This window comes from Mercurialis annua, linkage group LG4, assembly GCF_937616625.2.
Source record: "Mercurialis annua linkage group LG4, ddMerAnnu1.2, whole genome shotgun sequence".
NCBI lineage: Eukaryota > Viridiplantae > Streptophyta > Magnoliopsida > Malpighiales > Euphorbiaceae > Mercurialis > Mercurialis annua.
In genome coordinates this window covers 21,303,635-21,412,714 of record NC_065573.1, presented here as the reverse complement: position 1 = coordinate 21,412,714, position 109,080 = coordinate 21,303,635, and the positions used below count along the sequence as shown (strand labels likewise).

The 109,080-nt window shown below is 30.4% G+C and overlaps 7 protein-coding genes and 3 long non-coding RNA genes across 13 annotated transcripts; 5 read left to right on the top strand and 5 right to left on the bottom strand.

Moving 5' to 3' along the window:
• The first annotated feature begins 20,923 nt into the window (after positions 1–20,923).
• Positions 20,924–24,360, top strand: LOC126676244 (B3 domain-containing protein At2g36080-like). Its single transcript, XM_050370405.2, has 3 exons — positions 20,924–21,852; positions 22,280–22,488; positions 23,649–24,360. The coding sequence occupies exons 1-3, from the start codon at positions 21,093–21,095 to the stop codon at positions 23,697–23,699; spliced, it is 1,020 nt and encodes a 339-aa protein (XP_050226362.1). The 5' UTR covers positions 20,924–21,092; the 3' UTR covers positions 23,700–24,360.
• A 1,075-nt stretch (positions 24,361–25,435) lies between these two features.
• On the bottom strand, positions 25,436–30,993 carry LOC126678139 (uncharacterized). 3 transcript variants are annotated; one of them, XR_007640680.2, is made up of 6 exons: positions 30,757–30,993; positions 28,636–30,172; positions 28,477–28,555; positions 27,776–27,906; positions 26,020–26,363; positions 25,436–25,801 (listed from the first exon to the last, which is right to left on the bottom strand). XR_007640680.2 is itself a non-coding variant. In XM_050373026.2 (6 exons), the coding sequence occupies exons 3-6, from the start codon at positions 28,791–28,793 to the stop codon at positions 26,231–26,233; spliced, it is 501 nt and encodes a 166-aa protein (XP_050228983.1). In that variant the 5' UTR covers positions 28,794–29,347; positions 29,897–30,172; positions 30,757–30,993; the 3' UTR covers positions 25,436–26,230. The 3 variants fall into 3 exon arrangements, 2 of the variants coding, with proteins under 2 accessions (XP_050228983.1, XP_050228984.1); XM_050373026.2 differs by having other exon boundaries at positions 25,436–26,363; positions 28,636–29,347; positions 29,897–30,172; XM_050373027.2 differs by having other exon boundaries at positions 25,436–26,363; positions 28,636–30,022.
• A 100-nt stretch (positions 30,994–31,093) lies between these two features.
• On the bottom strand, positions 31,094–33,895 carry LOC126678141 (uncharacterized). Its single transcript, XM_050373029.2, has 3 exons — positions 33,618–33,895; positions 32,763–32,931; positions 31,094–31,543 (listed from the first exon to the last, which is right to left on the bottom strand). The coding sequence occupies exons 1-3, from the start codon at positions 33,750–33,752 to the stop codon at positions 31,350–31,352; spliced, it is 498 nt and encodes a 165-aa protein (XP_050228986.1). The 5' UTR covers positions 33,753–33,895; the 3' UTR covers positions 31,094–31,349.
• Positions 33,896–40,200: 6,305 nt separating this feature from the next.
• On the top strand, positions 40,201–43,102 carry LOC126677079 (protein trichome birefringence-like 8). The gene is made up of 4 exons (XM_050371528.2): positions 40,201–40,654; positions 41,773–42,162; positions 42,362–42,520; positions 42,644–43,102. The coding sequence occupies exons 1-4, from the start codon at positions 40,266–40,268 to the stop codon at positions 42,975–42,977; spliced, it is 1,272 nt and encodes a 423-aa protein (XP_050227485.1). The 5' UTR covers positions 40,201–40,265; the 3' UTR covers positions 42,978–43,102.
• On the bottom strand, positions 42,719–54,162 carry LOC126677078 (uncharacterized). Of its 2 annotated transcripts, none has more exons than XM_050371526.2 (19): positions 53,918–54,162; positions 52,953–53,448; positions 52,216–52,307; positions 51,507–51,671; positions 50,985–51,378; positions 50,429–50,547; positions 50,277–50,349; positions 49,971–50,191; positions 49,842–49,886; positions 49,248–49,317; positions 48,462–48,653; positions 48,029–48,198; positions 47,860–47,941; positions 45,775–45,924; positions 44,610–44,738; positions 44,346–44,516; positions 43,296–43,355; positions 42,984–43,181; positions 42,719–42,902 (listed from the first exon to the last, which is right to left on the bottom strand). In XM_050371526.2, exons 1-18 carry the CDS (start codon positions 53,956–53,958, stop codon positions 43,074–43,076), a joined length of 2,778 nt encoding a protein of 925 aa, XP_050227483.1. In that variant the 5' UTR covers positions 53,959–54,162; the 3' UTR covers positions 42,719–42,902; positions 42,984–43,073. The 2 variants fall into 2 exon arrangements, with proteins under 2 accessions (XP_050227483.1, XP_050227484.1); XM_050371527.2 differs by having other exon boundaries at positions 48,029–48,132; positions 53,918–54,160.
• Positions 54,163–69,092: 14,930 nt separating this feature from the next.
• On the bottom strand, positions 69,093–69,917 carry LOC126678909 (uncharacterized). The gene is made up of 2 exons (XR_007640768.2): positions 69,800–69,917; positions 69,093–69,718 (listed from the first exon to the last, which is right to left on the bottom strand). It is a non-coding gene; the product is annotated as an uncharacterized LOC126678909 (long non-coding RNA).
• A 2,258-nt stretch (positions 69,918–72,175) lies between these two features.
• LOC126676353 (probable terpene synthase 6) lies at positions 72,176–84,017 on the top strand. The gene is made up of 7 exons (XM_050370538.2): positions 72,176–72,457; positions 80,389–80,668; positions 81,736–82,111; positions 82,194–82,415; positions 82,891–83,032; positions 83,127–83,375; positions 83,463–84,017. The coding sequence occupies exons 1-7, from the start codon at positions 72,368–72,370 to the stop codon at positions 83,751–83,753; spliced, it is 1,650 nt and encodes a 549-aa protein (XP_050226495.1). The 5' UTR covers positions 72,176–72,367; the 3' UTR covers positions 83,754–84,017.
• Positions 84,018–89,805: 5,788 nt separating this feature from the next.
• LOC126676880 (uncharacterized) lies at positions 89,806–92,655 on the bottom strand. Its single transcript, XR_007640435.2, has 3 exons — positions 92,095–92,655; positions 90,478–90,553; positions 89,806–90,031 (listed from the first exon to the last, which is right to left on the bottom strand). It is a non-coding gene; the product is annotated as an uncharacterized LOC126676880 (long non-coding RNA).
• Positions 92,656–99,003: 6,348 nt separating this feature from the next.
• LOC126678915 (uncharacterized) lies at positions 99,004–101,242 on the top strand. Its single transcript, XR_007640769.1, has 3 exons — positions 99,004–99,590; positions 99,782–100,185; positions 100,662–101,242. It is a non-coding gene; the product is annotated as an uncharacterized LOC126678915 (long non-coding RNA).
• Positions 101,243–107,665: 6,423 nt separating this feature from the next.
• Positions 107,666–108,890, top strand: LOC126676563 (probable F-box protein At2g36090). Its single transcript, XM_050370792.2, has one exon. It carries the CDS (start codon positions 107,738–107,740, stop codon positions 108,770–108,772), a length of 1,035 nt encoding a protein of 344 aa, XP_050226749.1. The 5' UTR covers positions 107,666–107,737; the 3' UTR covers positions 108,773–108,890.
• Positions 108,891–109,080: the final 190 nt, after the last annotated feature.

The following is a 109,080-nucleotide window of genomic DNA, read 5'->3' as shown; positions in this document are numbered from 1 at the left end:
GTAATATGTAGTTATGTGTCTATATCAGTATAATTATTAAAAAATTATTTGGTACTCTGAATTATAAATAAAATGACAATTCTTATTTTAAATTATCAAAGTTTAAAGTTTATATTAAAATAGCAAAGCACGTTAAGATTAATGGTTTATGAGCAATTAAGCCTGTATATATTAAAAGCAAGAATAAGCGAATTTGTCAAACAAATATGGAACAAGATTTATGAAACATACCATAAACTATACATGGTAATTGACCTTAGTAGATACAATTATTTTCCTCTTATTTCTTAGCCTTCTTCAATTAATGTCCTATCTAGTTAATGTATGTTCAATTATTGGGTAGCAAGACTATATATTTTAGGTATTTGATGAATGTAAATTAATTATTGGGTAGCAAGACTATTATTTTATGTATTTGATGAATTTGAAGGATAGATTCTATAAGAGAGGAAACACATGAAAAATGTAGATAATTTTCAATTGAATGAAAAAAAATATAAATATAAATGATAAACGCCCTACTCTGGCCTTACTTTGAAGATATGGATAGTTTCCAAAATGGCATACTTGAAATGGACTAGTCTTATAATGTAGTACCCCAACTTTGAATATATGATTTAGCTTCTTGCCTAACAAAGCAACCAAAAAAAAAAACAATAACAGATTACATTATACAAATTATAGGTAGCTATTAGGTATATTTTTCTTGTTCTCATTAAAAAAATCGTTTGGTATTACCCCCAACGTTTTTAAGAAGTTCAAATATAAATTAAAAAATAAAAAATGAGTTTCTTTAGATTTGGCGATAATTAGAAAATGACTTAAGTGGTAATTTTACAGCTCAATTTGTAAGTAATGGCAGTTAACACATCAATTAATTTTGTGGGCAAATCAGTAACAAATTTATTATTTATGGGCAATTAATTCCATTTGAGCAAATTAGTTTACAAGTTGAGGGGGCAAATTGTCAAATTAGGAAACAGTTAGCTTACAAGTTGAGGGGACAAATTGTCAAAATGGGGTTAATTGTCCATAATCAACAAATTTATGACTAATGTGTTCATAAAATTAATTTATATGTTAATTGTTTATTATTTACAAATTGAAAGGGCCAATTGTCACTTAAGTTATTAGGAAATTATAAGGCCATCGAAAAGGCATGAAAATGTCATTTTCAGATTGCAATGGATTTTCAAAGTTTGGCCAGGAATTAGACAGGTCTAAGAAATAACGAAACAGAAAGAAGTGATGAAAACGGCTAGAAAGTAGAACCCGAGAAAAGGAGATGACATGAGAGGATCAAAATTATAGATATCGCTATTGTTGTTTGAAGTTTTAAAATAAATTTGTAATATATTTTAATTATTAACTTAAATATTTAATTATTTTTTTCAAATACATTATTTGTTTTTTATATAGAAAAAAGGGTCGTTTATACCCTTGAAATTTAAATACAGGATCAAATAAGCTCTCAACGTCCGAAACAATTTCAAATATGTCCCAACGTTTTAAAGAGTGAATAACCAGGTATCCCGATTTTCTCAACCAGATCACCGATGATTCATTTATGCTTTTAAATTGGGGTCTAGTTGTTCACTTTTTAAAACGTTAAGCGCAATATTTGAATTTTTTCAGATGTTAAGGGCTTACTTGATTTTAAAGTCAAATTTTAAAGGCATGAATGATCCTTTTTTCTTTTATATAAATTTACTACATACCTTGTTAATACAGGGTAGGGTTTGTGAGTTTAAAGAGTGTACATATAGGAAACGATGGAGGTTGTGTAAATGAAAGAGTTTTAGGGTTTGTGAGTTTAGAGAGTGTATATATAGGGGTGAAAAACGACATCAGTTTGGTCAAAATAATAGGTGTATTAACCCTAGTTAAAACAACATAGTTTAGATATTCGGTTGGTTTTGTTTTTCAGTTTTTTCGTAAATCAAATTGTTCACCAAATTCCAAATTTTTCTACATTTGACACTGAACCGCGCCGATTTGACCGAATAACCGACCCAAACTAAGAACTTCAATTTAGTTTGGTTTAACTTTTCGGTCTAGTTCGGTTTATGCTCACCCTTAAGATATATATATATATATATATATATATATATATATATATATATAAATTTTATAATAATATAATTAATTAATTTGATTAAAAAATTGTGTTTGCTTTTTTGGTTAGATTATTATGTATTTTGATTGAATTAGGAGTTTTTTCCACGTCAGCAGTTTGGTGGATTGGCATTGACGTGACAGATATATTGGCAAAAAATCAATTCTATTCTAAAAAGTGATATAAAAACTCTTGAATATGTTAAAATGGCTAATTCTATCGATTTTTACAACTGTAATTATAACTAGTTTACGCGGCAAACATATAGTGAATATGGAAAATTGTCTAATCGCTCTAAGCCAGTTGTTGAAGTGGTTAATGTATTTCCGAGTTTGGGTCTTCTTAATTTCGAATTTAGGATAGTATTTTATTGAAATTAATTCTTTAATAAATTAGGCTGGTCAATGGGCAATACCTCACAATGTTCTTGGAAGGAATGTTGATTGTTTGTTTAGAAGTTGAGGAGAAATAGCTTTGGCATTTGGAGACATGGCCTCTAGGTTCTAAAGACCATGCTATGTGACCTCTTTTTTACCCTTACTTTTCATGGTTTTTTCTAACTCTTAACCACTACCCTACATGTGTAGCCCAACATCAAGTTTTGCCACGTGTCAAATACCCAATTCATTTATCATTACCTGCTATTTATTTATTTCGAATTAATTCCCTTCTCATATCCAAGTCGATAGATCGATATCAGATCAAATGTTTATTACTACTATTTGATTTGTTTTTTTGAACTAAAATGGAAAAAGGTACAACAAAATAAGTAGCAATTGCTAGAGAGTATTATCATAGGGATTCTCAAAACCATCTTTTGCCCATATCAAAACTATTAAAAATTACCGAAAAAGATAATACATTTTCTTATCAAAATGCAGATGGATTGATAATAAAATAAAACAGAAGCGCTTTTTTAAAATTTAATGTATATAAAATCTTAACTAATAAATATATTTGAAATTCACTAAATAGATTACACGATAACCAATAAACAAAAAATTAGGTTACTTCCAAAAGAAAATAGTTGGTATTGGAACGAGTAGAAAATGCGTCTTGTGCTACTTGGGACCCAGTCAAGGGATGGTAACTGATTTCCAGTTGACGAACAGAGCTGTGTTCCGGAAAAAGTGGTCTACTTGAAAGGGCGGGCACTCTCATTAATATAATAATTTTAATTTATATATTTTTCGGTTTAAAAAGGTAGAATTATACTTTTAGTTATTAAGAAAGAACTCGACTATTTTTTTGGTCAAACCATCCGGTCGGGTTTGATTGTTAAAGAGTGATCTTGAGTGGTTATTAATGGATTTGTGGTAAAGTGAGATGACATTTTGTGTAAAATTGATGATAACAATGATCTGAAATGTGATTGAAGTGATGAATTAACCTCTGAATTTGCCTTGGCAGCAACAGGAAATGGGGAAGCATGCTATCACCAGGAGTAACAACTGTAGCCTACGAAAACAGAAAAATATGGATGATATTTGCTGAGTTGAAAACATATTTACAGATAAAACCTTAATCTTTACTTTACATTACAATTTTATCACCATAATTATTTTCTCTTTTGTATTTCAATATCATATTAAATTGATTTTTTAAACAAACATAGAAATTTAAAAAGAATCTTAAGGTTCAACTTTTTTAGATAATTTAAAATTTACAAATGGTGTAGCTAGACGCGAGACTCATGCAGTCGAAATTTATTCAATGAAGATTTCTTACTTAAAAAAAAACATGAAATTTGAATGATATGTAACTAATTTATTAAGTATATTCTTACACTAATTTAGAAATTTATAAACTACTCATGCTTAATTTTATAGCTATATTTTTAAGGATTTTTAAGTTGATAGACTATATGATTTTTTATTTTTTTTTATGTTGGGAGTAGTAATAATGTAGGATAAAAATAAAATTTGCAGGCAGGAAAAAAGGGAGACGTGGGATGTTATTTATGGTATTTTAGCGGATGACTTGTGGCTGAGAATTAGATGTTGATTCTGATAGATAGACATGCCCTGGGAAATTGTTTTTTTTTATTTAATTTGTTGTACTGTGCAATTTGGCAGTTAGCTATAGTCAGTCCATTTTTGCATTTAGATTTTAGAGTGACAATTAAAGTGACAATTAAGTGCCAGATATGTGCTTCTTCACTTTACACTGGCAATTCTCAAATCTTCTTCTTTAATATAATATTGAAAAAAATCACATACTGCCATATACTAAAGTTTATTTGGACTAGCTAATTTTACAGTTCATGAATGAAAAAAAATCTGAAATTAATTTAAAACAGATTAAATATAATTTATTTAAATAGAAGTTTATGTTCTACATACGCTCAATATTTTTTTTTAAATTTTTTTACTTTTTATGCGTCGTATATGTCAAGCTCACTAATTAAAATAAATATATATTATCAATCCAACTAAAATATAAATTACAAATTTAAAATTATATTATATTATGCATTTTCCTTTTATTCCTATTTTCATCTTTTTGCCGATTGTTTAGATTTTTTTGGATGAAAAGATCTCATTTTAGGTCTTATGCCGGAAGATATATACCCTTGTTGTCCATTTGTTTATTTTGTAAAATGTTTTATTTTTACTATTTTGTAAAATTTTATATTGTGAAATTTCATTTATTATTTTGATGTGTTTGATGAAGTTCCGATGTTGTTACAATAATAATTTATTTCTATGTGTGCTTTCTAGTTTGATAAAAAAAATTATTGTTTGAACTTTAACAGCGCGGATTTTTGAAGAAATCAATTTTGTTCTTTGATATATTATTTGATTCAAGACTAATACGACAAATCAACACATTCAAATCAGACTTGACAGATTCTTGGCTGATTTAAGGTGGCAAGACATGTATTCTAATTAGAAAGTTTCTCATCTTGCTAGAGTCCAGTCATATCATTGTCCAATTCTGCCGCGTACTAAGGTAGAGACGCCCCAATTCTGCTGCGTACTAAGGTAGATACAATTTTGATTTAAGCAGATTTGGAAAAAATCATAAAGGATTCGATTCTGATGTGTTTTCGGCATGGGAAAGGGGAGGAGTTACAACCAATTTTATGGTAAGCTGGAGTCGTGTGGTTTAATGTTAAAAGATTAGACGCATCACAATTTCAGAATTATAAGGCACAAGCTAAAAAAGAACATGGTTGCTCTCAAAATATTTTAGAATAGTAGTGGGCTGGTTGATTATGGTGGAGATATGAGTTTTATTCAAACTGAGATAGATGATCTTCTTATCCGGTAGAAAATTATATGGAAGCAACACTCTCGGGAAGATTAGAATAGTAGTGGGCTGCGAATTATATGGATTTTATTCTGTATTTTTTTTAGTAAAATTTTAAATGTTCGTTGTATTATCTATATCTATCTATACTATCTATCTATATCTATATCTATACTATATATAAAAGCACGGATGGGAGGGAGGGACATGCAAATTTACTGAATAATCCTTTTCAATTCACTATTAAATAAAGGTTTTATAGTCATTAACTAATTAGTTATTTAATTAATCACTATTGTAATTAAAGTCCTAATTAGAATAGGTAGCTAAATTATCTCTAATTTAATTTTTAGTATGTAAAATATAACTAAATTATCTCCAAATTAGTAGGAATGCCTATTTTTTTAGTTTGATTGAACTACTAAATTTAAATACTGTATTTGGTTAATATATTATTATTTAAAATTCTATCTTATAATTTTTAAAGATAATATTAATAAAATTAAGGTAATTATTTAATTATGGTTATTATAAAACAAAAATAAGAATAAATTTAGTATGGAAAAAAAATTAATAATCGAATATTATATTTATTTTTACAAATTTTTTTAACTAATTTAATATTAATTATAAATAAAAAGAATTAATATAATTATAATAAATTTATTAATATATTCATTGAGGAGTTACGTTACGAGCCACGTGCATAGCACGTTATGCGAAACTAGTAAATTTAAAAAACCGAATAAAATCATCCCAAAATGATGACATAATCATTAAAACAAACCGATGCATTATCTGAAAAACAAAAAAAAAAATCTTATGCATTTTTTCATCTCGAATGCTCTTCTTCTTTTTCTTGAAAACCCAATGTTTCAGTTGTTATCTAAAAACGTGCACTTCTTTTTCACTCACATCACAATCTAGAAAATTCAATCAAATATTCAAATTAATTTCATGGAACTAATTTAAGTAGCTGACGACTTTAGGCTTACGAAAGTTTAGTCTAAGATAACGGCTCCACAATATTTATTTTTTATTTGCTAACTAAAAAGTCTTACTGCATGGACCATTTCCAGACTTGCAATTCTCATCTTATTATATCTACGAGATTCCCCACTTTAAATCCTTTAAGTCTTCATCTCTTTTTATTTATTTGTTTGAAATCAAATCTTCATCTCTTTGTAAAGGAAAAATTGATTACCTTTTGCCAATTTCTAGTGAAGAAAATATGTTTAAACTAAATATATTTATATAATTGAAAAGATCGGAAGTTTTTTTATGAATTTTTAAATTAAAAAATATTTTTTTATTTTTTTATAATAGATATAACTAGTAGGTAATTCTCGTACTCATAAATTCTAAATTTTTATGAATTTTTAATTTATAAATATATATTTTTATTATAGAATTTTATTTTTAAAATTAAATTAATTTATAACTATTAATAACTATCTAATTAATTAATGTTATTTTTAAATTTGATTAAATTGAAATTAAATTATGTAAAAAAGAATAAAGTAAAAAATATTTTCAAGACGTCGCGCTACTACAAAAGTATTAGACTAATACTCAATAATTGATGATAGTAGAAGACGTGCTTAAAACTCTTCTTACACCCAAACTATAGCAAACTAGATTATTCTAGATAAAATTACAAAAATTCCAACATTTAGGGAGTATAACAAATCGAATTCTATTAAATTTTTCATAATAAATCAACTCTAATATTTGAAAATGTTTCGAAAATGACAATCAATAAACCCTTATATGAAATAAAGTCAAGAAAAGTAATATTTGCTCCCCAAAGTTATAATAAAGGGTCAAATAGATTAAACTAAATTATTTAAACAATTTTATCCATAATTTTAATAAAAATAAAAAAATCAAAACTAAAATTTTATATTCTTGAAAAAAGATAGTTTACTAAAATAAAAAAATTTAAATAGTAATATTTTGAAATATTTACACTCTATAACATAATAAGGTAAAATATTTACAAGAGTGTTTTTCATAAGAGTGTTTTTCATATTTTCAAATATACCATCTTATTTTTTTTTTATTAACAAAAATATTATTTCTCCCTTTTTCTTCATCTTCTCCACTCAAACCCTAATTTTATTCTCTCTTCTTCCATTAACATCCACCACCACTAACATCAATCTTCATCTTATTTACCACCACAATCTACTTTCTTTCTCCTCCACTCGCCGCCGCACTCTTATACTTTTTCTTTATAAGAGTGTTTTTCATATTTACACTTATACTTTCTTTTTATAAGAGTGTTTTTCATATTTTCAAATATACCACCTTATTTTTTTTTATTAACAAAAATATCATTTCTCCTTTTTTCTTCATCTTCTCCACTCAAACCCTAATTTTATTCTCTCTTCTTCCATTAACATCCACCACCACTAACATCAATCTTAATCTTATTTACCACCACAATCTACTTTCCTTCTCCTCCACTCGCCGCCGCACTCTCTTTACGCCGCCCCCGCTTCTCCGCTCACGCCGCCGCCGCCGCCGCCGTGCCCTCCCTCACGATCTCGTCGTAGTTCCTCTACACTCCTCACGCCGCCGCTCGTATTTATTTTATAAAATCAGATTTCAAACAATATGAAATCATACTTGTATGATTAGATTTAGGATTTGTATATGTAGATCTAGGATTTTTTTTTGTTGTATGGATAGATTTAGGATTTGTATATGTAGATCTAGGATTTTGTTTTTGTTGTATGTATAGATTTAGAATTTATTGTATATGATTCGTGATTTGAATTTTCAGTTCGTCTTCATCCTCGTCTCCTTCGTTTTTCAGATCTGGAATTTTTATTTTTAGATCTGATTTTGAAAAAAATTATGTATATTTCGTATTACATATGGATTATATACAGATTATATACAGATAATATACTAATAATATACAGATTGAATTTTCAGACCTGATAGATATGAATTTTCTTTTAAATAAGTATATAATTTGTATATAATTCGTATTATATACGGATTATATAGATGATATACAGATTATATGTGTATAAAAAAAGTTGTATTCTTGTAAATATTTTTTGAAAATTTGTACTTTTATAATTATTTTTTATATTTCTGTTAAAAAAATGCAAGTAGTATTTTTGTAAATATTTTTATTTTTTCCGGTATTTGTAAAATAATCTCTAATATTTTCACTATTATGCTTGGTAAAATAAAATATAATTTTTTAAAAAAATTAAAATTTTAAGTATATTCTAGACTGTTGTTATCTTTATTATATAATTTAATTATTATAGTATCATAAAAAAAATTATTTTGTTAAAAGATAGTTTTTTTTATCAGAGATACGCCTATTTTAAGATTAGTTGTTAGCGGGGATTAGCGTGAGTTAGTATGCATTTTTTAAAGTTAAAACAGACAACCACGGCCTGAGCGAAAGTCGGAGTTCTAACCCCCTACCTCGCAGTGCACTTATAAGGATCTGGCCATTGGGCCAAGTCCTTATGTGAAAAAATTAAAATTTTAAATAAAATCGTAATATTTCATACGAAAAATTTTCAGAGATATCACTGACAATGTCAAGCTCTAGACATGTTAATAACATTAATGAGATATATTAATTTATAGTTATAATTATTAATTTCACAAAGCAATAAAATATGCAAATGTATTAAAGGCATTCAAATACGATAAAAAGACATTTGATAAAAGATATAAATTTAAGTATTAGTCCAATAAAAAATTAAATGAAATAACTAAAATTTGTCCATAATTTTAATCCTAAGTTATACTCACATTATCAAACCAAATAGAATCAAAATTATCAATTTTGGATTGATTTTTGCACGTCCCTCTGCCTACAACTTTCTAAATCTTCATACTATACCTTACTAGCTCTTCAAATCTCAGTCCAACTTTTGAAATTGGAACCGGATCCTCTGACCAGAAACACTATATTTTTAAAAAATTGGAAGTAAATGTTTTTATATTTAATTAATTAGATAGTGGAGAGTCTTTTATCGGTTGTATATGATAGGCAAAAGAAGAGGTAAGCTGAAATTTTATGAACAAAAGTAAATATTAATTTGAGAATTTACTAGATGAGAGGCAAACCTTCCCAGTTCCAAGAAGAAAAGCAGCACAAAACATAAAATTCACAAACAAAAACCGTACTTACTTGCTATATATATTCATACAAAAATCCATTCAAATCCCAAAGTTGTCTACCCTTTTATTTTTGATCATTTAAGAGTTTATTTTTCTGTCGTTTGTATTTTTATACAATTCCCATCACCTTTTGTTCCCTCTCACAAATTTAGTAATGCCCAATTACATCCCTAAATAAACTAAGTGGTCTAAATGTGCCTAATTTTTCAATATGGTCCTTTATGATATTCTTTTTGGTATTTATGCAACTTGACCATTAAACTTCTATGATATGAAGAATACTTTGATTTTCCGGACTTTAATCCGTGAAATTTTTAGATTTTTTATGGATTATTTGCAATAATTACAGCTACATCCACAAATTATGCTGCAAAACTATCAATTTAGCCCATAGGTTTTCAAACAAACTAATCAATTCATTGCTCGTTTAATGCTTCAAGTCCTAATCACATATGCATGTACTTGTACAATAGGTGTCTATAGTTTTACTTTTTCCTATGATAAAAAAAAATGACAATTAAACCAATAAAAGTATCATATAATAATTAAAAATCAAGAAAAATATTTGGTTTAATTCCATTAATTGACTTTTTAAAATTCTTGACTGTAATCGGATTGAAGTTTTTTTTATTAATTGGACCAATTGAATTAACACAAAAATTAATTGAATTTAACTAAAATGCATAAATTAGATGAGTAACCAAATACCTATATAAAAACATAAAAATGTAAAATATTTAATAATGAATGCATAGATGCCGAAAATCATCATAACCTTAAACTATTATAATTGGTTTTGTAGTTTATGTAGATAAGATAGTGATGCAATCACTTAAAATAAGATGCCTATCTATTTAAAGAATAAGGTGCACTGTTCCTGGCCTTTTGGCAAATTTCTTATGTTTCTTTCATTGAACTCAAATCAACAATCTCAAATCTACATTTATATACATGTAGTCACCAGCCTGTTTAAAAGTTATTGCTCAATTTTATTTCAAAAATAATTGAGTCATTAAATCTTTTTTGTCTCAATATAACCAAACAAACATCAAGTTGATACATTCATATAAGTATAAAAGAAAACATGTAGAAATATCTGGGTTTTTTTGTACATTTTAACTTCTTTTTAACTTTATAATATAAAAATAATAGAAATATCAAGATGCAAGTATATAACACCATAATAAAATAATCGATGACTGGCGGTTAGAGAACGATCACCCAATTTACCCGTAAGTTTGTTGCGCTTGCATATGTAGTCATACTAATTCCTTAATTTGAAATAAGAATAACTCAATCAAATGTATGAGCGTCATTTTTTGTTGTGTTAAATATTTATACGGTTATTAAGATTATAATATTTTTACAACAGTCCTAAACATACTTCTAATCATTTTTTTCATGGAAAACATGGCAAATGTGATTAGCAAGAGCAGTTATGGCAGTTTATGAGAAAAATAGCTAACAACACCTAAATATGCATACTAAACACAATTTTTTTAGATAAATATACTAAACACAATTATTCAGCAACTATAATCAATATGACATGAAAAGTGGTAAAGACATGATTGGTTCCTCAGAAGTACCGTCCTGAGTCCTTGGCTTGTTTCATGGTGATTCGGATGTGGAATCCAGCTTTGCATCGATGTGCAGCACTGTGATCTTGAGTGATTGATGTGTATTTAGCTTGTTTGATTGACTGGTGTGATGTGTGTATGGTTCGGCCAGGGTTGTATATTTTCTAGGGTTTTTGCTTTTTGATGTGTGCTAAAATTATTTACCGGTCCGACCTCTAGTTAGGCTGTGTTAATGGTCTATTTATAGTGATCGCGAGTGATCTTGGGTTTCTAAGTGTTAGAGTTGTATCAGGTCTGTGCAAATGAGTGAGGTGGTGAGATTAGAAGTGTGAAGTGATAAGATGGGTGAGGTTAAAACTCTTAAGTTGATAATTATAACATTGAATTCGTATTAAATATTAATTAGGGGATAAATATGTCTAAAAGTGCTTTAAATTTTGGTGTCTGAAAGTGTTAAAAAGGCTTCTGAGACCTTATGGGTTTGGGTATGATTAATTTAGTCCGTAAAACTTTTAAATTGGCCCATAAACTTTTAAAATATTACAATTAGTCCAACTTTTTAAACTTGGACTACAATTTATTTGGATTTTTATAGGCTATTTACGACTAATTACGTATTAATGTTTCAAGTTTGCAACTGTATACGGATCTGACCAGTTTGAATCCAAATTACCAGACCACAAGCTCGTCACCCGGACCAATTTTTTTAAAAATCATCATTGGACGCTTTAATCCCTTATCACTTTTATCTGTTTGGAAAATAGGTGTCTACAACTACATATAGAATATTTTGAGAGTGTTTAAAAGCGAATCAAATACCTAAAATATCAATTTAATGGAGGATGTATTTATGGAAAACAAGCTTAAAAATACCCTAGCATGCTTCCTAAACGTTTTAACCAATTGAACCCTAGAGTATAGCATACAAAATATTAATTTAACTATTTCATGCTTCGTATCAATTTTATGGCAATTGTATAACATACAAATCAGGTTTCAACTACTGTGCAGTCTGTGTTCTTGAAAGATTAAAGTGTTTTAACTTGTTTTCTAAGCTAGAATTGAAGTGCATTTGTGTCCGTGTGCGTGGTGTAGGGGGTTCGGCCTAGGCTAGGAAATTTTAGGGTTTCTGGCGTTTCATATGAGATGAATTTTTCGACCTCTGGCTAGGCTGGCCGGTAGGGGTATTTATAGAGGGAAATGATGACCTAGAGTTTTCTCGAGATTAAATTAATTTTAAATTACTATTTATCTAAACAGAGTTTGATTCAAGGTTGAATAAGTGTTAAATGATAGACTTTTAAAATTGGGATTATCTTTGAATTATTTACATTAGAATTTTACATTTAAAATTCGAATTTAGATTTGCTAGCTAAGTAAAAAGGTGTTAAAAGTTAGTTTTGGAGTCTAGAAGTGTTTAAAAAAAAGCATATGGGTCCTATAGATTTAGGTATGGTCAATTTCAGCCTGTCAAAATTGCATTGGTCTATTAATTTTTTAGACATTGTAGTTAGTCCAATTTCTGAACTTAAACTACAATTTCTTTGGACTTTTATAAGCTACTAGTTTCGCATTACGTGCTATGCACGTGGCTCGTAACATAACTCCTTAATGAACATATTAATAAATTTATTATAATTATATCAATTTTTAATTTATAATTAATATTAAATTAGTTAAGAATTTTTATAAAAGTAAATATAATATATTCGGTTATTAAATTTTTTTCCATACTGAATGTATTCTTCTTTTGGTTTTATAATAACCATAATTAAATAATTAACTTAATTTTATTAATAATATCTTTAAAAATAATAAGATAGAAATTTAAATAATAATATATTGACCAAATACAGTATTTTAATTTAGTAGTTCAATCAAACTAAAAAATAGGTATTCCTACTAATTTGGAGACAATTTAGTTATTTTTTATATACTAAAAATTAAATTGGAGATAATTTAGCTACCTATTCTAATTAGAACTTTAATTACAATAGTGATTAATTAAATAACTAATTAGTTAATGACTATAAAACCTTTATTTAGTAGTAAACTAAAAAGGATTATTCAGTAAATTTGCATGTCCCCCCCCATCCGTGCTTTTATATATAGTATAGATTTACGGCTAATTACGTTTTAATTCTGAAGGATCGTAGCTACGCACTGATTACGCTTACTTAGATTCCAGCAAACAAATCGATATCTCGTCACCCAGACGATTTTTTCTGAAAATCATCATTTAACGCTTCAGTCCCTTATCACTTTTTACCTATCCGGAAAATAGATGTCTACACTAACATTCAGACTAGTTTGAGTGATATATTATGGAGTTAGTTATATCTAATTAAATTTAGTATTTAAGTGGTCCGCTTGTGACTCTATAATGTTTCTTAGAAAATTCTAGTATATTTCTTTTTGGCATAATATATAACTCGTTAATATAATTGTTTGAATCCCGCAACATAATTAATATATAATAATAGTAACAATGTCTTTTTATTTATATGTAAAATGACTATAGTCTTTTTTTAATGAGACGGGGGAAGTAGTTTTGAATAAAAAATTTAAAAAATACGTTAATAATAAGATAAATTGCGCAGAAGAAATGATTGAATTTAGTTTATAATTAAATACTAAAAAGAGAATAGTGGATTGTAGTGCAGAAATGATAGCGATGCACCAGGTGAGTTTTGCTTGGGAATTGAGGATTGAAGTCTCCAGATATAGCAATTTTTAATTTATAAAAGCACCGCTATGATCATAAATAACTCACCACTTTCCTTAAATATATACTATTCACGTATGTATCTTTCTATTATTATATCGAGAAATTAAGATAATTATATACGAGTGTTTATCCCACACAACGAATGTGTCACGTCATTTTTACAACAAACAAATAAACATTTGCGATATAAAATCTTTATTTATTTGTTATTTTTTTATCATTAAATATTTACACATGGCTAACACTTCATTAGTTTATTGCACGAATGACGTGACACAACCGCTGCGTTGTATAATTATTCATTACATCATGCAGAAAACCCTCCACAGATTACATAGCACATTTTCCCTAGCTAGTACCTACAATATTTTTATCTTCCTCTTTTGAAAGATAAATTACTTAATTCTGTTTGTATGCAGGGATCTTGTAGAAACAAAATCTATAGATTTTCTACAAATCATGAATTTCACCTAAATTTATTGTTTCGTTTTGAAAAAAATAACATGATAATCCGTAAATTTTTAAATTCCCTCATGCTACAAAATCTCTCATTGAAATTCCCATTTAAGAGTCGAAAAGTTGAAATTCATCATTTTTTGTGAATGATGAATTGTGCTAACATTCAATTATTTTAAATATATCTCTATAAATCTATAGATTTTGTATACATTTCAAGAGAAATTTTTACATAGACTCAGTCTACCACATCACCCATAACCAACCATATTATAACCAGAGACGAAGCCAAGATTTTTCCTTGGAGGGGCAAAAAAATTATAATTTTCATCTAAAAACTATCATAAAAAATAAAAACAAATTAAATTTAACTTTATTAAATTAATAAAAATAATTAAGTCTAGTTCAACATAACATTAAATATCAGTCGTGAATTTTTTTTTCATATGATAATAATAGTTAAATCTAATTAGATATGGAAATATATTAATGATATAATTGATCTTTTTACTAAATAAATGACCAATTAATTTAAAACAATTATATTAACTAATTTAGTATGTGTATATGAGTTATAGTATTAAAATTTGTACAAATGAGTATTATTCTTAATATCAATTTGGATCTTTTGGAGGGTATCTCCGTCCATGATTATAACACGTCATTAGAATAGTGGCATTATTGTGATTTTGGCTGTTACCTTTTTACACCTTTTAATGGCGATATTACGATAATGTCACTATTTCAAACAGTGAAATTTATAAATCCATGAATTTTATATTCCAAAGATTTAAAAATCCATGAATTTAATAAAATCCATTGATTTTTAAAAAAATCATCCAAACGGTACCAATTTTTTTGACTTTGGCAATTTAATTAGAAATATGTGAATGGTTCTGTAATTAAAAACTAAAGTCGAAAAATCAGTTGCGTCGTGATCAAATGAAGAGTTAAAGTAATCAAATTTTGTCAAACTTTAGGTTTATTTGTTCAAAACTATCAACTCAAACATATTTTGAGGGAAAACATTTGAATTTTTTTTTTACTTTTTGTATCAAGGAGGAGTGAAATTGACCTTTATTGCTATTTTAATATTATATTACACTAGAAGTAGGACATATAAATTGAATGTAATATTGTAGAGGAGGTGAGACACAAATTTTATAAGAAAGATACTCTTCAAATTTTAATTTCAAATTAATTAATATGTTAAAAAAAATTTCGAGACTTGGATAGTTGATTGAAGACCATGATTTGACGAATCACCCCATGATTTCAGATGAAATAGATGGTGCAAATAAACAATTAAATTACAAAAAAAAGAGGAAACTATATGATATATACATATAATATTATAATTGATGAAATAATGAAATGAATAAGGTGAGAGGCATAAATTGTCTGTATATAAAACAGAAGCCAACAATAAGAACCTCCAAAATATAAATGTGTCCCTCACAAACATCAACATGTACTTAATTTAACATTATACCCTTTTTGCAACCAAGAAAAAGGATGTCTGAATCTACCTGGAAATTGAGGTGCCTTTTGTCTCTAACTATATGCAAATCACTTCTCTTTATAACTAAATGCCAAAGTCATAGAATAAATTAAGTTTTAAGTAGACAACCCAACTCATTATTTTTGTTTTCTTTGCAACTCTTCTTCACCGCTTTAATTTAAAGAGTGAGGGAATTATGATCTCCGGTTTTTAATCGGGAATGTGATATAAAAATGATTTTAATATTTATTTAAAGTTTCACTTGATATTTGTTGTGTTGAAGTGGAATCACACATTAGTTGTATGTGTGAATGAACATGTGTTTAAATATTAGACTTATTTGGTGTTTACTTAAAATAAAAAAATAATAAGAAATACTAACTCAGTGTGGAAAATATATTAAAAATATCTCAGAATTTTTGTCTAATTATTTTTGTACTCTCCCTGTCAAAATATTCAGAATTTTATTCTTACATAACTGACAGCCTCTCTCTGTCTCTGGTTCTTTTTTTCTCCATTTTTTGTTCTCTCCTTCTTCATTATTTCTCCGCCGTCACCTCTGCCATCGCCTCCGCCGTCTTTCCACTATTATTTGAGATTTAAATTATCGATTCTGTAATTTTTATGGTTTATTTTAACTTACAGACTTAAAAAATATCAATCTTACAATTTTTCAGTTTTCAGATCTAAAAATCTGTAGAAAAAAACGATTTTCATCTGAAAAAAAATAATTTTCTAAAAAATGATTTTCTGCGGAAGGACAGTGTCTGATTATCATATCAGTATCACTACGTTATCATGTCATTATCATAACACTGCAGAAAATAAAAAAAATTCTATGAAAAATAATGTTTGATTATCATACTGTTATCATAACCTTATCATGACATATTTTATCATAGCAGTATATTATCATAACATTATCATGACGTACTTTATGATAACAGTATATTATCATAACATTATCATGACTTACTTTATCATAATAGTATATTATCATAACATTATCATAACGTACTTTATCATAACTATATCATAACATTTTATTATACCTTATCATATTATTATCAAACAGTATCATATTATTATCATCAAATTTATCATGCTGTTATCATAACGTTATTTATCTTTCATCATAACTATATCATACTATTATTATAACTATATCATAATATTATCATATAACTATATCGTAATTTTTTATCATAAACTTATCATAAACTTATCAGAACATTATCACAATATACTTTATCATAACAGTATCAAAAAATATTATCATAACATTATCATGACGTACTTTATCATAACTATATCATAACTTTATCATACTATTATCATAACCTTATCATATTATTATCATAACCGTATAATATTATGATATTGATATGATAACGTTAATGATACAGAAATGCTAACGTTAATGATACCGAAATGATAATCAAGCACTTTTCTTGATAAAAAATTGTTTTTCGCTGCAGTGTTATGATAATGATATGATAACGTCATAGTGATAACGATATGATAACCAGACGCTATTTTCTGCAAAAAATCGTTTTTCTGCAAAGAATTATTTTTTTTTTATCATAAAATCATTTTTAATGCAGATTTTCAAGAATAACTTTTTTAGATTTAAAAGTTAAAATAAATCGTAATAATCACAACGAATTAAGAAAAAAATCGCTAAAATATGGAAGAACGACGAATCGACGGCGGAGTGAAGACAAAGAGAAGGCGGGGCAACGGCGGAGTAGTAACGGATCATTGAAGGAGCAACGCCGGCGTAATAAAGAAGAAAAAAAATAAATGAAGAAGAAGAAAAAAATGGAGAAGAAGAGAGAGAGAGAGAGAGAAAAAAGAAAATCTGAGAAAAAAAAAAGAGACACAAGTGTTAGAGTAAAATTAAAATACTTAGAGTAAAAAATAATCAGAAATAAGTATTCTTATAATAAAAAGGAATTTAGAGTAAAAAAATAAAAGTACTAAAAAATTGAGGTATTTCTCTATTTTTTTCTTATTGAGGTATAACTTACTATTATTTTAAAAGAATGGAGTGTTTTTCCTAATTTTCTCATAAATATTGGTTGGACACCTCCATTTGATACCAATTGGTTTTAAGATGGAATCTAACATGGTATCAGAGTCTTGTCCATTCACACAATTTGAATTTGGCCCGCCCCACCTAAGATGCGTAAGGAGGGATTGGTTGCTCGGCTCGGACACGCTACGCGTGAGGGAGTGTTGAAGTAGAAATCCCACATTGGTTGTGTGTGAATGGACATGTGTTTAAATATTGGTTGGGCACCTCCACTTGACAGAAATTGGTTTTAAGATGGAATCTAACATGGTATCAGAGTCTTATCCATTCACACAATTTGAATTTGGCCCTTCTGCCCAAGTCTGGCTGAGGAAGAGTTAGAAAGATTCGGTCCGGGCATACTATATTGAATTTTTTTAACATTAACGATAAAAAAAATAGCACATGTAATATGTGTGAGGGGGGATTGGTTGCTCGGCCCGGACACGCTACGCGTGAGGGAGAGTGTTGAAGTGGGAATCGTACATTGGTTGTGTGTGTGAATGGACATGTGTTTAAATATTGGTTGGGCACCTCCACTTGATACCAATTGGTTTTAAGATGGAATCTAACATGTTGTATAATATTTTTGCTTCATTTTGTATCATCCTTAAGATCATAATGTTTGTTGTGCGTAAATTTTTGCATTATAGAGTTTTTTAATCATTTCTCATGGTTCTTTAATATAAATTTCATTCATAAAAAATACATAACTAAACTTTTAATGCAACTTTTATAGTTAAGAATAAATAAAATACAATCAAATTTGTGAAAAATGATTATTTTTTATGCTTCAATTGATTCAATAGTTCATTGGTTCTTGAGTTATATTTCGATTCAAGGTTATATTTTCGATCGATAGATATGGAACTGGTCTACTCTTAAGTATACGATCATAGGTTTTGATTTGTTATCAAATCTATATTTTTGGATTGTAATAACTAAACTTACCTTCGAGTCGCGATCAAATCAGTCAAACCAATTGGTTCGATCCGGTCATTAAAATAGTGGGTTATATAATTATTTAATTATATAAATAAATGATTATATGATTAATGAAAAGAGAAACATAAGATAATATGAGGAGAGGAAATAAACACGAAGCATGAGCAATAAAGAAAAGAAAAGTGGGATCTCTTGTCCAATTGGACAAATCTTATCACATCATCATAATCATAATCATGCTCATTGGAAAATGAAGGCATCTATGCATTTTTATTTTCCCACCTCTTCTTCTTCTTCTTCATCTATTTTATCTTTTAATTCTAGGAATGGCCACACATGCTTTCTTGCACGTGACTTTATTACCATTCTATTTCCTTTACTTTTTTTAACCTTACCTTTCATTCACTCCTCCTTAAGGACCACATTCCCCTTTCTACTTTTACCAAAATCTATTTTTGTTTCTTAACAATTTCTTGCCAACAAAAGGAAATTTTATTAGTTGTTTTTGAACTTTCCTTATGTATAATTTCATAATAATAATAATAAAAATCATTAAAATAGTGATGTGAAAGTGATATAAACATATGTAGAATAAATCCAATCTATTTTAAATATAGTAAACACACGTCATGTGATAATTTCATATATCGGCACGCCAGATATAAGGGCTTTATAGTATGACTAAAAGAATTTATCTCTCGAGTATATGTTTATGTATGCCCATTTCGATGAAAATATAATTTATGAGCGGAAAATATTGTATTGTTCGAAAATTAGAGTTTAGATATATTATAGATATGAAATAAAGTTTAAGGTTTATGTTAGGAGGAGAAAGAAAAAAAAATTCAGTTATTACAACCAACAATTTCATTTAGTATTTGTAGACATTTGTTGATACACGTAGGGTGCATTCATGTGAATGTGATTCTTCACTATAATTTAAGGGTAGGCAACAATTGTTTTTTTGTTATGTAACTCAACTCTTAACCTATATGACAATTTCTTGTTTGTTTTTGCCTCTTGTTTATCATTTCCGATTAGTATAGAAATGGGTATATTAGTAGTATATAATATACTTGAGGTAGAAGTTACCGGAAGGGATGAATCCCATGTGCCCTAATCAATGGAAAGATTTGGAAAAACAAAGTGCTAGACAGACCGTTGGATGGGAACACCTCATTTTATTTGTTTGGCAATGAGAAACATAATATACCACATGTACAACAACAAAAATACGTAGTAGTTCCTTTCTTTCTTTCTTGCTCAAGATTCAGCATATTAATGTTCACTTACTTACAAATTGCACACCCACAGAAAAATATATAAATATAAAATATTAGAATTTTACAATTTCAAAAATAGCAAGTAAGAAAATTACTAACAAGCTACTCATATAAAATCCAACAAAGAAATTAAAACTACCAAATAATAAGAAAACAACAAAAAATTATTTTAGCCCTCAGAGTTTGACACAAAAGGCTGAACAATATTAAACTCGTAATTTTAAAACAAAACACTCTCAAAATAATTATTTAATTTTTTTTACGGTTTAAACTCTTAATTGTCTAATAATTTTATAACATTTCAGCTGTAATGTTCAAATTATTTGCTGACACTTCATTTAAGGAGGTAAAATAAATTGAAAAAATTTATTCTAAAATTATTTTTAGACTTAAATGGAAATTTGCTCCCGCAACTTAAGCAATGAGGAATGAACACATAAATTAACTGTGGGGACAAATCAGTCTTAATATATGTGGTTGTGGTTATTAATCGTATTTTTGCAATTTATCCCCTCAACTTGTAAGCTAACTGCCCCCTTCATTAGCAATTTGTCCTTTTAATTTGTAAAAATAAAATTAATTGACCAAAAATATCAACTTTAAAACTGATTTTCCTACAAAGTCAATTTATATACTAATTATTCATTTTTTATAAATTAAAAAGACAGATTACTATTTAAATCATTATATTTGGCTAATCTAATTAATTGAGGGGGTAAATAAACATTTGTTGTAAAGGAAAGGTGATAAAAAAAGGGAAAATTACACTGAAAAAAATGATTGAAAACATTTTTCATCACGCAAAACCTTAAAAGTACTTTTGTACTTACCCCCTCCCTTACCCTGCTGATTTTCTCTATCTAGATCTCTTTTTCTCAATACCTTGTCATTATACTGCTTCCTCCATCAAATACTTCCCACATCAAACCCACTTCTCTCTCTACACTTTCTCTCTCTAACCCCCACCCCTCTCCAAAAAGCCCCCAGCTTTCCATAATGTCCATCAACCACTTCACCACAGAGCTTCCAGAGCCACTCTGGTGGGCTCAACACCACCACCCCCAGCTCAACCCGACTCACCCACGCTCTTCTTGGTTTGATTCTTATCACAAACCCTACCAGATGTTCTCTCCGAACAACCCGTCTCTTGCTCTCAATCTTAACCGCGAAGAAACCGCCGTCAACGATGAGCATTTACTCGACCGAGATGACTCGGAAAAACATCAAGAACCGGACGAGATAATTGAGAAAGAAGCGATGTTTGAGAAGCCGTTGACGCCGAGTGATGTGGGTAAGCTGAACCGTCTGGTGATACCTAAACAGCATGCTGAGAAGTACTTCCCACTCGGCGGTGACTCGGTGGATAAGGGGCTGTTACTGAGCTTTGAAGACGAGTTGGGTAAGTGTTGGAGGTTTCGGTATTCGTATTGGAATAGCAGCCAAAGCTATGTGCTGACGAAGGGGTGGAGTCGGTATGTTAAGGAGAAACAGCTGGATGCTGGTGATGTCGTTTTGTTTGAACGACATCGTTTGGATGGTGAGAGATTGTTCATAGGGTGGAGAAGAAGAGGAGAGAATAACAGTCTTAGTATCAGTAGTAGTGGAGGGATGGTGCATGGTAGTAGTGGTGGAGTGTGGAGTAGAGGATTATATGGTCAGCAACAGCTGAACCAGAACCAGAACCAGGCTTATCAACATGGCCATGGTTCTAGTACTTCTCATCATGTCCCATATCAACCTGACTGTGTTCATGCAGGTATAATAATGTTTTTTTTTTTTTTACTTTTTTTGAATTTTTTAAAAATAAAATTTGGGTTTTTTAATTTATGTTTCCTCTGCAAATGGGTTTTGTTCAATTTTTAATTTTTTTTTTAATTTTTGAGATTGGGAAAATGGACATTAAAGTGCGTGAGTGCCACTTTCCAATTAGTTTGGAAGAATGTGGTTTGGTTCTGATTATTTCTCAAGTTTTTCAGAGCTTGTCTTAAGTTCCAGAAATCTCTTCTGTATGTTTAGCGCGTGTCTTCAAATTATTTTTCACTACATTACTATAAAATAATTAAATCATATGATATTTTGGTCCTTGTGATCATATGTTTGATTAAAATTTAGTGCAAAACAAAACTGTGGTAATTTAAAAAACTACATGAAATTATAATTTTTCCAATTTGGTTGATTTTCAGAATCAATTGGGCAGAACCAAACTATACCACTAGGGAATTCAAAGCGGTTAAGACTATTTGGGGTGAACTTGGAGTGCCAGCTAGACGAGTCCGAGCCATCGACACCGGACGGTTCATCGATGTCGAGCCAGGGTCCGAACCAGCAGCATCAATTTTACACTTCACAGTACTCTCCTTATTCATCTTCAAATAGCAGTCAAACTCACATGGTAAGCTATACATAAGTATATGGTTTTTATATTAATGTATAGTGTATAGTTTGATTTTGCTGTTGCTTGTTATGAGACAGATTAATTATATTTTTATATAGTAATAAAGTTGAAATTGATTAGACCAACTTGTGCACATGTCCAAATTTTTCCTTAACTAAGCCTATTCTTTAATCAGCAACTAACCTAGTCTCCTTTTTAGGTCATAACTTTTGTAATTATATTTTTCTTGACCATAAATTAAAAACTTAAAAAGTATTTTTTCAGCTAAATATTTTTGGTGGACCTATAGTATTTATTTAATATATTTATAAAAGAGATAATGATTAATAGTTGATATGAATTTATTTTATTTATTTGGACTGTGTTGTTTTATTAGGCATTTGTAAAGTTAGAGTTGAATAAAGGCACGTAAAGTAAACCGACCAGCCAAACTATTTAATTATTAGCATTGAGTTGAATTGGTCTTTGTTTCTAAAGTTGAAAACATTATCTTAGTTCTTCCATTTAGCCCTACACCATGAAAAGAAAATTAATCATCTCATGCAATCACCAATTTTTTTTTTTATATAATTATAAAATATCACGACACATCGGTTGCATAAGATAATTTTTAAAAATATCCTCTTTTCCTTTCTTATTTCACTCGAACCATTTTTAACTAAATATATTTTTAAAAGTCTTTTTAGTATCATATCCCATCCCAACCTATAAAATATGTATATTAGTTTTATTCTTTACGGATTGGTAAAGTAAAAAAGAAAATTATCGAACTGGCCGATATATCTATAGATTTCATATTTTAGTTTCAGTCCAAACTAATTTATGAATTAAAAAAAATACTTAATTCAAAATTTTAGATTCAATTTTCACCAGAACATCATATTAAAAAAATCAAGTGGAATATAGATATGATCTACACATGTTTTAGATGTGTAAATTATTGCTGATTTTAGATGAAAGAAAGTAATGTGAACTGTGATATGTCAATTATTAAGCAAACCAACAAAAAAGAAAATTGATAGTCAACAAAAATTATTGTCACATAATAGTTAGGCACATGTGTTTATAATAATTATTTTGCATTATTATGGTTGGAAAAAAGTATTATTTGAATTGATTAAATTTGATGAGAAATGGAATTTGTGTGAATGTAACAGGATATCACTTTCTCACGAGATGTCAACCAAATGAGAAATCGTAGAGGATAAGATCTGTGGATGTGACATCTTTGGATTTGACTTAATTCAACACCCCTCCTCCACTTGGAAAGGTCTAAAAGATTTTATCAAAAAATATTATTCTCCAAAAAAAATATCAAAAATATATTTATATTATATATAGATACAACCTGAATATCAGGTGCATATTTGAAGCATGAAGTGGAAATATGGGAGGTAGGTCCCTGAAAAAGGATAGACAAAAGGGCAAAATAGTGACAAAAGGTTAATTTTCCAAATGGGATTTTTTTAGTTTTCAATTCCCACGAGGAAAGAGATCGATTTTGAAGACATATTCGAACCGATTTTTTTAGATAATTTTTTTAACTATTTGAATCGAGTTCGTTTTGGTAGGAAGACGTCGCTCAGTTAACCGTTTCGTGGTTTAAAAAATATATATTATGAGGGTTGGGGATTGAAATAAATAATGGGGGAGGAATCTATTTGAGCAAGTGTGGAGATTCTAGCAGAAGATTTTGATGATGATGAGAGTAATGGTGGGAAGGGTATGGTGGTAGAGTTATGGGTTTGAATAGATTGATGTAGTAATTACCACCCACTCCTCTTTTTATTGTTTCTTCAACATCATTCTATACCAACTTGTATTTTGATGCTTTTTGCACAGTTTAATACCATGTTTCTCTTCTTTGTATTTTTCTGTCTTTGACTTTTTATTTTACTTCCATGTAATTCTAATCAAATCTGAGTAAAAAAATTTAAAAAATACATTGAAAATGGAAGAATTGGTAAAATTTGTCTCCAATTGGGCCTACATTTGAACAGAAATGTACTATTTGTTCCTAAAGATGCATGTATGTGTATCATAGTACAAAGACAAAGAAATCCAGTAAAATATCATGATCAAGGGTGAAAAGAAAAAGGAATAGTGAGAATATAAGGCTAAAATTCATGCAAAGTAGAATTTCAGAACCAAATTGTGACCAAGTGTAAAGTTCGATGACCTCCCAGTCCAGGTAATTCCCTTATAAAAGCATGTAGCTATATTGAGAGGCAGCTTGTATTCTAGAGTTATTATTCATTTTCAGTCATCTTTCTGTCGAGAACTCGAAAAGAAGATTGCAACCCGAACAAAACATTACAAAAATCTTCACCAGTTATTCTAATCTAATGGAAGCAATCAAACTGTATTAGATAATCACAAACAAAAGGAACATGATGGTCAACAACTTAACATGCTTAGAAAAGAACTTGGAGCACAAAAGGTCGGAAAATTTCACCGACTGATACATTTCATCTTGGAACACTTAAAAATAACACAAAGCCTCAATTTCATTTATCTCTAATAAATTCGCCTTGCAATGCTGTTAATCTACAAGTTCCTATATATTGAAGCTTGACATCTAGCCGCAATAAGGTTAGACAAGATGAGTTAGCTCAAGTGGTAAAAGCGCCCCACGCATCACCATGGAATTATGATTGAAATCTTTTTATCTCTTTTTTTTTTAATATCACAGTAAGATTATTTCTTGAAAAGTAGTAATGTGAAGTCAAACTAAGAGTAGGATTTCATCATGGGATACCTCATTTTCATGTTGAGGAGGACTTGCAAGTTAGAATTATCAGGTCCAACTCCACACTCCAATAGGATTCACCTATCAATCTGATGCGCTACATAATAAGTAAATATGTAGCATCTAATTACATGCTACGTTGCATGAAAATAAAAATAAAGAAACAAGAAACAAGAAACACTGAAATGTGAAGGGTTAAACAATGAAACGGCGTTTATATATGAGTTTTATAATTTCAAAAGTGTTTTCCAAAATGAAAAAAAAAACGTTAAAACGTAGATTACATGCGTGAATCCACTATGAAAGAAAATTTGAAGCTTCTTTCTCATAATAGCCACCTTATACCAAGACAAACTGAAAAATATGTCAAGTAAATGATTAAGGAATACAATCCCTTTGTTTCTTTAGACACCCCAATCAGCAACAAATCCATTTCTGTGCAACAAAACTGAGTACCTGCTACCGCTACCAGCGCCAAAAATGTTATCCTAGAACTAGACAGCAATTACAAATTGTAAAGTCACCCTATGGAAAAATATGGAATCTGTGGCTAATAAAAGCCTGAGGAAAAGTAGAGTCAAAAATTACAATCCACCAATTAGAAACCACCTTTTACAAAATAAACTAATGCTTAGCCAGCATATCACTCAATACAGTACTACAGATCACAGCCTTCTAGCTTATCACCACATGTTCATCACAACTTGTAAAGAAACTGAAAAGATTGATATAATTGAGTAATTGATTAACAAAAAGACTAGCAAAGATATGTGCATTACCTGAGTACAGTGTCAACCGATTGTAAGGGCCCAAAAGAGATTCAGACACAAGAGACACCATTGACCTTGCTAGCAGAGTGTCCAATGTTCAGTGCTTTACAAGTGGGAGGGTCCCAATTTGTCGTTATCATTAGCCGAAAGGCGGTGGCCAATCAAAGAAATGAAGGGACCTGTTCTGTATACTTCCTCTGTCCTGTAAGAATAATTTCAATCATGCAAGACTTAGTACAGTAAAGGTGTAGAAAAACCATGTGATTAGTTCTTCATCCACTTCGCTTTTCCTCTTATCAAGCTTTTTGCTTTTCGTGCGTTGGGTCAATCCTATATTCACCTTCTTCCGGTACCTACCAAAGAAAAAAAGAAACCTAGTGAATGCAACCCCCTGACCCTGAAGGAAATAAAACAAGAATAGAAGAAGATATATTGCTGACAATCTCTAAGACATTGTCAAAAGGGATAAAACTTGGATAGATAAGACTTATTAACATAAACTCTAATCAACTTGAAAAGATAGCAAAAGCTGAACATGTCTTTATCAACTGACCGCCAAATAAATTAAACGACTCAATTTCGGACAAAAAATCTCATCTCATGATAGGAAAAGATGTGTATTCTGAAGTCAAGAAACACGTCAATTTCTTGTTCCCAAGTCTCTATCTCTAATAGGTGCAGATATATTAGTTATTGGTCATGTGGTTTGAATCACTATCATATCCCTGAGAAGACTAGAAGCAACGGCCATGTGTTTGAAAAGACTCGAGCAGAACCATTATAGCCTCAGGTGGGAATGTGAAATCCCACTATCATTATCACTTAAAAAAAAAGTCCCAACTCAGATTCTCAGTGACATTAAACTCTGTTCTAGAAAAGTGAGAGGGAATCATAACTCAAATAATTTCTCTTATGATTGTCAAATCAACCTTCATTAGCACTTTATTACTAAGAAGTGCAGTAAGAGCTAGATGGTATTCCAGAAGCTGCCAGGTGCATTCAGTTTTTCAGATCATGCATGTCATATTCATATCTCTCTCATACAAATGTTGCAGAGAACCTATAAATCCTAGCGTGATGTGAACCAATTCTGCCACAAATTTCTTCTCCACAAATGGCACCTGCCTTATCTAGTTGCATTTTTGATAGATGTATTTCATTTTGAAAATCAGGTAAAAGCAACAACATCAATAACTGTTTGGGTATCACATCGACTGAAGATCACCATAAATTAACTTTGTGAGCAAATCAGTCACGAACTTGTTGATTATGGGCAATTAACCCCATTTTGACAATTTGCCCCCCTCAACTTGTAAGCTAATTGTCCTCTAAATTGGCAATTTGCCCCCTCAACTTGTAAGCTAATTTGCCAAAATGGGGTTAATTATCCATAATCACCAAGTTCGTGACTGATTTGCCCACAAAGTTAATTTATGTGTTAATTGCCCATTGCTTACAAGTTGAGGGGTCAAATTGCTATTAAACTCTAAAAATAAATGAAGCACCTAACAATTTTTTTAATTAGTCCAGAATGTCACATACTGATTCAGCATAATTTTCAAATTAAATGCCAAACCAACATTAAGTATATTTGTTTATAAATTTAGATTGAGAAAAAATGATTCCTGAAAGCTTCTACTCATTAGATTTAGACAGTTCAACAGAGAAAGCAGCGAAAGGAGGCGGGAAAAAAAGAATCAAACAAATTCAGAACAAAAAGGAGAATCAAAAGGTGGTAATAAAAGAAAGACCTACAAATATTTACCTTTCAATTATGCAGGAAGGCTTAAGTTTCTTAGTTAGTCCAAATGGTGTGTACTGCAAACAGCCTGCCTGTTGTTTTCTCTTAACATGTATGTAAGCCGAGCAACTTTGTATTCTACCAGCTCCGTGGAACTACAGCCAGAAATTGAAAGGCAGAACTAAGATCACAATGCATATAGTACAGAAATTTAAAGGCAGCACTAAGATCACAATTCATATAGTACAGATACTCAATTTAAGAGCTCATATAGGATGCCCCAGCCACATAAATGAATTTACTTCTTCATAGAAGAATGCAGTAACTGAGCATTCACTGTATATCTACATGTGAAAGAATAATAACATTCACAAAACATAATACATACACAGAAAATAAAAAAAAGAACAAGAAACACTAAATGATTTCATAAGATAAGCCCAAATCAACATAATAAAAAAATGCAGTGGTTTCTGTGTATTCTAGTTCAATTCATAATATACAAAAGGCTTTCAAGTGTTTCCACATTAGCCAACTTCGGTTAACGTAGAATAGAACCCATTTAAGAGGATGAACAACCTAAAGCATCTTACATATTTCTTCACTAGCACATTAATTTCCCACAATTTAAGAGGGCTATTACTTGCATGAGTAGTGCGTTGAAGGACAAAAACTTGGTTAGCCTCATCATAGTAATGGTTAGTCAAATCGAAGGTGATGCATACAGATCCATCTATGACTGCTGAGTCAAAATCAGGCTTCTCGGCTGGGAAGCGAACAAAGTTCCAAAGCCATAAGGATTTACTGACAAAAAGTGCAATTCAGCATGAGATGAATAGAACTAGTAGCATGCACGACGGGAACCTGCAGAGAATGTTTCGTACCTGTTGCTCATGTCTAGTCTTTCATTGGCACTTTCTCTTTTCCCTTTTAAGTACACTTGCTGCTCGCTAACAAAAGTTTGTGAACTACTCTCATCATCACCCTTACGATCAGTATTACAAGGATTAATACTTGAACGTGAAGGAAAATAAACAGGCATGCACTATTTTATTTGCATATTTGATTTTCTGTAAGTGATGATGAGACTATTAAGCATGTAGAGGGAAAGCTTGATGACTCTGCATCACTAACATATGCAGCAGTCTGTTCTCTGTTGTTAGAACCAAACACAACTTGAGAACTCTCACAAGACAGCTTGATTACCAAATAATAAACATATAAAGCCAATTCAGAAAACATAAATTTGTTACTTCACAAAATACAGAAATATCGCACGGAAAAGTACATGCACACACCCTTATGAGTACGTGTCAGTTGTAATTTGAATGCCATCACCTCTTATCATTAGTCAATATGCCGAAGATAGCTACTGCAGCCTGGAAAAGAAATAGCTAAAAAATGCCTGTTGAAGGGACGCTGCTTTTCTCTGAAAGATGCCTCCAGAAATTTCGACCAACTTTTTAAGCTTTCTTATTCTTCAAGATCAGAACAAGCAGCTTTTAGTTTCTCTTTTCCAGAATCAGTGCTTGATACATGCAACTCCTAAAGCAATTTCTCTAGTCTAAGTAGAGCTTCTTCAACACTACCGAATGCCTGGGCAAACACAGGGCACAGTGAGCAGCATTAAACACATTCCATTAATTACATCATGTTTTGTGGTTAATAATCAAGAATATAAGATACCACAAGCATCATGCAGCTATGAGTTCAAATATTATTCAGCGATCTTCAAATTTTTTAAGTTCAAGAATATAATTAGATAAAACAAAAATAAGCGGAAAGCATTCAACCGAAATAAAAATATATGGAGAACAAGATGCTCGAGTAACATGAATATTGACTAAAATGAAATTTTGGCAAATCTGATTGTAGATTAGTTCAAGCACTCCTGAAATCAATAGGATTTTAAGCTTCTCATGACATATTTATGTGCATTTAAAAAACATTCCACCAAAAAGACTAATTAACTCATACCTTTAACTCTGAGTTACGTCTCATGAAACATGTAAAATGTAGTTATGTGAGTTTGGATGATAAGCAGTTTAGATATTCACATTATAAGCTTACCATGACATCCGCATTTCTTCCATGCATTCCATCAATTTGTTGTGCCAAAACAGTTACGTTGGAAATGTTACTTACAGTTATAAAATGACCATTTATCTGCAATGAAGCGAGCAATGTGCATTCAAATTACCCCTTTGACAGGAACTTCGCGGCCTTAACATTAGAAGGATTCTCCAGCCATTTACTATATTTGATAAAGCTCTGCATCCAAAAAGAGCAGACATTTAATACACTAGAGATAGCTTCAGGATTTGCAGGACCGTCCCATGTAATTCCATGGCCATGAGACTGTTTCCAAGTGCTAACATTGCCTGGATAGAAAGGAAGCCGTTCCAGCTATTCACAGATAACCTATAGAATTAGAAACCATTTCATCTTTATTTCAAATCAACCACAAGACGAATTTACATAATGGAGATGACTCATGATTGTACATGCTAACCTCAACATACACTTATAGAATAAGTCCACAAGCAGTTTCTCAGTGACATTAAACTCTATTCTAGAGCAATAAGAAGGAATGATAACTCAATTACTTTCTCTTATGATTTTCAAAGCAAACTTTTTAGCACCTATTACTATGAAGTTCATTAGAAATACGGTAAGGGCCAATTTGTAATCCAGAAGCTACAAGGTGCATTCAGTTTTTCACCTTTTTAGCACCTAACAACAATTTGTTTTCCAGAATGTCACATATATACTGAGTCTGCATAACTCTCAAACTTATTGCCAAACCAACAGCAATAACATTTCTTTATAAATTTAGATCGAGAAAAACAATAATTTCCTGAAAGCTCGTACTCATACTAGACATTTAGATGTTCAGTAGAGAAAGCAGCAGCAAAAGAAGGCAGAAAAAAAAGAATTAAAAAAACAAGAACAAAAAGGAGAATCAAAATGTAATTCTAATAAAAGCAAGACCTACAAGTCTTTACCTTTCAATAACGTTTGGGAGGCTTAAGCTTCATAGTTAGTTCGAATGGTGCGTACATCAAACAGCCGATCGTTTGTGTTCTCTTAACATGAATGCAAGCCAATAAACTTTGCATTAGCCCTGCTGCCAGCCAGAAGTTGAAAGGCAGCACTAAGATCTCAATTTACATAGTACGGATACTCAATTTAAGAGCTCGTATAAGATGCCGCAGCCACATAAATGGATACACTTCTTCATAGGAGTATACAATACTTGAGCATTCATTATATATCTACAAATGAAAGAACAATAACATTGACAGAACAAAATATATAACAGAAATTAAAAAGAAATCAAGACGCACTAAATGATTTGATAAGACAAGACCAAATCAATAGAATAAAAAATGCTACAGCTTCGGTGGATTCTTAGTTAATTCTTAATATACAATAGGCTAACGTACAATATAACTCGTTTACGAGGATGGAACAGCCTAAAACATCTTACATCCTCTTTGCTGGCGCATCAATTTCCAACAACTTAACAGGGCCATTACTTGCATGAGCAGTGCATTGAAGAACAAAAACTTGGACAGCCACATCATATATTAATTAGTCAAGTAGAATTCTTTGGAAAATCACCCTCTTGTTGAGTTTTAGATTCTTCCTTCTTCTCCATGACCTGTTGGACACCTTCTTTGTATCCTTCGATAAAACTTCTTAGAGCATCCCTATATGCTGAAGCTCTTGTCATGTACAGGCGCTGCAAAGCAGGCCTTAATGTCTCCATTCCTCCTTTTGCAGCCACGGCTAGAGATTTAAATTGCAGTACAAACAAGATGTCAGATTAGATGGAAGAAACCACGAATTCACAGAAAAAAAGAATATAGAAATTAAAGAGACTAAACCTCTTATAATGCTTGAAATAGAGTGATGAACAATAAAAAAATTTAGCAGTAAAATAAATGGTTACTATATCTTAAACATTTTATGTCGTTTTTGGTCAGTTCGCATATGATAGACCCTGTCTTCGGTACCCTTGAACATCAAACAATTTTGGTGCAGCAGCAGGAAATATCAAAGCATGTTTATATCCTAGTAAGATTATGATCACAATGCTCAGTCCATAAACAAAGTCACTTACTCAACTCGACTATTTGCTCAATTTTTTTTACAGATTATGACTTGCCAGCTAAAGATATCACCAAAAAATGGCCCCAATAGGCAGCAGATACGTTTAATTATCAAACTCGAGAACCAAGAGAAAAGAATAGAATGCACATAGTAACCTATCACCATAGATAACGTACAAGTCTAATTGGCTATATAGATATTAAATAAAGGATAGCGAAGAGTTTGTTTTTACAAATGATATCAGAATCTAGTCCTGCTGCTGTCCTCGGATCTCGTTATGCTTCCACAATATTAAAACCTAATAAAAAATAATGAAACTTTTCTCACCTCTATAATCACTAAACAGCACCACAATGCAAATACAATTAAATGCTCGAGAGAATTAGAGAGGGCATCAATTTTGCTATTAACAAAGTTTCTCTATGTCACTTCTATTTTTTTAATTGAACAGATTCCATTTCCACCTAAACCGATTATCTCATTCCTTATCATTAACCAAACAAGGCAATTACACCAATTAGCCCAATTAGCAATCATTTTAAAAGCTCCAAACAAAACAAAAAACCGCTGCAAGTTGAACAATTACTCCAAAGAACATAAATAAACTGATGGTATCAAAAGAGAAACTCTTATCTGGACAAAGTACAGCCACGCCAATACTTTTGTATACTCCTAAAATCATGCTAACTTCTTGTTCTTTTTCTCACACCAAAGCATATTCTTAACAAAAGTTAAGTCCCTAATACTACAAATATACACTCATAGGAGCTCTCAAAGCCAAACTGATTCTAAGTAAGCAAAAAATATTTGAAGGTTCTATAATATCAACAAAGATTTGTAATAGAAACCTAACTGATAACAGTTAATAACTACCAATCACATCAGTAAAACTTACCGAGATCTTCAATCACTGAAGGCTCTTTCTCTTGAGTCGATGTACCCTTTGTTCCATTGGCTTTATCTTCACTGTCCTCATCCTTCTTTTTATACTCATGAGGCCTAAGTTCAGGACCAATATCCCTTACCCAACTAGCAGCATAAAGCCTTGATGCCTCTTTCAGAATCTGAAGCACAAGTGAAGCCACTTACTTACCAAATAAAATATAATATTAAGAGTACAAAATTTGAAAGACAACGATTATAAACTCGAATTTTCTCATGTAAAGGCAAAAAATTTGTAATAGCTAGAAGAAACTAAACAAGAAACTGAAAACAAAAACGATACAAGTCTATTGCTGACCGTATTCATAGTATACTATGATAAGAGAACTCAATTTGAAAGTTGGCATAGGCTAGAAATTCATGAAGTGAAGGCAGTAATTATTGTCATGATGCCTACTTAAAAAAACACAAAAATTGATAAAATGTACAGCTTTAAGGTAGCACAGACACTTCATTCAACCAACGTGCCCCATTTTGGACACGAAACTTCATTTTTTTCATAGAAAACCTTAAAATAACACTATTTCGCCGAGTCTCTTCCAAGTGTCCTATTTTCCCGTATCCTATTTTCCTGTGTTCGTGTCCGTGCCACCTACGAGTCTATTGTCCTCAATTCTAAAGGTTCTACAGAGTGAACATTAATGAGGGTAGTAAAAAACTAAGTAGCCAAATCATCATAAAAAGACAAACAATCAAATACCCAATAAAAAGCAACAATCAGAATAATGAAAAGAAGACTAAACATCCAAAATTGATACAATAAATTTGGAAAAAATTAAGATAAGATAAAAGAAGGGGATGAACATACCAGATACCGGTCGGTCCAAGTTAATTTGGGTCGTTTGAGATGGGGCGGGTCTGGAAGTGAAGAAGGAAACGCTATTTCTTTCAGATCATAGCGAATGTAATCGAATACTTTTCTGGATACAACTTTCAATTTCATTTCCTCTTTCAGATTAATCTGTGCTGTTTCAATTGAGGGGTTTGAGGGGTCGATTAAGTTGGCGATTTTTTTGATGAAGCTACTGATTTGCAGCCAGCCATGGAAGCAAAAATTAATATCAGTGAGTATGGAGTAGGGGTGTCCTGGATATCTTTAAATTCGAACCGAAAACCGGACTGAAAATATTCAAAACCAAAAAATATCCGTGACCATTAACTTTTCCTGAATTGAAGCGTACCGAAAATTTTATTGGTATGGTTCTGAATCTTTTATAAATAACAACCGAGTATCGAATCGAACTGTACCAAAGCGAAGTACCGAATTTATATCCGAAGAACCAAAATTATACTATAATTGTATTTTATATATACTAGTTTCGCATTACGTGCTATGCACGTGGCTCGTAACGTAACTCGTCAATGAACATATTAGTAAATTTATTATAATTATATCAATTTTTTACTTATAATTAATATTAAATTAGTTAAGAATTTTTATAAAAATAAATATAATATATTCGGTTATTAAATTTGTTTCCATATTAAATTTATTTTTGTTTTGGTTTTATAATAACCATAATTAGATAATTAACTTAATTTTATTAATAATATCTTTAAAAATAAGAAGATAGAAATTTAAATAATGTTATATTGACCAAATACAGTATTTTAATTTTATAGTTCAATTAAATTAAAAGATAGGTATTCCTACTAATTTGGAGATAATTTAGTTATTTTTTACATACTAAAAACTAAATTGGAGATAATTTAGCTACCTATTCTAATTAGGATTTTAATTACAATAGTGATTTATTAAATAACTAATTAGTTAATGACTATAAAACCTTTATTTATTAGTAAACTGAAAAGGATTATTCCGTAAATTTGCCTGTCCCCCCCCATCCGTACTTTTATATATAGTACTAGTTTTTCGCCACGTGCTACGCACGTGAGCGACATTTACATGACCTGTTATATATGAAAATTATTATTAAATATAATATATATTTGTAATTTTTTAAATCATATTTGAATTTAATTTTTGTTGTGTTATTTTAACTTAAATATGAATTAAATTATAAAATGTAATACTTTAGTATTCAATTAACTATTTTTTAGTTAAATTAAAATTGTAACATGTAAATAATTATTATATGACCCGTTATATATAATAAATATTAATTAAATTTAATATTATTGAAATTTATTGCTGTTGTAATAGCATAACGACAATTAAAAATATATTTTAATAATTAAACACTTGATATAGTAAAAAAGGCTAAATTTATATGAAAGCCAAAGAAAATGAGGAAAAATAAAATATAAAATTAAAGAATCAGTTATTTATCAGTAGGTTGAAAGCCAAAGAAAATGAGGGAAAATAAAATATAAAATTAAAGAATCAGTTATTTATCAGTAGGTTATAAAAAATATATATTTAGTATTAAAAAAGACTTTAAAAATTAGTGATAATAATTTTATCATAAATTTAAGATGAAATTTTTTCAGGAATTATAAGAGATTGAAATTAAATATACCTCTTTAGCAGGGAAACAACTTCTTCAGCTGGAGCAACATGATCCACTTTTGCCATCAACTCGTACATCCTTAGTTTTCCTGGAAAATTATACATTAAAAAATATTTAGTTCATGTGGTTTTATCATGGATCTTCGTGAACAAACTGAATTTAGGAATTGTTGGTGCAATGTGGGCGATGATTGTGTCGACTTGGGTGACTTTGTTGGGCGAGATTGTTTATATTTTAGGAGGTTGGTGTCACAATGGCTTCTTATGCCATGTAAAATATCTAATTTTTAGATATTAACTTTTTATATAATTCAGATTCATATGAACAACTAAAACCTATTATTACTGACGCGAAAAAAAAAACCTATTATTACAGTTGTTTATTTTACCGAATCTTTAATTATAGTAGCTTATTGAAATTAAACTTACTTATTTTAATACTTTTTAATATGAGTTGAGTTGAACTCTTCACTGTTTTATTATTTTTTTATTTAAATTAAATTTTATTAATTTTACTTTTTAATATCAACAATACCCTTAATGAAACCTATTAGCGTAATTTTGCCTGCCCCCCCCTTCCCACATATAAGATAGTTATAGATAGATATAGATATAGATATATATATATATATATATATATATAATTTTTTTTATTTGTTATAATTAATTTCCTTACAAAAGTATTTTATCAAAAAGTGTATCCATGCAACCGTTATGCAACGTTATTTTCACTATAAGTCAATGAGCATTTGTGCTTGAAAATCTTTGAATTATTATTATTAGTTAGTTTAAAACAAGAAAATAAAATAAAACTAGTTAAATAGCATTAGTTTTTCCTTTTTTTCTCAAACAAGTAATCTATACGAGTATACTACTTGAACATAACTAATTTAATTCACAGACATGCTAATATGCTATCCGAAAAATAAACTTAAATTCCATAAAATGTATCAAAGCTTAATTTTGGTAATAAAATCTCAACCAATCATTTCAAATTAAATCACTAAAAAACATTTTAAATGAAAACATTATATAGTATTACAAATCAAATGCAAGATTGTTTCCAAGAAATGGCAAAAGAATAATCAATTGACCACGAGAGAATTCTATTCCAATCTCATATTTGTACATATGTAATTTTTTTTATTATCAATCTATCTACTATATATATATATATATAAAGCAGGACATTTTTTCTAAATGATTGACATTTGTCATCTTATAATTGGTTTTCACTTTTTTTCTTTAATTTTTTCATTTGTGGTATATAAATGACAATCAATCACATTAAATGCCAATGATTACTTAGTATTGTTTCAAACATTTTCAAAGAACCTTTCTATGAAATTAATCCTTATATGTATAATTAAGTGTGAATTGCTTATACCTTTGTATCACTGTATAATTATTCTTTTGTCATAAATACATGACTAATTATAATAAAATAGTATTCTTTTTATGTTACGTATGATGATGTAATTTTTTAAATTTGAGATAAATTATATACAGTTTCTTAATAACCATGTAAATTGTCCTTAAATGATAATTTGTATCAAAGCAAGGAGGAAAATGAAATTTTATTGGAAAATTTTAATAAATTTACTACACCATTCATCCAATTTCAATTTAAAAAAAAAATTATTAATTTATACACAATTTTAAATTTCTAATTTAAATTTTTATTTTTGTTTCATCTTAATTAATTATAAATTTTAAACAATTAACAATAATTTTCATTTTCATAATATGGAGTATAATTTTAGTAGAGATTCTCAGAATTGTTTCCCAATGTATTTTTTTTATCTAATTACCATATATGTAGGTATAAAAGTTAACATTGCCTTTATTTGTAATAAGTTAACAATATTGACTTAAATTTCACATTTTACACCTACTAAAAGGGGAAAATTAGTATCGAATAAGGTAACAACAACAAAAAGATTTTATTGCAAGTTAATATATATAACAGCCAAAAAATAATTAGTATTGAATATTAAATATATATTGAAAAAGGTAACAACAAAAAATATGTCATTATAAAAAACGTTAGCTAATAAAAAGAATAGATTTGAAAAGATGTGTTTGCAGTAACGTAATGCTAATGAATAGCTAGAAAAAAGGTGAGAAATTAATGTAATGGCATGGCAAATTTCTATTTAAACTCATGTTATAGTTTGTTCATGCCATGATAATTTTTTCTTGTGTTAGGATTATAATTTTGTTGATAACACGGCAGATAGACCATTTCAGCGTTAGTGGATAGTGATGCACATTTATCTTCAAACATTCAGATGGACGTCCACCTTCTTTAGACACATTTTGTAATTCAGTTGCTATTTAACGGATAATATTTGTTCGTATATATTCTTTATTTCTTGCTCTAGTTTTTTTTTTTTTGTAAACAACTTTAAAATGATGGATATGATTGTTTTAAATTTCTTCTTTCTTATTAATTTAAAAGCTATTTGCAGGAGAATCCCGACAACAGTTAGTAAAATCTTCGTTTCTTTTCAATTTAACCATAATTGAGGTTTTTATTTGATCAGTTTTAAAAATATAATCTCATGTATATATTATGTTCTTAATTAAATTTGACAATCTAGGTTACATTACGAACTTTATCAAAGTGGTGCTCCTCATATATAAGTGCATATAAATACGATGTTGTTATCTTATTGCAAATTTGCAATGAGGCTTTTTCTTGCCAAGATTGTAAGAAGAGTTTTTTTTTTATATAATTAGATGCTCAACACTTATATTATTTGAACTATAATTTATTGGTAGATTGAAAGAAGAGTTGATAATGATATTCCGGTGATTCAAGAAGATTTATAAAGTTTTAAGAAAAATGAATGTTGTGAAAGAAGAATTAGCATTTTTAATAGTAAATGTATAATGGTCGACTATTAATTAATGTGTTTTGAATGATATAGGTACTAGAAAATGAATTGGCAGAGCTATATATCCATGGAAATTAATATATAGTTGAATCACATCATATGAGTACAAGTTGAACACAGACAAAAAGTTGAAAGAATTGATTATATTACAAAAGTTTCATACTTTATACTATGAATGAGAGTGTTTTTGATAGGAGACGGTGAGTGATCCAACATAATGGTAAGATTATTTGTTTGGTAAAACAATTTTAATGTTTTAAAATATATTTAATTTTTATTAAGAACAATTAAGGTGAACAATTATGAAGGAGAGTTAATTATTATGAATTATTTTAGAAGTGCTTAACTCTTTTTCTAAATAGTTTTTATTTGGAGATTATTGATTAATATTTTTTTTTGAATCGTCACAAATTTTATATAAGGATTAAAAAAGTAAGACAAGCTGCAAATGACATAGTTAAAATTGTACCAGAAGCAGCGTCAGAACCCTTTAATGATTTAGAGTTATGCAAATGAATTTCACTTAGTATCATTCTTCTTGCCATCATGAAGGAATCATATGCATTAAATTTATGAAAATTAAATGAAAAAAAGTAAGAGGTTTTTAATTATTTTTAAATATATGTATTTCAAATTTATAATTATATAATAAAAAATTATATATTTATTTATTTATTTGAAATCATATGTTAATTTATAATCTTCAATCACATCATGTAACATTTATTATTCTTATTACTATTAAAGGATGACAAGTTTAGTATGCAACATAAAACAAATAGAAAAGAATAAATAAAAAATTACAGAATATCGAAATAAATATTTGATATGATTATATAATGCTTTAAAGAATTAACATATTAGAGATAACAATTAATAAAAAAATATACATAATTATTTATTAAATATATTATACTATTTTTATCCATAAATAAATATATGACATATTATAGTATTCATTTTGGAATTACATATTTATAATTTAATTTATTTTGAATTAATAATGAAATTATTAACTTAAAATTATAAACAGTTAAATAAAGAAATTATTATAAGGTATAGAACATAATGATTGATAATCACTCATATAATTTATGCTTTTCTTATTTGACACATTCCAATCCTACAATATTTTCATAATGTTTATAATTTGCATTACATCAAATTATTTATTTTGATGACCTTATTAACAAAAGGAAAAAAGGTATGGTAAATTTTAATTGCAATTTAGAATTTAAAATAATAACTGGAAGTATTTGTTTTAGTTTATTATGAAACTAATTTGGTATGATAGATGCAAATGAAGTTGTGTAAATAAAAAAAATTAAAAATCTAGCGTAGAAAAGATAAACCGTATAAATTTGAGATGAGTTGTTATTTGTTTTGAACGAACAAAAACAAATGTAACCTCTAAAAGCAGTAGTATAAAATATTAAATTTAAAAAATAGTTAAAAGAGGTGATCTATTTTTTAATTTGATTAATCAAAAAATAGAAATAAAATTTGGTATGAACATGAGTTGTGTATTATAAAACTTAATCTTAATAAGCCATGCCTTGGAAATTATAAACATATAGAATTAATACTTATAATGAAAACAAATTTATTTATTTATCTTTTGAAAACAATTTAATAACTGCGAATATTTAATTAAAAATTTATCAGAATACCTAAATATTTAATGTGACTAAAAATAAAATAAATTATCAATTAATTTATAAATATAATTTTATAAATAAAAAATATAATCAAAATCTTACTAATTAAAATTTATAAAAAGCATTAATAAAAAATAAAATAAACAAAAAATGTGCAACGCACAGGTCTAAAGCTAGTGTTCATTATGTAGTTGAAATTGGCTGCAAACAAATACAAAAAATAAACATAAAGCATCAGATCAAAATGAATACACTACCAACCAAAATACTAAAAAAGAAAAAATTCCCTCAAAAAAAAAACTAAAAAAAATGTTTACCATTTTTAGCAAATACATTGAGTGGATTATATATCAATATCAACAACTATAACAACCTAATCAAAGGCAAATAACAGTAAAAAAAACTCTCTCCCCCCAATTCCTTTTCTCATGGAACATCATCAACCCACAACCCAAAATTTAAAATTTGCTTATTTCCCAATTATAATCAAGAGAGAACTTGTTTATGTAACTATTTTTCTTGTCATCTTAGTCTCTTCCTTCTTGTTTGTCTTTGATTATATAGCTCCTTTTGATCCCCAACAACTTTTCCGATTCGGGTTCCTCTCGGATTATGGAAATAGTAAAAGATCACCAATATCAAACGAAATTTGTGACTACTCTAATGGAAGATGGGTTCGAGATGAGAATTACAAGCTTCAATCATATGATGAAACATGTCCATTTCTTGATCCCGGGTTCCGGTGTCGGCAATGCGGAAGGAAAGATGTTGAGTATCGGAACTGGCGATGGCAGCCTGAAGGCTGTGATATACCGAGGTAAAAAGAAAAGTTTCGGGTTTGATTTCTGCATGGTTTTGCATGGTTGTGTTATTGTGTTAAATACAAGTAAAATCAGTTGCTAAAACTACTTGAATTCCTAGAGCTTAAAGTTTACGTTCTTGGTGTTTTTTGTTTTATGATTAACGGTAAGTTCTATGATAAAAAGATAAATTATGCACCTTGACAATTACATATATAACTAGGTAGCCCTTGTCTCGATGTCTAATGGAAAATCCTAAATCTCTTCAACCTGTTTAGTTATCACCGGCTGCTATGAAAGGGACTGACTATTTTTGAAAAATATGGTACACACAGGAGTGAAGTCAGGAACAGATTTTAGGGGGACCAAATTACAGAAAAAATTAAAGTTATTATATTTTAAAATAATTTTTTTTTTGAAGGGGTTTTGAAGAAAAAATTGAGGAGGCAACCGTGCAAAAATCTAAGATCAGTAATTATATCTTTTTGTAAAAATTCAAAGTTGAAGTACTATTTTGCAAAAAAAAAAATGGGAGAGGGGGCAGCCCCCCCCCCTAAGGCAAGCACCGGTGGATACACACAGACACTTGATGCACTATAATAACATTCAATTTTGTTTTAAATTATACCAAAGGTTAAGAATCAATTTCATAATATAATCTAATCGGTTTATGTAGAGTGTTGAATGTTGATCATGGCGGATCGCAATTTACTATCAATGAGTTTTATATACATTATAATTTTTTCATCAAAATAGATTCTTGACGACATCCCGCTACTGTATGGTTTACTATTAACTGGATATGACGTGGCTTGTTTTTTTAGTACAAGTGTATATGAGGGAATGCCAACACAGCAGAAAGACTTGTGTTGGAGTCCACATCACCCCCTCATAGACACTTATATAGTAGTCATATTATGCAACGGTATAAATAATTTGAACCTTTATTTGATAATTGAAAAACCATAGGGTAGCATAATATCATCAAAATTTCATAGAATCTGCGTTGTGTCAAGCTCAAACCACAGAGTAAGAAAATGAACTTTCTCCAAAATTAAATAAGCAATAAGCAGTTTCCCATACAAATGAGAAAAATTAAATTTTTACTTAACCTTAATTCCATGTGCATACTCAGATTTGATGCAACAGACCTTCTTGAAAGGAGCAGGAACGGAAGAATAGTGTTTGCTGGAGATTCTATTGAGAGAAATCAGTGGGAGTCATTTCTATGCTTGCTAAGCCAAGGGATTTCCGACAAGTCAACAATTTTCGAAGAGCGCGGAATCCCCATTACTAAGCACAAAGGGTTCCTTTCTATGCGTTTCAGCGACTATAACCTCACCGTCGAATACTATAGGGTACCTTTTCTAGTACGCGTTGGCGGGCCACCACTTAATTCATCGCCTAACGTGAAAATGACCGTCAAGGTCGACCAGTTACACTGGTTTTCTAAAAAATGGGTTGGGGCAGATATTTTGGTTTTCAGCGGAGGTCATTGGTGGAATGAAGATAAAACAGTTAAGATGTATGTCCTTTTTCCCCATTTCTAATGTGCCTGTTTGGTTTAGAGGTCGGTGAAGGTTAAGAACTGATCGAACGACTGATATAAATAAGAATTTAAACTGGTGCTGATGAAAGAAATATTGTTAGCTCCAACATCGACAACTGAACCGATAGAAGTTTGTCACTTGCATGTTTCTGCTAACTGTACTTTGTGCATTTAGGGGCTGCTTCTTTGAGGACCGAGGAAAAGTAAACATGTCGATGAATGTGATGGAGGCATTTCAAAGATCTTTACAAACATGGAAGTCATGGGCACTAGAGAGTTTGGATCCTGAAAGAAGTCATGTTTTCTATCGCAGCTTCTCGCCCGTGCATTACAGGCAAGTATCTTTTTTACAGTGGAATTTATGTGTGGGTGGAATCGGTGAATTTATATTCATTCATGGTGATTAAATTATACATTAGGGTAAATGGCTCAACTTCTTAACCAAATGAAATCGCAGGAATGGGACTTGGAATACTGGGGGTCGATGTGATATCGACGTACAGCCAGAGATAAACTACACGGGTCTGCGAGCTGAGCCATTGAACAACCAATTGATTTCTACTATAATCAAACAGATGGAATTAGACCCCAAAATTAAAAATGTCAAGTACTTAAACATCACATATTTGACACAGTTCAGGTTTGATGGTCACCCTTCCTTCCATCGGGAGTCGGGAACTCCAGTTCATGCTCCACAAGATTGCAGCCACTGGTGCCTGCCCGGAATACCAGACATATGGAATGAGATTCTCTATGCTCATTTACTGTCGATGCGATTCAGAAAGAGGTGATCTTACCTGGCCAAAAGAAGAGCGGACAATTTCCTGCTTGTTGATTTGAAAGACGTCATATTTTCGGGGTTGTATATAATTTTGATTCCTCCTAAGCTAATCCTTTTGATTTTCATCTGCATCAACTTCACTGGCTTCCAATTCCTTCACTTTTTCAAGTTGCCTCAGAAGCTCCAACCTTTCCGGTCCATAAGTGGAAGGAATCTGGCAAATAGCAAAAAAAAGTACCCCGATATAATGATATAGCAACGTTTGAACATGTATTCTCAAAGTAGAAAGGAATCAGAAAGGAAACTATTAAGGTTAGAAACCACCAACCAAAGCGGGCACGTAACGCTGAATAGCAGCCAACATGGCAGCATGTCCAACTGCAGTAACCTGTTGGACATAAATTATCATGTTACACAACTTTCAACACATAGATTAGAGCTATTAATTATAAACTTGGTAATTGTTTAGATGATGTGTATCTGATCCATTTATGTTTTTTTTTTTTTCCAAAATGAAATGATAAAACTTACTAGAATCTCAATTCTAATGACTTGTCTCATGACAACAATGAATAGACATAATTTCCATCTTAAAATATCATTGCGTAAGATATTTGTTATGAAGCAGAGTGTCGTACCAGTTAAAATAATGATAAGGGTAAACTCAAAATCATATCTAGAATCAGAAAACTAGCCGAAGTATAAGACAATTAGAAATCTGACCACTAATTAGATATTGTACTGTGAGAACCATATTTTCTTTTTTGTTTTATGTTAGCCATGTCATGGTCCCTAAAATGTCAAGCATGTGTACACGACTGGCAAACAAGCCCATTTTTGCCACTATATATATACCTCAGGTATATCGGCAAATTATAGTGAACACTGAGAAGTCGGTAGAGCATAGATAAGAAAGGGAAATATGAGATGAATAAGCGCTAGTTCCAACATTGTTGAAGTGGGAAATCCCACATTGTCTGTGTGTGAATGGACTTGTGTTTATATATTAGTTGGGCACCTACACTTAATACCAATTGGTTTTAAGATGGAATGTAACAAACATCTCCGACTTTTATTTTTCAGATAAACGAATAATGACGTGATCAATTTAAATGGGTAGAACAGTATAGAGAAGGACCAGGTGAGTTTTCTGATTTTATTATACCCACTTGATGCAGCAGCCAATTGATTTACCAATAATACTTCATAAACTAGATGGAAGAGAAAAACTATATGAAATGGAACAAGATGTGAGTCATAAATCACAATGACCACATGCATTTAACATAATGACGAATATGAAGACTAGAGTCAAGACAACTGCAGTGACCGGAGTCAAGACAACTGCAGTGACTAGAGTCAAGACAACTGCACTTACAGGAAGAAGCATTAGAACACCAATTGGAACAACCGATGCCAAATCAGTCAGTGTTCTCCGAAGAGCCATTTTCTCTTTCTCTGTTAACTCATCTCCAATTAAGGCTCTCTGAAGCAACCCAAGTGCAGCACCAACATCAATAGCTAGAAGCTGCGTTCCTTGCAAAACATCCTGCACTCAGTCAATCACATAGAAATCAACATTTATTAAAAACCTAAATAACATATGCTTTATAGTAGTCAAGTGGTAACTGAAGCACTTTACCGTGCTAGTTTCTTTTAACTTGTCTAAGGATTTCTCAATAATATTTTCTTTCTTTTGAACATGCACCAATTGAGAACCTTTAGCGTCATCATCATGGTAATTAAAAGTGTCACCACCTTCCCTTGAAACCTGAAAAGGCAGAATATAATCAGAAATGTTTCATGGTGACAGCCTCTAAAAAATAGACCTGACAATGTAAGCTTGTGTAAACATTATTTCATCTTTTGAAGAAGTCCATCTGAATCAAGACTAATTCTCCTAAAAACTAAAGCCAAAGGCAAAGAGGATGATCATGTTCCATGATAAATAAATAATAATCGATATGAAATACTGGTTTAGATAGACCTGATCATGTGGTTTGAGTTGAAGTTTTGTTAATATCTGAATCCATCAGAGTCTGACTAGAATTATTAAGAAACTAATCTCAAGGTTTAGTATTAACCGTTACAAAGTACTGGTCGGAAATCATCCTGATATGGTTTGTAAGAAAATTGAAAATGCAACAGTTCAAACATAAATATTTATTCACTTCTGGTGAGATAGAGTGGATTTGTTCATAGACCTTGAGACCTAAAATGAGACAAAGGAGATGGTTTGATGACCTTTATGCAGGAATTGTTAGGGCCCACCCAACCCAACCTAACCTAGCTGAATATGTAATTTTTTTTAATATATATCACATTTTGAACAGATATTGATATTTATTATAGGCAAAAATAGATTTAAAAAAAAGGTTTTCTTTTAATAAAATGGTTGGGGGTCGGCAAGCTTGGATACAGAATTTGTTAAGGTCAGCCGATTGACCCGGACCAGAACCACCCGGTGAACAGGTCTATGGTTAAGCAAAGTTTTTAGTGACAACAGGTCTATGGTTAAGCAAAAATTTTAGTGACTGAAAAAAATGAACCACCAAAACGCATAAGAGAATAATATATATAAAGAGAAATAAAAAATAAAAAATAAAAAAAAGACAGCCGTTTCAAGAAGCCTAACTAGAAGATCAAGAGCGCGGCTAGTCGAGGTTGTTTCGGAAATTGTTACAGATATCATGCTTCAGCAACATCACAATGGTTCTCACTAATTGATCATGTGTAGTCAAATTTCTTATATGCAAGAGAAAATGGCTATAACATGTCAATAAAGTGGAAAAATGCATGCTATGTACCTCTTCATTATCAGACTGATCAGTAGTTCTCTGGACCCGTTTTTCTAGTTCCATTAGCTCATTTCTTAGAAGTTCAAAACGTAGAATCTCATTTGATTCTGACTCTGCAACGCCTGCAGTCATGGTTTGACCACCACTATATTCATCTCCCTGCATTAAACAAATTAATAACACATAAACGTTCATAACAATGAAACACAAACCAACTTCCAAAACCAAAAATATCCTTCACCTCCTGATACTCTCTCAATGAGAATGAAGTCAGGTGAAGAATTAGTGCAATCATTACTTGTCTAAGTAGTACATTTTAGCTGAGCAACAACTGATATCACTACATTGTAAAAAAAAGCCAAGACTATAACAATTTACCCAAAAAGAGAATCATTTTTGGTATTTAATTTTTTTATATTCCAGAACTCCAATATTATATCTCTCCCTTCAAATCTATCCATTATATTATATTTATGGATAATGACCAGTAAGATTAAAGCCAGATGCTTTTTTTTCAATCATTCTCGTAATCAATTTTCTTAAAATTGATCAACAGCAATCACAAACTTCAATTGTTCTTCAATCATAGAAAATGAGTCGGTGTCTCTTTTCAGACAATTAAAATGTCTCTTATAATTCATCCAATGAACTATAGGTATGTGCGACCAACGACAGACCTAGGAATTTTTTATAAGGAGGCAACTAGAAGTTATGACAAAAGATTCATTATAATATGCAGAAAATTATATTAATTTATATAGAAATGGAAAAACTAACAATTTTAGAATAGACAATGTAGTAAGTCATGAATTAACAGTATTATAAAATTTCAGTTCATAGGGTAGACAATAGGCCACTATATATCATATGCAGGTCCGCCATTGGATATGACCCGCAAAATCCAAAAGTAGACTTCTACCACATGTAATCACGCAGAAGTTATCCATTATTATATGTAACGATTGTAAACTTCAATACTGAACTAACTGTAGCAAATGGTCAATTTCTCCCCTAACCAACCAAGATTTACCATAAGATTCTCTCTCTGAACCATATCACCTCTTTGCTTATGATATAAGGATAGAAAAAGCTTGAAGGCCTAGTTTCTTTAAGCGAGAAACTAAAAGACAAGACTAAATCTCATGACAACTATCAAGAAAACCACTGCAATTGGAAATGAACAAAATAGTTTTGGATGTTAACGTTAACTAGGCCAATGAATTGTTAATATCTGAACTTTCCTTAATATCAATAAACCAGATAAGCTGCACCAGTTGGTATGAGTACAAACGGAGACAACTTTTAAAGATAACAAAAGAAAAATTCTAACTTTGATCCAAGTCCAAAAATGCAACAAGCCCAACAATTTGTCTTTCAAAGTCACACTTCAACTTCAAATAAAATGCATCAAGTATCATAAAGACAATTAAGGGGATGTGGTATACTATTGACATGGATAGACACTTAAGTGATAGAAGGGACAGGGATCCCTGCCCAGAGGTATTTATTCCTTTTATTAGACTACTTTATTTCACTATATCGCATTATGTGGCATTTAATAACTCTATAAAAATTCTCTACACTATTGTCAATAGTTGTCCATCTTCATAGGATTACACCCAGTAATCATAAACCTTTTAGATGTAGCATTTTATCAAACAAACAATAGTAAAGATCTACCATTTTAAACTCATACATACTTTAACATATATGAAAAAATATTAGTATAGTAAGGAGCACATTCTTAATAAGTATCTGCAACATTTAAGAAATCAACTAGCCTACCCTAATAAAACTTTACTTTAGTTTTCCTCATTATGAGATTTTGGAGAGTACAAGATAACGGATGAAAGATGCATCAGTAAGGATAATGTTGAAATGCACTCATGCACGCATGTGCAACAATATCTATCATCATGGTTAGTTTTTTATTTTTAAATGTATGATTATGCTAATGTTAATCACACGCCCTTTGATGTACAAATTTCCACCAAAGTCAGCTAATGCATTTGATGGTGAAATTCTCAATGTACATCAATAAACTAGATGCAAAAATAACTTAAACTATAAGCATATTACGAAGGTAGTGCATACAGATCCGTCTGTGACTGCTGGGTCAGAATTAGGCTTCTTGGCTGGGAAGCGAACAAAGAAGTTCCAAAGCCCTCGAGATTTACTGGAAAAAATGCAATTCAGCATGAGATGAATAGCACTAGACAACTAGTTGCATGCTCGACAGAAACCTACAGAGAAAGTTTCATACCTGTTGCTGCTGTCTAGTCTTTCATTGGCACTCTTTATCCTTTCCCCTTTTAAGTACAGTTGCTGCTTGCTGACAGAAGTTTCTGAATTACTTTCATCATCACCCTTAAGATCAGTATTCCAAGTATTAGACTGCTGAATGAAAAGGACCCGAGTAACGGGTGCAACAGTCTGTTCTCAGTTGTTAGAACCCAACATAAAACATGAGAACTCTCACATGACAGCTTGTTTACCAAATAATCAACATATAAAGCCAATTAAAAAAACACATAAAATTTTACTTTAAAAAATACAGATATACCACATGTGAATGTACATGGACACACCGCTATGATTACATGCCAGTTGTAACTTTGAATGCAATCACCTCTCATCAGTAGTCAATATGCCGAAAATAGCTACCGCAGCCTGGGAAATAAATAGCTAAAAAATACCTGCTGTAGTGAGGCTGCTTTTGCTCTGAAAGATGCCTCCAAAAACTCGGCCTCTTTTTTAAGCTTTCTTATTCTTTCAAGATCAGAACAAGCAGCTTTTAGTTGCTCTTTTCCAGAATTAGTGCTTGATACATGCAACTCTTGAAGCAATTTCTCTAGTTTAAGTAGAGCTTCTTCAACACTCCCTAATGCCTGGCCAAACGCAAGGCACGATGAGCAGCATTAAACATATTCCATTAATTACATCATGTTTTGTGGTTAATTATCAAGAATAAAAGATACTACGAGACAGTAATCAATGCAACCAAGTGTCTTCCTTAAAAAATGGCAAAACTCATACGGAAGCCCCTCTACTTTATTAGTTTTGTTCCAGAGTCCCCTATCCTAAAGTTGTTTATGTTAGGGGCCTAAAGTTGTTTATGTTTGGGTCCCTGTACTCGGCAAAATTCCGATTTTCAGGTCCTCTTATGGGACTGGAGGAACAAAAAAATTGTAAGTAGAGGGACTGGAGAAAACTAAAAAAGGACCTGAAAATCAAAAATTATGCAAGTAGAGGGACCAGAAGAACAAAAAAATAGTACAAGGGCTTTTTGAACAAAAATGATATAGTACAAGGGCCTCTAGATGGGTTTAGCCTTAAAAAAATTCCAGAAATGTTTCCAAAGACACATACGTGTTGTTTACCACATACATCATAAGATGATGCCAAATCTTTGAATTCCAACATGAAGTGTGAAGATGTGTACAATCTGGATAAGGTATCAACTTAAAAGGAAAAGGAAAAACCTTATCAAAAGAATCCATTTCTTTGTCTATACGTGAAATTCCATATCCAGATGTCTGAGCTGTCATTTTCCTGCAACATAATTTCATCATCTGTAATCAGCTAAAGCTAACACTTACAAACTAAATTTTACAGACAATAAAGACACCACCATGATATCCTCATCTGTAATCAGCTACAAGCTAATACTTTTCAACAATGTGTCATAGACAATGAATAGACACCACCAAGTGGACAGCATCATGCAATTATGAGTTCAAATATTATATAGAAATCTTCAAATTTTTTAATGTTCAAGAATAAAATTAACTAAACAAAAATATGAGGAACTGAAATAAGAATATATGGAAAGAAAGATGCTAGAGTAACATGAATGTTGCCTAAAATAAAATTTTGACAAATCTGATTGTGGGTAGTTTAAGCATCCATGAAAGCAGTAGGATTTTAAGCTTCTCATGTCATATTGACGTGCATTTACAAAAAAATCCACCAAAAAATTAAATAACTCATACCTTTAACTCTGAGTTTCATCTTATGAAACATGTAATTATGTGAGTGAATGAGAAGCAGTTTAGATAATCACATTATTAGATTACCTTGACATCCCCATTTCTTCCATGCAATCCATCAATTTGTTGTGCCTAAACAGTTAGGATGGAAATGTTAGTAAAGTAATTAAATGACCATTTATCTTCAATGAAGCAAGCAATGTACATTCAAATTACCCTCTTGACAGGAACCTTGCTGCCTTAACATTAGAAGGATTCTCCAGCCATTTACTGTATTTGATAAAGCTCTGCATCCAAAACGAGCAGACATCTAATACATTAGGGATAGCTTCAGGATTTGCAGGACCTTCCCATGTAATTCCATGGCCATGAGACTGTTTCCGAGTGCTAACATTTCCTGGATAGAAAGGAAGCCATTCCAGCTCTTCACAAACTACCTATAGAAACCATTTTGTCGTTATCTCAAATCAAGCACAAGACATATTTGTGTAATGGAGATGTCTCATGATTGTACATGCTAACCTCGACATACAATTGATAAGAACTTATTGATGAAAGTTGAGGATAGTACAGAACACTGCCCCCAATTAAATACCTGCCAATACAGAAGTCCATTCAGTTGTGTAGATAATAGGTAATAAATATCGTAATAAAATTAAAAACAGAAAAGGTACCTAATGAAGCCTTCAATAGGACCGTCGACAACATCAAAGCCATTTGCAGACAAATAGGATTTTGTACTTCTTCCTAATGCAATAAAGAATCCAAATATAGCCAAATCCCTCTCTAGAACCTGCAATCAATGGGCCTTGACTTTTAATACCAACATCTGAATAACTATTCATCAAATTAGTTTTCAATAATTTTAATAAATAGCTTTAGTGCAATCTTTATATGTTTTTTCTTCTTTTTTTGTTGATGCGAAAGATTATTCGACTAATCAAGACCATTCTCTCCAATAACACCTACCCTTCTAAATTATACATTCTAAAGCATACACAGTTCAATGTTCAGGCAGCAACATTATATGAGAATTGCATTTGGATGGACGACGGTCACCTATTAACAAATGAATAGTATATTTAATATTATAAGTTGAAAAATCCACTAACGGGAGTACTATGGCTTTCCATACATTTTAACAAGAGGCTCAAACTTAAATTGTCTCCTTTCCAGTGACTCTCTTTTGTGAGGCTATATGAAAGTATTATTTTAGCCTTTAGCACTAACCTCAATGCTTTCAGATGTTGTTAGCCTCGACCATATTCTCTCTCTGTCTATAGCTCGCAGCAATTGCTTCTGTATAAGATTAACCCAGAAAACAACTTCTTCAGAACTACAATCATCTTTCACTCTGCATGCAGCAGAACGGGCACCAAAATGGGCAAGAAATTCTCTACGTAGACCAATATCCTTTATATAATGATACGTTTGGCGTATTGGAACAAAATCAACCAGCATCTCCATCAACCTGCCGGTTATATCTGAGATCATGGAAGAGAATTGTGGACAACAAATCTTTGCAGGGCCAAGTTTTGTGACTGCAGCAATGCAACTCAGTGCAAGCAACAGTAGTGCAATATCACTTCCTTTTCCTGAATTCAAGGATATGCCTTTACCCGACCTGGTAGAAATTAGAGTAACTTTATTTCCACATGGTTATCAATTTCTTTTTTGAACCAACATGGTTATCAATTTTATTATGAACTTTATAAGGAAAACCTCTATTAAACAACATGAGCAATAACATACTCAGAAGTAGCAGCAATAAAGCGTAGATCCCCCTCAAAATAATTAACAAATGACGTTACCACCACTGGAAGTTGCTCGGACCAAAACCATTCATAAGCCTCAGGATGCTTGGCAGATAGTTTCTCCCTGATTGAACTCTCCAAAGGACTAGATTGTCGTAATAAACTACACAGAATAACTTGTCAAAACAGGTAGAAAAGCCAAGATGTAGTTTAAAGTAAAACAGAGATGCCGGTGCAGGGATTAAATCAAGACATATATGGGAAAGGACAAAGATTGTGATCATATACAAAAGGCACTAGAACTTAAATTCAATAGCACAAATTCCAATCAAATTGTCGACATGTGCTTTAAAATTAAGGCAAAATTTCCACTAATCAATCTAAAAGAGAACCTTAGTTAAGATTTCCGGCTAGAAATTAAAATGGTTTTGATGAAAGAAAGGAATGACCTTCGAAATTCTACTAGTAAAATCTAAACTAACAAAAGAAAATCAAGATGTGTGCCAGATAAGCCACAACATAAGAACAGTAGCAATTGAAATAAAGTAAACATTTTCAAATGCTTGTTTCATTCGAGAAAGCTTGTGAATATTTAGTTGTTCTGGCATTCCCTCATTTATGTTAATGTTGAACAAAGAGAAAATTCTGGGAGCTTGAAAATAAGGCTCTACAGAAACACATGAAGTAATATATGTGATATTCAATACCTATTTTGGACAAAAATATATGCATCTCTATCTCTTCCTTCACCTCGAGATGATATCTCGCATGCTGCTTGCAATAGTGAATAGACAGACGCCTGAGAAATTCATGAAACAGAAGATAGCCTAAACAACACTTCTACCACAACAATTACACTCAATAGTGAAAAGAATTAACTCTTTATGGATATCTAAATTTCAAAAGCAATCTTCGAGAAACAGAACTATAAGAAATGATATGCAAACGTAATAATATCATGGTAAAAGTTATATATATAAAAAAGGTTTATGAGAAGCTAAGTCCAGATAAATTTAGTTATTATGATTGACAGCACTTCTACTGAATGCAAAGGTTTCATTGACAACAGTGGTTACAGTCTCGCGCATGGTTAGAAAAAAAAAACTGCAGCCAAAGATCTGTGACATAAACAGCAACTTTGGCTATAAAGTACACCCACTGTTATTAAAATAATGAATAAAGCCAAAAAAAAAGTGGCCAGCATGCTTTGACAGGAAAATCTCTAAGATGGAGTCCAAGAGCAACACAAGATTAGCATGGGGTAACAAAGATAGGTTTGTAATTGAGTTACATGTTTACATATGAAAACCAATGCCACGCAGTATGAATACTTATAAACATGCATATAGTCTATGAAGATTGAGGAAAGTAAACTAACATATGCATGAGGCAAAATATCTATTGTCTAACTTTTTTCTTATAAATCTCAAGAATGAGAATAGACCTGATAAGACAATGTTTTCACCCATGCATTCCTGTCTATACCAAGCCAGGCAGTTGAAAACCAGGAGAACTTCGACAAAGAACCCTGTTCTTTAATCGCCAACTCAAAAACTCTGGCTGCATCATGTAAAGCTTGAACAAGTCTATCGCCATTATTCTCATCTCGCAATGATTGATTCAGTTTAAGTCTCACTTCATCTACATTGGAAGAAGTACTAGCTGGGGGACTTCCATTAACAGTTACACCATCATCTCCAGTTGCAAAGGGAACGATACGCCCCACCCTTCTTGACTTACGATAGGTTGATCGCAATATCCTATATGTTGCCAATCGATTACTATGAATATGGTTGTCATTCCCTAATAAAGCGCGCTTCATAAGACATCTTTTCCTTGAATTACCCCAATTACTCAATACATAGTCCAAATGAGCAACTCTTCTGCAGGAATCATAGTGTCCAGTTGAACAATTTCTCGAAAGGCGTGGATTCAAAGAACTGCAAATTCCAAATGCAAGGCTAATCTTTAAGAAAACAGGAAAAAACACTGAAAATCTAAAGCTAGGAGAACAAATAGTCATGAAACGATCCTTGCAATAACCTCTAAAATGCTCAAAATTATCACATAATCTCATCACATATTATAAAACTACCGTCCAACACTATGTAAATAGATGAAATCATTCATTAACTGAGCCAATTCAGCACCTAATTTTAATCAAATTATTACAGCAAACATATTCATGCAATTCAATTAGAAAAGGAAATGCAATTCTAGTTTCTAAAACATATATTCCTTTCAATTCCTTCTTCTTAAGCATACAAACAACAAATTAAAGAGAAAAACAGCCAATAATTAAATTTCAGAACCACAAACTTTGCCTCATAACAAACTAAAATACAGTCAAAAATGATGGCTAAAGATTAAAAAAAGACAAACATTATGGATAGAGAAGGAATAGATGACCTTGAAGTTATGAAGGTATGATTCTGCAACTTAACTGCCATAAACAACAATGACAAAGAAATTCAAAGAACTAATAAAAAGCGAAACAAAAGGAAATTGAGGAAGAAAATGTATAGTGTTTGGCTCGCGGGAAAATGAAGCAAAACAGTGGTAAAAGGAGGAAGAAAAAGCTGAGTGAGTTGGATGACGTGGCAAAGGGGGTTTATCTTGTATACGTGGAGACGCGAGTTATCACATCTATTTTTGTGGCGTTTGGCTGCGTACAAATTGCAACTAGAACTTTGATTTTGTTCGCCTTTTGTATTTTGCCTTTGCCAAACAATGTCTAGTGACCGGTACGGTACCCGACTCCGTTTTTTTTTCTTGTTATTTTGGTAAATTGATGACTTAAGTCCCTGTATTTGTACTATTTTAATATTAAATCCCTTTATTTTATTTGTTGATATTAAGTTCTTACACTTCTAATTATATAGATATAAGGTCCCTCCTTCGAATCAGCAAAATATCTACTATAATCTCTATTTTTTTTATTTTAAATATTTATGTGAGCGGAGCCGGATTTGGGGGCCGCTCGCCTAAGCTTATGGTTGATTTCTAATCTAGAAAGGTTTGAAAATTGGAGAAGTCATCTAGTTCAACTAGGAAAATGCCTTTTATACTGATTAGATAACTTTACTCGCTTATGGTTAAGATTATCGTGAATCAGACCAAAAGACTGAGTTCGTGGACCTCCCCGAGACTCGTTTGCTTGACTTATCGATTACTGGTTTTATTTACTAGACATCTTCAATTATCTCATCTCAACATGCAGTGCCAGGCCACAAGATATATTGTTGGAAATGTAAACAAGTCTGAAAGCGGTAAACACGTAGACTCGCATATGACTTAATCTGAACTGGCATGTGAGGCAAATAGCACTTACCTCTAAACTTATATCTAAACCTGGCGGTTTCTATCAAATAATGGCTGGTCTGTATCATTTTACATGCATAGCCTAAAAACGGATTTCTAGGTGTGATTGATTTTATTAAGTTGTCTTTAATGACCTATACAACCTCTATTTTATATTTTTATGGCAATCCTAAGATGTCTAAGTGATTTGCTGGATTTGATTTGATTTACTAAGTTAACATGGTTAGTCTTTTAACTTGTTAATATTTGGATTTGGCATGCTTTTGGAAAGCATTTAAACAGTTTCAACATACACACTACTGTCACTACCCATTTTCATGAATCGTGACCAGCGCTAGGGTATGGGTATAGTTGTACCAAAACCCGTAGCTAACCTTGCGGATATAACCAATCATAACATATATAAAACAATGTACCTGCAGAAAACCACATGCTCGGGGGCAACCGAGACTTCAGCCTTATCTAGTAGTACAATATACAATATATATTTAGAGTATGCTCATCTCAAATATAATCCCCAACAGTATGGCAATATATAAAATACCATAAACACTGTAATCATGCCAAAGCAAATAAAGTAGCAGTTGGACCATTCCAACAATCAATAGTCTAAAACAATAAATATAAGATTAAGCCATAATAAGCTAATACTTCTACTGCGGTTTAAGAGTTTAAAATAGTTCGCTCTTTTATTCTAAAAATAAATGAACCTCCGGAGAAATGAAGAAACGGAGATCGACCAATGCTCAAATCATAAACCTGGAAAATTTGGAAAAACAACAGGGTAAGATTTACTGAATAGAGTTTATATAACCATTTAAATTTATTAAGTTGAAAACCTTTAAAACTTTTAATAAAACATTTGTTCTTTATGGATTATCAAAATCCTAAACCACAATTCTAAATCCATTATCGTGTCGGTGAGACGTATCTCAATAACTGATCTCTGACTACAACTTAATAAAATAGTGAGCCCATGAGACGTATCTTCCACCGGTGCCCTCATGTCACGACCCAAATTATTGAGCCGCAACCGACGCTAGGGAATGGGAGTGGTAGCTCCAAAACCCGTAGCAAGCCTAAATTTACTAAAAACTTTTGCGCAAATAAAATAACATATATACAAACGGAAGCAAACATATATACAAGTATTTACACTAAACTTTTTGATATCCACTTGGGCTCTAGTTACTGTACCACGTACAAACGGGCCTCACGTGACTATATACATATTATTATATTATAAACCTATCACCGGCATCTGGTGCCGTGAACAAAACGCAACATACGTAGCCTACAAAAAGATATAGACAAAGACAGCAAGTAAAACGTAAAACCAAAATATACTGCTGTCAAGGCTACGACTCTGTCGACATAGGACCACTACTGCAGCTCTACGGAAGTCAAGGACTATACATGTACTGCTGACTTCCGGATCCCAAAAACGACCTCTAGCTAGGTCCAAATACTAAACACCTGAAAAGTTTAACAACAATACGGGTCAGACTATGCTGAGTGAGTTTGCAATTTATTAAAGGTATTACAAAATAACATAGCACTTCAAATAAAGCAATAATATAAAAATACATATAAGCAAGTATTTGATCCGTTCGAAACTAAAAACCTGAAACTTGACACGACTTACGAATATTCAAATCAAACTGATCCAAATGGTCCGGCCCCGGGATAACTCAACCGCGTCAGCCGCGACCAACCTCTTAATCCCAAATTGTGGGTCCCGGGATAACTCAACCGAGTTCAACCCACTAGATACGGGGCTCAGGTTACTTTAACCGAGTTCACTCTCGTATCCATATTCATATTCCAACTTTCATAATCATGCATATATATATGAAATCATTTCACATAGCCAAAACACACTAGACTGACTCAATACTGGTAATCACACAGCCTATTGACACCCAATGTAATATCCTGTATTTTTTAGTTATTTTTATATATATATTTTAATTATAATCTTTACATTCCGTAAAGTTTTAGTGGTAATACCCCGTATTTATTTTTACGTTCCGATGTATTTGTTGTGTAGTAATAATAATAATAATAATAATAATAATAATAATAATAATAATAACAATAATAAACCTAAAGCCCATGCACTTAATTTGGTAGCCCATACACTTAACTTTGGTAGCCCATGCACGTTTAACCCAAAACAATATGATAACCTATTCTTGTTCTAAATTGCAGCTCTGCTGCACATTCTTCATCTCCATAAATAAAACGTTTTTAGCCCTAATCTTTTTCAATCTATAAACAAAACCTTAGCCGACCCATTCACATAAAAACACTCTAATATCTTACGTCCTTTCTCGTTCTCAAATCACATTTTCTTGGTAAGAAATTAACGTTGTTGTCTACATATTTAAATTCGATATCGTCAATATCGTTCATGATACGTATCTCGTTTGTTTTAGTATCGTTCTGAGATTCGTTTCGTCACCACATCAGTTTTCATTGTCCTCGACAATCCTAATGCGTTGGAATGGTTTAACGGTACGTTCAATCTCTCCGTTTAACTGCCGTTACGGTTCACCGTTTGATGTTCTTGGCTGCTATTTTGTTCTTGAGTTGTTGTCGATATGGTTTCTTAGTCTCTGATGCTATTCTTTATGTGATTTCTAAGACTATTTTTATGATGTGTGTTCTTATTGCTCGCTTTTTGAGTATTCATTCTTGTTTTGGTTCGTTAATTCACTATTGAATCGAGATGAGCATGGATGCCCCTATACCTGTTGATTTCTTGCCATTGTTTCATGATGTTATTGTTGATAAGTGTTTGATCTCATCATTCTTGGTTGTTGTTAACTGAGACCATCATGGCTGCTACTGTTCATGTTGTTGTCAATAAATTTGGATAATTTCACATTATGTTTTGATATTCTTTCTGGATGGTTCTTGTTTGGTGTAAAGTTTAATTCCTAATCTTGTTTATTAAGGTTTGGTTATTAACAGTAGAAATTTATTGTTTCAAAGTTGGTTATGGCTTTGTGTTTTGTTATTATTCATGTTATTTGGCTGTGAAGCAATTGAAAATGGCGGCAATGTTTTCAAATAAGGTTTTAGTTGTTTATTTTCTCTATTTAATATTGATTATTAAAAGTAATTCAATTCTGTTAAACCTGAGATTGTAATTTGGTTAACACCGATTTTAAAACCTGACTTTCGAATATCATTTTGATTTTAATCAATTTGTTTTGTTATTTTAATCGGAAAACGATATTTGTTTTATAATATTTTAATCGGATAATTACTTGGGTAATTATCATTTTGAGAACTTTGACTTGATGTGTCAAATTTGACTAAAGTACAATTTAGCTTTTAAAATTATTTTCTTAACTTATTTAATTAAGTAATTGAATTGTGACTTTGGTCAATTATATCTTAAGCTATTGAGTTCTATTTTTAATTAATGATTATTATTTTATCAAATTTTTTTTTTTTTTTTGGAATTATAAACTATGGTTTATAATTTTGATAAAATATTTGGATCGGGTTAGACTTGGGTCGCCCGACATGTGAGGTTAGCTTGATAGTTATCGGTAACTCGGCTAACCCACTATTTGGAAATTGATTTAATTTATTATTTAAATAATATTTTCTGGATCAGATTTTAAAGCAGGAACTCAATAGACTCGAATTGTTTATGGCATTATAATTTATTTGAGTATTATGTTACTCCGTGCGGCTTTATCTTGATTTATAAATTGTGCTGGTCCTACGTGGTGTCTAGTAATCTCTAGAGTTAGGATCCATTTTAATAATTATTTATATTATTTAGACTCGTTCGTGCTTCAGAGACGAAACAAGATTAGTTGCTTGTCAGGTTATCACGTGGATTAGCAAGCAGTGAGTTTGTACTTACTATTTACCGCTTTATTAAGTAAATTGTTATTTTCATATTAAATATATATACTGTACGTATATTTCGAACTGTTTTTATATTATGGCTTCTAGTTGGAACATGCTACCTAATGGGCATCATTAGGACTGCGTGCGCACCGGTAATGATCTGGGAAAGGTAATTATAGTAATATGGTAACTCGGTGTGAGCATAGCTCTCGGGACCAAGTAGAGTAACTCGGTGTAGCTCAGCTCTCGGGACTCTGGTACAACTGTGGTCAGTGGTAACTCGGTGTAGCTCAGCTCTCGGGACCAGACCTATTGGATTATGTTTATTATGTAAAATTGCGGATTAGGGTTCCAACTATTATTCGTAATATCGTTATTAAATATTTTAAACGGTTTTAAAGGTTTTCCACTTAATAAATGTAGATAGTGGCATAAACTCATCTCAGTATATCTGACCCCGTTGTTTTCCCAATTTTCCCCAGGGTTATGATCTGAGAGAGTCTGGTGATCTCCGCATTTACTTTTCCTCGGAGGTTCCATTTATTTTAGTAAAACTGTAAAACTGTTTTATTCTTAGACCGTAGTAGTAACTAGACGTCTTTATTATTATTATTATTATTATATATTTCGTCGGATTGGTTCGACTGGTTATATTGCTTTGGCATGTTATATTATTTACATTGGTTTATGATAAATCTATTTTAGACTCGGAATTGGATAAGCATGTTATATTAACTGTTGAATATTATAACTGCTAGATTTAGGCCGAAGTCTCGGTTGCCCCCGAGCATTGGTTTTCTGCAGGTTTATGTTTTTATATTGTTAATTGAAAGGCTAGCTACGGGTTTTGGTATTACATTACCCATACCCTAGCGCCGGTCACGATTCATGAAAATGGGTCGTGACAAACTTGGTATCAGAGCTTTGGTTTCAAAACAAGGCCTTATGCATGTTATTTTTATGTGTTTTGGCATGATAAGTGGTGTCGTGTCTTAGGAACTACTGCGGAATTAGGGTTCGTGTCTTGTCTTTTAAAACGTCATCTTTTGTTTTCAAACTTTCAGCCTACATCCTATAGGTGATGTCTATCATGTCTTTATTTGATGTTGATGTTATTATTGACAATTAATTTCACCTGGATGCTACTTGCTGTGTTTTATCTTGTTGAGGTTATTTCACTTGGGTGATTATGATTATTTTTGATTTCTCGGGAAATCTTAGGTTGGTAAATTTTTCTAAAACTCATACTTGGGTATGATGTTGTCTGATAAACCTTGGCGTTTATGCCTGAAATGATTTGGAATATACGATTATAGTTATTTTACATGATGCATTGAATTGTTGTTGCCTTATTAATAAAGTACATTTTGACTTTGGCCGCGATTGTTGATTTTAAATGTGATCGTATGCTGAGCGTATGCCTTGTTTTCTATTAAAGAAATTTGGGATTAAATTTTAAAACGTGTTTTGGTGATCATACATTACTTTGACCAAATGTCGTTTTAAAAATTTTCATCGAGAATAATTGTTTTATTTGATTTGTGCGTAGAGACAGAATCATAAGAGAAGTTTGGTTTTAAATTCTTAAAAAGTTTGATTTTTGGTTAAGTTACCAGTAAAAAGAAATTCTGGTATTTTGAAATATTATGTTAGGCTTGGTGTTAACAAGCGATGATTTCAAAATGATATTCTTATGTGATAATTCATTGTTTTGAGAATTTTAACGTTGAATTTATTTTACCATGTTGAGGTATATCAACATTTTAATTTTTGGAATTTACGGAATATATGTTTGAGATTAAAGATTTCTCACTTGAGATTTTAGATTGCCGTTTAGCAGTTGGGTTAAGTTGAGCTCTCAACTTCGAAAGGATGGAAATTTTATTAAAAATATTTTTCCAGTTTTACAAATATTTTGAATACGTTTTATAAACGATTGTTTTGGGTTCGACTTGGGTCATCCAAATTTAGAAGTTGAGCTTGGTAGTTGTAATAACTCGGCTAGCTCGATGATTTTATGATTTGAGATACTTGGGTATCCGTTTTAAAAGCAACTGATTCATAAGAGGAGATTTTTATAAATCGTGATTTTGTTTTAACTTTGGAGCTCAACAAAACTTGAAAGTTTTTGTTTTCAACTTTAAATTTCAAAGCAAATTTTGAAGCGTACTACTAAAGGGTGATATAATTACATGTTGATTTTGTAATGAGATTTTAAAAATATTGTGGCATCTTCTGATTTTGTAGTATGCTTGGGAAACTTTTTGCTTAATGTCAACACTTATGAGGTTTATGATTTGTAGCAATCATAATATTTTGGTTTTGATTTGCGTGGTATAATTCGCTTACATATTGGATTAAGTAAATTGTTTTGTTTCATCGATTCGTGGGAAGTAGCATGTGGGATGATTTATTTCATGCGGTTATAGTAAATACCTGATTTTAGTTTGATTGTGAGTCTAACTTTGTTCAGACCCCGTTTTGATATAGTATCAACTAGGGATAAGCTGAGTTGCTATTTTGTTATTATGGATCGAAATCTTTGGATTTCGATATCGAGGAAGATGAGGAAAATATTCTCTTGTTTTGGCTTGTGATTCATGATTATCCGAGAACGGATATTGGAAACTCTGAACCGAGAAGATAGACCGGTGTATTAATACACTGGTGTTTCCATCAAAGTCTGAGGATGCAATGCAGGAGCTGGCGGTAAATTTTATAGGAACGTAACTTATGGGTAATACTCTTTGGGAAAAAGCTCAGTATGAATTGAGGTTAGTGGGATATCTTGTATGGTAGAGTTGTAATGAAGTTATTAGGATGAGTTATTATATAGCATCGAGTTTTGTTAGGTCGCTAGTAAGGAATTTGAGAAATATTTTGAGGTTATCGAGTGCACATCTCACAGAGTGTAACGTCTAACAAATGTTTTATTGTGAAACGAATTTCAAAGGTTGATTTGTTAAAATATTTGAAACACGTAATTGTGCCCAGACATATCATGAACATGCATTTTAAATGTCACAAATAGGATTGCATGAGAATTTAAAATGTTCACTAAATAAAAGATAAATTAATAATTGATACATGCATAATAGTACATGCATCACGTGCATAGATATGATTAGGGTTGGATGCAACTCTTTGTGGATGAGAGATGTCATCACCCTAGCGCACAATTATGTAAAATAAATTTTATCAGTAAGGCTTTTTCAAGAAACATGTTTTGTTGTAAACTCGCGAGTTACATTGTGAAAAGGGTGTTTAAAAATTTGATAAATTTCAGACGGCTTTGAAATTTTTATCTGGTTGGTATCTAGACAAATACTTTGTGATGACGGTGGTGATTTAAGAGAAATTGTATTGTAAGAAATTGTTTTATTTTGTTGGATTATCCGTATTTTATAAAGGAAAGTTTTGGTTATAAGGTTGTACTTGAGGTTTAGTTGTGGTAAGTGCGGAGGAATATTGAGTACGGATTAAAGACTTAAGTCAGCTTAGAGTATGTTATTTGAGGATTTTTGACTTTTGAACGTTGGTTATGCTCTGCGTGTGTTTTTACAAAAACTTAAAAGAAATTTTGTTTTTATAGATTCGATTTCAAAAAAAAAATTGTTACCAGTATGGAATTTTTTTTTTGTAAACAAAGGAATTCTTAATTGCAAACTTTTTATATTTTTTGGGAAAGTGATTAAATTTTGTCAGTATTGATTTAAAGGCGGATTTTAAGATTTTTCTAAATTTACGAATTAATAAAATCGTGATTTATTTGAAAGTAAAATTCAGTTATAATTTCAAATTAAGAGTGTTTTATTTTGTTGATGCGTTTACGAAACTATAAAATTTTTCAACGGGTTAGTTATTTTCGGTTGAAAATGAAATTAAACTGAAGATGTTAGTAATTTCAAATTAAAGGCGGATGGTAATATTAAATATTTTGTGGTTGCGAAAAGCGTTCTTATATAAATTTTTGTTTTGAGCATAACCAACAAACCGATTGATAGCGATTGGATCTAAATGATATTCTTTAGGATTTGAGGTAATAGTTGATTGAAAACAAATTGGAGGATAAAAAAAAATTGTTATCTGAAGTTTAAGTTAGGTTTTCCTTGGAAATTTTTATGTTTTCGTACATCTTGATTCGCGAAATTGATGGTATTTTCGAACGGATATTAGTTAGTTGAACCGAGACGATTATAGTGGTATTTAGTTTCCGCCGTTATTTTTGTGAGAGCATATTTGATCAGAATGACATTTTGATTGCTGTTAAGTCTTTTCATATGAGGTAATTGGTGTTGAGACCACTATAAGTGATATATGCATAGGCGTTAAGGGATGTAAGAATATTTCAAGTGAGAGTGTCTGTATGTTTCGGCTTGTAGCATCGGGGTTTAGCTTATTACGATTACAATTTAAATTTGGGTTTGTTCCTGCACTCGTAGTGTTATTTTGGTAGTCTTTGGGAATTGAGCCATTTATTTTAAAAAAAAATATCGTTTAGCGAGTTGATTATTTTCCGGTTGAAAATAAATTTTAAATCGTTCACACGTGGTGTTTGAGAAGCCGTTTGAGATACCAAATTGTTGATCTCAGAATTTTTTTTTGTATGCGTATATGGTGATCATTCGAATTTTCGAATCAGTTTTAAATTTGAAGTCGTAATTTAATAAGTTGGGAAGAATGTAACACCCTATATGTTTTCAGCGTGTTTTCGATTAAATTATGTTTCGTTCGCTTGGACTCTCCTCAGTTTTCATTGTGGTAAAATTATCTTTTGGTGAGAGTTTGTTTAAAATATTGAGATTGCGGTTGAGTTCTGCTTATGTTGAATTAGGCGGTTATTATTTTGTTTCCATTGAGCTGTCACCTGGTTGTAAAGTATTTCTGAGAATCAGAAATTGTTATGCATAGTTGTTTTTTTTCGTTCCGTTGAGGACGCGTTGCTCCGTATTTTTGAGTTATGTGTGATTTTATACGTGCTATAATTGACTTTATATTATTCTGGTTGTGATAAATTCGAGGACGAATTTTTTTTTATAAGTTGGGGAGAATGTAATATCCTGTATTTTTAAGTTATTTTTTTATATATATTTTAATTATAATCTTTACATTCCGTCAAGTTTTAGTGGTAATGCCCCGTATTTATTTTTACGTTCCGATGTATTTGTTGTGTAATAATAATAATAATAATAATAATAATAATAACAATAATAAACCTAAAGCCCATGCACTTAATTTGGTAGCCCATACACTTAACTTTGGTAGCCCATGCACGTTTAACCCAAAACAATATGATAACCTATTCTTGTTCTAAATTGCAGCTCTGCTGCACATTCTTCATCTCCATAAATAAAACGTTTTTAGCCCTAATCTTTTTCAATCTATAAACAAAACCTTAGCCGACCCATTCACATAAAAACACTCTAATATCTTACGTCCTTTCTCGTTCTCAAATCACATTTTCTTGGTAAGAAATTAACGTTGTTGTCTACATATTTAAATTCGATATCGTCAATATCGTTCATGATACGTATCTCGTTTGTTTTAGTATCGTTCTGAGATTCGTTTCGTCACCACATCAGTTTTCATTGTCCTCGACAATCCTAATGCGTTGGAATGGTTTAACGGTACGTTCAATCTCTCCGTTTAACTGCCGTTACGGTTCACCGTTTGATGTTCTTGGCTGCTATTTTGTTCTTGAGTTGTTGTCGATATGGTTTCTTAGTCTCTGATGCTATTCTTTATGTGATTTCTAAGACTATTTTTATGATGTGTGTTCTTATTGCTCGCTTTTTGAGTATTCATTCTTGTTTTGGTTCGTTAATTCACTATTGAATCGAGATGAGCATGGATGCCCCTATACCTGTTGATTTCTTGCCATTGTTTCATGATGTTATTGTTGATAAGTGTTTGATCTCATCATTCTTGGTTGTTGTTAACTGAGACCATCATGGCTGCTACTGTTCATGTTGTTGTCAATAAATTTGGATAATTTCACATTATGTTTTGATATTCTTTCTGGATGGTTCTTGTTTGGTGTAAAGTTTAATTCCTAATCTTGTTTATTAAGGTTTGGTTATTAACAGTAGAAATTTATTGTTTCAAAGTTGGTTATGGCTTTGTGTTTTGTTATTATTCATGTTATTTGGCTGTGAAGCAATTGAAAATGGCGGCAATGTTTTCAAATAAGGTTTTAGTTGTTTATTTTCTCTATTTAATATTGATTATTAAAAGTAATTCAATTCTGTTAAACCTGAGATTGTAATTTGGTTAACACCGATTTTAAAACCTGACTTTCGAATATCATTTTGATTTTAATCAATTTGTTTTGTTATTTTAATCGGAAAACGATATTTGTTTTATAATATTTTAATCGGATAATTACTTGGGTAATTATCATTTTGAGAACTTTGACTTGATGTGTCAAATTTGACTAAAGTACAATTTAGCTTTTAAAATTATTTTCTTAACTTATTTAATTAAGTAATTGAATTGTGACTTTGGTCAATTATATCTTAAGCTATTGAGTTCTATTTTTAATTAATGATTATTATTTTATCAAATTTTTTTTTTTTTTTGGAATTATAAACTATGGTTTATAATTTTGATAAAATATTTGGATCGGGTTAGACTTGGGTCGCCCGACATGTGAGGTTAGCTTGATAGTTATCGGTAACTCGGCTAACCCACTATTTGGAAATTGATTTAATTTATTATTTAAATAATATTTTCTGGATCAGATTTTAAAGCAGGAACTCAATAGACTCGAATTGTTTATGGCATTATAATTTATTTGAGTATTATGTTACTCCGTGCGGCTTTATCTTGATTTATAAATTGTGCTGGTCCTACGTGGTGTCTAGTAATCTCTAGAGTTAGGATCCATTTTAATAATTATTTATATTATTTAGACTCGTTCGTGCTTCAGAGACGAAACAAGATTAGTTGCTTGTCAGGTTATCACGTGGATTAGCAAGCAGTGAGTTTGTACTTACTATTTACCGCTTTATTAAGTAAATTGTTATTTTCATATTAAATATATATACTGTACGTATATTTCGAACTGTTTTTATATTATGGCTTCTAGTTGGAACATGCTACCTAATGGGCATCATTAGGACTGCGTGCGCACCGGTAATGATCTGGGAAAGGTAATTATAGTAATATGGTAACTCGGTGTGAGCATAGCTCTCGGGACCAAGTAGAGTAACTCGGTGTAGCTCAGCTCTCGGGACTCTGGTACAACTGTGGTCAGTGGTAACTCGGTGTAGCTCAGCTCTCGGGACCAGACCTATTGGATTATGTTTATTATGTAAAATTGTGGATTAGGGTTCCAACTATTATTCGTAATATCGTTATTAAATATTTTAAACGGTTTTAAAGGTTTTCCACTTAATAAATGTAGATAGTGGCATAAACTCATCTCAGTATATCTGACCCCGTTGTTTTCCCAATTTTCCCCAGGGTTATGATCTGAGAGAGTCTGGTGATCTCCGCATTTACTTTTCCTCGGATGTTCCATTTATTTTAGTAAAACTGTAAAACTGTTTTATTCTTAGACCGTAGTAGTAACTAGACGTCTTTATTATTATTATTATTATTATTATATATTTCGTCGGATTGGTTCGACTGGTTATATTGCTTTGGCATGTTATATTATTTACATTGGTTTATGATAAATCTATTTTAGACTCGGAATTGGATAAGCATGTTATATTAACTGTTGAATATTATAACTGCTAGATTTAGGCCGAAGTCTCGGTTGCCCCCGAGCATTGGTTTTCTGCAGGTTTATGTGTTTATATTGTTAATTGAAAGGCTAGCTACGGGTTTTGGTATTACATTCCCCATACCCTAGCGCCGGTCACGATTCATGAAAATGGGTCGTGACACCCAATAGGTAGCTAGTTTCTTCGGATCGCATACTAGTTTCTCGTACATAAAATTTAATAAAAATATATAACATTTCAACAAATCATATATAATGCGATGCGTTTTGATAAATAACATATAAGATATAATATCAAATAACGTTTATAGATAATACACGAAAGTAAAGTGCAACTCACTGTGACCGCTGTCCAATCTATAACGTGGTCGATGTGATAATATGCTCTCACTAGCCCACGTCTACTGATCTCACCGCTCGCTGACGCGTCTGTTACATATTAATTAACGTTTTATAGTTAGATGTGAATTTAATATTTATATGCGTAATACTTTTAAGTTCTAGGTTTAAGTTGATTAAATTCCATTTCTACGTACTCGTTAATCCGATGATCCTTAGTCGTACTCACGATTTATTGAAGACCGCTTCTTGTATTCAAAGATAATATAATTTTCTTAACGTTTTCCAATATCATTAATTATCGAAAACGTCGAGCTTAACTCAAAACTTTGAATTATCGGGATCCTTAATTCATCCTTAAGGTCTAATGTTTGTAAATTTCAGAATCTAGGTCAAATAGGGCAAAAAGCCCACTTTGGTCCACTTGGACCCGTTATGCGAGCGCACAAGGGTTCTGTGCGTCCGCACAGAAAACTGTGCATCCGCACAGTTTGGCTGTGCGGGCGCACAACACGGCTCAGCAGCACACAGCCCCGGAAAACAATTTCCGAGCTTTCTCACCGCAGCCCGACACCCCACACACCTACAAGACATCACTTCCTTCAAAACCCGCATAATCTTTTCTCCGAAATGCTAAAACCGAGCTAGTTACAACGAGTTTCGATATAAATACAACATAAATTATAGAACAGCCCATATTCTTCAATTTTAATACCAAATATCGAATTGTTTACCTTGATTTTAAGCTTAGGATCAGTAGAGCTTCTAATTCCGAAAAAATCGACGCGAAAATCACTCGAATCGGACGTCGAACGGAGAAACGGCGATGTAACGAAGATGATCAATGGATTTTAACGTTCTGGAGCCTTCTTTCTCCTTCTCTTCTCTTCTTTCTTTAAATCTGATTTCTATTTATATTATGGCTAAATTTTCTCTTTAGTCCCTATCTTCTTCATTTGTTACAAATTGTCCTTTAAACTTTTTTTTTGTTCAATTTAATCCATAACTAAATCAATTAACCCTTTAACCAATTCGTATACGTATTATTTATATCTAATAAATAATACGATCCAAGAATTTACATTTTCCCGTCAAAATTTATAATTTTAATTCTCGAAAATTAATTGGCTAAATTACCAATTTAGAACCTGAATTTTATTTTGTGACCTTTCTTGCCATTTTTCCTTTTTGTCCCAATTCCAATCTTTAAACTAAGATTTAATATTAAATTCTTCATAATTACTTTCCCGAAACCGACCTACTAGAATTTTATTTATCTTAATTTTTCGAAAAATTTTCCGATAGCGCCACACCAGCAACTCAAAACTGGACACGTGGCCCAATTAAATAATTTAATCTTATGGGGTATTACACTTCACTAAGGTGAAACGCATCTCAAACCTACCTCGATAACATAATAATCATTACCGGTGCGCACGCAGTCCCGATGATGCCCATCGAGTAGCACGTTCCAAATCAAATCCACAATGCCGAAAATAGTTCGAAAGATATATATATATATATATATATATATATATATATATATACATACAAAATATAATATTTGCTTAATAAAGAGGTAAATAGAGATATAAACTCACTGCTTGCTAATCCACGTGATCCTGGCTAGCAAACTAACTCTCTGAAGTACAGACAGTCGACGGGTGTAGACAAGGAATAAAATAATAATTAAAAACAGATCCTAACTCTAGAGAGTACTAGACACCACATTAGACTAGCACAATGACAAGTCAAGGTAAATCCAAATCAGAGTAGTCACAATATTCGAATAATAAATTAGCCATAAACAATTACGTATATTGAGTCTCCCACTTTAAATTCCATTTAAAAAAAATATTGTTTAAATGAATATTAAATAATAAACCAATTTAAATTCCAAATAATGGGTTAGCCGAGTTACCGATAACTACCAACCTAACCTCAAATGTTCGGCGATCCAAGTCTAACCCGACCCACCCATTTTATCAAGATAATAAATCATAGTTTAAAATTTCCTAAATAACAATTAATAAAATAATAAATAAATATTTAAAACGGAACTCAATCACTTAAAACGCAAGTAACCAATAGTTACTAACAAATTATTTAATTAAAATAAATTAAGACAACGTTTAAAATCTAAAACGTTTAAATAAACACGTCAAGTTAATAAATCTAAAATATAATAATTACCCGAATAATTATAATTTATTGGTTAAAAATATATTTATCATTTCCCGATTATAATTATAAGAATTGATCCAGTTATAATCTCAACAACAAATTTCAGATTTACAATTAACAATAAATTGTTGGAAATAGTTAAATCAAACAACCCATTCCTTAAACCAATCATTATGATATAATCAAAGAATAAACCTTTTATTTGTTAAGGTATAATCCTATCATTAACTAAACAAATGCCCAAAACATGAAGCCCAATAGAATTGAAGCAAAACCTTTCCCGCCTAGCATCTTCATCTTACCTAATGGAGAACAAGAATTTACAGTAACACCACCAAGAACAATTTCATGGTTTCTTTAGCAAACAACCTAATAGTGACCATATCAAAGGCCAAGACCATAGCCATCATCCCAATATCAATAACAAGAAATATAACCAAAATATTGGTAGCCGAACAAAATCATAGAGATACGAAATCGAGATGATGTAATGTATAGGGACCCATCGTATCAATAATGACTCGAAGAACTCATAACAATCAATAACACATAACAGAGCATGTAGTCATGTGAATAGCATTGGAAACAGATTAAGAATCACCGACAAGCTATAACAAAGTACTCAGCACACGGTTTTTAACGCTAGCAACGAAACGATGGAGAAACGAGAGATTTGTACGTACCGTTTGGAGATAAAAAGCTTTCAAATAATTGCAGAGAAGGTATGGCATAGATTTGGACAAGAGAAACAATCCAACACAATGCTAGAATAATCAACGTAGCAAGTACGTAACGACATAATCGATAACGATCGAATAATGAAGAAACGGATGTTAGAGTCTTACCTGAATTGAGAGCAATAGAAAGGATGAGGGATGAGTTATTTTCAGATTGAGAGTTAAGGTTTAGGTCGGCTAGGGTTTGTCAAATAAATGGAAAAGAAACGTATAAATAGAAAAGGATAATGCAGCAATATACATACTGCTACACAAAAAATAGTTTCTGCTACTTATTATTAAAAAAAATGGGCTTCTAATATAGGCCAAATACAAAAGAGGAAATTACACCATTTAATAAAAAAAAAAATGAAAAAAATTACAAAACTACATATTGACTTTTTTCATTTACAAAAATCCTAGTTGATTTAAAAATAATTACAAAAGTACCAAAAAATAAAATATAATTACAAACATACGGTGTATAATTTTGGTACAACGTCAGTATACTAATAAACTAACATTATATTAACATTATACCAACATTATGCAAATATTAAATAAAAATTTATCAAAATTTTTTCAAACCGTATACTAAAAATTAAATTAATAATATATCAAAATTATAGTAACAGTATACCAAGAGTATACAAATCAAAATATACTGAAATGCATTGTCTTTTTTGTTTTTACTTTTCTAACCTTTTTTTTAATGAAAAATACCTTCTTCTTTTTTAATTTCACAAATATCTTTTTTCACTTTTTAATGATTTATTCTCTTTTTTTTTAGATTTTTTCTGGTGTTTTTTAATGTAACTATGATGTATTATAATGTATATATTGTATTTTTTTTAGTATAATTATGGTGTTTTTATAGTGTAACAATAGTGTATCTATGGTATTTTTGTAGTGTTTTTATAGTGTATACCACAAAAAAACTGCAAATACACCAGAAAAACATAGATATACAAGAAAACACCTGAAATACAATACAAATACACCATAAATCAATTCAATTTTACAAAATCAGCAGCATCAAAATAAAAGAACAAATCTATGAAAAAAAGGCGAAATAATTATATGAATAATAGAAGATTTTTATAGACATAAAAATAATAGATCTACAACGATCTCTTTACAAAAAATCTAATTTATCACAAAAAATCTAAAAAATTAAACACATCTAAAAACGACGTCGAGGAATCCATCGGAAAAAATGCAGAAACGGAAAAAATTATTGGAAGAATCGCGACGATGAGAGCTCCACCGAAAAATGCGACGGTGAAAAAAATACGACGGAAAATCTATTGGAAGACGTGCGACTACAAAATGGAAGAGCGGCGATCGGAAAAGAAAAAGAGAGGAAGAAAATTTTAATAAGGAAGAGAGAAATTTGATAGAAAGAGAAAAGTAGAGATAAACAGACAATTTGTGTGAGGAAAGAAAAAAGGTGTGGTGTCTATGAGAATCAAATGATTTAAAATGAGATAAAGTTCTAATATATAGTAGGGCATTTTTTATATTATGTTTTTAACAAGGGTAGAAAGAAAACTTATAGAAAATGAGTAAAAAAACAGCTGTAAATATATTTTAAAATGAAGTATTTTAAAAATAATTTTAAAAACAAAGACACTAAAATGGTGAGTTATTATCTCTATCGTTTTTTAATAAAATAGAAAATTATATTATATTATATTTAAATTTTTTTTCTTTTTTAAATTACAAAAATAATAGTAAAATAAATTTGTTCCTATAATTTTTTTAAAAAATTAATATATCGCCTCGTGCTATTTATAATATCGAGAGATAAGATGGAACTTTGAAGAAAATGGTAATCAGTGATTGAACCAAGCAAAATTATTGTACATAATCAGCCAACCAAAGAAGACCAGATTAGCACATGGCTCCCATATATATATATATTCTATTTCTCGCTGGATTCTTGTAATTATTGTGAATATAATATACTGCAATCGTTTTCATTTTTTTTTTCTATTAAAGTATGAAAAACAATTTTTATTTGGTTGTTTATTAATGGATACCGAATCCTATCTTAACTATAATAGATCCGAGTCGCAAGAGATCCATTCTCAGACGATACTGAATTCCCCGGAAGGGCCAAACAAGATGACGAACCTATAAGATCCACCTCGACTTATCCGACATGAATAATGCTGAATCCCTGAAAACTCGGATAAAGCGCGTCGACCCTGGGATTCGGATAGATTACCAGATCTACTGGATATTCCCAAATATCTTATCTATTTGGATACAAACTCCAACTTAGGAAGATAACATCTAACTTAGAAAGACGAGACTATTTAGAAAGACGTTCCTAAATAAAACTCATGTCTGAATAAGGAAGATTACTCATAATCAGGGTTAAACCCTACAAAGTAAGATTGAACTTTCTACTACAACTCTATTAGGTATGCTATCATTTCCTATAAAAGGAGGTTGAAGTATGCATAAACACATAACTACATTCATATATCATTTACGCTACATAATTATTTGTTATTTTATTATTTGTTGATTATTTTCTGTTAAATATGTGCTAACTTCTGTTCGTGATCGGTAAATAAAGAACATCTTTCACGAATAAAGATAAAACCGCAACCCCCGCGCGCGCGCACACGAGGTTTGATCTATAAATAAACATGTTGAGTAGTAGTAGTTAGTATACTGTAAATTAAGATGGCAACACAAGAGAGTCGTCCTCCACCACCAAACTTCCCCCCTGGTCTTTGGGGTTCTATCTTGGCTTCAGTTTCATTATCCACCCCTGTAAGTAATTCTTTCTTCTTCATCTTTAATATTATTTGTAAGTTGGTTTTTGCTAATTAAATATGAAGCTAGAGCACAATGAATTTACCCATCTAGTTCTTTTTATAGTAATTTTCAGAAAATAAAATACAGTTCCTCTGATAGATATGCATAGAGAGAACCGTCTTTGTTCTAATGACAATTAACTATTTTCTAACATCTGATCATCGTAATCTAAGGAAGGCGTCGCTAAATTTCACATCTTATTACAATTTAATTTTGGCCTTCATATGCAGTTAAATTACTTTTTTTGCTTGCAATTCAAAATTATTTAATTTTGGCCTTCATGTGCAGTTAAATTACTATTGATTATAGCAATTTAAAAAATAATCTTTCGATTATTTTGATATTGACGTGCATCAGTTAATCATGTATGTATTGAATTTCAATTATTTAATTTACTTATATAAATTATTCAGCAGTTATTTATTCTAAATTAAAATTAACAAATGATTAAAAAATTGATATACAGTTAAATTTTGGATTGGGATTCCCTCAACTTCAAATAAACTTGAGGGGTCATGTTTTTAATCTACACCATTCATTATAAAATAAACGGTATAAATTAATTTGATTAAAATTGTATCTTTTTGATCTATACCGTTCATTTTACAATGAACGGTGTAGATCGTGAACATGACCTCCTCAAGTTCAAAATGAACTTCAGGGAATCCCAATCCTTAAATTTTAGAGGAAATTTTCTAGAGGATCTCTTTTGTGACTTAATTATTGCGCTGTCTTATTTTTAGGCCCCTTTTTATTTCATACTACCTTTTTCACTTTTTACTTTTAATGTCTTTCTTTTATCGATTTTTTTTGTATTTTTGGTGGTGCTTTTTATAGTGATTTTAATAGTGTATTTATGATGTTTTTCTATGGTGTTTTTATGATATTTTTATGGCGTTTTATGATGTATTTTATGGCTTTCCTAGTGTAAATATACCAACACTTGGTGTATTTATGATATATTTTTCTAAGAAAAATTATAAATCAATTCGTTGTGCATTAAAATAAATTGGAATATAAGATAATAACATGAGATCTAAAATAATAAGATATTTATATGAATGATATGCCAATTATATGAACAAGAGATCTAAAATAATTTGTGTACAAAAAATCACAAAAATCTAACTAATCACAAAAAATCTAATATGTGGAAAAAAGATGATGACGATGAAACCACCTGAAAAAATACGACGAAGATGAAACCACTAGTAGAAAAACGACGACGATAAAACCACCAGAAAAAAGATGATGACGACGAACATTGTGCTTGTAGATTTGAGAGGCATTAACTTTTTGTGTTCATAGATATGAGAGGAAGAGAAGAAAAGAGGACTTTGAGAAGAAGGAGAGCGAGTGTGTGTGAGAGAAAATGAGATAAAATGAGAAAGAACCTCTAATTAAAAAAAATATCATTTTTACCAAATATGGTAGCGAGCGAAAAATTTGGCAAACATAACCAAAATCGCTGTAATTACTTTTTAAAAATAGGACAGTTTGAAAATAATCCTTCAATTTTAATGCTACTATCATAAAAAGTTATTTATTATAGTTTTATTATAAAACATTATTTTTTATTTCTGAATTAATATAAATAATTTAATATACATAATGTATGATATTTATTAAATATTATATAAACTAAAATAATTTATATAAAATAAAAAATCGTTCGAAATAAAATTACAATACATTTTCTTTAAATTATTAAAATACAAAAAATAATATTATTTAATTCTTTTATAGGCTTTTTTTGGCCTAATTATTTAAAAACACCCCACGTTGAATTTGTTTTTCGTTTATACCCCGATCTAGGAAATTTTTCAACTGTACCCTATTTCGGATTTTCCGTTTTCACCTCTACTTTGAAGCACTAAATTGATCTTTTTTCATTTAAAAAAAATTAAAATAGTCCTTCATTTTTAACATATATTCTAATTAAACGTAAATGTTATTAATTTCACAAAAATACCATCTTTTTTAAAAAAAATCAACTAATAATTATTATTTAATTTATATTAATTATCAATAATTTTTTAAAAATCGAAAATCGTAAAAAAATATTAAAATTTACATAAAAATAAAAATATTCTGACCCACTGCGGCCGTCCTCCTTCCGTGGAAGGAGGACGTATTCCTCCATGGAAGAAGTAACAGATCTGTTCCTCCTTCCATGGAGGAATAACGTGAAGGAGGAATAGCGTTCCTCTTTCCATGGAGGAATATGAAGGAGGAGCAGCAGCTCCTCCTTTCCCGGAGGGTGGACAGCGGCGGCTCAGGCGGAGGAGTACAAAAGTTGAAAAAAATATAATTTTTTTGGTTTAAATTTAGTGACGGGTTCTTAAATCAGAGAAGTATTGTGGTAGATCGGCAATTGTTTTAAGAATTTAATTTTTTAATAAATTTTTCAAAAATAATTAATTGTTGGGACTTATTTTATTTTTTTAAAGTTAAAGGACTTGTTTGTATTTGTCCAAATAAAAAAAAGTATGATAAAATCCTTCTATTTAATTGTTATTAACGTTTTATTCTTATATTATTTAAATTGTCAATTGTCCCTTAGTTGGGGTAGAGGTGAAAATGAAAAATTCGAAATAGAGTACAAAAAAAAAATTCCTAGATCGGGGATAAATGAAAAAAAAATTAACGTGGGGTGTTTTTAAATAATTAGACCTTTTTTTTAATAATTGGGGAGGAAAAAGTGCTTATGGGAAGAATCGAACCCACGACCTAGCAATTTGATACTTAGCGTTTATACCACTTGAAATATAGCTGTACAAGCTTAAATTTTTTTAATAAATGTAATGGGCTCATATTTAATTATTATAATAAATGGAGGCTGAAACCAAGTTGTCAAATTGAATATTTTTTATTATTTTTTTGGGATCAAAACAACGTTTTTCCCACTCAAACTCAAGAACAAAAAATCAAACGTTGTCTCCTTTATTTACTGAAACCAATTTCATAAAACCAAAACATTAAACCACTCACTAATCAGGGTACAGAGATTAAAGCTCTTTCTTCTCTTAAAAAATTTATCCTCTGAAACAAGACGGACCATAGTTATCAGATTCACAGTACGAGAACAAATATTTAATTCACTTGTAATCGGGAAATCCAATATTCCGGGAGTAAGATTTTTTGGTTTGCTATTTTACGACGCGATACTCCGAAACAATATTATGAATTCGATGGTTAATAATATATTTTTACTTTATTCATACATATAGCGATTCAGTTTATAGACATAAATTAGAATAAGAAACGTTTTTGACTTTTGAGTTATTAAATATATTAATCGTCCGTTAAAGATATATAGAGTCAGGTCTAATAAGTTACCTGCTAAAAAAGGAATTCTAACTTAAAAAAAAAACTATCATTTTTTTGCATCTTAAGATAAATATCAAAAAAATATAAAATATTCTCAAGAATACTACCTCAATATTTACTTTTAAAAAATACAATTTGTGCTTTTTTTTTTTTGAAAAATGACTTTTATTATTCTTACAATTTTTTTAATCTCATAAATATGATTTTGGTTAACCGGATGTATACTAATAGGTTAGTTACGGTATATTAAAAAATAATTTATGTTCTATATGCAAAATTCAAGTTTACTAAAAAATTATGAACGATATACTAAAAATTAATTAACTATAAGTTTATCAGCGGTTTACTCACCGTTCACTAACGGTATTCTAAAAACAAAATCATTAATCTATACATCTATACATCTATACAATATATAAAAGCACGGATTGGGGGGGGGGACAGGCACATTTACGTTAATGTCCTTAATATTATTTAAATTATTATTCAATAATAATTTACAAGCTTTTGAGTAATTAAAAATTCCCCTAAATTATTTTTTACAACTTAAACAGTTTGTAAACTTAAAGAGAAAAACAAAATTGTTGTTTTTAATAATTTAATTTAAGTGTTTTATGCAAACTAAACTACTAACATGATTCACGATTAATTATAAGTAATAGAGTGCCATTAGAGATAGGGATTCAAGAATTTAACCTAAACTAGAAAACTAATTAGAGAATTATTTCTCAGTGACCAATATTATTTGACATTTGCCTTTAAACTTCGTTAAAGGAAGAGTGAGTTTCTCCTTCTCTAGATATAATTTATCAAGTCAAATAATTATATAATACATTTAGTTGTACATTTCTTTATTTTCTGAAAAACAATTTATTAGTATTAGTTCATTTAAATTTTAGACTAATAATCTTATTTTATTATTATTTATCTAAGTATAAAAATAATATACTATTTATATAATTGATATTACTATCTTCTAATATATTGCAATATTTCCTTAACAAAATTGATTTTTAGTTTGAAAAAGGAATATAAAAAATTAGCCTTAAAAAGTGTACAATCCATATTAGAATCTCAATCCATATTAGAATCCTAACTATAGTAAAGTATCACAGTATATTATACGAATAGAAATATTCTAATTAGCTAGCATTAAATTATTTTTTAATAAATGAATTTCTGTTAAGAATTAAATTAGATATTCTTTTCACCGACAAAAATAGACAAGATTGATTTTACACAAGGATTAAAAAGTAATTGTTAAATTAGTAACGTTTTTATGAATTTCCCATTACACTCTTAATTTAATTATACATAAATTACATTGATATAATTATAATTAATTTAATTAATATAATAAATTATAAATAAATTTTATCAATGTCAATTAATTTTAAATTAATAAATCGAAGTATTATATATATTTATATATTTTATGTTGATTGCAAATAAAATAAATTTGTATAATGATAATGGATATAATTAATATATAAATTGGCGTGTCACGTTACTAGCCACGTGCGTAGCACGTAAGGCGAAACTAGTTTTTTAAAAATATAGTTCGTTTAAAATACACAATTCAAGTTTACCAAACGGTTTAACACCGATTTATTAACCATATATTAAAAATAAAAATTATTACGAATTTACCAACGGTTAACCCACCGTCTGCTAACAATGTACTAAAAGCAAGGTTATTGGTGTACCATTAGCACACCATTGGTTAACCGACAACAAAACTATTACAAATTCAAACCTCCATTTCTATTAAACTAGTTGAAAATTCTATTACAAACCCCTCCGCCTTCACCACCGTAAGAGCAACCGTAAAAAAAAATCTAAATCGTTTTTTTTTTTAATCTAAAATTATTGGTTAGCCATTAGTTAATCATTGGTTAACCAACATCAAACATGGTCATAAAAATTACAAATCAAAAACCTCCTTCATCACCAAAATATTTAAATCTGTGGCTCACTAACGACAGCTGCCGCAGTAAAACAAAGCCGCCGCACAACTACTTATCCTAACTTTTATGGAGGAACTCATCTTACTTCCAGATCTAGATATTGGAATCAACATGCAAACTCAGATGCAGCAGCAAATAAATATTCTTGCATTATATAATGTTTACCTGCCTAAGTCTAATTGTAGCAGCTCCTAACTCATGCACAGAAGAATTAATGTGAGTATACGCTCAATCAATCCATTATCTAAACTCACCTAAATTATGCCATCTTTAATTTCTCCCTCTTCTTCCGATTAAACTCCGGCAAAGCAACGACTTCTCCTTTTTCTTCAAAAGGAACGACAATTCCTCATCTTCTAGTCATGGAAACAATGGATCTCTCAGGTCCGGCCACGACAGCTTGCTCTTTTTTCAAGATCTGCGGCAACCGTTTGTCCCTCCGTTTCATCACCGACGGCAAATTTTCTTTTGCCTTTTTCTAGATTAGGATTTGAGATAATAAAGTTAGAGTTTGAGAGGATGGAGAAATTAGTGTTGGCTGCTGTGAAATTAAGATAGAAAGAATTTAGAGAAGTAATGGTATTTGTTAAAAAGCAAATGTATAAAAATCAAAAACAAAAAGAACAAAACGTATATATTTAAAAGCGAACTTAGAATCGTAATCCTGAAATTATTTTGGGTAATTGCCGTTTTCTGTGTAGTTAAGTCTTTTTTCTATTTAGTTTAGATTCTTATCAGAAAGCCCATTTTATTAAACATAATGGGCCCAAAAACTTCTCATTTGATAAACTAAACTCCAAATAAAGTGAACCACTTCTTCTTTATTTATTTTCTTCTTTTTCTTCAATTAAAAAACCCTAAAACGAGCCACTTCAACTTCAACTTCAACAATGGCTAGCAAATTGGCCGGCGAAACAGACCATTTCGTTGGCAAATTAATGCGCGTTCCAAGGCGAATCAGGTCGTCGGAGAACCGCGAATTGAGACGTACGAACCGATACGCGGTACTAAGGGACGGGGAACAAATCTGGTAACTATGAGATAGACATTGGGCTTTGCCTGATTGTAGCATTCCCACTGGTTCAAATAATATATCCGATGACCATCATTTTATTAAAGTCGTGGAATGAAATTATGCCAAAAATTTATCTTTTTCAAATAATAATTAAAATAATAAGAATAAGAATATACTTAAATTCCTAAGGCCAACTATATTACATTTTTTAATTCTAACATTATACTCTAATATAAATGGAAGTCTCCTTAATTTTACTTGGACATGAATCATCTTACATGGCAGCATAATTTTTCATGCATTATCTACTTAATTTTCATGTATCATAACCCTAAGAGCCTTTCGGTTTAAGTGACGTCGCGGGTTCGAATCACACCTATATATATATATGCGGCTGTTTAAATTTTGGAATTAGAGTTTGCTTCTCACAAAATATTTACATGGCTCAATTGAGGATTAGTATGGATGTGTAAGGCTTAAAAGTATCGTCTTATATCTGAAACCGGTATAGGAAACCTCATAGATTGTGTACCAAAAAAATTATCATGTTTCAAATACAGTGATACTATCATCTCAGACTGCAATGTCAGCCTGCCACATCAGCTCGAAAAATATAATTTGAATAATTTTCTCTGAAAATTATTCGAAAAACATAATACCTTTTAAATAAAAATACAAAAAAATTAAAAATATAATAATTATTATATGAAAAAATATTATAAGTTCTAACAATTCTAATTTTTATTAAAAGTAATTTAAAAGTGAAAAAATTGAAAGAATATTTTTAAAATTAATTTTTTTGAGTTGATGTGGCGGGGAGTTTTGATTAGTCGGATGACACATGGTGAAAAAATAAATCACATATGCCAAGTTACTATAAGACAATTCAGAACTGAGTTCGGGAGAAATTTCTCATTGAAACGAAAATATAAGGCTTAATTACATAAAAAAATCTTATTTTGAACTTTTTTTTCGTTTATACCCTGACTTTGTAGAAAAATCATTTGTGTCCAATTTTAAATTTTTAGGTTTCATCTCTACCCAAAAATACTAAAATTGTCTCTTTTCATTTGAAAAAAAGTTTAAGCTAATCCTTTAATTTATGTTTATATACTAATTAAACATATGATATAACCTTTTATTTAATTGTTTTTAATTTTTTCATCCTTTAATTCATTAAATTGTTAATTATATTTCTGTATTGGGTAGAGATGAAACCTAAAACCCAAAATTGGGTACGAATGACTTTTTTACAAGGTTAGGGTATAAACGAGAAAAAAAATTCAAGGTGAGTTTTTTTTTTAAATAATTAGACCAAAATATAACTATTAGCAATAAAGAAGAAATAAGGAAAAAACAGCTCGGTCACCAAATAGTAATATATGGATAGTTGATTGAACTCATTTGTTTAATTACAAATTTAAAAAAAAAGTACATAAGTTGGATATGAAGGTGTATATAGTTCAACATTTTACTATTATCTAAAGCGAATATTTAACGTTCAATTACTGAAGAAAGAATTTGATGATATTATAATTGATTGAATTGAAAATTGTTTCTCAATCATGATACAGAATATCGAGCCGAAGGAAATCGAAACGCTAAAAGAAAAAGCAAAAGAAATGCTTTTGATTTCCACAGAGGATTTACTCCAAAATATTGAGTTGATCAATTTACTATGCCGCCTTGGCCTGTCATATCATTTTGAAAGTGAAATTGACGAGCAGTTGTCTTATATATTTAGCAACCTTAACCTCGATGATCTGTCTGATGATTTTGATAGCGGCTCCGATCTCCACAACATGGCAACATTGTTTCAAATTTTAAGACAACATGGATATAACGTATCTTGTGGTAAGTATGTCTGTGCTAATCTATTATGCTTTTGATTATAGGCGGACTTAGTAAAAGTATACGGTGAGCAATTGCTCATCTTATAATTTGAAAAGGTACCAATATAAATTAAACACTATAGTTTTATCACCTTACTATTTGTAGTCTATGCATTTTATAATTCATATTTAGTCAACTTTACTCTCCTTATAAACTTTTAGTACAATCCACTTTATAAAAAATTTATGAGTCTGCCATTCCTTTTGATTAGCCTAATGCATGCTCAAGTTAATCTTACAAAAATTATTGAAAGACGCATTTGCTATACCAACTAAAGAAAAGTTGCAGTTACTGAATTATATAGACTTTTATAGGATATTAAACTCATTAGATTATCAGGCTTTTTTCAAATTAAAGAAAGGTCATTAAACAAACTTTTGTTAATAAATGGTCACTGAATTATACATTTTGTTACTAATAAATTCACCCATATAAAACAATACCGTTTTCACGCTAAAAATGTGACATTTTTGCTTACGTGGCAAGCCGAAATTAAAAAAAGGAACAAATTCAGTGACCTTTTTATAATAAAAGGTACAACCTAATGACCTTTTTGTAATTGACGAAAAATTTAGTGTTCTTTGTGTAAGAACATAAATATTTTTGTAACAAAAGGCATAGTTCAGTGACCATTTTTTAAGAAAAGTTTATTTAGTGACCTTTTTTGTAATTTGAGAATAGTCTAATGATTTACAGACGACTTTTACACTTCGGCCATCATCATTTTGTTTTTAAAAACATTTGTAATTCGGTTTTCATTTTTGTCAAAAATTGGAGGTTATCCAGCGAAATTAGGTTGTGATGAAAAATTATGTGACATCTAACAATTTCATCGCCACATAAAAAATTTATGTTGTGGAAAAATGAAAGTTGAGTTATCAAAATACAACAAATGAAACAATAGTAACTGAAATATAGAAAGCATATAATTTAGTAACCGTAAGAAATTTTAACCCAATAACTATAACATGTGTTTTAGAATTTAAAATCAACTCTCTATCTCAGCAAAATATTTTATTGTGAACTAGATGTGTTCAAGAAATTCAAAGACTGTGATGGTAATTTCAAGAAAACGATAACCAATGATTCAAGAGGCATCTTGAGCCTATACGAAGCCACATTTGTAGGCATGCATGGAGAAGAAGATATTCTTGATAAAGCGCGATCTTTCGCAAGGCCGTTGTTGGAATCTCTGGCAACAGAATCAGACTCGCATCTCGCACAATACATTAAGAATGCCTTGAGAGTTCCATTCCACAGAGGATTGCCAAGATTAGAGGCTAGGAAATACATTTGTTTCTACCAACACCAAGAGAATCATAATGAAACTCTACTCAAGTTTGCAAAACTCGATTTTAATCGCGTCCAGTTGATGTACCGACAGGAGATAGCCTTTCTTTTAAGGTAACTAAATAAATATTATATCCATAATCATAACAGAAAAAGAAGATAAATTTGATGATATTGGTTATACATTGATTCTCAGGTGGTGGGAAGATCTAAATCTTGAAAAAGATTGTCATTATGCTAGATGGGACAGAATCGTAGAGGGATATTTGTTGGGAGTTGGGGCACATTTTGAACCTCAATTTTCTCTTTCTCGCATATTTCTTGGCAAGTTCATACAACTTGTATCACTGTTAGATGATACATATGATTCCTATGGTACGCTGGAAGAACTAAAATGCCTTACTAATGCATTTGAGAGGTACTACAAATAACAAGAACTATGATTTATGTGATATTATATAGTTATATTAAACTCTGCAGGTTACTGAACTTTTACTAAGTTATAAAATGGATACTATACTTTATTTTCTTTATTTTTTGTTACTTAAATATCATTTTATTTCACTGGACGTCACTTGTTGGAAACGATGCCGATTTGCTCACATATTTAACGTCAAATGCCATGTCATTTGAAAGTCGGTACCCTTTTTAAATAAAATTTACAGTTTAGTACCCTTTTTAAAATAAAATTATAGTTCGGTGATCTTTTTAAATTTATATCTGAGATTAAATAATAATTTCCGTTAGGTAACCTCTCGGTGAAACGAAATGATATTTTTGGTAATAAAAAGAAACAAAATAAAGTATATTACTTATTTTGTAAAGTAGTGAAAGTTTAGTGGCGTGCAAAGTTTAATATCCCATTAAAATACATACCTTGAATCTCTTTGCAGGTTCACCATGGATGCCTCAGATGAGATACCTTCAGAACATACCAATATTATTTATAAGGAATACATAAATTTCTTTGAGGATATGGAGAAAGATGCTATCAAGAAAGGGAGATGTTACATTGTTCATCACACAAAGGAGAAAGTAAGCAATTTATATATACATACATACACCTTTGTGGATAAATGTATATAACTTATCTATTTTTTGTTTTTATTTTTCAATTCTTATGTGTTAGTTCAAGGAACTGGTGAGATCCTACCATCTTGAAGCGCAATGGTATCATGGTGGATATTTGCCATCATTCAATGAGTATATGAAAAATGCATTGATCTCGAGCAGTTTTGATGTACTTACGCCAATTGCCTTCATCGGAATGGAAACAATTGCAGGAGTTGAAGAATACAAATGGTTAGAGACTAATCCCAAAATTGTTCAGGCTTCGAAAGTGTCTGCTCGTCTTCTAAATGACATGGTTGCACGCAAGGTAAATATGTATATATAAATAAATATCCTTGTTTTTCTTTAAGTCATACTTAACTAAATCATACACCATTTTCTTTACAAAATGAAGGACGAACTAAAGAAGGGGCACTGTTTATCTTGGGATTGCTACATGAAAGAACATGGAGTATCAAAAGAGAAGGCGATTGAAGAAATGAAGAAGATGGTGGAAGATGCATGGAAGGATATGAATGAAGAAATAATGAAGCCTAATTCCATAGCAATGCCTCTTCTAATGACTAGTCTAAACCTTGGTCGAGTAATGGATGTAGTTTACACTGATTGTCGAGATGGATTCACCTATTCATTAAATTCTGAAGATGTCGTCAACCAATTGTTCTTCGAACAACTACCTCACTGATGGATTTCTACACCATTCTTCTTTCTCGAGTGTGCGTTTTTCTATCATACGCGACTGAAATATTTGGTGTAAACCAAAAAATAATAAAGGGTGCTTAGGTGTTATTCATTTTCTTTTTTACCGTCTCTGTAAGGAAATTTGTACTTTTGAAGTTCCACTCTTTTGGTTTGAGTATGAAGATACAAGGAACAGCGTTCGGAGATACCTTTTTCTTGTTTTGTATCATTTTCCGTTCATGATAAATCAAAGTCCTGCTTAATAGAATTTGTTATTATGTGATTAAGTGATCATTTTAGATGAATGTGATAATTGTCATTTAAAAATGGAGTCATAAATTCTGATATTCAGGCCGTGGCCGGGGTGGGGGTTGAAACAATAAAACATTTCAAGTATCGATAGTCAGTGGCGGAACCAGGAATTGTTTTCAGCCAGGACTAAACAACATGCAATTGATAATATATAAATTCATTTGTATAAATAATACTACTATAATATATTATATTAGTTTCGATCGCGGCGAGACAATTGTATTTTTTGTGTCTGCATAATTTGAAAGCGTTGTAGAATGGACTTATCATCAATCCTTACAAAAAATTGTTTCTCAATAAAACATGATAAGCTGCCGCTTAAAAACTCATCCCTCATTTTTGTTACACAAATCGTTCTTGATAATATTCATTGTGGAAAATTCCCTTTCAACTAAAGCAGTTGAAACTGGTAAAAACAATGCTAATTAAATCAATCGATAAATAAGGGGACAAATAATGTGCTTCGCTATTTCGACCCGTTTCTTTACAACTTGACTGATTCCTACAAGTTCAACAAAATCACCACTTTGCCTCACATCATGTAGTAGAAAAATATTTTGGACAAAAGCTCGGCAAGACGACACAATTTCAAAGAATTAAATTTAAAAAAATAATTGTCTTGAATCAAGACAGCTTAAACGGTTGTCATGAATCATTATTAAATTATTTTTTAAAAAAGTTCGCAAAATTATCTATCCATGATTTATTAACATAATATTATGACAATAACTAAAAAATTATTAATATAATTATTTTACAATATTATAAATATGTAATTTATACAAATATTTTTTTTTATATACTTGTTTAAATTTAGAGATTATTTGATTTTGAAGGAGAATTTAAAATGAGAAAGATTAGGTTAAAATATTGAAACATAAGTATAGATAAATTTTTTTATGAATTTAGCAAAAGAATTGAAATTAATTAATTGAGAAAGAATTAAAAAGAGAGTTGATTGGTGGGTGGTTGATATTGGAAGAATTATTATTCTCAGAGACAATTATCATGATAAGTAATTATTATAATAATTTTTTAACGTTTTATATTGGAGAAATAATTTTGACGCTATGCTAAATATAACATTTTATTATTATTTTCATACTAAAATTTAGCATAAAAAATAACAACTGCATTTAAGATGTTAATTATGAAAAATAGCTTTATCAAAGATTTAATTAAATTGTTTTAAAAAATGAAATAGAAAATAGAAAAATTGTTTACTTTTTTTTAGAAGAAAAAATTGTTTAATTTAAAGCATTTGAAATATATTTACACCTTTTTCTGAGAATAAATGATATGATAACTTAATCTTGAGATCAAATAATATCACAATTTTAAAATGATAGAGCATCAATATTTTGTCTAAATAAAAAAAAGCATATTTAAATCTAATTTTTAAATATTAGAATATTAAATACTTTTACCTATATTGAATATAATATATTCTATGATATAATTTAAAGTATAATTATCGTTTATTTGATACTATAGGTGGCCAATGTACAATAAATATTTGTTTTTCATAATATTTGTATTATAATTGGAAAGGGAAAACGCTTGTAAAAAAAGTTGAACTTACGACTTTAACAGAATGTTTTCCAACACTCGTATTATTTAAATTATGGCTTGTTGATTCATAATAATTTTTATTTATGACAAGAGATTTAATTTTTTTTATTTAATCAAAAACCCTAGCCGCTATTTTGAGAGAAATTCTCTCAAAATCCTAACAAGTTTTTTCATCATTGTTTATTTGAAAAAAATTATTGGTCATTCTTATCTAAAAATCACCTCTCTATCTTCTTAAATTCATATTTTTATAGTTTTCTTACTTTTAATTTGAATAAAGTTTTTCTCTTGACCAATTTTGATCTAGATTTAGATTTTTTTATGCTAGTTTAGTGTCTTAGTTGGATTAGATCTAACCTAATCTAACTAAAAATATAAAAGAAGATGTTAAATTTTACTTTTCAGATAAGTTGGATCTTTGTAACAATTAAAATTATCATTTTATGATGGATTACACCAAATATAGGTGTGTTTTGTATTAATATTGATGGTTTAATGTTTAAAAAAATAGACATAACACAATAACGGTGCTTAATGATTAGTATGATGAAGATAGAAATGCTAGCTGTTGCAGTTGTGTGATCAGAGATGGTATTATCATGACAATGGAACATAATTTAATTCCCTTTAATTTAAAGGTTGCACACACAAAAGGTTTGACAGCCGATAAAAACAATATCTAAACATTTCATAATCATATCATCAATCAAAAAAAAATCGACCAACCAACCCTAGTTGGCGAAACCTATTTACCACGATCCTCGAACCTCGAATCAGCTAACTTATATAATCATACCAAACTGAAATTCTTAAAATTAATCCACCAAATATAACTGTAACCTCGCAAACGAAAGATCATCTAGATCAAATTCACCATTAACCGGGTCATTGGTTATGCTCAAGTCAAACTTACAGAAAACAAAATTTCCAAAGCACAAAACATTTTATTTATATTTTCCACTTCTCTTTTAAAAGACTCTAACAACTTATACCCTCTTTTATATTCAAAACTAAAATGTTTTTACCGTTGCGAGAAAAAAAATCCTCTAGTTTGTAAACACATCAAAATTTTCAAAATATTTGTATTTTGAATTTCGCAGTTACACCTTACATTGAAATAAAATCTGCAAATCTGTGAAACCGTTCAATTGACAAAAAATTTATTCTCTTTAAATCAAACTTGCTAAATTTTTTTATGCTTTTTTCAAAATGGAAAAAAAACATTTGTAATGAAAATCACCTCATTCACACAACTCTATATGAGTAAACCAAAACATTTGAACAAACTCAAATATTTAAAAACAAACTTCTTTTAATATCACGGCGTATACACACACGTAGAGTATAACCAAATCGCTTAATCCCACAACCCTCAAATCCTAAATTGGAAGCTAACACGTAAGCCTTTCATCCGACCTCAAAATCCTATCACACTTATTACAACAATAACTCGAGTGCAACCTTATATCCAATACTAATTCCTACGAAACACAATTATTCAAATAACATAGAACTGATCATTGCAACGCAATCGTCCTTAATTTACCTCAATCACACAGAGTATTTGTCTAGCTATCTTTCGGTAAAAATAATAATTTCAAAAACATTTGAAATCCATCAACTTTATAGATACATTTATCATTATGTGACTCGCGAGTTTGTTCCAAAATATTTTTTTCCTCAAAACCACTTTATCGGTAAAATTCATTTTTACATAATTGTGTGCCAGGGTGATGACATCTCTCATCCCCAAAGAGTTGCATCCAACCCTAATCATTTTTATGCATGTGATGCATGTACTATTATGCATGTATCAATTATTAATTTACCTTTTATTTAGTGAACATACTCAGTGTTCAATGCAAACCTAATCGTGACATTCAAAATGTATGTTCATGATATGTCTGGGCATAATTACGTTTTGAAAATATTTCAAAAATTTCAATAATTCAACCTTTGAAATCCATTTCCCAATAAAATATTTGCTAGACGTTACACTCTATGAGATGTGCACTCGATAACCTCAAAATATTTCTCAAATCAGCAACACTCGATGCTATAAGGCAACTCATCTAAATAACTTTATTACATCTCTAGTACTATAAAAAGTATCTAACTAACTTCAATCCAGACTAAGATTATCCAAAGAAAATAGCACATAAAATACGTTCCTATAAAATTTACCGCCAGCTCCTGCATCACATCCTCAGACTTGATGGAAACAGCAGTGTATTAATACACCGGTCTATCTTCTCGGTTCAGAGTTTTCAATATCCGATCTAGGATAATCAGATATCATCAGCCAATCCGAAGGAAGTACTTCCCTCGTAATCCTCGATATCGAAACCCCAAGGTTTCGATCCACGAAACAGAAACAGCAAAGCCCCGCGCAACCCAAAACCGAACAAAAGAGAAACAAGATCTAAAAGAAGATCTTACTCAAAGGTCAAAACTATACATCGAGGTAAGGCAACCATAACCACATGATTAGATCATCTCACGTGCTACACCGCACGAAGAGACAAAACTAAAACAATCAACTTAGTCCAACAGACAAGCGAGTTATAAAACACAAATAATGTTCACAAGATAACAAATCTGAAAATCGTAAACCACGAAACCATGCCATTGAACACAATTAACTCAAGCATTCTTAAAACAAATCAGGATATGCCACAACATTTCCTTGAAATCTCATTACAAATTTACCATGTAAATATATCGTCCTTTAATAGTACGCTTCAAAATTCGTTTTGAAATTAAAATCAAATACGAAAACTTCCAAATTTTGCTGAGCCCCAAGGTTAAAACAAAATCACATTTTGTAAAAATCTCTTCTTATTAATCAGTTGCTTTAAAACGGATACCCAAGTATCTCAGACAATAAAATTATCGAGCTAGCCGAGTCATTACAACTACCAAGCTCAACTCCTAAATTTGGGTGACCCAAGTCGAACCCAAAACAATCGTTTATAAAACGTATTTAAAATATTTGTAAATCCGGAAAAGTATTTTAATAAAATTTCCATCCCTTCAAATTTTGGGAGCTCAATTTAAACCAACCGCTAAACGGTAATTTAAAACTCAAGTGAGAAATCTTTGATTTCAAACATCTATTCTGTAAATCCCAAAAATTTAAAATGCTGGCATACTACAACATGATAAAATAACTTCAACGTTAAATTCTTAAAACAATGATTTATCTCATAAAATATCATTTGAAACCATCGCTTGTTAACACCAGGCCAAACATAATATTTCAAAATATTTACTGGCAACTCAACCAAAAACCATCTTTTTAAGAATTTAAAATTAAACTTCTCTTATAATTCTATGTCGAAACACAAATCGGATAAAACAATATTCTCGATAAAAATCTTTAAATCAACATGTGGTCAAACAATGCATGACCATCAAACACGTTTTAAGGTTTAACCCAAAATCTCTTTAATTGAAAAACAAGGCTAACGCCCAACATACGATCACATTTAACATCAACAATTGAGGCCAAAGCCAAGATGTACTTTATTAACAAGGCAAAAGCAGTTCAACGCATCACGTAAAATAACTGTAACATTACCATAAATTCTAAATCGTTTTAGGCATAAACGACAAGTTTTATCAAACAACATCATACCCAAGTATGAGTCTTTAGGAAAATTTACCAACCTATGATTTCCCGAGAAATCAAAAGCAATTATAATCACCCAAGTGAAATAATCTCATAATGATAAAATACATCAATTAACATCCAAGTGAAATAAATTGTCAATCAAAGCATCAATACCAAATAAGGACTGACATACATCACCTATAGGATGTAGGCTGAAGGTTTGAAAACAAATGATGACGTTTAAAAGACAAGACACGAATCCTAATTCCGCAGTAGTTCCTATGACACGGCATCAACTTAACATACCAAACTAATAAACACATAACATGCATAAGGCCTTGGTTTGAAACCAAAGCTCTGATACCAAGTTTGTCACAACCCATTTTCATGAATCGAGACCGGCGCTAGGGTATGGGTATGGTTGTACCAAAACCCGTAGCAAGCCTCGCGGAAATCAAATAATCATTTAAACCTGCAGAAAACTGCTCGGGGGCAACCGAGACTCCAACCTAAGTCTAGCAATTTATACTACAGTTCTAATATAAATAACTTCAATATCTTAAATGTTCAACATCATGCCTTATATATAACAATATCGTAATCCAGAGTAATCATGCCAAATATAATAATCGAATATATCGACAATCCCAAAGTGTAGTATCAAATGAAATAAATAACTAGTTCTACTGCGGTCTAAGAGTTTGAAAACAGAAACTAGTTTAAATAACATAAAAACCTCCGAGGAATCAAAAGAATCGGAGTGGACCAGCTTTCAAATCATAAACCTGGAAAAATTGGGAAAACAACGGGGTCAGATTTACTGAGTAGAGTTTATATAACCATTTACATTTATTAAGTTAAAAACCTTTAAAACGTTTAATAAAACATTTTCATTATGGATTATCAATGAAACCCTAAACCACAATTCTAAATCCATTGTCGTGTCGGTGAGACGTATCTCAATAACCGATCCCCGACTATCACTTAATAAATAGTGAGCCCGGGAGACGTATCTTCCACCGGTGCCCTCACTAAGGTGAGACGTATCTCAAACCTACCTCAATACCATAATCATTACCGGTGCACACGCAGTCCCGATGATGCCCATCGAGTAGCACGTTCCAAATCAAATCCACAATGCCGGAAACAGTTCAAAAGCCGCTTATACATATATATATATATAAAATAATACATTTGCTTAATAAAGAGGTAAATAGAGATATAAACTCACTGCTTGCAAATCCACGTGAAAAACCTGGCAAGCAACTAAACCTGTTTCGACTCCGAAGCACGAGCAGTCGACGTGTCTAAAAGAAGGCATAAAACATAATTAATATCATCCCCTAACTCTAGAGAGTACTAGACAACACGTAGGACTAGCACAGATATCAACCAATCCAAAGTACACACCATCAATATGTAACTACACATATTTAGCCAAAATGTCAAGCATTAACCGAAGTAGAGTAATCATACATATTCAACATAACCAAAGTCATACGATAGTCAAGTCCAATTGAGTTCCCACTTTTAAAACATAATCCGGAAAACCATTTCAATAACTTAGTTAAAATCATAAAACCAAGTTTAAACCAAAGTGGTGAGCTAGCCGAGTTATCACAACTGCCAAGCCTATACTCACGAATTGGGCGACCCAAGTCTAACCCGAACCAAACATCCAACCAAAGTAAAACAATTCGTTTAAAGTCCGGAATCATTTAAATATACCAAAGTTTCAATTTAGAAAAATAAGGGAATTCAAATTAAACATTAAAACCCAAGTATAGCATCATGATTATAATTCGATAAAAGTTCGCAAAGGACAAACACAACCAAATAAGAAAAACACCAATATACAACAGCCCTATCATGCTTAATAATCACATTTTATATAACACATGTCATAGCAAAACATTTGCAATCAATTAATGTATTTTTCACGACATCAAGCCAATTAAGAATTCATGGCACTTAGCCCAAAACTAGACCAAACATGAATCGCCAAAACAAAACACCTTAGATCAGTTCATATACATGCCATAATCAATAATATGAAAGTAATTCAGATCTTAAGTCATTACAAAGCATCGAATCTGAAATCAAAGCATTTTAGTGTAAAACTAGCTAGTTTGCAAACTAAGCCAACACGTACCAAAACATTTATAATTCAAACTCCCAAACTCATTTAGATCAGTAGTATATCATACATAATTTCAAAATACCAAACCAACTCAGATCTAAACTCATGCCAACATCCCTTAAACAATCGATAACGCATTTTCGCTAGAATTTGCCTAAACATGCTAAACAAACCAAATCATGCATTCGACAACCCAAATCATATAGCCACTGATCCTAAATCATATAAACATCATATATATCATCTTAGAACAGTAGGTACATCATCGCAAAACATTTATGCAATTACAACTCTTAAAGAACCCAAATTCAGCATTTTACGCAATTTCAGCTAAAACAATCGAGAGCATGCCAAAGTGTTGATACAACCAACAATATCAGTTCATAAACATCAAATCCATCAAGCATATCATACATATCAGTAACCTAAGCATAGAATCTCAATTTCATAGATTCAAACCAGTAAATCGATTAAAATACAACAATTGCTAGAAAAATCCTAACATTGATGAATCATGCCAAACGCTTTTCAAAACATGTAACATCAGTTTATATATGTACAAACCATCATTTTATCCATACAAACTCAGTAGCATAAGCATGGCATGACAATAGCAACAATTCACTTCATTAAAATCCTATATTATGCATTTCTAGGCAAAATCACATAGCAATGAATTCATGAATCAAATGGATATGAAAACAATACCTAAGGATGATGAACAATAAGATAAATAATGTATTAACCCAAGGTTCAAGGGGCTGGACCGAATTTAATTTAATCCACAAGCCTCCAACGAAGAACACAACGTAGAAATCGCGTAGATCTTGCGAGTAGGATGTAAAATCATATTCTTAGCGGAATGAATCGCATCCGGACTTGTTAGAAAGAAGAAATCAAGTTCTTTGAGTGAAGAAATTCGTTTTTAGGGTTTGGAGATTAATGGGGGCTAGGGTTTGCAACTTAAGGGGTCTATTTATAGACTCCTGTGGGCTTTACTTGGGCTGCAATTAAAGCCCACGGTTTAAAAGGTAGTTTTAGAGTTAGAAACCTCCAAATAACAATCCAACCGACCAGATTTTAGTAAATCCTCTTAGGAACAATATATCCAAAGATGAGCCCGATCCGACCGTTCAATTGTGAGATATCAACGTTTTACTAACACATGGCAGTTTTGGAAAACATGGGAAAACAACTTCAATAAATACCCGAAAATGAATCGAATCAATATCTAATACCCACACGATATATGTGTAACATACAAGATACAAAACAAGGCTCAATCAAGGTATCTCAATGCAAGAACCAATCCGAAATCAAGTAAAAACATAACGAGAAAAATACGGGGTATTACAAAAAATCAATCAAATTTAAATTAATTAAAAATAAATTTTTTATTTTTTTTAGTTTCGGGAGGAGGGAAGCTCCTCGTGCTACTCGCTTGAGGAACAACAGCTCCTCAGGCCAGGAGTTGTTGCTCCTCGTTGAGGAGTAAATGCTCCTCGCGTGAGGAGCTCAGCTCCTCAGGCCAGGAGCTGCCAGAGGAGGAGGAGCTGTTCCTCCTTCGAAAATTAAAAAAATATATATTTTTAATTAATTAATTTAAATTTAATTAATCTTTTTATTATGGAGAATATTGGTTTTTTTGTATAATTTGATAAATATGAAGGATCTATTTTGAATATATTTCAAACGAAAAGAGTCTAATTTAATGTTTCAGGGTGCAATTAAAAACCAAAAATCTGAAATAGGGTAAAATTGAAAAAATTGCTATGTTGGAGTGGAATTGAAAATCAAAACAAAAATCAGGGTTTTTTCAGCCCATTAGCCTTAAATGTATTATGATAAAAATCTAAATCATAAATTAATTTTTTTTAAACTAAAATTTATATATTTAATAAAAATTAAAATTATTATATATAAATATTAAAATTAAATTAATTAATTAATGGCACAAATATATTAATTTTTGAATTGGGATTCCCACAAGTTCTGATGAATTTGATGGGTCATGTTCAGTAATCTATACCATTCATTACAAAATGAAGGATAATCCTCTTAAAAATCCTCCACCTTTCAGCCACAATTCGATTGCACATTCACGTTGCAGAATTACAAATTTTACTCAAATTTTGATCTTTCGGTTTCAGTTACACCCTCAATCATCAAAATCTACACCTTTTGGTTTCAATTACACCCTCAAACATCAAATTGGTTTTTTTAATACTTCAAATTTTAATAAATAGTCTTCAATGTTATAATTAAAACAAAAAACCAGCTTCCCTAAAATTTCAAAAATTAATACTATTTTTTAATAAATACAAATCAATTATTTAATTTTTTTTAAATATAAAACTAACTTTTATTTTTTAAAATTTAAAATAATTAAAATTTGGAACGCCACCGACGCCGATGGACAGACCCAGCTGGATCTGTTCTCCGAGGTTGGCTGTGGGTTTTGGGGTTGCTGTTGAATAGACCCAAAAAAAATGGCCAAAGTTGGAAAACTAACAAAACTGAAATCAGTTTTGAAGAAAAGCTTAACTCGTTTTTTTTTCCCTCCAAGATAGATTCATAAATGAGATTAAAGTACAAGATGAAAGTTATACACAATCAACCATATAAACTTTCAAAACTCTAATCTACCAACAAAATACATATGGAGCTATAAAAAACAAGCAAAAGATTAATCGAAAAGGAGTAAATTAAGCCGAATTCCGCAAAATTTAAACACGGCGCTTTGTCCGAGACGCGGGGTCTTAATTTATCAAACCCATTCGATTATACCGTGAAACCGCTTGCTCCTTAATTAGCCTCCATCCGCATCTTCAACATGAATCCAATAAGATAGATCTAAAAATAACATTAAAAAGCACCAACACATAATTTAAATCAAAGACAAACAAGAAAAAGACTTCTAATTAAAACCTCAATTTTAGAATTTGAAAAAACCACTAGATAAAATTAAAAAGTTGTTTTCAACCCCAAAAAAACCACTTTCTCTAAGAAAATAGTTTTTCCAAAAGACCAAAATCAAGGATTTTATTTTTCTTCTTTTTAAGTTGAAGATCTTAAAACCGCTTAAGGAACCCAACAACCTTAATCGGGTTAAAGATCATTCCAACCATTTAAGAGGAAAGAAAGTGGCATCTCAATCGCCGCCGATCACTCCTCCGGCAAGCTCGACCCAATTACTCCACGCTTGTTGAGTTCTACGCTTACTGAATCATAATATACCAATTATTGGGGTGAGTAATTAATTAACGATCGGAATTGCATGACTATGTGCAGCTTAATTAATTATTCTACTGCAATATAATCAATAATATATTGGTATATAGATTGTACGCAGAGTTGTAAATTTGAAAAAATAATGATGATCAGTGGTGTGGGAAAAAAAATTAGAGAAATTAATTTATTATCATTATTTTGAACTTGTATATGTTTATAAATATATGATATTTGAGTTTTTTTTTTAAATATTACATTAAATACTATTTAGAATATATGTTTAAATATAAAATATTGATTTGAACATTTTTCAAGTGAAAAGAAGTTAATTTTATATTTGAGGGTGCCATTTAAACCGAAAGGTCATAATTTAGATAAAATTGGTGATTTTGCAACATGAGAGTGCAATCGAATTGGAGTTAAAAGGTGGTGGTTTTTTTAAGGGGATCAGCCTTAAATGAACGGTATAAATTAATTTTATTAAAATTGAACTTTTTTTTATATACACCATTTATTTTATAATTACAGATGTGTTAAACATGATCTGTCAAGTTTAAATGAACTTGACGGAACCCCGATCCTTCATTTTTTTATAATTAAAAAGTGAAAAGCGCATTTATCAAAAAAAATGAAAAGCGCTTGTAAAACGAATAAAAAAATGTCTGATATTAGAGTACCGCAATTTTAGATGGTTGGAATTTCCAACAAAACGTTTTTATATTTTGAACTATTATCCTCATAAATACTATATACTATACGAGATGTTCGGTGAGTAATAATTTTTTTTCAAAGGTTAAAACACCATCTCAACTAACATAGATTTTTCATGATAATTAATATTGAGTCCAATAATAAGGTGTGTTGTAAATATTTAAATATTGGAAACACCTTAACACATTAAATGCAAGTTTGTACCAACAACTAACAACTAAATCACAATATATCCTGAAAAAATGCAGACATTCAATTATTTGATGAAAAATAAAAAGAATATTGTAGTATCTATATAAATATTGGTATGCATGATATATAAATACATGTATACAAAATCATACAATTATTTTCCTTCATTTTGATAGACATTTAGTCAATGATACAGTTGACGAAGCAATGCTAGAAAATTACAAAAATATATATTTATATATACCATCTGCATTATTACACTGATTTATGATTTAAAATATTTGAAGATTAAAGGGAATAGGAAAGGGGTGGCTGTCCATTATTTAAGACCTATACAATACAACGTTGTCTGTCATTTTAAAAAAATAGCTCATATTTGTTTTATTAAACCACGGAAAATAATAAAGTGAGACAGAAATTCATATTTTTCTATTTATTTTTTGAGTTTTTTTAGAATTGTTAAAATTAAAATCAATAGGAGTTTATAAAATTTAAAACTATTTTATAAATATTTAAAAATATTTTTTGAACAACTAAAATAAAATAACTTTTACGAACAGATAAATAAAATAGCCAAATCCAGAAAAATCTCCAAAAACAATTTAAGAGCTCATTTATATTCAAAATAAATAAACAAGAGCACATGCTCTCCATTCTTCATAATTGTTTTAATGAGGTGCTGTGTATTTAAGATTGGTGAAAGGGAAATTTATCTTTGTTAAAAAAAATTGCGATATTTAATCAGACAACTACTCCCTCCGTCCCGTTTAAAAAGGGACATATCTCAATTTTTTTTGTCCCACATAAGAAGGCCAAATCATGGTTTTTGTGCCATTTTATAAGGAGTTCTCTCTTATACCCTTATTTTCTCTTTCTATAATTAAAGCTAATACTCTACACACAAACTACAAGACAATAATTAATAGGGGTAAAATAAGAAAAACCAAGAGTAATTAATATTTTCTTAATTTATGTGTAAAAGAGATATGTCCCTTCTTAAGTGGGACGGAGGGAGTATTACGTACATAACCCGTAATATAATACATCGATGGTAGAATTATTTTATTTTGTTAAAGTTAAAAAAAACAATAAAAATTTATTATTAATTTTTTTTATAAATAATTATACTGAAGTAGTAATAACAATTTTTTATAAATGAAATATATATTAAAAGGCCAAGAAAATAAAAGAGAGAGCTCCTAATTTCAAGAGTTTACGCACAAAAAACGGCACACATTTAATGGCACACTAGAGTTTAGGACTCTGAAAAAAGAGTATTACAATCTAAAAAAATTAAAGAATACAATATGTATAATGTCTGTATATTACAACATATGAATCAGAAAGTTTGAAAACTGTATTTGGTTTTCTATTGGTATTATTTCAATATACTTTCGGTATATCGATAATAATTTTTTTTTATATTTTCTAGTTGGTAACATATACACCTTTTTTATGTATTTTTTCATTATAGTTGGTAGTTAACCAGAGAATTTGTATATTATTGACATAATTTTAATATATTATTAGATTAATTTTTAGTATAATTTAATATATTGGGACTACTTCCTACCGATGATAATCTTTTAAAACGAAGTATCTCTTTTAGTTCTAGATGTGTTTTGTGTTTAAAGTTTAAATCATAATAAGGATAAAAGATACCTTTTCACAAGATGCTCATTTGCTATGGCTGTTTGGCAAGCTGGTGCTGGCCTTTTTGGATTCAAAATTCACACCTCTGAAATAATTATGGGCTTAATTATGGCTGCCATGAACAATAATTTTAGCTCCTAGGTTTCGGCTGTTTGATGTGCTTCTATTGTTAATCGTATTTCAGTTTTGTGGAAGGTTCGAAATGTTGCGATTTTTGATGATACAATTTCTAATATTCATCAGGCTCTTGGAATGGTATGTACCTTGATTAAAGAAACTAATTATTTTAAATGTGGCACTATGTTTAATTCTGTCTCTGAGCTATAAATTTTGAAAATTCTTGGCATTAATAAGATTGTTTCTTCTAAAGCTCTTAAATCATCTCCGTCTACTGGAAACCTCCTCCCTACACTTGGATTAAAGTTAACATGGATGGGTCGGATTTAGGGGCTCCAGGACCGGCAGGTGCTGGGGGAGTTTTTCGAAACTCTGATGGTCACCCTGTTGGAGCTTTCGTAGTTAACGTAGGTAATGATTTTGCTTATGTTGTTGAGTTATTTGTAGCAATCAATGATGTAGAAATTGATTGGAATAAAAATTGGTTGTCTCTTTGGCTTGAATGTGATTCTCAATATGTTGTTCAACTCTTCGTTTTGTCTACTATCCATGGCCCTTGGCAATTTCAACATCGCTGGCTTAAATGTCAAACTACATCTCTAAGATGCATTTTAGAGTTACGCACATCTATCGTGAAGGAAACGAAACATCATACTATAATTAAGTGTGGTGTAACAACTTCCTCATTAATATGGTGGGGTTATGTTCTTTCATTTTGCCGTTTCGTTGATTAATAATGAGGCCAATCGTCGTGCAAATTATCGATTCACTTAATTGGGGGCTGATGGTTGAATTTTTTACTAGGCTTTGTTTTGAAGTTTGGTGGAGAAAGCTTATTACTGGGAGATCATCAGCTGTTATATTTCTTATGGATATATCTTCATCAGCTGTTATGCTTTTTGTTGGGTTTTTAATTTTTGTGTGCCTATAAAGCATTGAAATTTCCGGTTTAGTGCCTCTTTATAATTTAATTCCAAAAGAGTGTCTGGGCCCTGACGTTCCGCATTCCTACAATGCGGAACGCATTAATCAACTGAGTAATTACTTAATCAGTTGATTAATTACTCCCTAATAATTGGGGAGTACTTTTGTCTCCCCAATCATTGGTGTACCAACCAATATTATTTACATACAAATTTAATCTAAAAATTATATATTCATTTCGCCTCAATAAAGTTCGATCACTTAAAAAAAATATACTATTGAGAAAATCGATTTGACATTTGTAAGATTTAAAAAATTAGTATGATAATATTAATAAAAAAATTGAAACAACCTAGTTTAATATGAGTTAAAAATATCATACTGCATTTTAATTTTTTTTATTAATACCATACAAATTTTTTAAATTTATAAATGTCAAGTCGATTTTTTTAATAATATACTTTTTTTAACTGATCAAACTTTATTGAGACGAAATGGATATATAATTTTTAGATTAAATTTTTATTTAGATAATATTGGTACACTATATTTCCTTTTTTTTCATTTGTAGTAGATGTTATATTTTTAATATATTATTTATTTTGAAAATCGTTGTTTAAATAAAATTAATATATATCATTTTTTTAAATTATATCATTTGTTAATATATATCGTTTGTTAATATTAATTTAAAATCGTTTATTAATATTATATCGTTTTTTAAAATTGTTAAAGTGCCCAAATATTAAAGTTGCTTAATTAGCTGATTATTGATTTAATCAGCTAATTAATGCGTTCCGCATTGTAAAAATGCGGAACGCCACGTGTTCCGCATTCCCACAATGCGGAACGCGTGGGCCCAGATATTATTTTGGAATTAAATTCTAAAGAGGTACTAAACCAGAAATTTCAATGCCTTATAGGCACACAAAAATCAAAAACCCCTTTTTATTATCAAATTTACTACTTGAGATGAAATTGTTCTATTGCAGTTTGGGTTGTTATGAGCCAGATTACCGTAGGCTTGTATTTGAGAAAAGGAGGAATGTCCACCGTCAATCAAAGGGTCTCTTTTAGTTGAACTCCATATTATAGGGGTCCACTAAATTAGGCTTTCTTTTTGGTGGAAATTAGACCCAGCACTACAATAAGTCTAAATATTCTCACGCGTACCACCATACTTCTTTTATTGCAAAAATATATCAGAAGTTGAATCATTTTCATTTTCCTTCTTTCTTCTTTAAATTTTACGATTCTTTTTTCTCAACGATCAGAAAAATTGTCGCTATGATTTTTGGGGATTTTGATTTGGATGTCATCTTGCATCTGTGAAGCTTCTCCTCGTTGGATTCGACCGTTTTTCTATTTGGTTTCAGGTAAAACTGGAAAAATAAAAACTTCAAGTTTCTTTTATTGTTTTAGGTTTATTCAGTATTTGGTTTTCCATTGATTTTCCTTCGATTCTTATTTTTTGCTGTTGGGATTTCATTTTTAATTTGCCTAACAATATACAATGTTAATAAACTTTTGTTTTTACAACTCAATTACTAGTTCTCTTATATTGCAGTGTTTCAAAATTGAAAAGTTATCTCCTTTTTAGAGAAATGTATCTCAACTGGGTAATACATAGATATCACTTCTTTTTCTACTGAATGGCCACCATTTGTATGGCACAGTAGTATATTTTGGAGATGTTAGACGACGGTGATGGAAGGAAATGCAATTTCGGATATGCAGTCGAAATGTTCGATGAAATGCTTGAGAGAGGGTTGTAATGTTCTGTTAGGATTTGGTGTAGGTAACGGTTGATGACAGAAGTGTGATATGAGTGGTCCCGTGAGGTGACGGTGACAGTGAATGTGGGTGAGAGAAGCATCACTGTTTCTGGATTCTTTCATTTTAATAGTCTTGGTTTTAGCCAAATAGGGTGTGTGAAACTGATGTTTAATGAGAATGAAGGTGATAATGAAGGTAATGATTAGTGTCTTCATTTTTTGATTTAGTTATGGAATTTAATGTATGAATAAATAAGCTATTTAAAGAAAATTTGTGCATTTTTTTTATTAATTGAACAAGAAATGGATGTTCAAACACTTAATTTTCATATTTGAATATAATTGTGGAGTTGAGAACTTTAATATTTTTTTATTAATTTAATAAAAAATGGACGTTCAAACACAGTTTACTATTTGTTAGTTAGGAGTTTACTATTGCAGTGAGTATTTTAATTTTTAAATGTTTTTTTTAGAAATAATTAAGTTATTTTTGTAGTTTATTTAATATTAGTTAATGGTTTCCAACTATTGTTTGTGGTTCTTTTATTGTTTTACACTTGATATGCTTGGTACAATACATTCAATGTTTGATATAGGTATTCATTTAGTTTACTATTTTATGATTTTGTCGTTTTGCTAATATGGTATTTTTATTTATTTGAATATATTCAGGATTGGGAGTATTTCATTAAGCTTGAGGAACATGTTTGCGCAGAGATTATTCACATAATCGTAGCTCAATATATGTCGGCAAAATTGTGAGGTCATGCAAGAAAAAATTATAGAAAATTTTGAGCAGGTGCATACAACATATCAGAAACTGACCAAGAGGTGTCAGATGATGGAATAGGAGATGGAGAGTTTGTCCAATGATACTAGAGGTTACTAGAGGGTTACTAATTTATTTTTTAGCAAATCGTTAGTAAACTGTTAGTAAATTAACTTAATTTTTTTAGTAAATTGATAATTTATAAGTCCATATAACAGTTGACCCTGAAATAATGTGGTTGCATTTTGTGTAGCTTTGAGCTGTTGTAAGGGAAATATTGGCTAATTTTTACTAAGGTGTGAAATGAGATTTCGTTAGGCATTACTTCTAGATATTTGTTATATGAAGCTCAATGAAGCTCTTCGTTCCAATGATGCTACAACAGAGAGATCCGAAGTAGAAGAAAAATAGAGTCTCCACCTGAAAGAGAAAAATCGAACCCGTTATATTTTGTGATTTTATTTTTTATTTATGATGTGATGATTTTATTGTGGGTTTACCAATGGTTTACTAATAGTATGCAAATAAATTAAATTTTAGTAATACTGTTAGTAAACCTTGAGTTAACTGTTGGTAAATTTATAATTATTTTTTGATGATGCTCTTAATTTATTATGTTATTTTTTTCACTTATAAATCTGTAATGGTTTTGTTGTTGGTTAATCAATTTATTTACTAATGGTACACCAAATATTTTAGTAAATTAAATAATAATTCATTTTAGCACATCTTATCGTGTTAGAGCCTACATCCAAACTCAGATTTTAAGCTGATCCTACTTGAAATGACTGAAAGCATAGCAGACCGTTAGTAAACTGTTAGTTAACTAATAATAAAACAGATGTTTAGTAAACCGTTAGTAAATTATTAATAAATTGAAACCGTAGTAAACTAATAGCGAACTTATTTTTATTGTGAAATAAAAGTAATATAATTAAAACTAATTTAGTATATTTTTCATAATATCGTTGGTAAAGTGATAGTAAACTAAGTAATAATTTATTTAATATTTTATAATTTGAAAATAAAATATAGTAAATTAGGTTTTTAAGTAGATCGATAGTAGATCATTAGTAAACTGTTATTAAACTAATTCATCTTTTAGTAAACTGATAGCAAACCGTTAGTAAACTAATTTATATTTTAGTATCGATAGTAATTTATTTTTTTAAGTAAACTGATAGTTAATTAATAGTAAACTTGCCTCTTAGCAATCTAAAAGTAGAAAAAAAAACTAATTTCGTATATACTTATAATACTCATAGTAAATTAAATAATAATTTATTTTAATATTTTATAATTTAAAAATAAAAAATAGTAAATTTATTTTTTAAGTAAACCGTTGGTAACCGTTAGTAAACTTATAGTAAAATTTATGTTTGGTAAATCAATAGTCTATCGTTAGTAAACCATTAGTAAATTGAAAGTTTAAAGTTAATTGAATTTATGGAGATCAATCAGTGAAATCTGAAATCTAGTTAAATAACACAGGGTAAGTGAATAAATTAATCAAAATTATATAAACATTTAGATTTTATAAACTTAACACTGTAAAATCCACAATTAAACCAGCCTTATTCTATGATTGCTGCAATTTTCTATTATTATCTTATTCAAAAATAAAACATATTTTGCAACTGAAATACAAAAAAGAACCAAACTTCATTTAAAATTCACAATTGCAGATCAAATGAGAGAAGCCTGAATCAGTATTTTGACACTAATTTGCACTCAAAAAAGTTAAGATAAATGGCTGTACACAACTCAACAATCAACTTCTCCTAGAGAAACAAATTCACTATATTGTATCTGTCATAGTGAACTAAGAATCCCAATTAAGTGATTACAGCAACACAAATTTAAGCAATAAGGTTTTAGTCAAGTACATTACTTTTCATGAAATTTTCATTAAAATCTTTTGGAATATAGACTGCAAAAATAATATGCCTAGCTTTTTATAAGAAGGTCTCGTGCTCATCTTGAAAACCCAAATAATCAAACTACTGCTGCTTCCCATCTGTAATCCTTTATTTAGCAAAACCACCCAAAACCCATAAACCATCCAAAACCCACAAACAACCTGGTCTTTGTTGTCTTTGCGCACAAGCATAAACCACCTGACGTTGTACTTTTGGCGGAGATCGGCGGAAACCAAAGAAGGAACAACAGAGAGGTCGGGATGAGAAACAGACGGGGAGCTTCTTCAACACTGCTGTACCGCCAAACGCCGTCCCTGATCTCAAAGAGAACAATGTCGTATTTTGGCAAAGAAACTTGAGTCAAATAGTAAAATTATTATTCTTTTAGTTAATAGGTATGAGTGAGAATATTTTGCCTATTTGGGGGTATTTGTCTAAATATCTCTTCTTTTTGCTACTTTTCTTATTTAGAGAATTTGCAATTTCTCTATATTTGGACACTCCGGTGTTTTGTAATTGAATTTTGTAACTATTAGTTTTATTTATTTTATTCGGTAGCGAGAAAAATAATATATACGCTAAGAGGGTGTCAACCTAGTTGAGATGTTCGAGTGCGTTTTCTGATTTCTCGACTCCAATTTTTTACTAAAAAAAGTAATGTTGGTATAATTTTTATTTAATTAATAAAATTTCAATATGTTCTAATGTGTATGCTCTTGATATAATATTGGTATAACTTTAGTATACTTTTAGTTTATTAATATATTGACATTATACCAACAATATACACCATATTTTTGAAATTATTTTTTATTTTTTAATATTTTTATAAATATTTTTAAGTCAATTCAGTATCTTTGCAAATGAAAAAAGTCAACGGATATTTTTTTTAGTTATTTTCATTTTTTTTATACATGGTGTTATTTCCTCAAAAAAAAAATCCCATGTGTTATGATTATTAAAATAATTAATACAGGGTCTTTGTATTTAATTATTCTCTAAATTTTTTAGGGATTTAAGTATTCTCTATTAAACTTAATAATTTCATAACACCTTTTTTTTCATTTCATATTTAATTTTTTTGAATTGACTCTAATTTAAGACATTATTGAGTGAAGAATTAGTCTCAACTTGTGAAGTATGCAGTTGACACAAATAGTATGATGCTGGAGGCCTGCACTAGAAATGTGATGTATACAAAATTCCAAATTAGAAGACAAAAATACTATAAAACTCAGCATTTATCAACAACAGTTGAACACTGACCATTATATATGTACCTAATGGAAATAATATCCTCATATACTATCCTAATTAATTATTTACATTATTTTGTTCTATTTCAACTTTAAATTGCCAATTTTCAGCTCATTCTAGAAACCAATGGAGCAGTTGTCAGTTCACGCTTTTAAAATGGGGTAGTAAATAATTATTTTTTTATATTTTCTGTTCATTTTTAGTTGTCGTTTTAGATAAATATTTTCGTCTATACAGTTATCACTTTAAGATTTTTATGTGATTTTTATAATAACATTTCAAATTTGGCCTTTTTATTAAATTATTTCATTAAAAGTTAATTCAATTTTTAGGAAATTAATAATTCTATTTTTAAAATTAAATTTTTTAATAGTGGAGTTTATAAATAGAATTATATTAGTTTTTACGTTTGTAATTTAAGACAAAAAAAATGCTTTGTTAATCTTAACAATCTAACCTAAAGGGATAACTAAAAATGAACAGAGGGAGTATGATACGAACACAGCTATTTAATTAAATTTATTAATTATAATTAATTAATAACTCCTTTTCTTCTTAATTACAGTAATATACACTCTCTTAAATTTTCATATCCCAAATTATAATAGTCGAGTATCATGTATATCAACGTTAGTAGAATATATGAAAACTTCATCCGTCAACAATTAATAGGCTTATTTTAAATGTATTGAATTAAAAGTTTTTTGTAAAAATTACAATACTTTTCTACTATAATAATATTCTTATGAAATAATTATTTTATTCACAATTTTGATGTACTTTTATTAAATGGTGATTCTAAATGGCTTAAAAAAATGTACTTCCTCTGTTTTTTTGACTTTTTGGACAAATATATTTCTTTATAAATTTTCTTACTTTTTGAAATTTTAGATAAATTTAACAAATATCTTTCAAAATTACTCTTCCTAATAAATAATTCCATGATTTAATTTACAAAAATATTTATTAACTAATAGTTTAATTAATATAGTTATATTGGTCTTTACACTAACATAATATTTACAGTTTTAACTAGTTGAATTGAATAAGAAGGAGTATATAAATCTATTTTTAATAATAAAATTATTAATTAATTATCAAAGGCATAATAAATTTGATTTACTTGACTAAATTTATTTAATTAAAAAATTAAATAAATATCTTGTTAATTGCCTTTTAAAAATAAAAATAAACCTATAATTTGAGAGATATAATTGAAATCATCAATTGTGTATGAAAGAAGTATAGATCGATTAATTAATTTTTAATACTTATATTTGTGCTAAATTGAGAAATATTTTCTCTTTTCTTTTTAAATTGTTCATTTTAAATTAAAATAAATTTAAATTAACCTTTCATTATTTAGATAGTGGAGTATCGTTTGTCAATGATGTTTATTAAAATATGGAATTAGTCATAAATTTTTATTTTTAAAATAAAGGTTTATAAAAATGTAAAGAGAGTTTGGAATGAGACAAAGAGAGGGTGAATAAACTAACAACCTTGTGACACAAGTTTTCAATAAATAAAATGTACCTACAGTAATGATAAAGTGGAAGACTTTTTATATAAGTTTACATATAGAATGAGAAGACTAAAATTTTCTTTTTATATCAACTTATTTGTTAAAATTTCTTTTCAAAATTTCTCCCTTTTTCTAATTATCAAAAAAATTATTAATAAAATTATTACCCTGAGAAATTATACTTATGGTGATGTTGGATTTCTTTTTTATATTAAGAGAAAAATATTAAAAAATTTAAATTACTATTTTAATCATTGTAGCATCCCAAGTTGTATGATATGATATCTTATAATACATAATTATTATATGAAACAATCTTCATTATGAGACAAGTCAATGATATATTGTTGAATACTGATAATTATAAACATATTAACAAATAAGTCTGGCAAGTTGTAAAAGAAATGGAGTATATATTATTGATTGTATACCTAACCCCTTCCTTCTTTTTTTCTCCTTAAAAGTTAGAATCCATTATATCAAAATTAAAGTATATTTATTATTTATCAAAAAAAATTTAAAGTACAATTTAAAAAATTATATGACAAAATTTAACTATATAATTTTTCCAACTCTAATCTATCGAACTAAAACTTAAGAACAACAAAGAAAACAATAAAAAATACAAATAAAAATTAATCGAAAATAAAAAGACTCAAGTCGTGGTCTTATTAGGGTTGCCATTTTGGATCACAAACAATGAACAAAGTCTCCTTGTATGCGAAAGTCTTGATTTTGAAATACTTCCGTTTAGAACTTCAAACCGGTAGATCCGTTGAAATTTAATATTTTCGATCATCTTTGTCGATGGAATTCTTAGAAAATTAATATATAACCCGTCAATATCTTAGATATGCAACAAATTGACTTTAAAACGGAACAAACACAAATGTTTTGAGAGATCTAAGAAAACAAACCACAAATTAAATAAATATAAGACCATAATTTTTTTTTTTCAAAAAACGGATAACTCCATATCGAAGAGCTATATAGCATACAAATTTTATTGAATAAAGAGTAAAGCTATATATTATTTAGTATTTATGGGCGTAGAAGAAGTGATTTTCGATCGAAACCGGATAATCACCTTCTCCTACCCTTTAAAGGAGAAGACAAAGAAAAATCTTTAGAGAGAAGGGAGAGCAAATTTTTAGAGAGAGAGATGTGAGTGTACATTCCTTCCTAAAGTTTTAAACGGCCGCATATATAAGTACAGTACAAACTCACGGTCTTGTTTAAATCAGGAGAGCGCCTTATCAACTCACCTGCGCCTTGAGGTTAACTGCTTAGGTATTTTTACGATTAGAGAAGTAGCTTCTAATTAAGTAATTAACTATTTAGTTATAGCTATTAACTGCTTCAATATATATAACTCCCCAAAATATCGAACTAATAATTCGAAGACTACTTTTTGATGATGGGCAATAAATTTACGAGTTTTTTGCATTCATGTGAATTCCAATCTAAGGAGATTTGTTTAGGAGTTTTTCCACCATCGGGGCTTTCTATTTTAATCAGGGACGGGTTCGGAGGTCAAAGAGGGCCGGCCGACCTTTTTCGTCAGAGAAAATTTAAATACTAGTAGTACTACACTACAACAAAATATATGGGCGGGTTTTTCTTGTCTAACCGTCCCAACAATCATCATCGTTTATTGTCGTTTGATTTTTCTATATAGTCAGGACGCAAAAAAGTTCTACTCTCATGAATTGGTACTCTGATTTCGCCCCTAATTTTAGTAGGGACTATAACTACTAATTTCATAGCATTATACATTTTTTTGGAAGAAGATAAAATTGGAACCAATAACAATGTTGTTTCCCCCCAACTTTACTGATTGAGTTACTCCTAGTGAAAGATACTATTTATTTTAGTTCTGGTACTGGCAACTACAAATTGAATATTAGATAGTAAAAACTCTTAACTTTCGAATCCTAATTAGAACCAATAAAATTAAGTATAAACTTAATTTTTATCAACATATCGAATAATAAAAATTAGGTAAAAATGTTAATTTAATTTTGTTCTCCAACAAGAAGCAGAAAGAGGCCTGCATCTGCATGGCATTCAATTTGTGCATTTCTTTATTTATTATAATTTGACATATTATAACATCAATGGCATTTTTGTTATTAAATATAATATTAAGGACATTTTATTTAAATTTTGTATCCAGCACCAAAGTTATTCCACTCCTCCCACCTTAAAAAAATATCTCCCTATATAAACCCCATAACATAAGTCAAGTTCATTTCCTCTTCACCTAAAACCTCGTATCATGGCTTCTTCTCCGTCCCCGTCGTCAACCACCGTAGAAAGAGGTTGCTCCGCCAATATCTCCGCCATACACGAAGACATACTCCAAACACACATCCTAACACGGCTGGACGGTCCGAGCTTAGCCTCAACTTCATGCACCTCACCGCACCTTAACTTTCTCTCTTCTCAACGTGATCTCTGGTTCAACATTTGTTCATCCACGTGGCCTTCTACAAGAAATCCACGTGTACTCCATGTCATCTCCTCCTTCCTTCCCGATGGTCCTCGCTCCTTCTTCTCCGCTTCCTTCCCGCCGGTCATGTCCAACAGTCACTCTTCAGCTAACACGACGCCGTTTCCACCGGAATTAATCTCCGCCGTTGATATTTACTACAAAAACGAACTCATTTTCAGTAGAGTTACGGAAACAGAAGCGGAGTCCAGCTGGTTTAATTGCTCCCCGTTTAGAATCGACATGCTGGACCCGAAGGACACGTGTCAAACCATGATACGGCCGCCGGAAAACGAGGAGGATCTTTTTACATTATCCGAGGAACTAGAGCTGAGCTGGATTTTAATTGATCCAGCAGGGAAAAGAGCCATGAACGTGTCAAGTAATAAACCGGTTTCGGTCCAAAGACATTGGTTGAGCGGTGAAGTACACGCGCGGTTCGGTTTGGTTTTAAGCGGCGAACCAAAAGGAAGGGCGTCGGAGTTTGTGCAGTGTGGAATTCTGGTGACGTGCGGCGGAGGAACGCAGGGCGGAGGAGGAGGGATGCACGTGAGGGAAGTGAGTTTGCAAATGGAGGACATGGATGGTAAGTTTCTAAAAGGGAAGGGCAGTTTGGGAATTATACAAAGGGCATTTGAGGGTAAAAAGGGAATAAAAGGAAGAATGGGAGAAGAAGGGAAGAGGAGGGATGAGAGGTTCTTGAAAATGAAAAGAGAAAGGAAAGAGAAGAAGTTGAGAAATGAAGGGACTTTAGATGTTCTTTGTGTTGCCTTTGGGATTTTAGTTTTTGCCTCACTTGGCTTAATTCTTTTACTCAAATAAAATAAAATAAATAATTAATCAATTTTCGAAAAAGACATAAAAGAAAGTTTAATATCATTAGAATATTCCTCATAAGGTCAAACTTTTAATTCAAACAAAATGTAAAAATTTTACTTCTCATTGATTTTGTATCTATAATCAAACATGTAACAAGCATATATAATAATGGTTTAAATGCTTAAAAAATCACCAACTTTAACGTGTTTTTATTATTTGATACGAACTTTTAATTTTGACATATAAATACATGAACTATCAATTTTTTACATATATGACCAAGTTTCCGTTTTAGGTGGAAAACGGTGCCG

Bases quoted from the DNA above. Each gene is read 5' to 3' on its own strand.
- LOC126676244 (XM_050370405.2), top strand. From the start codon at position 21,093: ATGTCCATCAACCACTTCACCACAGAGCTTCCAGAGCCACTCTGGTGG. The intron at 21,853-22,279 runs GTATAATAATGT...GTTGATTTTCAG, and splicing joins ACCTGACTGTGTTCATGCAG to AATCAATTGGGCAGAACCAA. The intron at 22,489-23,648 runs GTAAGCTATACA...TGAATGTAACAG, and splicing joins ATAGCAGTCAAACTCACATG to GATATCACTTTCTCACGAGA.
- LOC126678139 (XM_050373026.2), bottom strand. From the start codon at position 28,793: ATGCCTGTTTATTTTCCTTCACGTTCAAGTATTAATCCTTGTAATACT. The intron at 28,556-28,635 runs GTACGAAACATT...ACTTTTTGTCAG, and splicing joins AGACTAGACATGAGCAACAG to TAAATCCTTATGGCTTTGGA. The intron at 26,364-27,775 runs GTAAATATTTGT...TTTCTTTGGTAG, and splicing joins CCTTCCTGCATAATTGAAAG to GTACCGGAAGAAGGTGAATA.
- LOC126678141 (XM_050373029.2), bottom strand. From the start codon at position 33,752: ATGAAATTGAAAGTTGTATCCAGAAAAGTATTCGATTACATTCGCTAT. The intron at 32,932-33,617 runs GTATGTTCATCC...CTTGTGCTTCAG, and splicing joins CTTGGACCGACCGGTATCTG to ATTCTGAAAGAGGCATCAAG. The intron at 31,544-32,762 runs GTAAGTTTTACT...TTAAATCTCTAG, and splicing joins TTCAGTGATTGAAGATCTCG to CCGTGGCTGCAAAAGGAGGA.
- LOC126677079 (XM_050371528.2), top strand. From the start codon at position 40,266: ATGGAACATCATCAACCCACAACCCAAAATTTAAAATTTGCTTATTTC. The intron at 42,163-42,361 runs GTATGTCCTTTT...TTGTGCATTTAG, and splicing joins GAAGATAAAACAGTTAAGAT to GGGCTGCTTCTTTGAGGACC. The intron at 42,521-42,643 runs GCAAGTATCTTT...ATGAAATCGCAG, and splicing joins TTCTCGCCCGTGCATTACAG to GAATGGGACTTGGAATACTG.
- LOC126677078 (XM_050371526.2), bottom strand. From the start codon at position 53,958: ATGGCAGTTAAGTTGCAGAATCATACCTTCATAACTTCAAG. The intron at 53,449-53,917 runs GTCATCTATTCC...TGGAATTTGCAG, and splicing joins CATACCTTCATAACTTCAAG to TTCTTTGAATCCACGCCTTT. The intron at 48,654-49,247 runs GTTTTTCCTTTT...GCGTTTGGCCAG, and splicing joins AAATGGATTCTTTTGATAAG to GCATTAGGGAGTGTTGAAGA.
- LOC126676353 (XM_050370538.2), top strand. From the start codon at position 72,368: ATGGCAACACAAGAGAGTCGTCCTCCACCACCAAACTTCCCCCCTGGT. The intron at 72,458-80,388 runs GTAAGTAATTCT...ATCATGATACAG, and splicing joins CAGTTTCATTATCCACCCCT to AATATCGAGCCGAAGGAAAT. The intron at 83,376-83,462 runs GTAAATATGTAT...TACAAAATGAAG, and splicing joins ATGACATGGTTGCACGCAAG to GACGAACTAAAGAAGGGGCA.
- LOC126676563 (XM_050370792.2), top strand. From the start codon at position 107,738: ATGGCTTCTTCTCCGTCCCCGTCGTCAACCACCGTAGAAAGAGGTTGC.